General features: G+C 43.3%; 4 protein-coding genes and 1 pseudogene across 6 annotated transcripts; 1 reads left to right on the plus strand and 4 right to left on the minus strand.

Moving 5' to 3' along the window:
* Positions 1-5,509: 5,509 nt before the first annotated feature.
* On the minus strand, positions 5,510-5,889 carry LOC308248591 (small ribosomal subunit protein eS12-like; annotated as a pseudogene). The gene has a single exon. The product of its transcript is annotated as a small ribosomal subunit protein eS12-like (transcript).
* Positions 5,890-16,029: 10,140 nt separating this feature from the next.
* On the plus strand, positions 16,030-80,077 carry FAM117B (family with sequence similarity 117 member B). 2 transcript variants are annotated; one of them, XM_080669735.1, is made up of 8 exons: positions 16,030-16,836; positions 32,572-32,723; positions 59,328-59,420; positions 62,668-62,781; positions 67,502-67,645; positions 69,351-69,576; positions 72,179-72,299; positions 76,682-80,077. In XM_080669735.1, the coding sequence occupies exons 1-8, from the start codon at positions 16,248-16,250 to the stop codon at positions 76,992-76,994; spliced, it is 1,752 nt and encodes a 583-aa protein (XP_080525861.1). In that variant the 5' UTR covers positions 16,030-16,247; the 3' UTR covers positions 76,995-80,077. The 2 variants fall into 2 exon arrangements, with proteins under 2 accessions (XP_080525861.1, XP_080525862.1); XM_080669736.1 differs by lacking the exon at positions 59,328-59,420 and having other exon boundaries at positions 16,036-16,836.
* Positions 42,826-45,225, minus strand: LOC308249508 (T-cell surface glycoprotein CD1a-like; the record flags this gene model as incomplete). Its single annotated transcript, XM_080671107.1, has 6 exons — positions 42,826-42,923; positions 43,240-43,518; positions 43,736-43,838; positions 43,958-44,013; positions 44,532-44,798; positions 45,165-45,225. The coding sequence occupies 6 exons, from the start codon at positions 45,223-45,225 to the stop codon at positions 42,826-42,828; spliced, it is 864 nt and encodes a 287-aa protein (XP_080527233.1).
* Positions 80,078-81,902: 1,825 nt separating the features above from the next.
* LOC308249580 (T-cell surface glycoprotein CD1a-like) lies at positions 81,903-84,709 on the minus strand (the record flags this gene model as incomplete). Its single annotated transcript, XM_080671131.1, has 5 exons — positions 81,903-82,000; positions 82,329-82,607; positions 82,820-83,098; positions 83,538-83,801; positions 84,607-84,709. The coding sequence occupies 5 exons, from the start codon at positions 84,707-84,709 to the stop codon at positions 81,903-81,905; spliced, it is 1,023 nt and encodes a 340-aa protein (XP_080527257.1).
* A 15,032-nt stretch (positions 84,710-99,741) lies between these two features.
* Positions 99,742-101,662, minus strand: LOC308249581 (T-cell surface glycoprotein CD1a-like; the record flags this gene model as incomplete). The annotated part of the gene is made up of 4 exons (XM_080671132.1): positions 99,742-100,058; positions 100,260-100,535; positions 100,971-101,237; positions 101,602-101,662. 4 exons carry the CDS (start codon positions 101,660-101,662, stop codon positions 99,742-99,744), a joined length of 921 nt encoding a protein of 306 aa, XP_080527258.1.
* Between the last annotated feature and the right edge of the window lie 4,255 nt (positions 101,663-105,917).

Consider the following 105,917-nt stretch of genomic DNA (forward strand, 5'->3'; position numbering starts at 1 on the left):
AATCAGACAGGGGGAAGTTCCTCGGAGAAGAACTAACTGAAAATGCCAGTCTTACAGAGGACTGAAGAAAAATCATGCCAGACGTGGAGGAAAGGGAGGGAAGCTAAGACTTTGGTTAGTGTGGAGGGAGGAGTGGAATCTCTCTTTTATTAACATATATTGAGCATGAATTTAACTTCCCTTTTGGTTTCCTCTTTTTCATTCTTACTATTAATAGGCTATGCACATATTGAAAAGTAATTTATGCTGCAACTCTCTCTCTCAGAACTTCATATACTTAAAATGCAGTTAGGAGAGAAGATTTTAAAAAGGACATTGCTTTAAAAAATATTACAAAAGAATAAAATAATAGGCGATTGTCATCCTTCATAGGTCAAATTGCTAGTCCTCCGAAGTCCTTTGCTCCCCAGAGAGATCTCGAAGAAGAGGTCTTTGTGCTCCAGTGTGTAATGAGTACTTAGGAGCCGAGTCAAACAAGGATTTTTAGTTTTCTGGATACCAAGTCTGGGCAGGCCTATGCTTTCAATACATGGGAGAGACAAGCGGTTAAGTTTCTTCACCTGTTAGCTGCCTGAGTCACCTCACAGGGTATCATGGCTCAGTTAATTCTCCCAGCTCACTGGAGACACATAGTTGGGGGACTAAACCACTTTCCATTGTGTGAAACAGGAAGTAGTGTCTTGGTACTCTGCCCTTTGAATTCACTCTGCATTATGGCATAGCTAAGTAATACTGAGAAAAGATACCAGAAATCATTGGTAATATAAGTGCTCTTAAAATCATTTATTCACAAACACAGGGGTGGGCAAAAGTAAGTTAATAATAATTAATAATACAATAACAAATAATAATACAAGAAGAAACTGCGTACTCGTACACAGTAAACCTACTTTTTTTTAATTCTCATCCGAGAATATTTTTCCATTAATTTTTAGAAAAAGTGGAAGGGAAGGAGGGAGGAGGAGAAAGAGAAAGACAGAAACATCAATGTGAGAGAGATATCGATTATCAACTGGGGGTGGGGGACCAAACCTGCAACCCAGCTACGTGTCCTTGGCCAGGAATTGAACCCGAGAGCCTGAGGTCTGCAGGCCAACGCTCTAACCACTGAGCATGCCAGCTGTAAACCTACTTCTGACTCCCCCTGTATTTATTGGCAATGGTGAGTATATGCATAGGACTGGTACGTGATACATAGTAGATGCACAAATTTTGTTGCCTGTGAACCCAGTGCTTGGACTGTACATTTGCAAGTATACAGAATTTAACTGCATTTCTTTAAAATTCAACTACATCTGCAGAGTAAAAGAATAAGAAGGAATGATTAGGTACAATGTAGATTGGATGGGTTTTTTTCTCTTCTGTTTCTTTCTGTTGTGAAATCCAAGCTCCAATTCAGCAATGGTAAAGTGATTGCTATTCCATAGCAACAATTGGTATCTGTGAGCGCACGCTGAGTGGTTGTAACAGAATTTGAAAGGGCAAGGCATATTTCATGTCCCAGTCCTTAACTCTCTCCACCAAGCTGTTACCATAGAGACAGAAAACTTAAAGACTTCCTTACAATCATTTTGGAAGGGAAATGTCTATTTCTGGGTGAGACTTAGATTCCCTGGAGTAGAGTTTATAAAGAGTTTTCACTGTTTGCTATGTAGTGAGGAACCTAGGACAAAATATGGAGCAACCTATGGGGTAAGATGATCAGCAATTTTTTAAAAAAGGAAAAACTTACTTTGATTAGCATGGAGTTAGTTCCTACAGGTCAGTTATGACCTGGATATAATTTAGGTACCCTAGAAATAATATCCTTAGGTTTTATGGACTGCCTCTCTCTGGAGTGTGGTTAAATAGTTTCTGGCCCTAATTATTCTCATAACCTACAGAGCAATCACCACCCTGAAATAAATCTCCCATAAACCGTTGTCATAAAATCAAATATCAGTTACCAAAGATCATCTGGTTAAGCAACTATTTTTAGTTGCTACTTCCTTAGATACTTATGATAAATAAGACCAAGCGCCTCTTTATAGATTTCAATTTTTGCCTCTATTGCAATACCAATCAAATGTCTTTGGGGGGAATATAATTTTGTTTTCTAGAAAGATGGGAAATTTTCAAATAGGCTATGTTGGCACTAATTCTGAAGGTAAGTAGAATCATGGAAAAGAAGAATTCATTTCAGTCTATTTTACTTCTTGAAACAGTAAGGAAAGTGCTTTATTGAGTTTTGCTGACATTTATAGCTTATAAAATGTGTTTGCTTGTTTTTTTTTTAAACCACATTAAATTTTTTCTTTGGATGCTTCCAAAATTGCATGGGTATCTATCAAATTTTAAAATGCATACCCTTGGATTCTACAATTTTACTTCAAGGAATTTCTTCCAGAAAAAAATATTCCCATTAAATGAAAGTCTGTTCTGAATTTGAAGCTATAATCCCTGCACTTGGCTCCAAAAATACCAGACAAGAGATTGGTGGATTCTCTTCTGGAAAAATTTAACATCACAAGAGAAATGAGATTTGGGCACCCTATCATAAACAGGTGGATTCCTGCTTGATCACCCCAAAGTAAAGCCCACCAAGGGACAAGCCCCATTTGAGTACACCGAGTTAACAATTAGCTATTATGTGAAAGTCATTTGACATTTGACTAATGTCTCCATCATGAAAGGCAGACACCAAAACAAAAGAATTTTGGGAAAACAGAGACAATACAGGAAGACAAATAAATTATATCCATGAAACAATGGAATGCTATAATAATGAAAGAATAAAGGGAGCTCTTGGAAATGAAAAATACGATTGCTGAAATAAGAAACTCATAGAGGGGTTGGAAGGTGAAGACAAAGAAATTCCCCAGGAGATACATTGAAGAGATGACATAGAAATGGGAAATAGAAGAAAAAGTTAGAGGGCTAGTTCAGGAAGCTCAATATTTCTTGGAAAATGGAGAGAGAGAGAGAGCGAGAGAGAAGACTATCTGTATAATTCAGAATCCCTAAAGCAAACAATTCCCCCCGCATGGTTCAGATAAAGAGATTTTTACAAAGCGACTCATAAAGGTGTGAGCAGGAAGGATTACAGGAACACATAAGGGTGGTATAGTGTCCAGATAGCAACAGTGAGAAGCTATTCCACTCCCAGGGCTGGAGGGGGCAAGGTTGGAAGAGGGTGTGTAAATGCAGCCCAGTGAGAACTGGAGTCCAGGAGAAAGGGCCTCCCAGTGGGAGATACAGCTACTGCCTGAGAGACACTGCAGGAGATAGAGCTCTGCCTCAGGAAAGAGACTCTGACTTCTCTCTCTTCCTGCATTTTGATCTCACATTGGCCAAACCTAACCAGAAACCAGCTGATATATATATTATTCCAAAGACATCATTCAGGAAGGGAAGGGCTAGTATGTGAAGGGAAATAAAATTATTGAAGAATAATACAATAACATTTTCCCATCTGAAAAAAAAGCTGGTGTCCATCCTAGGATATTTAATAAAACCCCAGCAGAGTGAGTTTTCAGAACACCATTATCACAGAGAAGATTCTAAAGAAAAAACAGATCATACATAAAGGATGAGAAATCACAATGGCATTAGATTGCTCAACAGCAACAATGAATGCTATGTGACAGTGGAATAATGTCTTCAACCGCCTAAGGAGACATTCTTTCTAAGCCATGTAAGGATGAGATAAAGACATTCGCAAACTTGCAATGTCTTAAAAATTTTTACCTTCTGTACACCCTTAGGAAGCTATTACAAAAAAAAAAAAAAAGGCAAAAACAAGGAAATAAACAAAAACGGAAGACCCTGCGTAGAGGGAACATAATGTACACACACCCAAAAAGTGAAGGGAAATTCCAGGTTGGCAGCTACACAGAAGTCCTGGAACATACCTAGTTTAAACAGAACGGAAGAAAGGAAGGCTCCATTAAGATTTCTTTTTTTTTTAAGGAAAAAACAAACCACTAATCATTTTCAGAGAGACTTAATAATCCTTTGGAGGATTTGGGAGGAGCAATGAAAAATCAGCCTTCTAAAGCTGTTTGGTTTCTTATTCTGTGCATACATATTGCTTTTATGCAACATTAAATTTTAAATACTCTCAAAAGAATGCAAAATGTAAATGCAAAGATATCATTAGACTATTGTATGTTATATCAAAAAGATAAAAATAACCTAAATGTTCATCAATAGGAGATTGGTTAAATTATGGTACAGTCATGCACTGCATGGCAACGTTTCAGTCCACAATGGGAGCTGAAGAACAATGGGAGCTGAAAAATTCCTATTGCCTAGTGGCATCATAGCCATTGCAAGGTCGTAGGGCCAAGGATTACTCTCGTGTTTGTGGTAATGCTGGTGTAAACAAACCTGTGCTGCCAGTCCTATAAAAGCATAGGCATACCCCATTTTATTGCAATATTTGCTTTATTGTGGTGGTTTGGAACTGAACCCACAATATCTCAGAGTTATATCTTTATAGCACATACAATGTATTATTGATTAATGATAATAAATGGGGACTGGTTGTATTTATTATACTACACTTTTTAACTTTATTTATTTTTTGACATATTGTTATTGATTTCAGAGAAGAAGGGAGAGGGAGACAGAGAGATAGAAACATCAATGATGAGAGAGACTCATTGACTGGCTGCCTCCTGCATGCTCCCTACTGGGGATCAACCCAGCAACCCAGGCATGTGCCCTTGACCGGAATCTAACCTAGGACCTTTCAGTCCGCAGGCCGACGCTCTATCCACTGAGCCAAACCAGCTAGGGCAGTGGTTGGCAAACTGCGGCTCGCGAGCCATATGCGGCTCTTTGGCCCCTTGAGTGTGGCTCTTCCACAAAATACCACGGCCTGGGCGAGTCTATTTTGAAGAAGTGGCGTTAGAAGAAGTTTAAGTTTAAAAAATTTGGCTCTCAAAAGAAATTTCAATCGTTGTACTGTTGATATTTGGCTCTGTTGACTAAAGAGTTTGGAGCTAGGGCATTATCTTTACTTTAGAATGTACTGTTTCTACTTATAAAAAAAGTGTTTGCTGTAAGACAGTGCCATACTACACCGGCAGCAGCCTCATGCATTTCATGTTTATGTGTTTCTTGATTGCATCACTTTCTTTTGTGCTTGATTTAATCTTGTGTTGTTTTGTGCGGTAACGTGCTGTACAGGTTTGTAGCCCAGGAGCAATAGGCTATACCATGTAGCCCAGGTGTGTAGTGGGCTATACCATCTAGGTTTATGTAAATGCACTCTACAACGTTTGCACAACGATGAAATTGCCAACTGATGCGTTTTTCAGAACATATCTTTATCGTTAAGCAGTGCTTGACTCTACTGCCAAATGATAGAATACTATATATTCTTTAAAAGGAACAAGAGAGAATCTAGATACATACTGAGTGAAAGATGACCTAGATATATATATAAAGGAAAAAGATGGGTTTTAAAACTTGTATGTGATCTTGTTTTTTATTTATTTATTTTATAAAAGCCAAGTTTATTTGTTCATTTCTTGCATTTGAAGTACTCCTCAGTGACATCCTTTGCCTGAGACTCTTTGCCATAGTCCTTAACCACCACGCAACTGCAGCCAACCACTTTTCCCCATCTCTGTCGATTTTACAGAGGCCTACCCATTCCCCTAGCTTCTTCTTGTCCTCAGCCTTAATTAGGTTGGTCTGGTGTTCAGCACAAAGAGCCTCCACCAACTTGACGTCCACAGGCTCATCCCAGTTGGATGCACGTACACAGAGGAGGGCTTGGCGCTTGTCTAAGGCTTTGGCAGCTTCGCGAATTCCGCGCGCGAGGCCGTGGTGGATGAGGGCGGTCTGCAGCGGCTCTTGCAAAGCAGTGTTCACGTCCATCGCCCCTCCAGCAGCAATGCCTTCCTCCCATGGTGGTGGGGTAGGAGAGAGCCAATCTGGAAGGCACCCAGGCCTCCGCCTCCGCGCAACTCCGCGGCGGCAGGGAAAGAGCGTGATCCTGCTTTTTAAAGTAAAAATTCTCATGAATGTATGTTGTTTTATACTGAGAAAAATGAAAGATTGGGTAACTGGATTTTATTTTCTAAATAAATTTTTTCTAATGAATTGTTTATAATGAGAATGGAATTTGTGTGCTCGGAAAAATCAACACATGAAATTTTAATAAGATTACTTTGGGGATTAGGAATCAATTTTTCCATACTTCCAGTTAACAATATTCATTCATCAAACTATTGTGTTTGGTATTGGAGAGACAGAGGTGAATAAATATTTCCTGCCTTCAATTTTATCACAGTCTAGTGCAGTCGTCGGCAAACTCATTAGTCAACAGAGCGAAATATCAACAGTACAACGATTGAAATTTCTTTTGAGAGCCAAAATTTTTAAACTTAAACTTCTTCTAACGCCACTTCTTCAAAATAGACTTGCCCAGGCCATGGTATTTTGTGGAAGAGCCACACTCAAGAGGCCAAAGAGCCGCATGTTGCTCGCGAGCCGCAGTTTGCTGACCATGGGTCTAGTGGAATGATTTTTAAACTGCCCTGTGTTTTAGGGGTGGAATAAATAATTTTAATTTCATTTTCAAATATATTTTAAATATTGAAACACCTGTAATAAAATCAATTAATTTAATATAATAAATTTTAACATTTTGGGACCACCACTAGTTAATGTCCACCATCAGGTAAACTGTTTTTTTGTGTAGCTATTAGTGTTAAATTTTTCCTGTCATCACTGAGCATATATTTAAATTTATTGTAAATATGTCATTACTTAGAAAGGTTATAGCTTTACATTGGTCTTTTAAAAAACCAGCCTGCATATCTCTGCTTACAGAAAAATCTACAGGTGACTATGCAACCATAGCATGTATATGCTGAGCACAATTAAATATACAGCAAAGTTCAAGTTCATCTGCTTGATGTATAGTCTTGTGTACAATGTATACTAATAAAAGGGTAATATTCTAATTAGACTGGGAGACCTTCCGGACATCCTTCCAGACAAAGCCATGGTGGCAGGGCCAAGGCAGAGGTGGTTAGGGGCGATCAGGCCAGGAGGGGAGGGCAGTTGGGGGCGAGTAGGCCAGTGGGGGGGCCAGTTGGGGGTGAGCAGGCTGGCAGGGGGGGATAGTTGGGGGCGAGAAGGCCGGTGGGGGGAGGCAGTTGGGTGCGAGCAGGCCGGCAGGCAGAGTGGTTAGGGGTGATCAGGCAGGCAGGCAGGTGAGCGGTTAGGAGCCAGTGGTCCCAGATTGCAAGTCGGACATCCCCTGAGGGGTCCCAGATTGGAGATGGTGCAGGCTGGGCTTAGGGATACCCGCCCCCCCCCCCCCCCCCCCCCCCGTGCATGAATTTCATGCACCGGGTCACTAGTAACAAATAAATGTATAGCATGTCAGGTTGGTTAGATAGGGTTTTGCAGATTCTTAAATTTAGAGTTTTATAAGTTCTTGGTGTTTTTCTGACTTTTATAATAAGGCATGGGTGCAGTTGTTGGCTATTTTTGGTGAACCAATTTTTTAAAATATTTTTTTTTATTGATTTCAGAGAGGAAAGGAGAGGGAGAGATAGAAACATCAGTGATGAGAGAGAACCATTGATTGGCTGCCTCCTGCATGCCCCCTACTGGGGACCGAGCATGCAACCTGGGCATATGCCCTTGACTGGAATCAAACCCAGGACCCTTCAGTCCGCAGGCTGATGCTCTGTTCACTGAGCCAAACCGGCTAGGGCAATGTGAACCAATTTTTAAAACTTTTTATTATAGACACTTTGAAACAGACAAAAAGTAAATACTAGAATAATGAACAACTCTGTACTTACCACCCAACTTCAACAATTATCAATATTCTTTTTTTTAAAATAAATCTTTATTCAGATTATTACAATTATTTCTCCTTTTTCCCCCCATAGCTCCCCTCCACCCAGTTCCCACCCCACCTTCTGCCCTTACCTCCCCGCCACTGTCCTCATCCATAGGTGTACGATTTTTGTACAGTCTCTTCATGAACCCCCCATACCCCTTTCCCCCTGAGAATTATCAGTCCACTCCCTTTCTATGCCCCTGATTCTATTATATTCACCAGATTATTCTGTTCCTCAGGTTTTTAATTCACTTAATTTTTAGGTTCACTTGTTGATAGATATGTATTTGTTGTTCATAATTTTTATCTTTACTTTTTTCTTCTTCCTCTTCTTAAAGAATACCTTTCAGCATTTCATATAATACTGGTTTGGTGGTGATGAACTCCTTTAGCTTTTTCTTATCTGTGAAGCTCTTTATCTGCCCTTCAATTCTGAATGATAGCTTTGCTGGGTAGAGTAATCTTGGTTGTAGGTTCTTGCTATTCATCACTTTGAAAATTTCTTGCCACTCCCGTCTGGCCTGCATAGTTTCTGTTGAGAAATCAGCTGACAATCGTATGGGTGCTCCCTTGTAGGTAACTGACTGTTTTTCTCTTGCTGCTTTTAATATTCTCTCTTTGTCTTTTGCTCTTGGCATTTTAATTATGATGTGTCTTGGTGTGGTCCTCTTTGGATTCCTTTTGTTTGGGGTTCTGTGCGCTTCCTGGACTTGTAAGTCTATTTCTTTCACCAGGTGGGGGAAGTTTTCTGTCATTATTTCTTCAAATAGGTTTTCAGTATCTTGCTCTCTCTCTTCTTCTGGCACCCCCATAATTCTCATGTTGGTACGCTTGAAGTTGTCCCAGAGTCTTCTTACACTATCTTCAACTTTTTGGATTTTTTTTCTTTTTGCTTTTTTGGTTGAGTGTTTTTTGCTTCTTTGTATTTCAATTCTTTGACTTGATTCTTGTGTTCCTCTAGTCTGTTGTTGGGTCTCTGTATAATATTTTTTATTTCAGTCAGTGTATGTTTAATTTCTAGTTGGTCCTTTTTCATATCTTCGAGCATCTCGTTATATTTATCGGCCTTTTCTAGGATATTCTTGAAAAGCCTTATAACTGTGGTTTTGAATTCTATATCCAGTCGTTTGTTCTCCATTTCTTTCATTTGTGATCTGTTTCTTTGATGCCGCATTTTCACTGCTTCCCTGAGTTGGTAGGGTAGATTTGTGTGCTAGGTTTCCTATATGGCCCAGTGGGTCGGCCTCCCCACTTAACCTGAGGTGGACACTCTTGGTGCACCCCTTTGTGGACTGTGTGTACAGCCTTGTTGTAGTTAAGTCTTGATTGTTGTTGGTATCACTGGGAGGAATTGACCTCCAGGCCAGTTGGCTGTAAGGATCAGCTGTGTCTATGCTGGGAGAAGTTCGGTGCTGGAGACAGCCTTATAGGATTAGACTTGCCAAATTGCAATAGCCTCTGTGCTCAGCTTGGATGGGGTGGAGTCTCAGGCTTGAGACAGTCTTGGCTTCCGGTCAGCCTTGCCCTTGCGCGCGTGCGCGCCTTCAGACCTCTGCCTTCCCCGGCTCCGGATTCCCCCTATAAGAGTGTGGGTCCCCAGGGGCTTGCCTGGAACTGGGGTTCAGTGCAGCCAGACTGGGGCTCAGTGCAGTCAGGAGCTTCTGACTCCCTTCCACTAGGGAAAGCCTGTGGCAACCTCCGCAGCCTTTGTGCACACTGGTGCGCGCGCCTCCAGACCTCTGCCTTCCCCGGCTCCCGAGTCTCTGCCCGAGAATCCAGATTCCCCCCACAAGAGCATGGGTCCCCAGGGGCTCGCCTGGAACTGGGGTTCAGTGCAGTCAGAACTGGGGCTCAGTGCAGTCAGGAGCTTCTGACTCCCTTCCACTAGGGAAAGCCTGTGGCAACTTCCACAGCCTTTGTGCGCACTGGCATGCGCGTGCCTCCAGAACCCTGCCTTCCCCGGCTCCCGAGTCTCCGCCCGAGAGTCCAGATTCCCCCACGTAAGAGCGCGGGTCCCCAGGGGCTCGCCTGGAACTGGGGTCCAGTGCAGTCAGAATTGGGGCTCAGTGCAGTCAGGAGCTTCTGACTCCCTTCCACTAGGGAAAGCCTGTGGCAACCTCCACAGCCTTTGTGCACACGGGCACGCACGCCTCCAGAACCCTGCCTGCCGGGGCTTCCCCGGGTCTCCCCCGGGTCTCCGAGTCTCCGGGTGCCTTTCTCTCTACCTGACAGTCCAGACTCCCCCTGTATGAGCCTGGGTCCACGGGGTTTTGCCCGGGACTGTGGTTCAGTGCAGTCAGAACTGGGGTTCAGTGCAGTCAGGAGCTTCTGACTCCCTTCCACTAGGGAAAGCCTGTGGCAACCTCCGCAGCCTTTGTGCACACTGGTGCGCGCGCCTCCAGACCTCTGCCTTCCCCGGCTCCCGAGTCTCTGCCCAAGAGTCCAGATTCCCCCCACAAGAGCGTGGGTCCCCAGGGGCTCGCCCGGAACTGGGGTTCAGCGCAGTCAGAACTGGGGTTCAGTGCGGTCGGGCGCTTCCTTCCCCCTTCCGCCAGAGAAAGTCAGCCAGGCTCTCAGCCGCCCTTCCTCTCTGCGCGCACAAAGACCCTTTGCCGTACCTCCAATTCTCTGTGAGCTTTTCTCTTTCCTTCTAGTTGTAGGATTTTCACTCAGCCAGCTTTCCTGTGGTTCTGGTTGGTGTCCGTTCTGTCTTTTAGTTGTAGTTTTGAAACTGTTGTGCGAGGCAGCAGTTTAGGTGCTTACCTATGCTGCCATCTTGGTTTCTCTCAACAATTATCAATATTCTGTGTCATCCAAATCTCCATGTTTCCCACTTTATTATTTATTTCCAACAAACATTTTTCATTATTCCTGTTTCAACTTTTGAATCTGCCTAGTTGAAGATCAATTAAAAGAACACTGCTACCATTTGCAATTATATATTTTTGTGGACAAGGATTTTCTCAATATTATTTAACCTAAACAAAATACAGAAATATTTTGAATACTGATGCTTACATAAGACTGTGATGATCATCTATAAATCCCAATTTCAAACTTAATGTTCACTAAAATAAACTGGTTTTCTGAGATTAAGTTTTTACATTAATTTTTTTCTAAAACTAATATGTGAAAAAAACATTAAGGAAAGCTAATATGTGAACATGCATTGAAAACCTCAAAAATAGTAAAAAGAGTATGCATAAAAAAGAACATCTTTCTCTCCCTGCCCCTCCCAGTTCCTCTTTTCAGAAGCCAGTTTCTTGGGAGAATTTCCAGAAATACTCTATGCATGCACATAGAAGCATGTATATAGCTGTCATCCTTAAAGAGCAAAGCACTGCTCTGTACCATGCCTTCGTTCGTGAACATACTTTTAACACAGGAAGATTTTCTGAAAGGATGCAAACTGCTGGTATAATGGGAACCATATCCCTGACAGCACAGCATCAGTGAACAAAGGGAGGAGGGAGCCAATACCTTGCTTTGGCAACTGGAAAAGGCCATATGATATGTGACCTGAATTTGGATGGAAAAGTTTGCATGGCTGCCGAAACCGGTTTGGCTCAGTGGATAGAGCGTCGGCCTGCGGACTGAAGGGTCCCTGGTTCGATTCCGGTCAAGGGCATGTACCTTGGTTGCGGGCACATCCTCAGTGGGAGGTGTGCAGGAGGCAGCTGATCGATGTTTCTCTCTCATCGATGTTTCTGGCTCTCTATCCCTCTCCCTTCCTCTCTGTGAAATATCAATAAAATATATTAAAAAAAAAAAAAGAAAAGTTTGCATGGCAGAAAAGCAGAAGATTGCTTTAAGTTGTAATACCAATTCCAAACCTATGTTTTTAGGTGTTTTGTTTTTTTCTTCTCTCTTCACAGCTTATGTTAATTGGTAGGTACAAAATCTCTCCAGCAGCTGCTGGTCTGTTGAAAGTCATTTCTCCTCTGGTGAAGGAATGCTGGAATATAAGTCAAAAGACATAGCTGTAGTTTTAGGCAAGCCATGGAACCTCTTTAGTTTCCTCCTTTATGGAATGGAATACCATGCACTTGCTTTTCTCACCTGGTTTTGAGACTGCTGAACTAGAGAGAGCACCATCCTATGGAGAAAGCAAATGGACTGGCGTCTGAGAGACAGGGGATTGAAATCACTGTTTTGCTGCTGTGAATGGTACAGTTGCTAAACCATGTATTCCATTCACAGGAAATTATTGAGTGCCTACCATGTGCCAGACCCTGTCCTAGGCATGAGGACACAAGGGAGAACAAGACAGACAGACAGGAGCTTAAATTATAATGTTTTTGAGCACAGTGTACAGTGCTAAGACCGAGAAGTAGCAGTAAGTCCTTAGGTGATCTCATTTGCTCACACAGCCACACATAACATCTATCTGCCCCAAACTCCCAAATTTATACCTCCCAGACTGACCGCTCAGAACTTGTCTTATACCTACAGCTGCCTTTTCGATGACTCCTTTTAAATAATTCATAATAGACTCAAACATAATACATCCAAACCTAGACTGATTTTGGTCCAAAAACTGTCCCTCCCTCCTCTCTTTCCATCTTGGTAACAGGTCACCACCCACCAAGGTGTTCAAGCCAGAGACCTGGGGGCCTTTCCTGACAGCTCCTCTCCCTCACCCTATCACCTATCACAAATTAGTTCTACCTAGAAGGTAGATTTTTAATCCACCCACTGTTTTTCTCTCTGCAATCCCCCTTGCTCGAACTTCTTTGCAACAGGTGCTACATTATTTGCCTTGCTGCTTCTTACTCCCCTATAAGCCATTCTCTGCACAGTGGCCAGAGAGGATTCCCAGTGTGAAAGCAACATCAAACAGTAGTGATAACAAACACAAAACAAATTTAAAAACCAGAAAATTTAAGTATTCTTTCATTCCTATACCTTTCTACTCCTGGGTTCTGGAGTAGAGATGCAGAATTTGTGAGGTCAGAAAGGATAGAGCAAGAATGGATTTTTGAAGGTGAGAGAATGAGGCCAAGGAAAGAAGATCCAGGTCCAGGTCTGGCCTAGTTTTGGGGGAGAGGGGGTAATATTTAGAGAGAAGAGAGATTGGAGACTGTTGCTGTGCTGAGTAGAACTTAGATGGATCAAGAGTTTTAAAATCATGTTTACTGAGACTCATGCCCAGACATTTCCCTTTTGTACCTTTCATAGACTTCAGTAAATACTGGATTGCTTTTCATTTTTAGTTTTGTTATCTGTTGTTTCTTTTGAATGAGGTGCTATGCTGATACAGGCAATGAGTAAACTCAGCTTTATTCAAGATACACCATTGCATTTAGATAAGTAAAATCCGAATCCCTTACCAGGGCCTAAAAGTCTCTGTATCATCTAGTCTCTTCAGTCTTATCTCTGAACGACTCTCCCCTTTGCTGACACTGGTCTTACTTGGGTTCCTTAAACACACAGAGTTTTTTCCTTTCTCAGTCTCTATGCAACTATTCCCTGTTTGGAATGCTCTTTCCATGGATAGCACATTCTTATATTTCAGGTCTCATCTTAAATGTCACCTTTTCAGAACGTCCTTTCCACCTAGCTTAGCTATGTCTCCATTGTTCTCCTTCATGGCACTCTGTGGCTTCCGTTACAGGACTTTGCAATTGGCAATTTACTCACGTGTGTGGTAATGTGTGTGTGTGTGCGCACCCATACCTGTTTCGTTCATTGTTTCCAACAGATGTATGCTCAAGAGGACAAGGAGCTTGTGGGTTGTTCACTGCTGTAGAGCCAATGTCTCTCACAGGGCTCTGCACATAGAAGGCAGCCAAGAGCTTAACATTAAGAAGAAAGTATATAATTGTGTTGTAATAACTACAACAGGGAAGCATGGTATTATTGTAAATGTGAGGAAGCTAGTTTAAGTGGCCTCCCTGATCTAAAAACTGATCCAGTGTTGGCCAAGTGACAAAGGGGGCTGAAATGGTTAATACCTGCTTCAGCTGACATGCTCTCATTTAGGTAAGTCCGAAACTGATGGAGTGAGGTAAGCTGTCAAGATGAAAAAGAGCATTTTCTGGAGCTATGGAGTTTTCCGTTTCCATAGGAAACATGACTAGAAGCAAAAGGTGAACTCATGATTGAGCCAAGGACATTTTAACTCTGTGATCTAACAAACTTCTGTGCTGAAATGAGTACGTTAGCTCAGAAAAGCTAAGTCTCTTGCTTTCAACAAATAGGTCTCTAGTTTGGTAACATCAAAAGTGATTGATCAGGCATGGGGGCAGGGCCGGGATAGAAGTGTCAATGGAGGAAACAGGGGACATATGTAATACTTTTAAAATACATATATTTTTATTGATTTCATATAGGAAGGGAGAGAAACATCAATGATGAGAATCATTGATTGGTTGCCTCCTGCATGCCCCACACTGGGGATCAAGCCCACAACCCGGGCATGTGCCCTGATGGGTAAAGTGACCTCCTGGTTCATAGGGCAACACTTAGCCACTGAGCCATGCCAGCAGGCTGTTTACTTTCAACAATACAGATTTAATTTAAAAAAGTGATTGATCAGGAAGCCCAAGACACTAGGGCTGCTGAACTCCTGCAGTTTAATTCAGTAAATATATAGAGCTCCTACTGTGTGCAGGACAAAGATACAGCTTCCATGAAATCCTTATTTAAAGGCTTATCTTCTCTCCTGTTTTAAGGCCAGCCTTATCTCTCTGCATGGATCTTGCCGGCAGGTTCCTGTATGTCCTGTCTAGTGAGAAGCTATTTTCGTTTTCACTCCAGGTTGTGGGAATGGGTAGTGATGTTAGATCTATCCAGCCAACAAGGTATTTTCTGGGACTTGGGGCCTCTCTGTCGTGGGAGAGAGAGAAGGAATAGGCTAAAAGGAGAGATGTGGACCTCTGAATCACATGGAGACTCTGGAACTGCTGAGTACCTTGTACATACCACATTCTAGTTTACCCCTTGGTTAATAATCACAACCTTCGGATGAAAGAGAAGGCATTGTTTAGCTGCATTTTACAGATAAGGGAACTGGCTAGGGACCTGTAAAAGGTCAGAGAAGGTGGTGGATCTGGGATCTCTCTTCTCTAGGTCCTCAAAGGCTTTCCACCGCAATGCCCAGGGACCCAGTAGAATTTCGGGTCCAGAGCAAATCATACCGCATCTCCCACTCCCACATTTTTACAAGATGAAATCTGTCTAGAATGTACATTTAATAAAGTAGTAAAGGGAAAAGAGGTCATGGCCAAGCAATTTATAGCCCGAGAGGTGAGTATGCGCAGTAAGATTCCACCATTTTTTTGTCTTCATGAGCAGCCCCTAAGGTTATATTAGAACTAACGTTGCTGCCTGTCTTCCCGAGTTCTTGCCCGTCACACAGAGACCTGTTTCCTGCACTAGATAACGTGAACGGCTAGTCCAGTTCTGTCTCAAACAATGATTGTGAAGATCAAATAAGGCCCTTTGTAAACGAAGGCCCTCCACGAACTTGTAGGGTAGCAGGCACCTTCCCGAGGAGCCAGGGGACTGGGAAGCAGCTGATGAAAATAAATCCTTGGTGACTCGAGATACAGGGGGGCGGTAACAGCATTTGGTAACTGGACTTCGTGGACACAACCTAAAAGTGCACTCTAACAAGCAAGTCTAATCTCCCGGAGACCTGGCTCTTTGTAAAGCTGAATTAAAAAGGACACGAGGTGCCAAATGCCATTCAGATGAACTAAATTTCTTCTCCTGTGAGCCCTGCCCAAACGTGGATGGAATTAGGACAGAACAGAAGAATCAAGAAAAAAGGCCACGGACACGGCCTCGGTCAGGGCACACGGAGGGGAAAGGAAACAGTGATGAAAGACTTGAGACATCCCTGGGGACGGCTCTGCTTCGGGACATTCTCGTTGGCAACATTCCAGCCTGAGCGCCCCGGGCTGCCCTCCGTGGACGAGAGGCGCGCGTGGCCAGGCGCGCGCGCGCGCACTCACGTGTACACACAGTGGCGCGCGCGCTCACGCTACACATACGGCCTTCTCCCCGCTCCCCCCACGGGGGCGGGCTGCTCTCGTTAAAGAGCGGACGGTCTCCGCGCAAACCCAGGCTCTGTTAGGCCCCGGGGGCCAGGGCCCGAGCTGCCGGCAGCCAATGGGCGCGGCGGAGCGGCTCGAGCGCGGCTGACGCTGCACCAATGGGCGTGCGCGGGGGGCGGGGGCAGCGGCGGAGACACTATTGTTGATGAAGAGAAGCGGCGGCTGCGGCTGCACCACCTTCTCGCTGCCGGCCGCGGCCCGGGCGCCCCCCGCACCCCGGATTCCGGCTTCGTCACCCCGTCGCGGGGCCTTCTCTTCGGCCTCGAGAACCTTTCCCCTTCAACCCAACAACAACCCCCGCCCCCGTCTCGCCCAGTCACCGGGGAGTGTGGACCATGTCCCAGCGGATGAGGCGCAATGGGTCCCCCACGCCGGCCGGCTCCCTCGGGGGCGGTGCGGTCGCCACGGCCGGGGGAGCCGGGAGCCGCCTGCAGCCCATGAGGGCGACGGTTCCGTTCCAGCTGAAGCAGCAGCAGCAGCAACATGGCAGCCCCACGCGGAGCAACGGCGGCGGCGGCGGCAACAACAACGGTGGCTGCTGTGGTGGCGCCTCAGGCCCCTCGGGCGGCGGGGGCCTGCGCACGGCCTCGCGCAGCACCAGCCCCACTCGCGGCGGCGGGAGTGCGGCGGCGCGCACCAGCCCCACCGTGGCCACGCAGACCGGCGTGTCAGCCACCTCCACGCGAGGTACCAGCCCCACGCGCGGCGCCGCGCCCGGAGCCCGCGGGAGCCCCCCACGGCCGCAGCCCCCGCCGCCGCTGCTGGGCACCGTCTCGTCGCCGTGCTCGTCGCCCACCCACCTGTGGACTGGCGAGGTGAGCGCGGCCCCACCCCCGGCCCGCGTCCGCCACCGGAGGCGGTCCCCGGAGCAGAGCCGCTGCTCCCCGGAGAGGCGGAGCCCCAGCGCCCCCGTTTGCAAAGCAGGTACGTGCTGGGGGCCGGGCGGCGCGGGGAAGGGGCCGGGGCGCGCGTCGCTACCGCGCGGGGACTGCGGCGCTGCGGCGGGGCCGGGGCGGCCGGGGGCGGGGCCCGAGTGGGGCGGACCCGCCTGCCCCGCGGCCCCCCACCCCCCCATCCCGGGGCCCTCCCTTCCCCCCCGCAGGTCCCCGCCCGCCTCATTCATCCCTCACCTCAGCCAGTCCACGCTTGTCCCCGACCGCGGAGGGGCCGCGGCTAACCTTGTGCTCGTTCTGATTTGTGTGGATGTCAAACCTGGGTTCTGCCGCCCGCTGGTTCCTGCTGACCTGCTCACCCTCCTTTGGTGGTGAGGCCGGGAGTGGGCTGTCACTTTGTTTAGTGACATGGTTCCTGTGAACATAGCACACACCGCTGCGAAGTGTTTCTCTCACAAAACGGTCCCAGATTGCGGGGCTGAATACGTCAGCACAGCAGATTCGGGTCCCTGCGGAGCCGTGAGGCTGAGTGTGAAGGGAAGGAAGAAGATTCCTTTGGAAGGTTTATGGGCTTTGTCTGAGGGTCTGCGTGTATTTCCGATATACCGATGGATTTTGTGTGTAGGATGTAAAACCATTCATTTGTTTTTCTAAAAAAAGAAAATCCAGGGTTTTTCTATTATTTTAGGGACCTAAACGTTGTTGTTTTTCTCTATACCTGAGAAAGGTCCCTGGAAAGGTCCTGAACGGAGTAGTTGGATTCTAGTAGAGTCATTCATAAAGAGTAACTCAGTAGAGAAATTCAGATTGGGGAAATAGAGGCAAAATTTATTATCTGGTTGCCTTCCTGTTAGAATCTAGTGAAGAAAGATATGGGTGGTTTTAGCTTGTGTGTTAATACTGTCAACATATACCTTTGTCTTCCCTTTTTCTGGGGAATTTCTGTGAAAATCTCTCAGGCTGAATGGCTGGGAATTTCAGGAAACTGTACAGTACTTCCTAACCAAATAAAACAGATGAAGTGATTTCAAAGGTTCATTCCGAAATGCAGGGAGTAGGGTGAATCTTTCCTATTTATTTTATCACATTTTATTTTATCGGATTTTTTAGAGAGAATTGCCCTGAAAAATGATCAATAGTGTTTTCTAATTAGAGCCAGAGTACTGATATAAATATTTTGAAAATGCAAAGTGCTTTTTAAAAACTGATTGTTAAAAGTACTAGAACATCCTCTTCAAATAATAGCTACCACTTTGCCGAGCTTCCGCCATAATGGTGGGTGATTTACCTACAAGTTCTCATTTTAATTTTCACAGGTTTTAGAGAGCTTAAGTAACAAGGATTAGAGTTGATATTTGAACTCTGCTGCGTGGTACTTCAAAACTATCTTTTTTTTACCTTATACCAAGGAGGTAGCTTTATGATGTGTAAGATAGAACCTGGGAAATATATTGCACACCAAAGTTGCATGTGCTTAGTTTTTGAAGTAACTCTTTGAGGTATCTGGTGAACATAATTGCTTCAGTTTACTTTCAGACCTCTGGAGCTGGCATCGCGTGTGGCAGGTAGAAGGGAAGGAGAGCTGCTGAAGTGGGCAGTAGAGATGGAGGTAGGAGGTGGTGACTGCATTCTGATAATAGACTCTGGCTACCCTCTTAACAGTTTGGCCCTTGAAGCAGAGCAGCAGTCTAGGGAGAGGGTAAAATTAGGTATTGGCAATGTGTGGAGAAAAGTGCTCTTTTCTTCTGATCTCTAGAACGGAGTTGTTGGATTTCCAGGGATCCCAGGCTCCTGACGTGCCCATTCTTCATGCTTCTCATAGCTCCCTTCCCTCATATCTGTTATTCCATAGAGTATTCATGCTGTTAAATTAACCCTCTCATTACCCACCCTCCAAAAAAACCCCCCAAAAGTAAAAAACTCTTTTTCTTCTAATGCAGCACTCTCAACTGAAAAGGGATACCATCTGTTACTAAGTTATACTGAAGTGGATGTCTGATAGCTTCCTGTCCAGGATTGCATTCTTGTTTCACTCTAGTGAACTTCCATGCAGAGTAGAACAATTTTCAGATTTCAAGTCTTCGTAGCACAAACTAGACCATTTGCATTTTGCTTTTTTTCTCAGACTAAAACTGTAAGGAGAGAAAAGGAAAAAGAGTATTTATTTATTTATTTATTTATTAGAGGCCCTGGTGCACGACATTCATGCACTAGGGAAAGGGGGTTCCCTCAGCCTGGCCTGCACCCTCTCGCAGTCCAGGACCCCTCGGGGGATGTCCGCCTGCCGGCTTAGGCCTACTCGCTTAGGCCTACTCCCTGCGGGCAGGTGAACATCCCCCAGGGGTCCTTGGTGCTGCTGTGGAGGCGGGAGAGGCTCCCACCACCGCCACTGTACTTGCCAGCTGTGAGTCCGGCTTCTGGCTGAGCGGTGCTCCCCCTGTGGGAGTGCACTGACCACCAGGGGGCAGCTTCTGTGTTGAGTGTTTGCATCCTGGTGGTCAGTGTGTGTCATAGCAACCGGTTGTTCTGCTGTTTGGTCGATTTGCATATTAGCCTTTTATTATATAGGATTTTTATTGATTTCAGGAAGGGAGAGGGAGAGATAGAACATCAATGATGAGAGAGGCCCTAGCTGGTTTGTCTCAGTAGATAGAGCGCTGGCCTGCGGATTGAAGGGTCCCAGGTTCGATGCTGGTCAAGGGCACATGCCTGGGTCAAGGGCACATGCCTGGGTTGTGGGCTCGATCCCCAGTAGGGGGCGTGCAGGAGGCAGCTGATCAATGATTCTCATCATTGATGTTTCTATCTCTCTCTCCCCTCTCCGTTCCTCTCTGAAATCAATAAAAATATATTTTAAAAAATGATGAGAGAGAATCACTGATTGGCTGCCTCCTGCATGACCCCTTCTGGGGATCGAGTACCTGCAACCCGGGCATGTGCCCGTGACTGGAATCGAACCCGGGACTCTTAGTCCGAAGGCCAATGCTCTATCCACTGAGCCAAACCGGGTAGGGCTATTTTATTTATTGATTGATTTTAGAGAGAGGAAGGGAGACAGAGAGAAACAGAGAGAGAGAAACATTTCTTTGTTATTCCACTTATTTATGCATTTGTTGGTTGTTTCATGTATGTGCCCTGACTAGAGATCGAACCCCCAACCTAAGCTTTTTGGGATGATGCTCTGATCTCTGAGCTAAAAGCCAGGGCCTAAGGAAGAGTTTTTCAGATTAGAGGTCAGTTTACAGCCTCAGTGAAATTTAGAAATCTTTACTGGTAGAGGGGAAGTGTCCACCTTATATAGTTTTGTAAACCTCATCTGACTCAAATTCCAGGGTCCATGTAGATCAGGCTACCACTTTCTGGGTGTCTCTGAGATGAACTGGATGCCATAACCTTTATTAGGGATCCAGTATCTAAAAGTCCCTGAGTTGAAGGTCTCAGGATCCTTAAAGGGTTGTTCCTATTCTGCTCAATTCCTGCACAGTTGCCTTCTTCCTCCAGGTTTAGAGCTACTCATTGGCTCTTTGAGAACTCCCCTTTTCTTGACTACTGTTTGGCAGTGATTTTCAACCAGTGTGCCTCAAGAATTTTTAAAACATGCAATACCTGACTAGTCAGGGGCCCTGAACTCTTTTCCCTTAGATTGTGAAATAAAAAAATGACAATAGCCAACACAACAATAGCCATCTGGTGTGAATGAATCAAAATTATACCAATTTTTTTTGTCAGATCAGCATAAAATATATTATTTTAGTAATTAGTTTATGTGCCATGAGATGAAAAGGGTTGAAAATTGCTGCAATAAGGTAATCCAAGCGCCCATCTCTGACAGATAATTAATTTTTTTCAATTACATCCCATATTTTTCTGTATTTGTTTCAGATGTACAGCAAAGTGGTTTGAAAATCATGTACCACTGCTTCAAGTACCCACCTGGCCCCATGCATTTATCATTGCTATTACTGACTATATTTCCTATGCTGCAATCTACATCTCTGTGACTGTACTGTAACTACCAATTTCTATTTTTTCACCCAGCTCTCCAACCCCTCTCCCCGCTGATAACTGTCATTGTGTTCTCTGCATCTATGAATCTGTTTCTATTTTGTTTGTTTATTTTGTTCATTAGATTTCACTTATAAGTGAAATCATATGGTATTTCTCTTTCTCTTTCTGAGTTATTTCACTTAGCATGGTACTCTTTAGGTCCATCCATGCTGTCACAAAAGGTAAGATTTCATTCTTTTTTTAAGGCCGATTGGTATTCCATTGTGTAAATGTACCATAGCCTTTTTATCCATTCATCTCTGGATGGGCACTTGAGTTGCTTCCATAGCTTGACTATCCTAATATATAAAAAGCCAGGGGCCCTCATGACCGAAACAACTGGATGGACGACCGAACAGCAGGCTGCGTGGGGCGACCAGGCCAGCAGGGGGGTTAGTAACGGACAACCAAATGACTGAACAGCAGGCTGCGTGGGGTGACCAGGCCAGCGGGGGGGCAGTTAGGGGCGACCAGGCCGGTGTGGGGGGCAGTTAGGGGTGACCAGGCCAGCAGGGGAGGGCAGTTGGGGGGCGACCTGGCCAGTGGGGGGGGGCACTTGGGGGCAACCAGGCCGGTGGGGGGGGCAGTTTGGGGCGACCAGGCTGGCAGGGGGGGCAGTTTGGGGCGACCAGGCAGGCAGGCAGGTGAGCAGTTAGGAGCCAGTGGTCCTGGATTGTGAGAGGGATGTCCGACAGTCGGACATCCCCCGGGGGGTCCTGGATTGGGGAGGGTGCAGGCTGGGCTGAGGGGGACCCCCTCCCCCCATGCATGAATTTCGTGCACTGGGCCTCTAGTCTATAATAATAAAAGTGTAATTGTATTATTAGACTGGACAGCCGAACTACCTTCCCATTACTGTTAATGAATCGTAATGTAAATATCTGTGTTTTCTGATGGTCTTAGGCCCTACAGCAGCGGTTCTCAACCTGTGGGTCGCGACACAGATATTTACATTACGATTCATAACAGTAGCAAAATTACAGTTATGAAGTAGCAACGAAAATAATTTTATGGTTGGGGGTCACCACAACGTGAGGAACTGTATTAAAGGGTCGCGGCATTAGAAAGGTTGAGAACCACTGGCTTAGAGGAAGGTAAGTTGGCAACAGTGTTAACTGTAGATAAAATAATGAAGAAGGTGAGGTTTGTTTTTGTGCCTTCCCTCTTTTTACCTCATTTTGTCTTAATAAAATGTCAAATACATATATTTGAAATGGAGAGGTAGCATAACATGGAGGTTAGGAGTATAGGCTTTGGGTAGACAGTCTGGGTTTAATACCTGTGTTTTGCCACCTAGAAACCATGTGATATTGGAAAGTGAATAACTTTCTGACCCTTAGCTTTCTCATCTGTATGAAAAGGTCATGATGGATATCACTTCCATCTGGTGGTAAGGATTACATGAGAGAAATTTTAAAATAGTACTGTACCTCATCATAAAAGTTGGCTATTGTGTATCATATTAGTTTGCTTCTAGTTTTAGTGAATGTAATATAAATTGCCAATGTAGGCTTAGTTTTCCTGGTTGTATGAAATTTCACGTTGGAGAGAATATTGCCCGTGAACATCCAGAACTCTTTCTCAAAGTGTGGTCTAGTTCATCTTCATCAGAATCACTTAGGGTCCTTGATAAAAATTCAGGTCACCAGACCCTAGTGCAGACCTTGAAAACCTCATCTCCACCCACTGTGACTTTGCTGTACTCTAAGACAAAAAAAGTGACTACAAGCACCAAAAGAAAACCTGAAAAGTCCTCATTAGAAAAAGTGGCTTTAGTACAGCATGTGTAAAAGTTATTTTTTGCAGTGTGGCTGATACGTAGATAGCAAGTTGTGTTTTTGCTAATTTCTCCCTTACTTTGGATGCATTATGTTGTGTATGAATTTGGTTGTTTATTGGGGTGGAGGAAGTGGCAAGAGCAACAAGAGATGGAGGTCTCTAGATTAATAATCAGGGTATCAGAACTTAATATTTGCAGCATCTTAGACTTGTACTGTACTTTTGTTGTTAATCCTCACCTGAGGATATTTTTTCTATTGATTTTTTAAAAATATGTTTTTATTGATTTGTTTTCTTTCTAGAGAGAGAGGGAGAGAGAGAAAAAGAAACATCAGTGATGAGAGAGAATCATTGATGGGCTGCTTCCTGCATGCCCCACACTGGAGATCGAGCCCACAACCTGGCATGTGTCCTGACTGGGAATCGAACCATGACCTCCTTCATGGTTCAATCACTGAGCCACACTTGCTAGGGTTTCCCCCCTTTTTGAACAAATAATTACGTTTAGTATATCCCTTCTTCTTGTTAAATGATTTTGTGGATAACAGGAACTACAGCCTTTAAGTCAGTAGCTGGTCAGGTTTTAGAGCCTTTATAATGTAATACCTAGGGCCATGGTTTGGGATGCTCCACTGTCATTGAAGCAACATAGGAACCAGTTGAACTAGTACAGGTGGTTTAGGAGTTCCGAACTCCTTTGACTGAAATTTTTAATGCCACACCCTATTGTAGTTAACTTCTGTGAAGATTTGATTTTTTTTTTTTAAATATATATATATATTTTTTATTGATTTTTTACAGAGAGGAAGGGAGAAGGATAGAGAGCTAGAAACATCGATGAGAGAGAAACATCGATCAGCTGCCTCCTGCACACCTCCTACTGGGGATGTGCCCGCAACCAAGGTACATGCCCTTGACCGGAATCGAACCCGGGACCCTTCAGTCCGCAGGCCGACGCTCTATCCACTGAGCCAAACCGGTTTCGGCAAGATTTGATTTTTTTGAATGTATTTTTTTAATTGAGATATAGTTAACAAATAAAATTGCAAGACATTTAAAGTGTACATCGTGATTTGATATCCATTGTAAAAGGATTGCTCCTATCTAGTTTATTCGTCACCTCACATATTCTTCTCTTCCTCCTCCTCCTCCTCCTCCTCCTTTTGTGAGAACATTTAAGTTCTGTTTCTTAGCACATTTCAATTATACAACAGTGTTGTCAGCTATAGTCACCATCCTATCTAATAAAGAGGGAATATGCTAATTGACCATCACTCCATCACAAAGATGGCTGCACCCACAGTTGAGGCCAAGTTCCCATAAGGAGCCTTAACAAGCAATCAGCAGAGACCTGAGGCTATGCCCTACCCCGCCCCCATGGGGCTTGATAGGGGACCTCAGGCCATGCCCCCCACCCGGTGGCAGGGCTTGATGGGGGACCTCAAAAGGTGCGCTTCCCGTCCTGGTGCTGGGCTAGGGGACCTCAGGCTGCTCCCCCTGCCCCAGCGCCAGGCTGGGGGACCTCAGTCCATGCCTCCCACCAGGTGGGGCTTGATAGGTGACTTCAGGCCACGCCCCCCACCCCGGCACCAGGCCGGGGGACCTCAGACTGCACTCCCTACCCAGGAGGGCTTGACGGGACCTGAGGCTGCGCCTCCCTGCATGGCTGGGCTTGACAGGGGACCTCAAGGTTGCCCCCAGTGCTGGGTCGGGGGAACTCAGGCTGCACCCCCTACCAGGTGGGGCTTGACAGGGGACTTCAGGCCACGCCCCCCCACCCCAGCACCAGGCGGGGGGACCTCAGACTGCACCCACCCTCACTGCTTGGCTGGGCTTGACAGGGGACCTCAAGGTGCACCCCCAGTGCTGGGTTGGGGGAACTCAGGCCACACCCCCTGCCCATTGGGGCTTGATGGGGGACCTGAGGCTGCAACCCCCCTGGTGCTGGGCCGGGGGATCTCAGGCCATGCCCCCCACCCAATGGGGCTTGACAGGGGACCTCAAGGCACACCCCCCTGCACTGGTCTGGGCTGGGGACCTCAGGCCACGCCTCCCATCCTGGCACTGGGCCAGGGGACCTGAGGCTACGCCCCCTGCCCAGCGGGCTTGACAAGGGTGGGACTGGCTGGGTCTGGATCTAGCCCAGTGGGCGGGGGAGGGGGCGGCCGGGTCTGGGCCTCACGCGATTTTGAGGCGCTTGTGGGTGGGCGGGGACTTGACTCTGGGTCCCGTGGTGCGCCCCACACTCTGACAGGAGGAAGGTTTTCTTTCATACACATTTTACTAATTTTCTTTCATCTCTGACACTTCTATTATAGAGAAAGGGCAAATAGCAATATTAAATTACTAGTGGCCCAGTGCACGAAATTCGTGCACATTAAAAGGGGATTAATTAGAGGAAGTAAATTAATATTGCAATTTGCCCTTTCTCTATAATAGAAGTGTCAGACATGAAAGAAAATTAGTAAAATGTGTATGAAAACCTTCCTCCTGTCAGAGTCTGGGGCACACAATGGGACCCAGAGTCAAGTCCCCACCCACCCACATGTGCCTCAAAATCGCGTGAGGCCCAGATCTGGCCGCCCCCCTCTCATTGGAATAGATCCAGACCTGGCTAGTCCCACCCTTGTCAAGCCCTGCTGGGCAGGGGGCGTAGCCTCAGGTCCCCTGGCCTGGCGCCAGGATGGGGGGCGTGGCCTGAGGTCCCCCAGCCCAGACCAGGGTGGGGAGGCGTGCCTTGAGGTCCCCCGTCAAGCCCCACCAGGTGTGGGACATGGCCTGAGATCCCCTATCAAGCCCCGCTGGGTGGGGGGCGTGGCCTGAGGTCCCCTGGCCTGGCACTGGGGCGGTGGGAGCAGCCTGAGGTCCCTTAGCCCAGGACCAGGACAGGAAGCACACCTTGAGGTCCCCTGTCAAGCCCTGCCAGGTGTGGAAGGCGGCCTGAGGTCCCCTGTCAAGCCCTGCTGGGTAGGGGGCATGGCCTGAGGTCCCCTATCAAGCCCCATGGGGGCAGGGTAGGGCATAGCCTCAGGTCCCTGCTGATTGCTTGTTAAGGCTCCTTATGGGAACTTGGCCTCAGCTGTGGGTGCAGCCATCTTTGTGACAGAGTGATGGTTAATTAGCATATTCCCTCTTTATTAGATAGGATTTCCTCTAATTAATCCCCTTTTAATGTGCACGAATTTCATGCACCGGGCCACTAGTATTATACATAAGATCTCAGACCTTACATACTTATAGCTGAGAGTTTGTACTCTTTCATCAACCTCTCCCTATCACCTCACCCCCTTTCGCACCCTCCTGGCAACCTCTTTTCCTTCTCTATGTTTCTATGAGTTTGACTTTTTTTTCTTCTTATTCCACATGTAAGTGATACCGTGCAATATTTGTCAACTTACTTTGGAATAGTGTCTGAATTTAATGCATGCACCTGCCCTTGTTTGAGAGGGATAGTAACGTTAGAAGTCATTCTCTTCTCTGTCTATATGTTAAGTGCTGTCTTAGTCTTTGGGATGAGGAAAATAAAACACCTGCTCTCCAATGTCTGTCTCACTATCTCGTGGAGCACTAGAACTGTCAAGAGACCATTTGAGTGAACCATGCCATGGCAGCAGATAAGAGGGCTTTTGACTTAGAAGTTGATGTGTTTCCTAAAGATGCATTAGCCAAACCAAAGAAAGGACATGAAGGTCAGTTAATAGAGACAAAGGGCCGGAGGCCCGGAGGCATGCAGGAGCATGGCACGTGTTGGGAACTGAAAGTTGATCAGCATGGTAGGGATTGAGGTAGCACAGCCCAGAAAGTGAGGCTGGAGAGGCCAGATGATAAAGGGTCTTGTCAGCTATCAGAGTCTCTTCTTCTGGGCTTCGTTATAAATACAACTTTTGTTCATGTAGGCTGGGAATCTTTGAGTTATCTTTGATTCTTGAAGTTTCCCCCTTTTAACTCCCTCATAATTAGGCACCAAATCCTGTCAGTTTTGGGAACCTGGATTGAAATGGAATAATGACAAGCTAGATGGAGACTGTGTGCTCTTTAGAGCAGACTTTAACTTAGTTTCTTTTTTTTTTTTTTTTTTTTTTTTTAATTTTTAGGGCCTAGCACTGGCTCCTAGACCCTTAGAAAATGTTTAAATGAATGGGTTTATAGGACGGGAGCTCGAAAGAGAAAATGTTTGGTATTTTTACATGTGACCATGTATAACTTTTCTAAACCTCCATTTCATTATAGAAAACCCTAATAGTCGTAGGAGGCCTAGTTTAAAGGTCAACCCTTAGATTCGTGATTTTTAACTGGTGTTCTGTGTTGGTTGTTTTTTTTTTTGAATTTTACATATTTTTAATACATTTTTAAATTGATTTCAGAGAGGAAGGGAGAGGGAGAGAGAGAGAGAAAAATCAGTGATGAGAGAGAATCATTGATTGGCTGCCTCCTGCAAGCCCCCACTGGTGATTGAGCCCATACCCCTGCATGTGCCTGACCGGGAATCAAACTTTTACTTCCTGGTTCATAGGTCGATGCTCATCCACTGAGCCATATCGGTCGGCGCCATGTTGAATTTTAAAACATGCAGTACCTATTTAATAAGGGACACTGACCTCTTTTCCCTTAGATTGTCAAATTAAAAAATTACAACAACCAATACAATAGTGGCTGTCATATATGAATGCCCTGTCTTAAACTGTAAACATATAGGTCATATAATAGAGTTGCATCTTATTGGTCACATCCATACTAATAAAAGGGTAATATGCTAATTAGACTGGCAGACCTTCCGGACGTCCTTCCGGACAAAGCCTTGGTGGCGGGGCTGAGGCAGAGGTGGTTAGGGCCAGGAGGGGAGGGCAGTTGGGGCTGATCAGGCCAGCGGGGCGGGGGGGCAGTTGGGCATGAGCAGGATGGCAGGGGGGGCAGTTGGGAAGGAGCAGGCTGGCAGGGGGGGCAGTTGGGGGTGAGCAGGCCGGGAGTGGGGGCAGTTGGGGGCGAGCAGGCCGGGAGGGGGGGCAGTTGGGGGCGAGCAGGCTGGCAGGGGGTGCAGTTGAGGGCGAGCAGGCTGGGAGGGGGGGAAGTTGGGGGGGAGCAGGCTGGCAGGGGGTGGCAGTTGGGGGCGAGCAGTCGGGCGGGGGGGGCAGTTGGGGGCGATCAGGCCGGCAGGCGGAGTGGTTAGGGGCGATCAGGCAGGCAGGTGAGCAGTTAGGAGCCAGCAGTCCCCGATTGCGAGAAACGGTTGCTGTGGGCAATGGGTAATGATGTTAGGTAGCAATGCCCTGCTTCCTCTCCCTAGCGACTAGCCATCATTTCTGGGCTGGGCTGTGGGCCACATTTTACGCCATGGGGTCCCAGCAGCGTCGGCTGTGATTTGGTGGGCTATGGCTCCAAGGTGGTGGCGGGGCCTGTGTCCCACTTGGGGGAAGCCGAGTGTTGCTTTGTCAGTACCAGGACCGAGCTGCTGTTTCTCTGTAAATGGCCTGTGTGTGTCTTGGCAGCTCCTGCGTTGAGTGTCTGCCCCCTGGTGGTCAGTGTGCGTCATAGCGACTGGTCGGATGGTGGGAGGGACACTTAGCAATTAGCCTTTTATATATATAGATTTCTCTTTCAGGTAATTGTCAGCAACACAGCAGTAAATATCAACACGAAGCACATTATTATGGTAGATCACGCAGGGAGAACAAAGGGTAAAATATGTAACTGTAGTAGTATTTGTCTATATTCTGCACAGTGAGAAAACCTGAAGTCATATTCGAGGTCCACCATTTCTTACTTCTTTTCAGTTGGGTCAAGTTTCTAAACTTTCTAAATCTCCATTTTCCGGCTAATGAAAAGAAAATAGGATTCCACCGAGTCTCCTATCTACCTACTCCAGGACTTCTGTGAGGATCAAATGAGATGAGGCACAGGAAAACGCTTCACAGACATTTGGTTAAACTGTGAAATTTTTGCACTTGGCTATAAAGCAAGTGGTGTTCCTGGGCTGAAGAAACTGCAAGGAGGCTAGTTGTCGTTAGGAAGAGGAAGTCATGCGTTGCTATGTGATGTTGTTACCTGGACGTACACTTAGCATATTAGCCTTTTATATATGTAGACTAGAGGCCCGATGCATGAAAATTTGGGCAAGAGTAGGCCTTCCTTCCCCTGGCTGCCAGCACTGGCTTCCCTCCGGCACCCAGGACCTGTGCTGGCTTCCCTCAGGCCGCCCTCTGGCACCCAGGACCTGGGCTGGCTTCCCTCAGGCCGCCCTCTGGCACCCAGGACCCAGGCTGGCTTCCCTCCAGCTCCAGCTTTGTCCAGTCTAATTAGCATATTACCCTTTTATTATTATAGATGGACTGTTGCTAGGGAGAGGAAGCCGGGCGTTGCTATGTGACATCATTACCTGGTACCCACAGCCACCGTTTTCAGGCTGGGCTGGGCTGTGGGCCGCATTTTGTGCCATGGGGTCTCAGCAGCGTCGGCTGCGATTTAGTGTTTAGTGCACTGTCACTCCGGGGTTGTGGTGGGGCCTGTGTCCCACTTGGGGGAAGCCGAGTGTTGCTTTGTTGGTGCCAGGTCTGCGCTGCCGTTTCTTTGTAAATGGTAAGTGCACATCACAGCAACTCCTGCATTGAGTGTCTGCCCCCTGGTGGTCAGTGTGTGTCATAGCGACCGGTAGACATAGCCTTTTATATTCGTGAAAGAATGGGCCTTCCTTCCCCTGGCTGCTGGCACCGCCTTTGCTCCGGCCCGGAGCCGCCTTTCCGCCTTCCAATGCTGCCCAGAGGCTCAGAGCAGCTGGGGGGCTGCAGAACGCCTGCCCCTGGCTGCTCGACGCCTGCGTATGCAAATTAACCCACCATATTTGTTGGGTTAATTTGCATGCTCACTCCTGATTGGCTGGTGGGCATTATGAAGGTACAGTCAATTTGCATCTTACTCTTTTATTAGTGTAGACTAGAGGCCCGGTGCATGAAATTTGTGCACCGGGGCGGGGGTCCCCTCAGCTCAGCCTGGTTCTAATCTGGGACCCCTCAGGGGATGTCCGACTGCTGGTTTAGGCATGATCCCAGGTATTGGGCCTAAACCGGCAGTTGGACATCCCTCTCACAATCCTGGACCGCTGGCTCCTAATTGCTCACCTGCCTGCTGGCCTGGTTGCCCCTAACTGCCCTCCCCCTCCCCGCCGGCCTGATCACCCCTCACTGCCTCTGCATGGCAACTCGATCGCCCCCAACTGTCCCTCCTCCCCCGGCCTGGTCGCCCCTCACGGCCTCCCCACCGGCCTGGTCGCCCCATGCAGCCTGCTGTTCGGTTGTTACTGTGAGGGCATCCTGACCAATTTACATATTACCCTTTTATTAGTATCCTGTCTAATAAAGAGGGAATATGCTAATTGACCCTCACGCCATTGCGAAGATGTTGGGGCCCACAGCCAATAAGGAGGGAATATGCTAATTGACTACCTCATCCTCAAAGATGGCGGTGCCCAGTCTCCTCAGTCCTGCCGGGGTGGCCGGCGGGCCTGGCCGCTCTGCGCATCTGCCTATGGAGTCCCCCAGTTCCCTCAGCCCCCCAGCCACCCAGGGCCAGCCCAAAGCGCAGGCAAGCCTTGGATGGTGGCTGCCCAGCTGACGCCTGAGGTGCAGGCAAGTCTCAGATGTTGGTTGCCCAGTCACCCAGGGCCGCCCGAGGCTCAAGTAACCAGGGCCAGCTGAGGCTCGCGCTGCCGGCAGTGGCAGCAGCAGAGGTGTGATGGGGGTGTCGCCAGGTTGCCTCCTGCCCCTGAGGGCTCCCGGACTGTGAGAGGGGGCAGGCCGGGCTGAGGGGTCCCCTTCCCTCCAGTGCATGAATTTTCATGCACTGAGCTTTTAGTAGATATATAAAACCCTAATATGCAAATAGACCGAATGGCGGAACAACCGAACAACCAGTCGCTATAATGTGCACTGATCACCAGGGGCGCGCGTGGAACATGGCGGGTGTCAGCAGCAGGCGTCAGAGCACGAAACATGGTGGGCATTGGCTGTGGCAGGATTGTGGAGCAGGTGAACGTACCAGACCAGGGCAGGGCACTGGTCACTGTCATCAGGGTGAGCCTCTGGTGGTTCCTGGAAATTCTTTGCTCCTGTGGTGTGAGCAGTGGCTGGCGGCCCCAATCGCCCCTGAGGGCTTCTCTACCTCCCCCTGCTCCTGAGCGGCGATCAGGGCAGCAGCCACTGTTCGCACCCGCTGACGGCGCCAGCCCCATTTGCACCCGCTGCTGGCGCCGGCCCCAATCGCTCCACGCCGTCAGCGGGTGCAAGTGGGGCCAGCGGTGGCGGCAGGAGCAGGGCTGCCTGCAGACAGGGGACCGGGGGCCACAGTGGGAGGGGCCAGGCAGGGGCGTGGAGGATGGGCCAAGACCTGCCCCTGTGCCCACCACAGCCTCGCGACTCCGGTACATAGATAAAAGGCTAAGTTGACTTGCGCACGCACGATACATATAAAGTTTTTGCTGGTGCCAGTCGCATGGGTGTGTTTCGACCTGTCATTGTCAATTGTGAATTTGGTTGACACTTTTACTATAGAGAAAGGGTGAATAGTGATGTTAAAATATTTCTTCTAATTAATTTCCTTTCAATGTGCACGGATCTGTGCACCAGGCCACTACTAGTAGTATAATATAATTTTACTTATGCATATATTTATGTTTAATATATTTAAGCTTCTTATTTTTTTTTAAATTTGCAGCATAAGCCTACTCCTAACCCACATCAAAGGAAAAAAAAAAGAGATACGAGTGTGTTTTTTCTGCATCACCTCTAACTTCCTATTACCTCTAGTATTTTATTTTTTACATCTAAGTATATAACTATCTGTATCTTGAAATGCAAAAATTTTTGCATATGTGGCTTTAATTATAACTCCTGTAGCCTGGTTAATATGGTTTCTTGCAATGTATTCATTGTAACAAAATCTCACTAAGATACGGTTTTTATAGAAATAGGTTAAAATATAACTTTAACTTTATCTTAACTGCCTTATATCCTTTTGAGTATAGATGGGTTATAATGATGAATGAGTATTTTACATATACCAATTTAATTTTAAAACCAAGATGAACACTTTTTAAATTGATAGATATACATTTGTCTTTTCTGTGTATGTGTGGTGGTGGTGTTTTTTTTTGTAGGGATAATTGCAGTTGGAAGAAATAAAACAAAGGTCTTTTGTACACTTTGCCTGAGTTCCCCCAATGACATTTTGTAGAACTATTACTCTACAACGTTATATCCAGATTATTGACATTGTGCAATTCACTCCTTTATTCAGATGTCTTCAATTTTACTTGTACTCTTGTGTGTGTGTGTGTGTAATTCTATACTTTTACTCTTGTTTGTATGTTTCTATATCTGCCACTTCAGTCAAGATACTGAATACTTCCTTATCACAAGGGTCTCTGCTTCTCTCCCAGTACTTTTATTTTTCCTCCCTTATCTCTAACCCCTGGCAACCACTAATCTTTCATCATTTCTAAAATGTTGTCATTTCAAAAACGTTAAATAAATGAAATCATTTAAGATTGACTGTTTTCACTTAGTATAATTCCCTGGATATTCATCCAATGTTGTGTGAGTCAGACTATATATAAAAGCCTAATATGCAAATTGCCCCCATGGGAGTTTGCCAGGAGACTGATCACTTGCTATGATGTGCGCTGACCACCAGGGGGTGGCATGGAACGAAGGAAGGCCCCAGCCAGCAGCCAGGGAAGGGAGGCCCCGGCTGGCCCTGATTGCCGGCCAGGCCTGGGGACCCTACCCATGCACGAATTTTGTGCACCAGACCTCTAGTAGTTTGTAATTTCTTTTTTGTTATATATATTTTATATTTTAGTTAGAAAACTCCTGACTATTTTAAAACTTAGGTTCTACTTTTTTCCTTCTGTCATCTATTTTTAAAATAAATATATTTGCCTTAAATTTAGGTGACAAAACACGACCGCCTTCCTCAAGCCCCTCTACTATTATTCGCCGCACTTCCTCTCTGGATACACTTGCTGCTCCATACCTTGCAGGGCACTGGCCTCGTGATAATCATGGTCAAACTGCTCCTTGCATGAGGGACAAAGCTACACAGGTAGGTGTATTACAGGTCTTATCCTGAAGTGTTTTATTCTGAGACTGTTTCTCATAATTTTTATTTTTGTTTCTCATAATTATTTTTTCTTGTCGGTGATCAAATTCTTAAAACATCCGTGTACCTTAGAATAATCTGAAGCTTATCAAAAGAGGAGATTCCCAGGTCTGATCTCCAGATATTCTGTAGTAGATTTTGGTTGAGGCTTGAGAATGTACATTTTAAACATTTCTCCCTACTAGCCTTAAACGGAATTTTTCATATATCACTACCTCTGAAATACTATCACTGGCTAACTGCTTTTTGTTTATCCAAATCAGCAACAGTTTTTCTGTCTTTTCAGTTGCCTATGGTGGTTGTTTTGTGAGCACTTTCACACCCTTTGTAACATTAGCACTCTTGATGGCCTCTTTATGTTTTAAAAGCAGTCTCTCCTTTGTTGCCTGGGAGATGCTTTTTGTCATGCATGAATGGGCTGTCAGGTTGAAAACCGAAATTTAGTTCCACAACCGAGATGTTTTTTCCGTGAACAACTTGGTCGAGAATGGAATTGTTCTAGATGGGAGATGTTTGAGAACCAAGGTTTGACTGGATTGTATTACTTATTCTTCATTTCTGAGTGGTTCTTTTATGTGGTTTCTATGTTCTTTTTTGATGCGTATATCTCTTTGTTTAAGGTCTCACTGAACTATCCATTCTTCCCTTAAGGTTCTTGAGCATCTTTAAAACCATTGTCTTAAATTCTGCCTCTGGTATTTTGATTGCTTCATTTAATTTAATTCTTTGGGTATTTCTCTTATTCTTTAACTTGGACATATTTATTTGTTTCCCCATTTTGTCTCTGTGTATTAGGTAGATCTGGTACAACTCCCAAACGGAGTTATGGTGGCTTTATGATGAAGGTGTTGGGCTCAGTGGCAAAACCTTCCAGAGCACCTGAGCTCTGTGCTCCAGGAATGTTTCTTACGTGTTCTGTGCACCGTCCTGTTGTAGTTTAGTTTTGAATGCTGTTTAGCCTTTTGTGGGTGGACTTAACCCTTCGGGCTGGCTGGCCATAAGGATAAATCTCAATCACTGTGTGAGGTGCTGTGCAGGGGCTGCCCCTAAGGTGAAATTGTTTCCAGCAGGGCCTGGTGCCTACCAGAATTCCCTTTTGGGTATGCCAATTGTTTGGCTAGTTGGGTTGAGCTCTGGTGTGGTCTGAAGTCCACCACTGGTTGTGTTGGTTCTGGGCCCACTTGGGTGAGGTTCATGTTAGATGTTATGCTTAACCAGCGTTGGGCTACCTGTCTGGAGCTACTATGTTCTTCACCTTTGTGGCTGCATCTCCTTGGCCTGGGTGTGTGTGGGAGAGGCCAGTCTATATATATAAAAACCTAATATGCAAATTGTCCCCACGGGAGTTCAACCGGGAGACCAATTGCTTGCTATGACATGTGCTGACCACCAGGGGGTGGCACAGAGTGAAGGAAGGCCCTGGCTGGCAGCCGACAGCTGGGAAAGGGAGGCCCCGGCTGGCAGCTGGAAGGCCCCGATTGGCCCTGATTGCCGGCCAGGCCTAGGGACCCTACCCGTGCACGAATTTCGTGCACCAGGCCTCTAGTCTGTGTATAAGGGTCAGTTTCCTCCAACTTTGAGCTGGGGGTATGTAAGAGGACTGAGGTTCTCTGAGGTCCACCTCTCCTTGTCAGCTACTCTACCTCTCCCTGGGGTTGCCTGGTCTTCCTCCAGAGCCTTCTGAAGAACGATTGGAGAGTGTGCCCAGGCGGGCTGCAACCCACAGCCCCTTCCACAGGTTGCAAGCTTGGTAGAGGTGGGTAACCAGGGTTGGGAGGATGGAGCTAGTGAGTCCCTATTTGGAGGTCATGTGGTCAGGCACTCATTGAGAGGAAAGTGGCCCCTACTCCAGAGCTAAACCACTCAGTCTCTACCACAGTCTCCAACTCAGGTTCACCCAGGAGGGGCACGCCATCGTTTTAAGTTGGGTACAGCCAGCCATCCTCTCTGCATGAGTCAGCTCTGCTGGGCAGAGCCACTGGACTCAGGAGGACAGATCAAGAGTCTCCCGTTGGGAATGATGCTGGCCCAGCTCGCAGGAGTGGGCTAAGCACTTTTTCCTGGTCGCAGACAATAGCCTCTGAGGGACTCACACTCTAATATCCCAGCTCTGAGCAGCTCTCCCTTCCCCCTGCAGAACTGAGCTCAGCTAGGTTGGGTGTCTGGGACTTAGAAGGGCAGATCAAACAGACTCCCATTGGGGGTGGTGCCTGCAAGCCTGTAGTAGGGGGGCAGGCACTTCTTCCCCTTCCTGGGTAGGGTGTGGTGAGCTTGCAGAGAAGATAAGCGGGCTTCCTGGTGATATAGCCACACAAACCAGCACCCAACCTTCTAATTCTTAGACAAAAGCTTCCCTGGGAGCCCTGGCCTGGTGGCTTAGTTTGCTGGAGCATTGTCTTGTACACTGGAAGGTTGTGGGTTCAATCCCTGGTCATGGTGTATAGGAGGCAACCAATTGATATCTTTCTTTTTTTCTTTTCCTCCTGCTCTCCCTCTAAAATCAATAAACATATCCTGGAGTGGGGATTACGTAAAAAAATAAATAAGTAAATAATTTTTAAAAAGCTTCTCCGGGAGGCACACTATGAAAGTGCCAGCTCTGCACAACACTCTGATCCCCCTGCACAGCTGAACTCAGCAGGACAAGGCTGGCCAAGTAATTCAACAGGTGGGGTTGGGGGGCACTGGCTCTGCGCTCAAGGTGGGGGACATTGGTCCCCTTTCCAAAGGCACATAGTTTAGTCACTGTCTAAGTCTCTGTCAAGAACCTCCGCAGAAAAAGGGGGCCCTGAATGTCACTGCTGGGTGCAGCCAGCAGACCCCTCCGCAGGACCCCAGCACAGCAAGAGTGATCTCGCCAGCAGCTGGGGACCAGGCAGTGTATTCCCCAGGCTGGTGCTGTAACAACAGGAGTGTTCTTAGCTGGGAAGGTGTCTGTGTCTTTAGCAGACTCGTCTCCCAGGCAGACTAAATCCCCACCCATTTTCACCAGCAGATGCTCATCTATGCAGGTTCCTCTTTCCATCACTGTTGCTCTGTGTTGGGGATCCTTCTGTGGTTCAGACCCCATGCTCCTCGGGGAAAGGAGGTTTTGTTTCCTGTCTTTTTGTTGAAGTTCTCACGGAGATCATTGAGCATCCTTATTACCAGAGGTTTGACCTCTGCATCAGATACATTGCTTGTCTCCAATTTGTTTAATTCTTTTTTTGGAGTTCTGTTCTTTCATTTGGGACATGGTCTTTTGTCTCCTCATTTTGGCTGCCTCTCTGTTTTGGTAAGAGCGTTTTTATGTAGCAAGTGTCCTGTGTGGTTCAGTGGCACATGCTTTCTGTTCACCTGAGCCAGGCACTCAAGGTGTGTTCCTCGTGTGGGTCCTATGTGCCCTCCAGTGTAGTTGAGCCTTGATTGCTGTTGGCATGTCAATGGGAGGGAATTGACCCTCAGACTGATTGGTTTGAGGACTGGTTGTGACTGTTGTGGAGGAGATACTGTGCAAAGGCTAATTCTATGGAGCATGATTCGCTTTAGTGGGGTTCTGGTGCCTGCCCAGTCTGCCTTTTGAGTGTGTTGTTTGTGGAAATGGTGCTCTGGAGGAGTCTGAAGCTGGGCACTGGGTATGTTGGTTCTCAGGCCTCGTGGGAGGTGCAGGCCAAGGTCAGCCACTGCCTGTGCCCTGCCTGGGGGCCACCTGCTCTGAGCTATAAAGTGATCTGCCGATGGTTGCCCCTTGCGCTGGGCGTGGTGGTGCCCGAGAGAGGCCAAGCTGTGAACCAAATCTGGCTGCCACAAGTGTCTAGCCTGAGGCCACTTACCAAGCGATACAGGGCACATTGAGGCCAAATTCCATATGGGTTTGTGAGCCTTGAAGTGATTTTAGGAAAGTCTGCTGTATGAGCCAAGACAGGCCATTTGTATGGAAAACCACTGGGAGAGGCTTGCTTGGGCCCACAAGGTTGGGTGGGTCAGGGTCTCACAGAATCACCAGGACAGGGTCTCACCAGGACAGGGTCGATGGTGTTAGCCAGGGTGATGGATACTCAGAAGTAGTGCCTGCCTGCACCTGTAGGGGGAGAACTTAGCAAAGGAATGATGGCCTTTGTTAGCACTTCTAAGAGAAAGCTGCACCTCTAGCCCTTGATGTAAAGACAGACAATGTAGTACCTTCTCATGTATCATGGTGCCTTTTGAGCTGCCAACTTAGCACTGGAGCTCAAAATGAGTGAGCCTGTCGGCAAATAAGTTTGTGCAGGCCCTTTAAGAGCAATGCCTGGGACTCCAGAAGCCCTCCATTGCTCCCACAATCTCTGCTGATTCTCACAGCCAGAACTTATGGGAACTTATCTTCCTGGCACTAAAACCCATGGGCTGGAGGACCTGATGGGGGGTTGGGAACCCTCACTCCTTAAGGTGGAACCTCTGCCCCCAGGATAACCCTTCTGATTTTTTAATTTATTTTTTATTTTTATTGATTGCAGAGAGGAATGGAGAGGGAGAGAGAGAGAGAAACATCAATGATGAGAGAGAATCATTGATTGGCTGTCTCCTGCACACCCCACACTAGGGATCAAGCCCGCAGCCCCAGCATGTGCCCTTGACTGGAGTCAAACCCAAGACCCTTCAGTCCGCAGGCCGACGCTCTATCCACTGAGCCAAACCAGCCAGGGGGCTATCTTGATTTTTAACTGCTTCATGTAGGTGAGACCAGCCCATTCTTCGTCTTTACCTTTTACTAGTCTTGGTTTCTTCTGTATATTTTTAGCTATAGGACTTCTGTTCAACTAGACTTCAGGCAGTACTCAATGGTGGTTCTGTAAATGTAGTTGTAACTTTGAGTGGTCATGGGAGGAGGTGAGTACAGCTACTTCACCATCTTGACCCACCTTTATCAACTTTTTGTTTTGCTTTTTAACTTTTAGTGCTTTAAAATTTTCTACCTTTTAATTTTTTAACATTGTTTTATTTTTTTAGCTTCCTCAATTAAAATCTTAGTTCATATGTTTTTAGTCTGTCTTCTTTACAAATAAATGCTTTTGAAGCTGTAAAATCACCTCCCTATATGTGTCACTTTAGAATGCCTTATGAACCAGAAAAAAGGAATTTGTGCTCACCTATGTAAAAACAATGCATGGTAGTAAGATTGCAAAAATTAATCTTTAGTGAACATTGTTTTAAAATCTCAGATTATTTAAAATTTAACAAAAGCAAAAAGCAGTAATGTCTGAATGCAGATGTGTACTTTGGTCATAGTCCATGTCTGCATCTCCCTTTAGATACTGAGGTACTGAATGTACAGATCACCACAAAAAATTGAATTTAAGCATAAATAAACCATTTTGGAAACTTACAGACCACACCAATATTTACATTTACCAATAAATGTTTCTAACCCCAAATTAAAGTTACACAGAAAATGAACTTCAATAGTGAGAGTGGCTAATACTAATTTTTATGACACATGATAGGGATTAATTTTTCCTTTAATCTTGCTAAAATTTCTCTGAATCCCTTATTCGTGCCTGTGATGAAACATAGTTTGTGTGTAGGTGTTGCCAGGTATGTTATAAGAAGAAATTTCCCTCCCATTGTTCTTTATTGAAATTGTGCATACTAAAAAATGTCACAAGTTTTCTTTTAATCTTTTTTTCTAGAAATGAGAAATTTCCTATAAACTTGCAGTTTACTGTGGACTTGATCAGTTAAACTTCCTTTAATGAGTGAATATGAAAAGGATTGTTAAAAATATCATCAGAAACAATCAAAATAATTAATAAAGAATTCAATTAAATAATTATAAGGCATAAACATATTTATAAATGTTATAATGCAACGATTTGTGGAAGGGAGAGTGTGGGGAGGAGAGAGAGAGAAACATCAATGTGAGAGAGAGACTTCTATTGGTTGCCTCCTGCATGGACCCTGACCAGACCAGGGGTCGAGCCTGCGACCGAGGTGCGTGCCCTTGACTGGGAATTGAACCCGTAATCCTTTGGTCCGCTGGCCAATGCTCTAACTACTGAGCAAACCAGCCAGGGCAACAAATGACAATTTTATATATCTCAAGTCTACAACTCAGTGTTTTTTGAGTTATGTGTATGTTGTGAAATGATCATGACAAGTAAATTAACATGTCCATTAACTCACATAGTTACTTGTTTTATTCTTTTTTAGTGTGGAGAATACTTAAGATCTACCCTCTTAACAAATTTCAAATTTCTCTGCCTTCTTGCATATATAATTTTATCCACAGCTTGCTTCTCTGGTATTGAAAAAGTAACTTTAATTATTTCTTTTTAAAAAAATATATTTTTATTGATTTCAGAGAGGAAGGGAGAGGGAGAGAGATAGAAACATTAATGATAAGAGAGCATCATTGATCAGCTGCCTCCTGCATGCCCCCTACTGGGGATTGAGCCCACAACCCAGGCATGTGCCCTGACTGGGAATCAAACCTTGACCTCCTGGTTCCTAGGTTGATGCTCAACCACAGAGCCACACAGGCTGGGCTAGCTTCAATTGTTTCAAACTTTATACCTCACACCATAACATCCAGGACAAGAAAGAGCATCTCTTTTCCTTACCATCCTACTTATATCACCTTAGAGCAAATACCTAGCCCTGAACCATTACTCTGATCTAGGATAAGTGAGGTCTATATGATGATTTGGCTTCAATTATAGGATACCAGTCCATCCTTTAGCCTATTACATTGTCAGGGATGCTTTCTCATATTTGCCTTAGGCTGATCAGGTTCACAGTACAGATGAGAGTGGAATCAACCAACCAAAAACCACATGGCTGCTCTGCATGGGTGACAAGGTAGATTGGCACCTAGAGAAGCAACCAATCAGTCTAATTCAGTTAGGAAGAGTGCAGCGGTTCCACTGTTCACTCTCCCTCATCCCATTATTTTGACCTTTTCCTCCCTCTCACATCTCAACTTTATTTTGCAAAAATTTTGACGTGTGCAGGTGCACTAGGTTCATAAGGATGTTCTCTTTGCCGGTCCCCCCATCTCAGCTCTCTAAACAAACTAGAACTCAGTCCCTTTTCCCTAGTTTAATCCAATAAGTTGCTGTACTAAGAAACTAAGATCTAACAATGACAAGGGTAAACTTGTGGAATCACATTAGGAAGGCAAAATTTTCAAGCTCAGAAGGCAGTGATGATCTTTCTCTCCCCCACTACTTTATACTGGGTATGTCCCTGCTGCATAAAAAGTGCTTAAGAATTATTTTTGGAATTAATTAATGAAGTAATTGACGTCTAGTCATGGATGTATCAACTTAAACTGCAATTTGTGCTGAAGTTGAACAAAGTGACACTCTGCCTTCTTATTTTAGTTCTCACACTATAAACAGGTGTCCCTTTCATGGTCTATTTAGTGCCACATTTCCCACATTTTTTTGCTTTGTGTTGATAATTTAGATGTTTAAAATATTCCTGAAACAGTGCAGATGAGAATTTAGATGTTTAAAATATCCCTGAAACAGTGCAGATGAGCTCTCTAGTGTTCTAAGCACAAACAGACTGTAATGTGCCTTACAGAGGAAATGCATAGGTAGATAAGTTTTGTTCCGGCATGAGTTACAGTGTTGTGGGCCATGAGTTCAGTGTTAATCTACAATACAGTCAGCAGGCCTGGAAAAAAGCAAAGGAATTTGCTGATCTGTATGTGGAGCTGCTCACAACATGTTAAAGTAACATTTATAATGCTATGATTAAGCTATGGAATAGATGGAGAAGGAACTGGATTTGTGAATTCATGATAAAATGACTATTTTTGTGTGTTTTTTAAAGCATAATAGCACAGCTGTATGGCTAACAGTAAAAAATACTTATAATTACATTGCCCAGGGTCAGGAAAATGTGAAACACTCTTGGCTGGTGTTTTATTATTTAAAAAATGCAACCCTAACCCTTGTGGTTCGGTTGATTGAGCGCCATGCTATGTACCAAAAGGTCACCAGTTCATTCCTTGTGGGTTCGATCCCCAGTTGGGGTGCTTGCAGGAGGTGGCAGATTGCTGTTTCTCTCTCATATTAATGTTTCTTTCTCTCTCTTCCTCTCCCTTCCTTTCTCTCAAATCAATAAAAACATTAAAAAATACTACATTCAATAAAAAAAATTATTTGAAATTATATCTATGGTAAAACAAGGGTGTCTCTAAACAGAAACACACATAAAACAGAGCTGTGTGTGTATTCTTTAGTTGATCAAAATGTTTTAACCAAAAATTTACAGGAGCATAACCTTGTATTTTCATTAACTCAGTGTCTTTAACACAACCACCATAAATAGCAAGAATGTACTGTATGTACTCTCCTTGCTTTGGTCTCACTTCAGTCCTGACTGTCAGCATGCTGTTCTTTTTTCTTGACCATCTTCTTTTTGCTTCTGTGACACGCTTATACTCAGACTACACCAATATCAGTGCTTTTCAAATTTTATGTACCTATGAATCCCTTTTGATTTTGCTAAAATGTAGTTATGATTCAGTATGTCTGAGGTGAGGTGCAAGAATATAGGTTTCTAACAAATTCCAAGGTGATAACTCTGCTGTTTGTCCCTGAACCACACTAAATAGCAAGGACTATATCCTTCCTTCCCTTTTTGTTTAAAATACTTGGAGCAAAACTTTCACACCAGTAGGTCTCTATAGTTAAATTATAAGAATGGCCAGAGGTGCCCTAGCCTGTTTAGCTCAGTGGCTGGAGTATCAGCCCGTGAACTGAAGGGTTTCAGGTTTGATTTCGGTCAAGGGCATGTACCTCAGTTGCAGGCTCAATCCCCAGCCCAGGTTGGGGTGCATGCAGTAGGTAACCAATCAATGTGTCTCTCACATCAATGTTTTTCTCTCTGTCTCTACCCCTCCTCTCTCTCTAAAAATCAATGGAAAAAATATCCTCGGGTGAGGATTAACAAAAAAAATAAAAAAAGAATGGTCAGAGGCAAAATTGTGTTTCTCCTCAGGAACTCAGAGAAGTTACTAAGGAACTAGTAAAGGGTGAAGACAACAAAAAGAGCATAAAATGTCTCAATTACAAACATGTCAGGAAGATAAAGAATAAGAAAAGACTATATATTTAGTGTAAATTTAACAGGCTTTTTTTTAAAAAAATATATATTTTATTGATTTTTTACAGAGAGGAAGGGAGAGAGATAGAGAGTCAGAAACATCGATGAGAGAGAAACATCGATCAGCTGCCTCCTGCACATCCCCTACTGGGGATGTGCCCGCAACCAAGGTACATGCCCTTGACCGGAATCGAACCCGGGACCCCTCAGTCCGCAGGACGACGCTCTATCCACCGAGCCAAACCGGTTTTGGCAACACAGGCTTTTATTGAAAACATATTACATTCAGTTAATACACTTTGTAAATGATACAAACTTTAAAAAAGACATAGACTTTGTTCTTAAGCTTAAAAATCCAAAGGGGAAAAAGGGCCTACATAAACTGCAACAGAGGATAAAAAGTGAGAAGTAGATTCAGCAAAGTACACCGAAAAGTATGGTGGGAGTTCAGACACTGCTTCCACTTGTGAATCAGGGAAGGCCCCCATAAAGAAGTGACATCTGAAATGGGCCTGAGATTCATTAATTTTTCAATATGTAGCCGTTGCTAGGATCTCATTTTATCCAGAGTTAAAATAATACTTTTTATCTCTGAGCCAGGTCAGAAAGCAAGTCCTGCAAAATTACATTTAGCTTATATTAATAACGGATCGTTAAACAAACAAATAAACAGTAACAGTTGTACCAGGAGAGTTGAAAGCATATTATCACCATGTGTGTTCAAATATGTCCTGAGTCCCTGGAATCTCATTCCAAAGGAAGAAGAGTGGGAGGAGGCTCACAGTGTGACCTAATAAGAACAGAGATGAAAGTTACTTTGCACGAGGTGCAGGTGAAAATTGAAGAGTAAGAGGAAGGGGACTGGGGAAAGAAGAACTAAGAAGAGAGAAGGGGTGGGGAGAGGGAGGCAAGGAGAGAGGAAGACAAGTAGGGAGTGGGTGAAAGAACAGGAAAAATGGGCACAAAAAACTCACCAGCGCTTCCTAAGCCAAAATATAAGACATGTCAGAAGCACCAGGGGCACCATCACTGCCAAGAGGATCAAGCCCATGGAGCTATGGTGACGTTCTGTGGGTTTGGGTGCACACAAGGTGTCATTTCAAACCCACCCCGTTTACTGCATTTCCCTGGTCTGCCTTCTTTATTAGAGTGTTTGCCTCACTAATCTTTGTTCTTGTTTCCTCTCTCCTCCCTCTTCAGAGTTGAATCTTTCATCTAACCCTCAGCATCTTCCTCATTTTCTACTCTTCTATTTATTGAATTAATTATTTTCATTCTTTTGGGTCTGGAGGCCATAAATCCCAAGTGTTTTACTTGGCTCTCCTGCTCTGCTTGTGGACTGTTATCCACTCCCATTCCCAGTGGGGCCCCAGTTTTTCCTTACCCAAGTAGAGGAGGATGTCCTGGCCTCCTAGGCTGCTGTGTGTCACCCGGCAATATAGGCCAGATGTCTCAGTGGCTTCCACCTCCAAGAAAACCTGAAGGTACCATGTCCCATCAGCATTGGGCAAGACACCACTCTGTTGAGTGCCCTGCTGTACCTGTTCACCTCGCATCCACTTTACCCAAATTGGCTTTGGATGGAAGCCAGAGACATGGCAAACCAGCATCTGACGGTGAGGACCGGGATTGGGGCCAGTGGACAGCCAGGCCTCTGGTTTTACTGCAGAGGACAGGAAAGATTTTAAGATAAGGACTAACAGACTTGGAGGTTCATATTTTCACATCAGTAGACAGACACATCTATTATCACATGCTGGGAATGGATAGATGTGTCTGTCTAAACTTATGTGAAGATATAAACCTCCTCAATGTAAAGGGGGAGGTAGGACGGTAAATTTTAGAATAGAAAATTCTTGGAGGAAGGATGTGAGACTCACCTTTTCTCTGGAGATCTGCCTTCCCTGCATCATAGAGGCCCAAAAGGAAACGTGGGCAGGTGTCCCTGAGCAGCCTCTGTATTATTTTGTTGGCGACATGGCGCTGATTGAATAGTCCACAAATATCCTGAGCTCTACTGTCACCCTTTGAAGATGGCAGCCTGAACTGTTCTGGAAGTGCAGGAGCTCTACTCCTTGATAAGCAAATTTCAGGAAGACTACCTTGCCTTCCCCAGGGTGCAGCTCACAGCCTCCTGTTATCTGAATATCAAAGGGATCTAGGGGAGAAGGGTTGTGTAAATTAGAGGAAAGAGGGAGTAAAGATGAAATTAGTGGAAGCGAAAAAAGGAAGTAGAAGAGAGAATTTTGGGGTATTAGAGGTAATGGAACAAAGTTTAGTTTGATCAGAAGTTCAGGAAAAGCATAATTGGTGGTAGTTGAAGGTAGGGAAAAAAAGAACGACATATTTTTTTGGAAATGGCAGGGAGCAAATTGAAAGAAGGTGACAATAAATGATGAGAGCAAGAGAATAAAGAAGGCTTTGGTGTGAGAGAGTTACTATTATAATCTAGGGCAGTGGTTGCCAACCGGTGGTCCGTGGACCACTGGTGGTCTGTGAGGTCCGAAAGGTTGGCGACCGCTGACCTAGGGTGAATGTAATACCGGAGGTTACAATGAATGTACAGACAGAGATTGCTGAAGTGATTGAATGCAGGGAAAAATCGGAATAGGAAACTCACTGAGACACGCACATCCCACCCACATTGCACCTCCCCATTTTGGGAATTGAACTTACACTCAAACTTCCATTCACTGGCATAGTTGCGAATGAAAGGCGGCAATTCGGAGTGTAACCTTCGGCAGAACTTTTCAATTTCTGTCATTTCCTTGTTGCTTAAGTTGCCCTTGGACCAAGACCGCAGGAAAATAAGACTGCCAGAGTTACTCTTCCAGCCAAGAATCTGCAACTCACCCAACCAACCAGAGCCCCAGTTTTGTGCCCTGGAATGATTGTAGAAGGATGAGGTATGGATCACGTGGTAGGAGATCTGCTCCTGGAAGGCTGTGTCAAAAGAACAGACAGAATGTGGAGAAAAAAAGATATTGGGAAGGAGAGAAAATGAAGAAAGGTGTCAGAAAGGGAAAACTCAGAATCTGGAGATAAGGGAAGCCATTGTTACCTCAGCAAACATTCACCTGCTCAAAGCCCCATGCTTTACATACAACCTTCAGAAGAGCACAGGGTTCTAGAGGACGGGATACTCAGAATGGAACTATGCTGACACATTCTCACGCTCCTGGTATGCCGTGAGGACAATACACACACATACACACACACACACACACACACACACCACCACCACCACCACCACCACCACCCCCCCACATTCCCCCCAACCCTGAACTGGGCAGTTGCTAGAATTCTTACCATCTTCATTGTCTCCAGCTGCGAGGAGAACTGCTAGCAATGTAATCTGCAGAAACAGCATTTCAATTACAGATGTTATTTCTTTCTCTCAGAAAATTTGTCTTCAGTTTGTGTTTTAGATAAACCTACCCCACACTACCCCTATTCTGACTTCCTTCTACCAACAAACCACCAAAAAACAAAAAAAAAACCACACAAAAAAACCCAGTGCTCCTTCCCTAAACCCTAGACACCAATTCAGCCTCTCATTTCCCCTTCAGTTCTGTCTTCTTTAGTTTTCAGCATCTCCCCTCATTATCAGCCTTCATTCTGTTCATCTTTCTCTAATTCAGCCTCTATAGAAGAAGTAAGTCTTATGTGGCATTGAAAAGCCAATTTACCTCTGGGGACATTTTATTTTTATTCATACTAAAAAAGCATAAAACTAATTAGCTTTCCTACCCCTACCTGATGTTCTTAAGTCCCTGCTCTTCTCTGTCACTCTGTCCTTTTCTTGCTAAATTTAAATATTCCCCAAATAATCTCTTCTATCTAAGCCACACCCCACCTCATTGATATCTCTGACATCTCATTGGTGGCTTCATTTGATTTTCAGAATCTCCTATGGTTGCCCTGTATAGCAGTATAAACTACTACTCCATAATCCTTAGGGAAGAACCAGTAGCTGTCACAGAGACCACAGGAACCTGGAAACATAAAAGAAAAATCTCCTCTGACTTGCATTGCTATATGCCCAAATGAATACTTACCCAAAAGTCACTTAGCACCTACTGGATACAAGCATCTTGCAACATTCATGAATATCTAGTGGTCTACAAGGCAATCACTTTATTCAAGGAACTTTTATTCTACTTAAGAAAACACATAAACCAAGAATTATAAATCTTGGCGTGCTAGATTTTATTACAATGTAGAGAGTCTAGACAAAAGCCTTTTTAAAACAATATTTTGTAAAGTGGCAATCCTTAACTGACGTTGCCCACTCAGAATCTTGGCTCCAGTGGTTTGCTCAGGGTGTTAGGTCTGTCTGCCTCTGCTGTACAGGATCCCCACCTCTAACAGAATGCCTCCTGACAAGGTGCTCAATGAATAATTTTGAATGATTAAATAATTTGGTTCAGGCATCCAATTTTTTTAATTATGCAGATTTTTAACAATTTTTTAAGACATCAAAAATCATTACTTGTATTTCTACTTGGTAAAGTGAGAATCTTGCAAAGTTTTATTTTGAATTAAAATATATGCTAATAAGCATTATGTTTACATAGAGGGTTATGCTGTAAATCTCCCATTAGTAATACTTTTTAAAAACCAGTGATAAGCCCTAGCTGGTTTGGCTCAGCAGATAGAGTTGGCCTGCAGACTGAAGGGTCCCGGGTGTGATTCCGGTCAGGGGCACATGCCGGGTTTGCAAGCTTAATCCCCAGTGGTGGGTGTGCAGGAGGCAGCCGGTCAGTGATTCTCATCATTGATGTTTCTATCCCTCTCTCCCCCTCCCTTCCTCTCTGAAATCAATAAAAATATATTTAAAAAACCAAAAAACAGTGATAATTTATGGGAAATGAAATTAATAGAATATTCTGGAGTTATTTGTCCAATATATCATTATTATTGGCCGTGCTTGGATATTCCATGATTGTCTTATCATACATAAACTATTCTTGGCTGGGCATGCTGACCCTCCTCTTTGATGCTGTTTATAATGGTTAAAAGGCTCTAACATTTTGTTTTTCTTTATAACTTCTAAATAAATGTGCTTTGGCTAGTATTTTGTTACTAGAGGCCCGGTGCACAAAATTTGTGCACATTGACAGAGTCCCTCAGCCCAGCCTGCACTCTCTTGCAATCCGGGACCCCTTGGGGAATGTCTGACTGCCGGTTTAGGCCCGATCCCACCAGCAGTCGGACATCCCTCTCGTAATCCGGAACTGCTGGCTCCTAACTGCTCACCTGCCTGCCTGCCTGATCGCCCCTAACCACTCTGTTTGCCTGCCTGATTGCCCCTAACCGCCTCTGCCCCCGTGGCTTAGTTCGGAAGGACATCCTGGAAAGTCGTTCAGCTGTCTGGTCTGATTAGCATGTTACACTTTTTTTTTTTTTTTTTTTTAAATATATTTTATTGATATTTTACAGAGAGGAAGGGAGAGGGATAGAGAGTTAGAAACATCGATGAGAGAGAAACATCGATCAGCTGCCTCCTGCACACCCCCCACTGGGGATGCGCCCGCAACCAAGGTACATGCCCTTGACTGGAATCGAACCCGGGACCCTTCAGTCCGCAGGCCGACGCTCTATCCACCGAGCCAAACCAGTTTCGGCTAGCATGTTACACTTTTATTACAGATTTATTTTTGCACAAACAATTATCTAAGGCTAATTTAAGAAACAAAATATTTTGGAAAAAGTTAAGATTATCTTAACGTACAACTTAAAAAACAAAATGAGAGGCAATAAGGGTTTATTTGGGATCAAAGAATTACAATTGGGGGAAGCACATATTTAAGCAGAAACCAACATAATGTCCTGATTATAGGGTGAGAGCAAGGGGATTTTATGAGAAAAGAATGGGATAATTTCATGAATACAAAAAAAAGGTGTCTCTATTGGTGCTAACAAGCTGATAAGCTAAATTACTCTTTAGCTATTGTAGGGGTTCAGAACATGTCTCCCCAAAATATACCACGTTAGCATTTAAATTACTTTGAGCTGAAGGCAATTAAGATCCTGCAGGCTTATGAGAAACTTTATCTCTCTCTCTCTAAAAATTTAAATTAGAGGTCTTGCCCATAATCTATCACCAGAAATTACTTTTTTTTTTTAAACCAATATACATGGCAGGACAAACTATTCATTACTGAACATCTCTTATTAGTCTGCAACTAGAGGCCCAGTGCATGAAATTTGTGCACTGGTAGGGTCCCTAGCAGCTGCCGGCTGCCGGCCAGGTACTCCCTCCCTTCCCCAGGCTGGCCCTGCCCCCTGGTCGACCTCCCTGTTGGGGGGGACAATTTGCATACTACGCTTTTATTATATAGGATGACCTTTTGAAGCCCCAAGCTACCTTACCTTATCTTTACCTCTGAATTGCCTTATATACCTCACTTTAACTGTGAACAACAAAAGGGCTATGTAATAAATCTGACAAGTTCAGTGACAGAAAGTAAGCTCACAGAGACCTGATCATAAATTTCTAACTAGGCAGGTCCCAATGGGTAGTCAAGCTCCTAGTCTATATAAAAGGTTTATCTTTGCCTTAAGCAAGCCCTGTCCATTGTTCTAGTGCATCTAGAACAGCCGTGGGCAAACTACGGCCACGGGCCGGATCCGGCTGTTCTATCCGGTTCTCTTGCTCTCCCCTCCGTTCCTTTACTTTGAATTTATATTAGTTCACACAAACACTCCATCCATGCTTTTGTTCCGGCCCTCCGGTCCAGTTTAAGAACCCATTGTGGCCCTCGAGTCAAAAAGTTTGCCCACCCCTGATCTAGAACAATGTGCATCATTGAAATGTTAGAAGTAATCTTTCCCAGACCCCTCTCTAAGAGGTAACCACCATCAAGAGAGCACATAATTTTGTTAATATCCTGTCCCACTTCCATGTAATCTTCCGTAAGTTTCCTTCTTGATTTGAAATTTATAAAAAAGAACTCCAAAACTGTCATTCTCTGGAGCATTTGAGAGTTAGCTTCCCAGAATGTCATCAGTTTGACTTAAATAAACTCATAAAAATTCTCTACAGATTTGGATGTTCTTACATCGACATAACTTTCCTTGAATCTCTCATGTATGTGGGTTCTCTGACTCTTTGATGTATGTGTGGTACCCATGTGTACATATTTACTAAATTTGATGATTTTCTCTTGTTAATCTGACTCATGTTAATTTAATTATTATACCCGCGGAAAGAACCTAGGAGGGTAGAGGAAAGTTTCTTCTTCCCCTACACTACACTAATTCTGTCTTCAGAAAGAAAGTTTTGGACAACAAAAAAGGTCTATGCAAAGTAACCTCAAAGGCTGATCTGATCATAAATTCTTAGTTGAGCAGGTCCTGGTTGATAGTTATTTTCCAGCATATAATCTCTTTAGTAAAAAGTTTATCTTTGCCTAGGTAAGCCCTGTCTATTGTTTCTGTACATCTAGGTTAATACACCTTTGAAACAAGCTGTAACCGCCCTCAAGAGAGCATACGATCATGTTAATTATCCTGTATTCCAGTCCTCACCTTGGTTTTTCCCACCTCCATGTAATCTTCCTTATGTTTCCTTCTTAATTTTAATGCTTAAAAGAAGCTGCAAAACTATTATTCTTTGAAGTATTTGAGATCTTGCTCCCTAATATATGTCATCAGTTTCACTCATACTTTTATAAAAATTCCCTATAGGTTTGGACTTTCTTACATTGACAGTCTATAATAATTAGTCCTTGTAGTCAAAATGTCTGCTTTCTTGTTAGCTTTGCAAACAGTTGTTTGAAAGACAATACTGGTTTGGCCAGTCCAAAGATCTGGCCCAGTTCAAGCATTCTAAAGTTTTAAGGAGTAAAATGTGAAATGTGCTTCTTTTGGAATGGCTGCTCTGGTTTCATTTTAAAACTAGAGGCCCAGTGCACAAAATTCGTGTACGGGGGGTGGGGGTCCCTCAGCCCGGCCTGCACCCTGTCCAATCCGGGACCCCTTGGGGGATGTCCGACTACCTCGCGCAATCCAGGACTGCTAGCTCTTAACCACTCGCCTGCCTGCCTGCCTGATTGCCCCTAACCGCCTCTGCCTGCCTGCCTCATTGCCCCTAACCACCTCTGCCTGCCTGCCTGATTGCCCCTAACTGCTCCCCAACCAGCCTGATTGCCCCTAACTGCTCCCCTACTGGCCTGATTGCCCCTAACTGCTCCCCTGCTGGCCTGATTTCCCCTAACTGCTCCCCTGCTGGCCTGATTGCCCCTAACTGCTCCCCTGCTGGCCTGATCGCCCCTAACCGCCTCTGCCTCGCCCTGCACCTGGGACCCAGGATTCCCTCTTCCGGCCGGTCACAGGCACCCGGGACCTGGGCTTCCCTTCTTCTGGCCGGCCACAGGCACCCAGGACCCGGGCTGGCTTCGCCAGGGCTGGCCGTAGCCGCAGGGGACCATGGGCAGGCAGCTTCACCCAGGCCGCAGCTGCAGGCATCTGGGACCGCGGGGCGGGTGGCTTGTCCCTCTCCTGGGCCGCAGGCGCAGCCATTGGCGCCCAGGACCACGGGGTGGGCAGCTTGTCCCTCTCCTGGGCTGCAGGTGCATACACAGCCGCTGGCACCTGGGACCGCGGGGCGGGTGGCTTGTCCCTCTCCTGGGCCACAGGTGCGGCCACTGGTGTCTGGGACCACGGGGACCGTGGGGTGTGCGAATTGTCCCTCTCCTGGGCTGCAGGCGCAGCCACTAGTGCCCAGGACCATGGGGCGGGTGGCTCGTCTCTCTCCCGCGCCACAGCCCCAGCCACTGGTGCCCAGGATCGCAGGGCAAGTGGCTTGTCCCTCTCCCGGGCCACAGGTGCAGGCGCAGCTGCTGGCTCCTGGGACCATGGGGCAGGCAGTTTGTCCCTTTCCTGGGCCCCAGCCCCAGCCACTGATGCCTGGGACCGTGCGGTGTGGTGCCCGGGACCGTGGGGCGGGCAGCTTATCCCTCTCCCGGGATAAGCACAGCCTGGGTGGTCCCCATTCCTCTCTTGCGAGTTCATTTGTGCCTGGCTAGTTCCCATTCCTCTCTCTCCAATGTTGAGTGTCTGAGCCGTGATGGTGTGAGGGTGTGATGACCATTTGCATATTAGCTCTTTATTATATAGGATAGCTCCACTTAGACAACTTTTCACAATTACAACATAGATAGCTGGAAAGAGATTCACTCTTTACTTACAAGTATAAAATAAGCTGGATAATCAAAATTACAAATTTTCTTGAACCATTGGAGAACTGAAGTGTCAAGGCAATCAACTCAAAAGGACAAACAGACATCTTCAAGGAAATAGGGGATACAGATGCTTGCTTACTTAGGCCAGATGCCAGATGCTATATTAGCTAGTAAGAATAACTCAGCTAAAATTAATGCTGGGGCTCAGAGTTGGCTGCCCCAAGATCTTCCACAGTGACATATTATTTTGAACTAAAAATCACCTGAGTAGCAGCAAGAGCAGGAAGAGCTCTGTGACCCTCCTCTATCCACTTAAAAGAAGGAGATAAATTTCCATGATAGGTGCCTTCCCCATTCCTGAAGCACCGAGAGAGAACTTTTTCACAATAGTTATAAAATCCAGAGTAACAAAGTGTGTATAAACAAACCTTGTAATGCCTTTACTAATTTACTTCCTGAGCTCAAATTTTGTTTAGATTCCTCAAAAACAAATACCTAAACCTGCTTAGAATGAGCACTAGCTTTATTTTTCCTGTAAATTTCTGACAAATTTATTGTTTCTTCATCTAAAAGGTATAAAATGGTACCTAGTCCATTCTCTTCTTTGAGCCCCACATTATGATCTATCATTTTATAATTCTCCCATGTGCATGTATTAGAGTACTTTTTTCTCTTGTTAATTTTGTCCAGTCCATATCCATAAGAAGTAAAGAAGGGTAGATTGGGAGAATTCTCACCTACTCCACAACATTAACACATTACTAAAGGCCAATAGGATTATATAGAACACCTGAGAATTAAAAACATGGGTAATTCACTTATATTTCTAGAATTCTTCCATAGCCCTCACCAGAGACTCCTGAAAGACTGGAGTCAAGAATAAGGGACCAGAAAAACTTTTCTCCTGATGCAAACCTGAGGCATGAGACCAGCAACTGCATGAGAATGGCAAAAACTTTCCACCAAATCTTTCTACCTTACCCAACCAAAAAAAAAAAAACCTTAACCTGGCCGGACTAGGACAGAAAGCTCTATAGCTTTCAGGGTACAGGTAAAGATGCACTGCAGCTAGGAAAAGGGGAAAGGACAGTAAAACACCCTGTCCTAGACTATATGAGGTTTCATACTGCTGAGAGAAAGGCAGGACCCCTTGGAAGACTTAATCCCAAAAATAAAAAATCGAAGCACCTGCCTAAAAATGAGAAATTTGAGAAAACACATAGCAAAGAGTTTCTTTACCCACTTTCTATCTATTTTATATATATAAAAGATTAATATGAAAAGTGTCCCCTCAGGAGTTCGACCAGGAGACCGGAAATTTGATGGCTTGCTATGACTAGTACACTGACCACCAAGGGGCGGTGCGGAACATGGCGGGTGACCAGCAGCAGCCGTGGGGTGCTGAGGGAGTAAGGGAAGCAGGAGGCCAGGAAGCGTGCGGGTGGCAGGGGAAGGAGGAGGCGGGGAGGTGGGGAACTTGATGGGCCCTGATCGCCAGCCAGGCCTAGAGACCCTACCGTGAATGAATTTTGTGCACTGGGCCTCTAGTATATATAAAAGCCTAAGGGACCATTATGACCAAATGACCAGAATGACTGGTTGACCAGTTGCTATGATGCACACTGACCACCGGGGGCAGACGCTCAACACAGGAGCTCAACGCTGCCCCCTGGTGGTCAGTGTGCTCCCACAGCCAACCTCCTTGGGCTGGCTAACCACCCGCGGTCCCTCCCCCCTGCCGGCCAGCTCCCATCGGCCCCTGGTGCTAAACCATTCGTAGACGACCTGCTTCTGGGTTGGGCTTTTGTACGTGGCAGAGCAGCTCCCTCACTGTGATCTGTTGAAAGTCAGCCCTCAACACAAGGGTTTGTCTTGCTCTGGTCCTCTCCCTTCTCCAGCGGGGGGTGGGGGGGTGGGGGGGGGCTCGGCAGTGAGGGAAGGAGAAGTGGTGAGGCGGAGTCGGCATCCGGCATCTTTTCCTTCCGCGCCTGGCCCGGCGACTGTTGCCTCCTCTCCCAAGTCTGCTGGGGCCTTCAGGCCCCAGGCTGAGATGGGGAACCAGGGGTGTGTGGCGGCAGACGCAGCCTCTTCCCCAGGGGGGGCCGATGATCAGCTCCCTCCTTGGTGCCACCAGCCAACCTCCCATGATCCCCCCCACCCCCATGTACAAATTCATGCACCGGGCCTCTAGTCTGATAATAAGAGCCATGACAAAATAAATTAGAAAAAGAGAAAAGATTAAATGCAATCAGTACTAAAAGAGGCCAAGATTAAGAGATAAAAACGGGTGAAGAAAGGCAACCAGAACCAGTAACAGAGAAAGAAAAAAAGAACTGGTAGAGAAGAAGTTGTCTATTCAGGTCACTACTAATTGTGTGCTCCCTGGACACAGAAAGCCCCAGAGGAGAGAACTGAGATAAGTGGGATATATCCTGATTAGAACTCAAGCAGGCAGCGTACCCAGCTACCCTAGGGAAGTCCATCACTTCCCCCCGTGTCTTCAGACCTTCCTGGGCATCCCTCCTTTTGGTCCACTGCACTGGTGCTTAGGCTACAGGCATGCTCATGTTCTTTCTAACAGCCGTTACGTGGTGCTTCCTCAGACACCACCAGAGCTCTGGAATTTCTCTGTCCTCTAAAGCTCTCCTCAGACCCAGACCGGAGCTCCCCTCCCACACAGTCTCACACACTCATCTGAATTCACACTCCCCACCAGCAGTGACCTCAACTTCCCTGCGAGAGAAATCCACTGCCTCTTACAGTCATGTGCCTTTTCCTGAGCTTCTTCCTTTTCTTCCCACTTTGCTTCTCGTTTTTCTATCCTCTTTCTGGCCTCCAGCCTCTCTGTGTATCTGATGTGAGTGCTGCTTGTTCTTCAAAGCAAGTCTCTTGCCCTAAAAGGATCTTAGGACGGAGAGTCAAGATACATTCCTGGATGAGACACCTGCTGGATGCAGTGAATTGGAAAAACACCTCAGCATTCTGGCCTCAGTTTTCTTATCTGTAAAATAACTGGGTTGAAAGAAGTAAATGTTTTCTAATCTTGTCAGCTTTCCCTCTAGCATTCTGTGCATCTTACTGGGCTCCCTTTTCTCCCCATCCATGCCCTCTTTCTTCCCACTCTACTTTCCCCTCCTTTTTTTAAACTTGATTTTTCAATTACAGCTTACATTCAGTATTATTTAGTATTAGTTTTAGGTGCATAGCATAGTGGTGAGATCATATCCTTACAAAGTAGTCCCTCCAATATTTTTAGTACCCATCTGGCACCATACATAGTTACTACAATATTATTGACTGTATTCTCTATGCTGTACTTTACATCCCTGTGACTATTTTGTAACTATTGATTTGTAATTCTTTTTTTTAAGATATGAGTTTATTGATTTTGGAGCGGGAGAAAGAGATAGAAAATCCGTGATGAGAGAGAATCATGGATCGGCTACCTTCTGCACACCCCCTACTGGGGATCGAGCCCACAACCCGGGCATGTGCCCTTGACCGGAATTGAACCAGGGACTGCTCAGTCCACAGGCCTGCGCTCTATCCACTGAGCCAAACCAGCCAGGACTGATTTGTAATTCTTTTTTTTTTAATTGTTCCTTTTTAAAAATATATATATATATTTTTTATTGATTAAGGTATTACATATGTGTCCTTATCCCCCCATCCCCCCCCCCCCCCCCCCCCCCCGCCGCCCACCTCACCATTCATGTCCTCACTCCCTTAGTGTCTGTGTCCATTGGTTAGGCTTATATGCATACATACAAATCCTTTGGTTGATCTCTCCCTTCCCCCCACCCTCCCCTGCCTTCCCTCTGAGGTTTGACGGTCTGATGCTTCTCTGTCTCTGGATCTGTTTTTGTTCATCAGTTTATATTCATTATATTCCACAAATGAGTGAGATTCATGTGATATTTATCTTTCTCTGACTGACATATTTCGCTTAGCATAATGCTCTCCCGGTTCATCCATGCTGTTGCAAATGGTAGGAGTTCCTTTTTACAGCAGTGTAGTATTCCATTGTGTAGATGTACCACAGTTTTCTAATCCACTCATCTGTTGGTGGGCATTTAGGCTGTTTCCAAATCTTAGTTGTTGTAAATTGAACATAGGGGTGCATATATCCTTTCTGATTGGTGTTTCTAGTTTCTTGGGATATATTCCTAGGAGTGGGATTACTGGGTCAAGTGGGAGTTCCATTTTCAGTTTTTTGAGGAAACTCCATACTGCTCGCCACAGTGGCTGCACCAGTCTGCATTCCCACCAGCAGTGCACGAGGGTTCCTTTTTCTCCGCATCCTCACCAACACTTGTCATTTATTGATTTGTTGATAATAGCTATTCTGACAGGTGTGAGATGGTACCTCATTGTTGTTTTGATTTGCATCTCTCGGATGATTAGTGACTTTGAGCATGTATTCATATGTCTCTTGGCCTTCTGTATGTCCTCTTTCGAAAAGTATCTAGGTCATTTGCCCATTTTTTGATTGGATTGTTTATCTTCCTTTTGTTAAGTTGTATGAGTTCCCTAAAAATGTTGGAGATTAAACCCTTATCGGAGATAACATTGGCAGATATATTCTCCCATGCAGTGGGCTTGTTGATGGTTTCTTTTGCTGTGCAGAAGCTTTTTATTTTGATGTAGTCCCATTTGTTTATTTTCTCTTTAGCTTCCATTGCCCTAGGAGCTGTACTGGTGAAGATATTGATTCGGCATATGTTTGAGATTTTGCTGCCTGTGGATTCCTCTAAAATTTTTATGGTTTCCCGTCTTACATTTAAGTCCTGTATCCATTTTGAGTTTATTTTTGTGTATGGTGTATGTTGGTGGTCTAGTTTCATTTTTTTGCATGTATCTGTGCAATTTTCCCAACACCATTTATTGAAAAGACTGTCTTGACTCCATTATATGCTCTTGCCTCCTTTGTTAAATATTAATTGAGCATAGTGGTTTGGGTCGATTTCTGGGTTCTCTATCCTATTACATTGGTCTATATGTCTGTTCTTGTGCTGATACCAGGCAATTTTGAGAACAGTGGCTTTGTAATAGAGCTTGAAATCTGGTATAGAGATCCCTCCTACTTTGTTCTTCTTTCTCAGGGTTGCTGCAGCTATCAGGGTCTTTTTTTTATTCCAGATACATTTTTGGAGAGTTCATTTGATTTGTAATTCTTAATCTCTTCACTTTTCTCATCCACTCCTCCAATCCCCTCCCTTCTGGCAACCATTAGTCTGTTCTCTACGAGTTGTTTCAATTTTATTTGTTTTGTTCTTTAGATTCCATATATAAGTGAAATCATATGGTATTTATCTTTCTCTGACTGACTTATTTCACTGAGCATGATATCCTTCAAAGTCAAGGATTGTCCCATGGGGTGTTAATTCCCCCACATTTGCAGTTTTGAGCACCCACAAATGATCAGCTTCCCACAGGTGTCCCAACCACGTCATGTAAAAGCCTTAGTAAAACAATGGGAAACACATGCAGTGCAGCTAAAGTTTGGTTCTGTTGCCTTGTAATCGCTAAGCAGGGGCGGGGGCAGCGGGAAGTGGGCTGAGAAAAGGTGAGACAGGCAAAAGAGGTGACTGATACAAGCAGGTTTTTTAAATTTATGAGTAAACACACAAAATATATGTACACAAAATCAATTATTTTTTTTTCATAGAAAATCCCCAATATGCCAGTGTGTTCAGTAATTGTTTAACACACAGTGACACCTATTCAAATACAGAAAACTATTCAAATACAGACATTCACAAGCATCAAGTTTCAACTCTTTGATGCTGTCTAAAGTGAAATTCCTGTGAAATTCTATGTTGCTCACCTTCACTCTATTCTGAATTAAAAACCCAGTATCTGATGTGCACCTGTTCACCTGCACTAACAGCTGTTCTTCTGTTGGGACCGTTACCCTAACCCACCACGTTGAGAAGATAAGCAAACTCAGTATGGTATCTTGGAAGTAAACTATTGATGTGGGAAGCTTGATCCTGGTGTACTTACCCCATGTATGTTCTCCATAGTTACAGACAGCCTCACATGAAATCTCTATATTGCATTGTAATCTGGAAGTCTTAATTTCTCCAGTTTTTGTTAGTTACTCTCCTTTAATCTCAAAAATTTTAAAGTATGTATAAGAAATTATACCAAGTAAATTCCTGTAACCAATTTAATTTCATTTTTCTAAAACCACAGTTACATAATTTCTGCTTATTTTACTAAAAGTATATTCAGATGAATCAGTCCTTTTTCATATAAAAAATTATACATGGTAAAAACTAATTGGAAATCAAATGTTGACTTTTACCTGTAAAGGGTTTGCTTTTGAAAGTTATCTTTTGTAAGCCATTGTTTCTACAAAAATGCTATTTTCCCTGATTGACTTGTATAGATCTAAATATTACTGTATGCAGTTGTATACACTAAGTATTTTATTTTGTTTTGGTTTTGTTGCTATTCATATTTAGTTTAAAATTTATATAAAGCAAAAATAGTTTAGCTCATTGTCCTTTGTCTTAGAGTAGTTTATTATATTGCTAATTTGGTTCTCCAGCAAACTTTGCAAATTAACTATGCAGGCTCTGAACTGATAAAAGAGCATATAGAAATGTTTTCTGTTATATAGGCTATCATGTCCCCTACAAATAAAGATAGTTAAGCTTCTTGTTATTTGTTTGTTTGTTTGTTTTGTTGTTTCAAGCTTCTTGTTTTATAATCTTTATAACTTTAATTTTTTTCTTTTAAATATATTTTATTGATTTTTTTACAGAGAGGAAGGGAGTGAGAGGGATAGAGAGTTAGATACATCAATGAGAGAGAAACATCGATCAGCTGCCTCCTGCACACTCCCTACTGGGGATGTGCCCGCAACCAAGGTACATGCCCTTGACCGGAATCGAACCTTGGGACCCTTGAGTCCGCAGGCTGACGCTCTATCCACTGAGGCAAACTGATTAGGGCTATAACTTTAATTTCTTATTTTGTCATATTAATTCTTACTAAGACTGGAACTTTCACTACAATGATTAACACAAATGGTGAGCACAGACCAACATCCTTGCCTTCTTCCCAGCCTTAGAAGAAAAGCTAAAAAATGTCACCATTTAGTAGGACGTTAGCCGTTGTTTTTAAATTCTCTTTATGAAATTGAGAAGGTGCCCTTTCATTCCTAGTTTATTGGAAGTTTTTGCCTCAAAAAGGTGCTGAATGTTTCAAATATTTTATTTCTACCTATAGAGATAAGTATGCTTATTCTCCTATATTCTGTTACCATGGTGAATTATAATGCTAGATTTTTAAATTTAAAATAAATCTTCCTTATCTGGGATAAACCCACATATTCACCATATAATAACCTTTTTAAACACTCCTTTTGTTCTTATCTTTTAAGGTGGAAGCTTAGGTTACTACTGATTTTAAACATTCCTTGTTGTTATTTGATGTAAACATTTGAACTTTGAGGTTTCTCTGTACATTTTGAAGTATCTCACATAGTTTAATATGCTATATTTTCATTATCGTTAGGTTCAAAATATTTTCTAATCTCTCTTTTGAATCTTTCACTGACTGATGAGTTAATTTCTTTAGAATTGTGTTGATTACTTTTCAAATATTTGGATATTTTCTTGATGTCTTACTATTATTGAGTTCAAATTCAATTCCATTGTGATCAGAGAATATACTCAATGATTTGAATCCTCATATTTACTGAGACATCTCTATGGTCTACTCTAGCATATGGTCTGTGATGATAAATGTTTCATGCATGCTGGGATAAAGAAACCATATGTTCAGAATTTATAAGGTATAATGTTCAATGATTATATATTGGGTCATATTGGTTATAGTGTTCAAAACTTCTTTCTCCTCATTGATTTTTAAAAAATATTTTTGTTCTGACTTTAGAGAGGAAGGGAGAGGGAGAGAAAGAAACATCAACTTTCAAATATACTATACACCTGTGGGAATTATAACCTTCATGTTGTACATTACATCTCCAGTACTTATTTCTCTTATAAATGTATGTTTGTACCTTTTGTGCACCTTCATCCAAGTCCCCTACCAACCTATGCCCTGGCTCTGATCAGAAACTAAAAATCTGATCTCTTTTATGTTTGTGGTTTTTTTTAAAATCCACATACAGTATTTGTCTTTCTCTGTCTCACTTTTTTCATTTAGCATAATGCCCTGAAGGTCCATCCATGTTGTGGCAAATGTGGTATACATTATTGTTAAATGATTCTTTTATTAAAATTTCCCTTCCCCCTTTTTCTCATTGTAGACAGAGAGTGCATGGGCCGAAGAATATTCTGAAAAGAAGAAAGGGTCTCACAAGCGTTCAGCATCCTGGGGCAGTACAGATCAACTTAAGGAGGTCAGGAAAATGATTCCAAGAAAGTGGGTGTGGAAACTTGATTCCTTCATTGGCTAGTTCCTTGAAATTGTGGGCAGCAGAGATTTGTCAGTTTCCATTGTGTGTGGGGTTTGTGTGTTTGTTTTTGTCTTAGTTCTGTTTACTTGAGAATTAACAACAGAAAAAGTTACGTTAATTGAATAAAGATTTGAATGGAGAAATGTACACATTATGTATCTGATAGTGTGTTTTTCCTTCTTTTCTAAAAAAATGAGAGTCTGTACCTATTAATATAAATACCAGATATATACATTTTAGTGATATAACAAATTTACATATATTATTTCTGTATATTATGGTAGTGATTCTGCTATTTAGTAACCCAGTATAACTAAGTTGATTTTGCCCCTGTGCTATGATTACCTGATTACCATTTTCTGTCTGTAATTATAACATTCTTATTTTACATGTAATGTAGAAGAAGAAAAAAAAACACAGGAAAATTCAGTGCAGAAATAACATGGGATATTGATTAAAATTTTATTTGGTATTTAAAAAAATTAATCTTTATTGTTCAGATTATTACAGTTGTTCCTCTTTTCCCCCCCATATCTCCCCTCCACCTGGTTCCCATCTGACCCCATGCCCTTAACACCCCCCCCACTGTCCTAGTCCATAGTTGTACGATTTTTGTACAGTCTCTTCCTGCACTCCCCACACCCCCTTCCTCCCGAGAATTGTCAGTCCACTCCCTTTCTATGCCCCTGATTCTATTCTATTCACCAGTTTATTCTATTCATCAGATTTTTTATTCACTTGATTTTTAGATTCACTTATTGATAGATACGTATTTATTGTCACTTTGTTCATAATTTTTATCTTTACCTTTTCCTTCTTCCTCTTCTTAAAGAATACCCTTCAGCATTTCATATAATCTTGGTTTGGTGGTGGTGAACTCCTTTAGCTTTTTCTTATCTGTGAAGCTCTTTATCTGACCTTCAACTCTGAATGATAGCTTTGCTGGGTAGAGTAATCTTGGTTGTAGGTTCTTGCTATTCATCACTTTGAATATTTCTTGCCAGTCCCGTCTGGCCTGCATAGTTTCTGTTGAGAAATCAGCTGACAATCGTACGGGTGCTCCCTTGTAGGTAATTAACTGTTTTTCTCTTGCTGCTTTTAATATTCTCTCTTTGTCTTTTGCCCTTGGCATTTTAATTATGATGTGTCTTGGTGTGGTCCTCTTTGGATTCCTTTTGATTGGGGTTCTCTGCGCTTCCTGGACTTGTAAGTCTATTTCTTTCACCAGGTAGGGGGAATTTTCTGTCATTATTTCTTCAAATAGGTTTTCTGTATCTTGCTCGCTCTCTTCTTCTGGCACCCCCATAATTCTGATGTTGGTACGCTTGAAGTTGTCCCAGAGGCTCCTTGCACTATCTTCATATTTTTCCTTTTGCTTTTCCAGTTGGGTGTTTTTTGCTTCTTTGTATTTCAAATCTTTGTCTTGTTTCTTGGGATCCTCTAGTCTGCTGTTGGGTCTCTATATTATTCTTCATTTCAGTCAGTGTATGCTTACTTTCTAATTGGTCCTTTTTCATATCTTTGAGGGTCTCACTATATTTCTCGAAGGTTTCTAGAAGATTCTTGAGTAACCTTATAACCATGGTTTAGAACTCTATATCCAGTTGTTTGCTTTCCTCCGTTTCTTTCATTTGTGACCTGTTTCTTTGTCTCTGCATTTTGGCTGCTTCCCTGAGCTGATAGAGTGGCTTTGTGTGCTAGGTGTCCTATAGGGCCCAGTGGCTCAGCCTCCCCAGTTACCTGAGGTGGACACTCTTAGTGCACCCTTTGTGGGCTGTGTGCACAGTCTTGTTGTAGTTAAGCTTTGATTGCTGTTGGTATCACTGGGAGGAATTGACCTCCAGGCCAATTGGCTGTGAAGACCAGTTGTGTCTACAATGGGAGAACTTCTGTGCTGGAGACACCCTTATGGGACAGGAATTGCTTCAGTCGGGCTTTGACGCTCACTGAGTCTGCCCCCTGAGTGTGTCTCTTATGGATGTGAAGAATTATAATCTGGATGGTCTTACTCTGACCACTGGGTACACTGGCTCTTGGATCTCCAAGGAGGTGCTAATTTAGCCTCTGCCTGAGGCCACCCAGCAGGAGCTACGGAGAGATCTGCAGATTCCTCTTCTTTGGGGTTTGGAGGTGCCCAGATGAGGCCCAGCTGTGAAGCAATGCAAGCTGCTGTCCAGCCTTGGGCCTTCTTTTGGAAGCTCTGGGGCTCTCTGACCCAGCCTGTTTTTTAGTTTTTAGATTGCAAAAGGCCAGTCCATTCATATGCAAAAGCCTCTGTGCACAGCTTGGGTGGGGTTGTAAATTGGGTGGGGCGGAGTCTCAGGGAATCAACAGGGCAGAGCAAACAGCAATGGCTGCCTGTCAGCCATGCCCTGAAGAGGCCCCCAGGTCTCTGTCCCATGACACCATGCTGAAACAATGATCACTGCAAGCACCTCTGAGAGAAAGCCACCCTCATGTTCTGGCCCAACACCAGACAGTCCAGTCTGGGTCCTCAGAGTCTCGCCTGGAACTGGAGTTCAGAGCAGTCGGGAGCTTGTATCTCCCTCCCGATTGAAAAAGACATTAGCGGACCCAGTTGCCTCCCCTTTCCCGAGTGCCTCCGTACCTCCACCCTTCCACACCTCCGCACCTCCTACCGGACTCTGCGCTTTTCTCTTTCCTTCTAGTTGTAGAACTTCCACTCAGCCAGCCTTCCCGTGGTTCTGGATGGTTCGTTTTGTCTTTTAGTTGTAGTTTTAATGTGGTTGTGCACGGCAGCAAGTTCAGGTGTTTACCTATGCCACCATCTTGGTTGTCCATTCTTATTAGGTATTTTTAAAGATTATATCTGTGAGTGCATTTTGTGGCTTGAATTGATATTCAAATAGTTTAATTTTGGGAGCTGTTGAAGGTCACAAGTTTGATAAAGATATCTAAATAAAATTGATTTATGAGGGCAATGAGAGAATAACTTAATTTTTAATTCTTTGTGAAAGTTGTAATATTTATTCTAAATGCTGAAAACTTCACATGTTTAGTACTTGGAATATCTCTTTATACGTGCATGTGTATATACAATAGGATTTTGTGATAGTTTAAAAATTCAAAACTTTTATTAAGACTGAATTTTTCTGGTTCTTATAAGCAAGGATGCTTTATGTAGTATGGGAAACACTCTGATGCATGTGTTATTTTTTTCCCTTTGCAGATTGCAAAATTACGCCAGCAATTGCAGAGAAGTAAGCATAGCAGTCGACATCATCGAGATAAAGAAAGACAGTCACCATTCCATGGCAACCATTCAGCCATTAACCAGTGTCAGGTAGGAGCATAGATAACGCAAAATGCAGATAAGAGATTTTTTATTTTGCAGGTGATTTGTTATTTATAGGTCACTGTGGGACAAAATAGCCAAAAGCACATTTGAAACTGATTAATACGGAATCATAACCTTCATAAAAATAAACCAAAAAAAAAACAAAACAAAACAACAGAATATTAAATTGACAAAATAATATTTTCCTTTGGTGATCTGTGATATGACTTCTAAGAGACATAGCTAATTTTTCATATTTTGACTTACCGTACTTTTGTATCTATCAATTTAGTATGTTGGAGGCAGAATAATAGAGATATGCACTGGCTATGGAATCAGACCCTGGACAGGTAACCTGCTCTAAGTCTCAGTTTCCTCATCTGAAGATTGAGGATAATAATGATACCTGTCTCATAAAGTCATTTACTAGGGGAAAACGTTTAGCTGCTCTGATTCCTTAATAGGATCCTATAAACTATTATTGATGACTCACACTGGGAGCATTTCTCTTTAACTGAATTGAAATTGGATGGGGTCCCTTGGCAAGGAGAAACAAGAAAAAGTTTGCCAACACCTTTTATAGGTTGATACCTTCTGATGATTGTCCGGTATATTCGGATTGTTCTCAAGAGAAAGTATGGGTATAGGTATATATTTTTTCAAACTAATTTTGTCCTAAAATATTGGTACATGGGTCAAATTTGATTTCATAAATTTAAAGTTTGGTTGTAATTTCCAACAGCTCGGCAGGGCAGGGTGACGAAGTCATGAGGGTGGGGTTAGTGCATTTATCAAGGCTGATGCAGTATGAAGGGGAGTGCTTGACCCAGGAAAGATGTCATCTGTGAGTGTTGTCTGAGAGGAACTTGGCATAGAGGCCCTGGCAGCTATCCCTTCAGCTCTTTCCCTGGAGCCTCACAGCCCTGTTTGTCTTCCCACATCTCCAGTTTGCTCTGATCTTCCCTCTCTCTGCTGGAGCCCAGGCTAAGTTGCCACGAATGGGATTTTGTGTGCTGTTCCTTTAAGAGGGCACCTGGGTTTTGAGCAGAGTATTCTCTCTCCCTGGCAGATAGAATCCCCATTGATTTTCACAGCCAGATGTTATATGGGCTCTTCTTCCCGCATGTTTGGTTGAGACCCCTTGCTCCTCAGGGGGTAACTTTTGCAGCTGAGATGTCCCTCCAGATTCCCAGCTGCTATACATGGAGGTGGGGCCAGCCCTTTTCATGTCTGCCCTTCCTACCAGTCTCAATGTGGCTTCTTCTAAAAATCCTTGGTTACAGGACTTCTGTTCAGCTAGTCTTCAGTTGGCTCTTCAGGTTGAATGTTCTGTAATTTAGTTGTAATTCCAATTTGGACCTGGGAGGAGGGTGAGTGTAACTTCCACCTCCTCTGCCTTTATGTTTTTACTTTAGCCGTTCGGATAGATGTGTAGTGGTATTGTACTTGATATAAATTTGCACTACATTTTTCTAAGACTATTTGCCATATGTAAATCCTCTTTAATGAATGTATGTTCAAGTTTTTTGCCCATATTTAAATTGTTTGTTTTATTATTATATATTTGAGAGATCATTATATATTTTGGATACAAGTCCTTTGTTGCCTTTGTGAATTCTAAATATTTTTTCCCAGTCTGAATTAGTTTTTCATTCTCTTAACAGGGTCTTTCACAGAGAAAAAAGTATTTTCAAATAATTTTGAAGTCCAGTGTATCATTCCCCCCCCCACCTCAGCTTTATAGCGATATTATTGATATTTAACATTGTGCATTTAAGCGATTCATTTTGATGACTTGATATATGTATAATATTGTGAAATTATTACCACAATAAGGTTAGTTAAGACATCCATCATTTCACAGTTACCTTTTTTTTTCTTTTCTGGTGAGAACTTTTAAGATCTACTGTCTCAGCAAGTTCCAAGTATACAGTACATTATTAACTATCATCACCATGCTATACATTAGATCCCCAAAGCATGTTCATCTTATAACTAGAAGTTTGTATTCTTTGACCACATTCACCCGTTTCTTCTACCTATCTGTTCCTGGCAACCATCCATCCACTCCTGTTTCTATGAGGTTTTTTGTGTTTTTTTTTAAGATTCCACATATAAGTAACATCACACAGTATTTGTCTTTCTCCGACTTATTTCACTTAGCCTAATGTCCTCTAGGTTCATCCATGTTGTTGCAATTGTCAGGATTTCCTCTTTTATGGCTGAATAACATTTCACTGTTTTTGTGAATGATCCTATTTTTTATCCATTTATTTGTTAGCGGACACGTATGTTGTTAACATGTCTTGGCTGTCAGAAATAATGCTGCAGTGAACACGAAGTGCAGATACTGTGAGGACTAAAAAATGTTTTTGCTGGTTAATTTAGCAGTATGAATCAAAAGTCCTGAAAATCTTGCCTCTGCATTGAGTCAGTAGTCCCTCCGGCCCAAGAATTTATCCTAAGGAAATATTTATATTTGTGTGCAATATTTATTTAAGAGGATGTTCATAGTGGCATTTTTTTTGAGTGGTGAAAAATTGGAAACTATTTGTCCAGTAGCAAAGCATTTATTTCTTAATACATTTATACAACAAAATACATTCAGCTATGAATGTTATTTGGTAAATAATAATTTTAAAGCATAAAAAGATGTTAGAGATGGAGGAAATGAACAATCTGAGGTGGCCGTGTTCCCCTATTACGTGAGGAAAGTGGGACCCGGGGGCCCAGCAGTAAACAGCGAAGTGCAGCCCCAGCACTCCAGATTGAAGCTTCCCCTTGGATCTTTTTTTTTTTTTTTTTTAAATATATTTTATTGATTTTTTTGCAGAGAGGAAGGGAGAGGGATAGAGAGTTAGAAACATCGATGAGAGAGAAACATCAATCAGCTGCCTCCTGCACACCCCCTACTGGTGATGTGCCCGCAACCAAGGTACATGCCCTTGACCGGAATCGAACCCGGGACCCTTCAGTCCGCAGGCAGACGCTGTATCCACTGAGCCAAACCGGTTTTGGCTCCCCTTAGATCTTGCCTGTTCCAAGGATTGTTACTGTGTTATGCTTAATTTTTAAAAATACCAAACATAACGGTGAGCAGGAATAAAAGAGGAGAAATACAGGTTTAACACTAAGTTCTGTGTCAGAGGACAGGGTTGTTCATTGAATGAAACTAGTGATAATCGATCAAAGGCCCTGTTACCTTTTTGCTTTATCCACCTTCCTCGGAAAGACAAGTTTTTCAAAGAAACCTCCAAATGAATGGTGGGTTAATCACATTTCTTTACCAGGCAGCAGGACAATGTACGAGAGATCTCAGGCACAGTGTTGCCATTAACTTTGGTGGATATGTTTTTGTTGGTTTTAGAGAGAGAGGAACATTGATTGGTTGCCTCCTGTACTCTCCCCCACTGGGTGTTGAACCCACAACCTGAATATGTGCCCTGACTGGGAATCGAACCCACAACCTTTCAATGTATGGGACAACTCTCCAAGCAGCTGAGCCATCCAGTCAGGGCCTTTGCAATTCTTGTTTCATATTTTATTTTGAGTATTTTGTCAAGAAACCAAGTAATATCCTGTAATTACGTTATCAGTTATTTCTTTTCATAAATAATAACTGTCAGTGAAAAAAAAATGTTTTCTAAAGTTAGATATAGGCTTTGGAAAAAAAGAAAATGAATCATATCATTTTCATTCCTGAACAAAACATTAAAATCATTACAATGGAAGTATAAGTAATTAAATTTTACAGGACCTTATTCTCATCTCATTCTTGCTATAAATGTAACTGTGTCACTAGAAGACTTTAAAAGTTACACTACACATCTAGGTCTGAAATTAGAACTGTGTTATAATCATAAAATAATTTCCAAGATTGAAATTCTTTTATCCGTTTTCCCTTTATAGTTTCTCATAGATGTGAATATGCTTCTGAAAGTCTATCTTGCTTGTCTGGATTTTTATCTTTAAACTAGAGGCCCGGTGCATGAAATTCATGCACTGGGGGGAGGGGGTGTTCCTCAGCCCAGCCTGCACCCTCTTCAATCTGGGACCCTTCGGGGGATGTCCGACTGCCAGTTTAGGCCCACAGGGATCGGGCCTATATCGGCTGTCGGACATCCCTCTCACAATCCAGGACTGCTGGCTCCCAGCCGCTCGCCTGCCTGTCTGCCTAATAGCCCCTAACTGCTTCTGCCTGCCAGTCTGATCACCCCCTAACCACTCCCCTGCCAGCCTGATCGACACCTAACTGCTCCCCTGCCAGCCCGATTGCCCCCAACTGCCCTCCCCAGCCGGCCCGATTGCCCCCAACTGCCCTCCCCTGCCCGCCTGGTTGCCCCTAACTGCCCTCCCCTGCAGACCTGGTCCCCCCCCAACTGCCCTCCCCTGCAGGCCCAGTCGCCCCCAACTGTTCTCCCCTGCTGGCCTGGTCGCCTCCAACTACCCTCCCCTGCCGGCCATCTTGTGACGATATGGGCGCAGCCATCTTGTGACCACATGGGGGTGGCCATCTTGTGCGAGGGTGTGATGGTCAATTTGCATATTACCTCTTTATTATATAGGATTGTATTTCTTGTACAGTATACTGAGAAGAAGATTTGGTCACTCACACTTTTTACGAGGCCTATAGACTTTTTTATTTATTTTAGAGTTACTCATGTCAACTAAAAGTATGTTTCAAATGAGTGTTAAACCTCTCTTCTCCCTGCTTTATTTCCTGAAGGCTCCTATTCCAAAGAGTACTCTTATTCCAGTAATTCCCATCACCAAATCAACAGGCTCCCGGTTCCGGAACAGTGTGGAAGGTTTGAATCAGGAGATTGAAATAATAATTAAAGAGACAGGGGAAAAGGAAGAACAACTTATAGTAAGTAATCCTTACTCATTAACTCTTCTACCTATTAAAATATTTACAGTTTTGTTTTTCATATTTACTTAGGTTTCTTCCTTATTGTTGAGAGACAATTATAATTTTTATCTTTTGAAAAACTTTTACCTTGGCAAGTGAGTAAAAAGTACTCATTTCTTTGCATATCATAGAGACAACTGATGTGACTTAAATTTGGATCTTTGAACAGAAACTATTTTTTATTTATCTGTATTTGAAAAGCACCAGACAGGTGATATACTTCTAATTATTATAACTCCATTTAAGAAAAGATTAGCTACTAATTTGTTGGGGAGAGAGGGATATGACATCAAATCTAAGCGGGAACTGTTTCTTCTTTTTTCTAAATACTCTAGGATATATTGAGAGAGAGAGAGAGAAACAGACATTGATCAGTTGCCTCCCATGGACTGGGAATCAAACCCACAACCTAGGTATGTGCCCTGACCTGTAATCGATCCAATACATAAACGTTTGATGCACTAGACCAGTGGTCGGCAAACTCATTAGTCAACAGAGCCAAATATCAACAGTACAACGATTGAAATTTCTTCTGAGAGCCAAATTTTTTAAACCTAAACTTCTTCTAACGCCACTTCTTCAAAATAGACTCGCCCAGGCCGTGGTATTTTGTGGAAGAGCCACACTCCAGGGGCCGAAGAGCCGCATGTGGCTCGCGATCCGCAGTTTGTCGACCAGGGCACTAGACAATGCTTCAACCAAGCCATCCGGCCAGAGCTATCTGTTCCTTGTTGTTTGTCACTTACCTTTTCAAAGGTTAATGATAACATCATGAAGTGCAGTTCTTACCTGTCATGCACATAAGACTGTGTACTGTTCTATTAACTTTAATACACATAAGAATGATTCATATGTAAGACACAGTGAGAAAATTTCCTGTTTGTATTTAAAACCATGTCACAGAGTATACTAAGCTTTTTCTTCAGTGAACAAATTGAGGAGTTTTTAGTAGTATTTCATTGATGCCTAGGATTAAAGGTTTGCTTGGATTAGAGAAAACACAACTCCCCACTCCCTCCTCCATACTGCATGATGGGGCATCTTTCCCTCATTAATAAATGTAAACGAAGCACAGGCAAACAGGTTCCTGGTTTCCCTGGTCAGTGAGCCCCACAAACTTTTTTCAGATTGTTTCCCTTGATTCCCCCTATTAGTAGCGCTGTTGTGGTTAACTTTTCCTCATGTAGCAAAATTTCTTTGAAAAAACTCAGAATTGGCAGGGGGAGAAGGTAACAGGACCTAACATCAGGTATCTCAAGTTCCCACAATGGATAACCTTTTCTTCTAATAATGGATTCGAGTGTTACACCTAGAATTCTCATTTTACCATGGCCCTTCTTTATAAATTTTAAAGTACTATTTAGCACATGGTAAGTAATTCAGTGCAATTTGTCATTCGGTAAGCACTGACCGCCTGTCAGGTGCCAGTCCCCAGAAAGAGAGAGTCTGCCCAGGCTGCTCGGTGTCCAGTGTGGGAGTCAGATTAGGCAGGGATGTCACTAATGGAGCGACACAAAGGCTTCTTTCTCAGTAAGCTTGTAAGTAGGGGATTTCTGATGTAGGAGTCTTCTGAAACAACAGGGGAAAGTCAACATTGGGTGCGTTTCTGGGTGAGTTTCAAAATCAGTGATAAATATGCCTATGTTTAAAACTTTTATAACAGCCACAAGACATTCCGGATGGCCATCGTGCACCTCCTCCCCTTGTGCAGAGAAGTAGCAGCACACGCAGCATTGACACGCAGACCCCTGGTGGGGCAGACAGGGGGAGCAACAACAGCAGCCGCTCTCAGTCTGTGTCGCCCGCGTCATTCCTCACCATCTCCAATGAAGGTAGCGAAGAGAGCCCTTGTTCAGCTGATGACCTCCTCGCTGATCCCAGGGATAAAGGTACAGTGCAGGAGGAATTTGTTACCAGATGATAAGGGAATACCACCTATGTTACCATTTATTCTGTTTGTTTTCTAGCAGAACACACACACTTAAAGCTCCACGAAGGTAATTAGTTTGAGGTGTTTCAAAACAGATTTTTAAAAATTGGAGTACAAAACAGTAGGTTTTATTGTGGTGTGCTCCGGTGATAGTCACGGTTAGGTGGGTTTATGGGTTTTTATTCCTTTTTTTCCCTTCTTTTTTGTGCTTGTTAATACAAGTGTCTTATTAGTGAGAAACATTCTTTTGGGTATAAATGAGATGAACATTGGTCCTGAAGAGCACTTTATTCTGTCGTTTAGTAGTCATGTTTTTACTACCCACTACTATTTAATTAAATGTGAACTTTAAGTTAGTGTTTTTTAGGATCTATACTTGCGATATTTCTAGAAAGAATAGAACTGATTTATATCATGCAAAATGACTATTCAAGGGAAGCCTGGAGGGCTACTTACAGTACTAAACTACTTAATGCAACTTGAAAAATAATGTGGTGACCTAAGCAGTTTGAATATTAATTACTAGTATTTTTACCTTTTAAAACAAATAGGACCTTTCATATGTCTGTATCAGGACAATATTTTGTTAGCCTAACCTTAGTTACTGCATGTGCTTCAGAGCAATAGCAAGATATTTATTTGTAAACTAGAGGCCCGATGCACGAATTTGTGCATGGGTGGGGTCCCTCGGGGTGGCCTGCGGAGATAGGGCCCCAGGTCGTGCCCCCAACTTTGCAGCCTCGCAGCCCACCCAGCACCCTGCCTTGGCCTGGCGCTGCCTGCTCACCTACTCCACCATCCCACCATGGTCCCATTCTTGTCAGGGCCCATTGGGGTCTGCAGCACTGCGTCGCTGATACCCGCCATGTTCCACGCCGCCCCCTTGTGGTCAGTGCACATCATAGCGAGCAGTCAAACTCTTGGTCTTTTGGTCGAATGACCATCTGAGGGGACAATTTGCATATTAGGCTTTTATTATATAGGATTCTACAGCTCCGTTCAGTAGTCATTTATTTAGGACCTCATACTCACAGTGTGCTGAACATCCTAAAATGTTTCATTGTTACAGCTGACCATTACTACCAAACACCTAAGTTATTGAAACTATAGCACATGCAGAGAACATAAGGTTTTCTGAAGAAGTCACTTCAAACTATGGGCCATTGTAAAATGTCATTATTTGAACCCTTTATGCCCAGCTTTTAGGTTAAATAAAGTACGACTGTTCCAGGCCCACACCCAGACCAATTAAATCACAGCCCCTGGGGGTTGTAGGAATAGGTACTAGGAGATGCTCCGTGATTCCAGTGTGCACACAAGCTTGACACCTGCTCAGTTAAATCCTTTGATTGGGCCATGTGTTTCTTGTCGGGAATCTGCATAATTAATTCTTATGTTTATTATGAGGATTAAATGGGGTAGTGAATGCAGACCAGTTAGCTTTCTCCTGGTAATTAGTGCTCAATCACATGTACCCTCCAACATTTAAAAAATCGTGGCCATTAAAATCTGCCCTTGGACAGCATGTCATAAATTTTGTGTCCTACTGTATTTGATTTTAGGAGATTAGTGACTGACGAGCTGCTCTGAATTTCTTCTGTAAGAAAACAGAGCTACTCTTGGCAAGGAATTTGTAGCTTAGCTAACATAGGCTGAAAATTCAGAACACTTATGTAACATATCAAGAATTTTTAAGTTAATATATATAAACTGAGGACATCAGCACTAGACAGGAATACCAGAGTAAGAAGTGTTCCCTTTGATATAATTAATTTGGAAACGTTTTAAAAACGTTGAGCCAGACTTTGAAGGCAGTTTTGGGAAATCAGCAGAGGAGGATCTCTTAGGCATGGAGAAATTCATAGGCAAAGGAAGTCTTTGGCGTACAGTGCAGATGGCTCTGACTTCCTGGATCAGAGATGGTAACTAGAGGAGCCGGGAAATCAAGTGAGAAATTCTGAAGGGTAGCACAGGAGAGAATGATAATCAACCAGTTACTTGTACTGGGAAGAATGGTAGTGCGATTGGAGTCTGTGTGCTGTGTATGGATTAAAAACAAATCAGAGAGCCCTGACCGGTTTGGCTCAGTGGATAGAGCGTCGGCCTGCGGACTGAAGGGTCCCGGGTTCGATTCCGGTCAAGGGCATGTACCTTGGTTGCGGGCACATCCCTAGTAGGGGCTGTGCGGGAGGCAGCTGATCGATGTCTCTCTCTCATCGATGTTTCTAGCTCTCTATCCCTCTCCCTTCCTCTCTGTAAAAAAATCAATAAAATACATTAAGAAAAAACAAAAAACAAAAAACAAATCAGAGACAGGCCTTGGAGGCGGTGATTATAAGTGGAAAAGACATAAAAGTCTTTGATTTGTTTATGCATATATTTAACAAACATTATCTTCTCTTTACCAGGAACTAGATATTAGGGTGATGTTGATGAGCAAAACACTGTTTCTCCCCTCAAGTAGCTCATGGGGTAGGGGGAGGCAAGAACAATTAATTACAGTATGACTAAGCCTTTATGTAGTAGTATTTCTTAGTAATCCAGCATGTCGTTTATTGCAGAGAATGGGAACAACTCTCCTTTGCCCAAATATGCAACTTCACCAAAACCCAACAACAGTTACATGTTCAAAAGGGAACCTCCAGAGGGCTGTGAAAGGGTCAAAGTCTTTGAGGAATGCTCGTAAGTACACCCCTCCCCCGAGAGTCAAGCTTTTATTGTGAGAATTTTTATTATGAAAATTGAAGAATAGTACAGTGATCACCCATATAACCACTCCCTATGTTCTATAATAAAATTTTGCTGTATTTGCTTTGTTTGTGGTAGTGTTTTTGCTGAACTGCTTGAAAGTAATTTGCAGGCACCATCACACTAAACCTTAAATACAATTTAATATGTGTTTCCTAAAAGTAACCATACTATTCCATCATAACCACAATACCATTATCACACCAAAGAAAATTAACAGTAATGTTTAATATCCAGTTGTTATTCACCTTTTCTTACCTTTTCTCACTTCTTTCTACTGTGTCATTTGTGGCTGTTATTTTTGAACCTATATGCAGTCAACATCACATTTTGAATTTAGCAGTATATTTATTCAAGATACTAGAGGCACGGTGCACGAAATTCGTGCACGGGGGTGTGTGTCCCTCAGCCCAGCCTGCACCCTCTCCAATCTGGGACCCCTCGAGGGATGTCCGACTGCCTGTTTAGGCCCGATCCCACCGGGACCCGGCCTAAACGGGCAGTCAGACATCCCTCTCACAATCCAGGACTGCTGGCTCCCAACTGCTCGCCTGCCTGCCTTCCTGATTGCCCCTAACCGCTTCTGCCTGCCAGCCTGATCACCCCCTAACCACTCCCCTGCCAGCCTGATTGATGCCTAACTGCTCCCCTGCCAGCCTGTTTGCCCCCAACTGCCCTCCCCTGCCCGCCTGGTTGCCCCTAACTGCCTTCCCCTGCAGGCCTGGTCCCCCCCAACTGCCCTCCCCTGCTGGCCATCTTGTGTCCACATGGGGGCAGCCATCTTTGACCACATGGGGACAGCCATCTTGTGTTTTGGAGTAATGGTCAATTTGCATATTACTCTTTTATTAGATAGGATACCATAGATCTTACCCAGTGTGGTTTCCTTCTTTGAAGGCTTGAATTCCCTTTGGTTTTCACCTACTCTTGGTCTTCAGTTTGTTAAACAGTTTTAAAAAACATTTTGTCTGCCAATATAGGAAACAGGATTCTGTTACTTTGCCAAATCATGTTACTGTGATGAAGACAGTAAGAAGTAAAATTTTCAACAGTGTCTGGTACTTTTGGTGTGATCACCTATGCTCCTATTCTGTTGACTGGTACTCGTCAAGTACTCCAATTTTAGACTCAAAAGTTGCTCAGAAAGTATTACAGCCTTGGGTTTTCAGTAGCTGAAGTGTTCTTTGCTTTATAAGTGCCGGCTGCGGGGGTTGTAAGTGTAAATGAGACTGAGCAAATAGGTGATGGACATTGTTTGGGAATATGGTGATAGTGCTTAGCCCTCACCTTCCAATTACACTATGGCTGCTTGTCTCCGAGGCTCTCCTCTGGCTTTTCTCACTATGAAACCTAAGTACATTGTGCATAATATCCAACCTTGTCCGATTCGCATAATTTATCTTTTTCCTCCATTATGAACATCTTGGAATAATTTTGAAATATAGTATCCTTTTGTTCCTTTATGAGAGAATGAGGAGAGAAATGAGAGATGAGAGAAAATTGAGTGAATGAGGAGAGAAACCAGAGGTCTGAGAAAATTGAGAGAATGAGGATTGATCAGATCACATCGGTTGGACCAGTTGATTGGATTAAGCTGTTTAGACAGTCTGATTGGATTGAGTTGATTGGATCGGCTGGTCAGAGCAGGTTGGTTGGATCAGCTGATTAGATTAAATTGCTTGCTGCTCAGGCCACATGCTTGGTTTGTAGGCTCATTCCCCAGTAGGGAGTGTACAGGCAGCAGCCAATTGTTGTTACACTCTCACATTGAAGTTTCTCTCTCCCCCTCTCCCTTCCTCTCTCTAAAAATCAGTAAAAATATTTCTTTAAAAAATAAATAAAATTAAACAACTCAGAGTTTAAAAATTAGTCTCTTTTTGCACTGGCTATGTCAGAATTAGAGCAAATGCACTGGATTCACTGGCATTGGCCCTAATTAAAAATGTTTCGCTTATTTAATTATTCTTTAAAGAATATTCTCTTTCTTACTTTTGGGAAGTAACTGACTGGAACTAGAGGTTAGAGTGGGTGTTTAAAGTATTACATAAGTCTCCTTTTCCCCCATTGACCTCTCCCAGGCCGCGCCCATCTGTGTCCATGGGTTATGCTCATATGCATGCATACAAGTCCTTTGGTTGACCTCTTACCCCCTCACCTTCCACCTTCCCTCATAGGCTGGACAGTGTATTCAATGCTTCTCTGTCTTTGGTTCTACTTTTGTTCATCAGTTTATGTTCATTTTATTCCACAAATGAGTGAGATCATGTATTTATCTTTCTGTGACTGGCTTATTTCTCTTAGCATGATGTTTGTTTCTCACATCGATGTTTCTTCCTTTCTCCTTCTCTCTCTCTCTCTCTCTCTCTCTCTCTCTCTCTCTCTCTCTCCCTCCCTCCCTCCCTCCCTCCCTCCCTCGCTCCCTCCCTCCTTCCCTCCCTCTCCCTCCCTCCCTCCCTCACTCCCTCCCTATCTGTAAAATTAATTTTTAAAAATAAAATTTAAAGTTTAAAAGAAGATAGTGTCAAACAAATTGAATAATTAAAAACCTAGGACTCACCCAGCTGGTGTGGCTCAGTGGTTGAACATCGACCTTTGATCCCTGTCAGGGCACATGCCTGGGTTGCGGGCTCAATCCCTAGTAGAGGGCATGTAGGAGGCAGCTGATCAGTGATTCTCTCTCATTATTGATGTTTCTGTCTCTCTCTCACTCTCCCTTCCTCTCTAAAGTTAAAAAATTAATATTAAAAAAAGAAAAGTAGCCCTACCCGGTTTGGGTCAGTGGATAGTGTTGGCCTGTGGACTGAAGGGTCCTGGGTTCGATTCCAGTTAAGGGCACATACCTTGGTTGCAGGCTCCTCCCCTGCCCTGGCCCTGGTCAGGGCTCATGCATGCAGGAGGCAACCAGTTGATGTGTTTCTCTCATATTGATGTTCCTTCCTGTCTTACCCTCTCTCTTCCACACTCTCTCTCTAAAAATCTATGGAAAAATATCCTCGAATGAGAATTTAAAAAACAGAAAAAGAAAAACATACTCTCAGATAGTAAAAATAGAGGTGTGTGTCCTCTTAACAGCAGCATATCCAATACATTTGTGGGCCTAAAAGTACTCAATGAGTTAAGTTTCTAATTTATTCAAGAAACAACTTAAATGATGTAATATTTAAATGTAATAATATGTTTCATGTAACCCAATGTACCAGACATATGTCATTTCAACATGTAGTCAATATAAAACATTATTCTGAGGTATTTTGCATTCCTTTTACGTACCAGGTTGCCAGATCCGGTGTATATTTCACACTGATGGCACATCTCAGTTCTCACTGGCCACATTTCCAGTGTTCAGTAGCCACATGGGGTTCATGACTTTTCTGGTGACAGAGCAGATCTAGACCCTTCCACGGGAGGCGTGGGGCTAGTATCGCCATAGGTCCCACCCAGAGAGAGGGCATTGCCAGCTATTGAACACTTACTGTGTGCCAGGCTCTGGGATTTATCTCATCAAGTCCCAACGACAAGGCTGGGGGTTAGGGCGTGTTCAACCCATCTCATCGCTGAGACAACTGAGGCTCAGCGGGGTGAAGTCACACAGTGGCTGGAACCAAGGTCCGCTGCCCCAGGCCTCTGCTGCCAGAGCCCTCAGGTGGAGGCGTGGGCCGCGAGGGACCAGCGAGGTGGCAGCTGGAGCTGGGCCTGTCTTCATGAGCCCACTCCCTCATGTAATTTCTTTATTCGTAAATTATTACATTTGTCAAACCTATTCATGGGTAATATTCACTGTTAATCAATAAAATCTGCCATCCCAAGCATTGTCTACTTGAAACTCTTTTCATTTTGCCCCCACTCCCCAGGTCTGTTTATTCATTCTTTAAAACCCAGCTCAGATGTGACTTCCTTTGGCGGGCTGCTCCTTCCCAAACTCTCCCTCTTCCTTTGTGCCACTGGTTATCACCCCCTGTGCTACTTGTAAACCTTTACAAGCCATTTTATCCCATCTCTCAGACCCTCTGGCAGGAGCTCTGTCCCTTTTTTGTGCTATGGATACTTTTGGCAGCCTGGTAAAGTTTATGGTGCACAGGGCTTGCCAGGGAACTGACAGCAGCAATGTGAATGGTGTCCTTCCGGCGTTCTGAAATACATACTTTGAATCGTGTGTCTAATCCCGCTTTGGTCCATAGTATTTGAAGCTTTTGACATAGCTTGAATTTTGTATTCCTTTTATGTGTCTATTATCTGTTATAAAAAATAATAATAAAAAGAGTTTATGTCCATTGTTCTGTGACTTAAATGCATTGGGTTGTCTGTTCTATGTCTAGGCCAAAACAACTTCACGAAATCCCAGCCTTTTACTGTCCTGACAAAAACAAGGTGAATTTCATTCCTAAAAGCGGCTCTGCTTTCTGCCTCGTCAGCATCCTCAAGCCACTGCTTCCCACGCCAGATCTTACCCTCAAGGGCTCTGGCCACAGTCTGACAGTCACCACGGGCATGACGACCACTCTGCTGCAGCCCATCGCTATGGCCTCCCTGTCTGCAGAGCAAGACCGAGTCTCCCGAGGAACAAGTACAGTCATGCCATCGTCCTCTCTCCTCACACCCCCCGAACCAATTGAGGAGGCTGAAGGGTAGGTCCCAGCGCTGCGCAGCCACTGCTCTCAGATCTCTTGACTGTGATGGCACCGTGCGCTCCAGGTGGCTGTGCCGTGCTCAGGCCTTCCACGGGGACTCCCAGCACAGCTTCTGGCAGAGCACCCCTGGTGGCCTGCTCGCCATGAGGCCAGCCCTCAGTGCTTAGCCTGCTTTCTCCTAACGCGCCAGCGGGAACAGAAAGGTCTCATTCTGTACTTCTGGTGGGCTGATACCACTTTTTTTGTTGTTTTGTTCTCCAATTAAACTTCTTTAGAAGCAAAAACACAACAAAACACTGACCCCTGCAAATGATTCCTGGAGACGTGAATGATGCTGCAAGAACCATCTTTTATATGATAATGACTATTTTATAATACCACTGTTACATTTTCTGAAACGTAGCAAACAGATGTTGAAAAGATTCTTTGGTGGCCTCTGTTTCTTGTTTCCCTTTCTAAATGTGTGCTTTTCTCAGCTGTTTTCAGCTTTGGGACCAAAGGGATTGTTGACATTTTCCCAGCAATCTTATTCTCATGACTGTGTTCTTCTCCCAAACAAGAATTGATAATTAAATGCATTGACCAAGTATATAAAAAAAGAAATAAAAAGCAATATTAGTACATGATGTGATTTATGTTTCTTGATGTCAGAAGTTTGTGCTTTGGGTGAAATATTTGTAAAACTGCTGTTTTCTTCACTCCTGTGTACATTCCACCATGTGCTCAGAAAAATTGTAGTCTGGAGAGGAATGCTTACTAAGTTCTCACCCATCATCGGAAGTTGGTTTGAAAGTCAGTCAGCCAATAGGAAGCTACCCAGTGTTGATTGCTAGCTAGGAGGAAGCAGCCCCTTTGGTTTTCTGCACAGTATTTGTCACATGATCTCCCTTTACCACAGGTATCATCCTACCTTTCATCATCACTGTATCATAGTCCCAGACATCCTCAAATGACGGTGCATGGATTTCCTCCTTTGCTTTTGTGATGTTGTTGTCTCGTGGACTTGGTCCGGGTTAGTAGTTTGCCAGGAGCGTAATCCATTGAATAGCAATCCGTAGTCACAGAATCCTGCGACTGACATTTTCTTTATGTAGTTGGCCCTGAGATGTTACCTACAGGTTTTGCTAGTTGTCCGTCCAACATTCCACACAGTGGGGAAAACAGGCAAAGGACAGCTTTGGGGCTTAAGCAACAGGATCCTTTGAAAAATCCATCCAGTTTTGGAGTTAGGCTCATCCTAATACAGTTACTGCCAATGTCTGTGTCACCAGTATGTCACGTCTGGGTGTGTGGTAGTAAAATTAAGGGGCAGCTCTTTTAAAAGGTGAGTTTCAGCAAACTGTGTTGTTTCAAGCATCCTTCTGAGGTCTTCATATACTACCTTACGATGCAATGATTTAATGTTCTTAAACATGATAAAAGGAGAAAAAACTTAAATACTTGTTTAAGGGGTACAGTTTAGAGGGTTACTATGTCAGTTTATCCAGACATATCCCATCAAGGAAAACCTAGTGGTAGCAATACATCTTCTGAAAGGACTTCTTATACTCATGCAACTTTAAAATATCTAAGTAATCAAAAGCATGCCCAGTTCAAGTTAAAATGGAGGTGTATTTAGGGAGGTTAGATAAATTCAAACATAAGTCTGTCAGGTGAGTTGGTGAGACTGATGAATTTTAGCTCCTTTTTTGTTCAAAACGAATTTACTTGGAATTCGTCCATGTGGCTTCTAAGTCAGTAATAGCCCAGTTATTCAGGATCTAAATGTTCTGGTTGGTTTACTGAGAACTTTGATTCTTTGCCTTTGACTTTGCCATTTCACCAGAGAACTGCTCTATCAGAAGTACAGGAAAGGTAAAACTGAAGTCAGGTGAGTTAGTTTAAAAGGCAGGAAGAAGAAGTTAGAGACAAGGTTGAAAAACACACAGGCCTGTTTTGGATGACTTGAATTCTGTTAAATCCGCGTTCTTTCCTTTGCCTCACACTTAACTTTCTTGTGTCTCCATCCCTACACGTTACGAGGGTATTTTACAGCTAGAATGCCACTTTGTACAGTTTTTCCTTTCACTCTGTTGTGCATGTTTGTCTAATTCACATTTTTCTGTAGAGTTTCATATATCCTTAATCTAAAGTAATTTAAAATAGGAATGGGATAACTTTATTCTTTACATAGTCTTGTAAATGGAACTTGTAATGTCTGGTTGTAAGGACAATGTGAATTTGTAGGTAAATGAATTGTATGGCAACCAAGCATATTCTGTGGATTTGGGAGAAATAGAGCCTGAGATTTGAAGAAGAAAAAAAAAGCTACAAGATACAAACAACTTTAACTGCCAGTGCCAAAGGGCTAATTTTAAACATAGGAACTCTATCACAGTCTTGAGAAAATACTAATCTTAGGTCCATTTCACTTTATTTAAACCTTAGTTCACAAGTGGTTTATTTTTTTTAATGGTCTCAATACTGTTTTCTAAAATGACATTCTATAATTGTTATTCTGTAGATAACTGTACAAGAAGTAAGTAAATTAGAATAACTTCAATGGGAATATAATTTAAATTTTTTTAAATTTTAAATAAATGTGTTTCCATTTCAGTAAAAGGAATAGGTGGCATGTATATTTTGGCAAAAGGAGCTATTCTGTGGTTATTTACTTTATCAGTCTTAAGTTATTTTTTTTTCCCTTAAAGAAACTGTTGTGATAACAACATGTGAATTTACTGGTTTTGATCATGACTGAATCTGTTGCTTGTCATGTTTTTTGTGTGAGCAGTTATGTTTTTTAAAATACCTGTTTTCCTTTTTGGTTAATATTGTGAGCATGGATGCCAAAATTACTTTTGCTCTAGATTCTTCATTTTGTTTAAAATGTTTCTTACACTTATGACAAGCCAAATCCGCCTTTTAGAAGGTGCTATTGCTACCTGTGGAATAACTGGCAACAAGACAGGCTTTTTCTTTTCAATGGTTGGCTTTTACTCGAAGGCATTAAAAAAATGGCAGAATTTGTAGCCTTGGGTATGTCCAAGGTTAGGACTGGGTTGTCACGATTTTCTTTTGAAAAAGGAAATAAAAGGAAAACTGCCACCATGAATTCACTGTACTATTCTAAACTTAAGATTCATTCCTTGATGCTTGGACCAGTGGAGTGAACCGGACCAGTGGAAGTGCTGAATTTGCATTAAGCTAAGAATACTTAACTCCGCACTTTAAGGTTTAAGTTTTACTCTGCCTTAGATTAAATGATAGGCAGAGCAGCCCTGAACAGTATATTTTGTTTATGCAATCTTGTTGAAGAATATAATTTATGTTTTTTTAAAGTTTGTATCTTTCATCTGTTGAAGCTGTTTAAATCTTTTTTAAATGAAGTTTTTTAAAATTTGTTTTTCTAATAAAATTCTCCCCAAAAACAGCATTTCCAATGGTGATAAATATTGTTACTATGTACTTATGTATTCCCTGTATCGGAACACTTGTTGCTGCCTCACAAGAAAATAGAACTTTTATGTTAAAAATAAAGTCTGTTCTTGAGGTTTTTCCTGTGTACTTTTATGAATATAGCCTCAAATTTTCTTTTCATACACCTCGAGCCTGAATTAACTTACAAATAGTATATTCTTTTTCACAAATTGATAGAAAATTGCGTTTGTGTTAAGTAGCAGGATATATAATACTAGAGGCCTGGTGCATGAAAATTCATGCACTGGAGGGGGCGGTCCCTCAGCCTGGCCTGCACCCTCTCACAGTCCGGGAGCCCTCAGGGGCGGGAGGTGACCCGGTGATCAGGGGAAGGGGACGCCGCCATCACACCTCTGCTGCTGCCACTGCTGTCAGCGCAAGCATCAGCTGTCCCTGGTTACCTGATCCTTGGGCGGGCTGGGGGGCTGAGGGGACTGGGGGACTGCGGAGGCAGGCACGTGGCAAGGCGGGGCTGAGGGGACTGGGAACCACGATCTTTGAGGACGTGGCAGTCAATTAGTATATTCCCTCCTTAGTGGCTGTGGGCGCCGCCATCTTTGCAACGTCATGAGGGTCAATTAGCATGTTTTCTCTTTCTTAGCTAGGATTGTCACTTGTTACTTCCTTGCTTCCTCCTTCCTTGCTCTAGAACTTCAGGTACCTGATCTTTGTGGTAAATGCTAAGCAAACTTAACACAGACTTTTATTGAAAGCATATTACACACAGTTATACACTTTGTAGATGATACAAATTTTAAAAACATGTAGACTTTTCTCTCAAGCTTAAAAATTAGAAGGTGAAAAGGGGCCTCCATTACTGTAGGAACGGATAAAAAGTGAGAAGTAGATTCAGCAAAGTACACGGAAACGTGTGGTGGGAGTTCAGACGCTGCTTCCACTTGTGAATCAGCGAAGGTCCTTATAAAGAAGTGACATCTGAAATGGGCCTGAGATTCATCAGTTTTTCAATATGTAGCCGTTGCTAGGATCTCATTTTATCCAGAGTTAAAATAAGAGTTTTATAATCTCAGAACCAGGTCAGAAAGCAAGTCCTGCAAAATTACCTTTAGCTTATATTAATAACTAACCGTTAAACACACAAATAACAACACATAAACAACCAAAGTTGTACATGGAGAGCTGAACAAACATTATCGCCATGCTGCGTTTAAATATGTCTGGAACCCCAGGGCTGCTGGAACCTCATTCCAAAGGAAGAAGACTGGCAGGAGGCTCACAGTGTGACCTAGTAAGAACAGAGAGGAAAGTTACTCTGCATGAGGTGGGGGTGAGAGTTGAAAGTAAAAGGAAAGGGACTGAGGAAAGAAGAACTAACGAGAGAGAGAGAGAGAGAGAGAGAGAGAGAGAGAGAGAGAGAGAGACATAGAGAAGAAAGGTGGAAGACAAGTAGGGAGTGGATGAAAGAACAGGAAAAATGGGCACAAAAAACTCACCAGCGCTTCCTAAGCCAGAATGCAAGAGCTGTCAGGAGCACCAGGGGCACCATCACTGCCAAGAGGATCAAGCCCATGGAGCTATGGTGACGTTCTGTGGGTTTGGGTGCACACAGGTGTCATTTCAAACCCACCCCGTTTACTGCATTTCCCTGGTCTGCCTTCTTTATTAGCGTGTTCGCCTCACTAATCTTTGTTCTTGTTTCCTCTCTCCTCCCTCTTCAGAAATGAATCTTTCATCTAACCCTCAACATCTTCCTACTTCGGCAGGTCTCTCGTTTTCTACTCTTCTATTTATTGAATTAATTATTTTCATTCTTTTGGGTCTGGAGGCCATAACTCCCAAATGTTTTACTTGGCTCTCCTGCTCAGCTGTGGACCTTCTACTCCCATTCCCAGTGTGGGCCCCAGTTTTTTCTTACCCAAGTAGAGGAGGATGTCCTGGCCTCCTAGGCTGCTGTGTGTCACCCGGCAATATAGGCCAGATGTCTCAGTGGCTTCCACCTCCAGGAAAACCTGAAGGTACCATGTCCCATCAGCACTGGGCAAGATACCACTCTGTTGAGTGCCCTGCTGTACCTGTTCACCTCGCATCCACTTTACCCAAATTGGCTTTGGATGGAAGCCAGAGACATGGCAAACCAGCATCTGACGGTGAGGACCAGGATTGGGGCCAGTGGACAGCCAGGCCTCTGGTTTTACTGCAGAGGACAGGAAAGATATTTAGGTAAGGACTCTGACACAGACTTGGAGGTTCATATCTTTACATTAGCTTAGATGGACACATCTCTCACATGCTTGGATTTCATGCATCATCCTTCTCTCTCCTGACCCCTTATGCTCAATTTAAAGGGATGGTGGGAATGTGTAATTTTAGAATAGAAAATGCTTGGAGGAAGGATATGGGACTGACCTTCTCTCTGGAGATCTGCCTTCCCTGCATCAAGGATACTCAAGAGGAAACGTGGGCAGGTGTCACTGAGCATCCTCTGTGTTATTTTGTTGGCAACGTGGTACTGATTGAATACTCTGCTCATAGGCTGAGCTGTAATTTCATCCTTTACAGATGGCAGCCATGAACTGTTCTGGAAGTGCAGGAGCTCTGATCCTTGATAAGCAAATTGATAGAAGGCTACTATGGCTCCCCCAGGGTTCAGCTCACAGCCTCCTGTCACCTGTACCTCAAAGGGATCTAGGGAAGAAGTGTTGTAAATTAGAGGAAAGAGGGAGTAAAGATGAAATTAGTGGAAGCAAAAAAAGGAAATAAAAGAGATGTTAGGATGATTTGAGCTAATGGAAGTTTGGTTTGATCAGAAGTTCAGGAAAAGTGTAATTGGTGGTAGTTGAAGGCGGAGGAAAAAAATGAATGACTTCTTTTTTTGGAAATAGAAGTGAGCAAATTGTTGAAAGAAGGTGACATAAATGGTGAGAGCAAGAGACTAAGGAAGCAGGTAGTGTGAGAGTTGTGATTATAATAACCTAGGGTGAATGAAATGCAATAGGTTACAATGAATGTACAGACAGAATGCTGAAGAGATTGAATGTGGGAGAAAATTGGGTGAAGGAGTTCATTGCGACACACACCCCTCACCCAGCACATTGCAGCTCTCCATATTGGGAACTGAACTTACATTTAAGCTGCCATTGACGGGCATGTCTCTGAAGTTTGTTCGGCATTTCGATGGAGAGTGCGTGGTGGTACTCCACCAGTTCTTTTATCTCTTTCTTGTTCAAGTTGCCCTTGGACCAAGGACGCAGGAAAATAATACTGCCAGAGTTGTCCTCGCCATGAGTCTGCAAATCACCAAGCCAAGCAGAGTTCCGACTTTTCACCCAGGAATGGTTGTAGAAGGATGAGCTGTGGATAATTTTGAAGGAGATCTCCTCCTGGAAGGCTATGGCAACAGAAGATAGACTGAGGAGAAGAAAAGGCATCGGGAAGGAGAGAGAATGAAGAAAGGTTCCAGGAAGGAAACACTCAGAATCTGGAGATAAGGGAAGCCATGGCTACCTCAGCAGCATTCAGCTGCCCAGGGCCCTATGCTTTACAAACAACCTTCAGAAGGGCTCAGGGTCCCAGAGTACGGGATACTCAGGACTGTGCTGACATTCTCCTCTCCAGGTATGTTCTGAGGACGCCGCACCACACAGACACACACACACACACACACACACACACACACACACACACACACCCTTTTGCACCCACAGGGCAGTGGCCAGAGTTCTTACCATCTTCATTGTCACCAGCTTCGAGGAGAACAGCTAGCAATGGAATTTGCAGAAGCAGCATTTCACTTACAGATGTTATTTCTTTCTCAGGAAAGTTTGTCCTTGGCTTCAGTTTGAAATAAAACTACTCCACACTACCTCTATTCTGTCTTCCTTCGTCTAACAACAGACCAAAAAAAACCACACAAAAACATACACAAACAAACACAAAACAAAACAAAACAAAAAAACCCAGTGCTCCTTCCCTAAATTTGAGACACCAATTCAGTCTCATTTCCCCTCCTCTTCTGACTGTCTTATCCGGCTTTCAGCATCTTCCTTGTTCAGCTTCATTCTGTTCATCTTTCTCTAATTCAGCCTCTATGGAATAAGTCTTATGCGCCATTGAAAAGTCAGTTTCCCTCTGGAGATATTTCCTTCTCATTCAGACAATGAAAGCATAAAACCAAATGGCTTTCCAATTCCTACCTGATGTTCTGTTGTCCCTGCTCTTTCCTGTCACTCTGTCCTTCTCTTGCCAAATGTAAACACTCTTCAAATAGTCTCTTCTTCTGTCTAAGCCCCGCCCCATTGTGTCATATCTCTGACATCTCATTGGCTGCTTTATTTGATTTTCAGCATCTCCTATGATTGCCCTGTGTAACAGTATAAACTACTACTCCATTATCCTTAGGGAAGAGCCAGTAGCTGTCACAGAGACCACAGGAACCTGGAAACATAAAAATCTCTGTTTGACTTGCAGTGATATCTATTCATTTACCCAAGAGTCACTCAGCACCTGCCTGGATACAAGCAGCTTGCAACACTCATGAATATCTAGTGGTCTACAAGGCAATCACTTTATTCAGGAGCTTTTATTCTACTTAAGAAGGAAGCACATAAACTAAGGACTATGAGCCTTGGTGTGCTGGGTTTTATTATAATGTATAGACTAGAGAAAACAAGCCTTCTTGAATCAAAGTCCCAACCCTTAACTGATGTTGCCCACTCAGAATCTTGGCTCCAGTGATTTGCTCAGGGTGTTAGGTCCGTATACCTCTGCTGTACTGGGTCCCAACGCTAGCAGAATGCCTCCTGGCAAGGTGCTCCATGAGTAAGTTTGAATGATTGAACAGTTTGGTTCAGGTATCCAATTATTTTTTTCATTAGACAGATTTTAACATTATTGTTTAAGGTATCAGAAATCTTTGCTTGGATTTCTAATTGGTGAAATGAGAATCTTACACAGTTTTATTTAGAATTAAAATATATGCTAATAAGCATGAAGTTTACACAGAGGGTTATGCTGTAAAGCTATTATAATTTTTAAAAAACAGTGATAATTTGTGGGAAATTAAGTTAATGGAATATTCTGGAGTTCTTTATCCAAGATTTCCTTCGTATTGGCCCTGCTGGGATCTTCCAGCTTATTTTATCATACACTGGCCTTTGCTGGCCATGCTGACCCTAGTCTTTCATGCTTATCGTGTTTAAAAGGCTCTTAAAATGTTTTCCTTTGTAACTTCTAGATAACTGTGCTCTGGCTATTTTGTTATTTATTTGTATACAAGTAAACAAATTATCTAAGGATAATTCTTAAAATATTTTGGAAAAAAGTTAAGATTATCTTAACCTAAAATTAAAAAGCCGAACCGTGAGGCAATAAGTGTTTATTGTATTGTAATTTGGGAAGCACAGATTCAAGCAGAAACCACATACTGTCCTGATTACAGGTTGAGAGCAAGGGAATTTTAGGAGAAAAGAATGGGATAATTACATGAATAAAAAAAAAAAAAAGAATTTCTATTGGTGCTAACAAGCTGATAAGCTAAATTACTCTATGGCTATTGTAGGGTTTCAGAACAGGCCTCCCCAGAATGTGCCACTTTAGCATTTGTCTTATTTTGAGCCTTAGCATTTGAATTATGTTGGGCCAAAGACAATTAATACCCCTGCAGGCTTATGAGAACCTTTTACTTTCTTCCTTAAAGAATTTAAATGAGGGGACTTGCCGATAATAAACTTTTAGCAGAAACATTTTTAAACCAATCTACATGGCAGGGCAAACTACTAGTTACTGAACATCTCTTATTATCAACCTTTTGAAGCCCCAGGCTTCCCTACCTCATCTTTACCTCAGACTTCCCTCATATACCTCAATTTTAGAAAGTGCCGTGTGGTCAATCTGGCAAGTTCAGTGACAGAAAGTAACCTCACAGGGTGGCCTGGTCATAACTTGCTAACTAGGCAGGTCCCAATGAGTAGTCATGCTCCAGGTCTAAAAGGTGTATCTTGGCCTTAAGCAAGCTCTGTCCATTGTTCTTGTGCATCTAGGTTAACACACCTGTGAAATGTTAAAAGTACTCCTTTCCAGACCCCTCTCAGGTGTGACCACTCCCGGAGCACCTCATCTTGTTAACTGTCCTGCCCCCCTTTTGGTGCTCGGGACTACACTCCATGAACAGCCTCACTGGCCAGGGCAGGACGCCCATTTCCCCCTGTGCCTTCACACCTCCCTGGAAATCCCTCCTCTTGATCCACTGGTGCTTAGGCTACAGGCATGCTCATGTTCTTTCTAACAGCCGTTACGTGGTGCTTCCTCACACACCACCAGAGCTCTGGAATTTCTCTGTCCTCTAAAGCTCTCCTCAGACCCAGACCGGAGCTCCCCTCCCACACAGTCTCACACACTCATCTGAATTCACACTCCCCACCAGCAGTGACCTCAACTTCCCTGCGAGAGAAATCCACTGCCTCTTACAGTCATGTGCCTTTTCCTGAGCTTCTTCCTTTTCTTCCCACTTTGCTTCCCGTTTTTCTATCCTCTTTCTGGCTTCCAGCCTCTCTGTGTATCTGATGTGAGTGCTTCTTGTTCTTCAAAGCAAGTCTCTTGCCCTAAAAGGATCTTAGGACGGAGAGTCAAGATACATTCCTGGATGAGACACCTGCTGGATGCAGTGAATTGGAAAAAACACAGCAGCATTCTGGCCTCAGTTTTCTTATCTGTAAAATAACTGGGTTGAAAGAAGTAAATGTTTTCTAATGTTGTCAGCTTTCCCTCTAGCATTCTGTGGGTCTTACTGGGCTCCCTTTTCTCCTCATCCATGCCCTCTTTCTTCCCCTCCTTTTTTTAAACTTTACTTTTTAATTACTTTATGTTAAAGATTATTTAGTATTAGTTTTAGGTGTATAACATAGTGGTAAGACAGTCATATCCTTATAAGGAGTTTCTATTTAGTAGTATTAGTGTCAGGTGTACAGCATAGCGATGGGACAACTATGTCCTTACAAAGTGTTCCCCCAGTATTTTCAGTACCCACCTGGCACCTTATATAGTTTCTACACTATTACTAACTATATTCCCTGTGTAGTACTTTACATCCCTGCGACTATTTTGTAAGTATTAATTTTACTTCCTTTTAAAAAAAACATTTTTATTGATTTCCAAGAGGTAGGAAGAGGGAGAGAGAAATATAGAAGCATCACTGATGAAAAGAATCATTGGTCAGCTGCCTCCTGCAGGCCCCACACTGGGGAGTGAGCCCACAACCCCGGTATGTGCCCTAACCGGAATTAAACCATGACCTCCTGGTTCATAGTCGTTGCTCAATCACTGAGCCATGCCAGCTGGGCTCAATTTTACTTCTTAATCTCTTTACTTTTTTCACCCACTCATCCAGTCCTCCTTCCCTCTGGCAACTGTTAGTCTGTTCACTATATCTATGAGTTTGTTTCAATTTTGTTCTTTAGATTCCATGTATAAGAGAAATCATGTGGTATTTATTTTTCTCTGATCGGCTTATTTTACTTAGCATAATACCTTCTAGACCCGCCCATGCTGTCACAAATGGTAAGATTTTGTTCTTTTTTAGGGTCGAGTAATATTCCATTGTATATCTGTACTACCACTTTCTTTTTTTTTTAATTTCTTTATTGATTAAGGTATCACATATTTGTCCTCATCCCCCCATTCCCATCCCAAACCCCTCCCCATGCATGCCCCCACCCCCCTGTTGTCCATGACCACTGGTTAGGCTTATATGCATGCACACAAGTCCTTTGGTTGATGTCTCCCCCTTGCCCCCACCTCCCCTACCTTCCCTCTGAGGTTTGACAGTCTGATCGATGCTTCCCTGTCTCTGGGTCTGTTTTTGCTCATCAGTTTATGATGTTCATTATTTCCCCTAGATGAGTGAGATCATGTGATACTAGAAATACACTTATAAGAACTGAAAATGAGACAAGCAATAATGGTTATGCTGAGAGGCATCTGAATCAGTCTGTAGTGAGTTTCTTTCTGGGCCAACAGTTCTTTTGAGTCCCAATTTCAATGTCAAACAGTTCCTTATGTGTACATGTCAGCAATGATATTTCAGTTCTGGATGGTGGACAAATGGTGGTAATGCAGGTCCCACCCTCTCTGGTTTGGTCCTGGGCAACCTGCAGCGACACACAGCTGCTGACTGCTAGTGTGGCAAGGCGTTGTCAGTGTCTTCCATCTCTGGACTGTTTCTCTTCTGTCTTCATGGCTGGAGCAGTCCTGTCAATTCCTCTCTGTTGCAGGAATCCACATGGTCTTGGAGGTGTTTTCTGAAAATATACAAACATATTCTCGACCAAAAGTTAATAAAGGAATCTTTTCTATAAATTTGACTTGGGATCCTTTTTCATTTTTTGCCCAAACGATTTTCCTTTGGCTTGTTTTGACACCATGTGTGTTTTTCATGGGTGTCTTGCTGTTAGCATTACAAATGAAAGTTAATTTTCTAAAGTAATAATTTTCTAGATGTAATTTACTTACAGGATATTTTTCCTTACATGATATTCTTCTACTCTCCCCCCTTTTTTGATTTAAATATTAGGAGGCTTTTGGAAATTTTATAATGTAGTCTTGATAGCTTTTAAATTTTAATTTTTTGCACTAAAATATGACTGCTTTAGGTTCATTACATGTTACGCAATTTTACCATGAGATGAACTACCAATAAAAATTTTAGTTAACACTTTAGGAACAGCTTTTTGTCCAGTACCATTAATTTTTCTAGAATATTTGCTTATTTCACTTAGCCAATTTAAATTAGTCTGAGTACTTGACTACTACTTTACTGTCAAATTTAACACTCTAACAACAATCTTATTTTACCCTGTAAATATTAGTGGAAAGGATTATTTGCCTTCTTGAGTAGGCCCTGAGCATTCCTGGTGCTAGGTTGGATTTAGATATCAAAAACCCACTTCCCCACACCATGGGTACAAGACAACTCAAACAAGTCTTATTGCAGTGAGAGGGCAGCTGCTGTTGGCCAAGTCTCTGTCTGTTACCTGGGTCCCGATTTGAGCTGGGCATGGGAAGCAAAGCAGCCATGGGGGCAGGAGACCTCCCTCAGAAGGGTTGAGGGTTCAGGCCCCTGCAAAGTTGGGGGGGTGAGGGTCTGTGCCCCACCTCTGTTGACCCCCAAGTTCTCTTCCGATGGCCCCTCTGCGACTGTGCCTGTCTTAGGTTGTTCCTTCCCTGAGGAATTTTACCCGTCTCTGGCTAACCAGCCATCCTCCGGGGCCAAGCAGGGTGATGTGAGGTTCAGTTCTGTCTCCTTGGTAGCCTATGCCCCCGTGGTAGCCTATGATCCCAGCACCTGCCTTGGGATCCCCTCACCTGCTTGGCGGGGGCCCCGCCACTCATCACATATCTTGGGGAACCCAGGTTTCTTCTCCAGGGAGGGCCCAGCTCACCCCACTGGGTGAGAGACAGATCCATGGTACCAGCCACCATGAGGCTTCAACCTCAGCATGAACAGAAAGCACAGGCAACAGCTGTGGGCAATTGGGTTGTGAGAAGAGGGTTCCTATTGGCCAAAAGGGCAAGAGGGGCCAATATAGAATGCTCAGGTGCCTTCCTAGCACAGTGGAAGGGATTAAATCCTTTCATGTCCTTTTTAAATTGCTGCCAGACATTCAAAGAATTAGTTTGTAAGTTTGTTTGGGATAATTGTACATTATGCTGTTGTAATTCTAAAATATCAAGAGATGTGTTACCTTTGTCTCCAAGCACCAAAAAGATGATTTTTTATTGATTCCCAAGGGTGCTGGTACTATTATAGGTAATGGGGGTAATAAAAATCTGGGAAAAATTATAGACATTGTAGAATAATATCATGTAAGGATATTCTTTGCTCTAGGCCATGGCAATTCCATTTCAAACTGGCTGTCAATTTCTTTTTGTATAGACAAGGTCTTAGTTACATTTTCTGCACCTCTCCCAGGAGCAAGTAGTGATAGCCCCTTCCTTTGGTGTCCATGCAAGCCAGAAACCTCTCTTTAATTTTACACACAAAGGAGCAGTGGTTTGATTTTGTGTCATACAAAAGGGAAGCTGGGTGGCGACCCCTGTGTAATTATACTTCCTTGCCCCACCCATGGTCCTCCTGGATGACCAAGGTGTTTGGTATTATTGGTGACTACATTAGGCGGGGGATCGGCCCACATGAGGGCTCTTACCCATAAAGGGTCAGGAACGTAAGTCCAAAATACTCCCCCATTTTCCCCAGGTAACATTACCGTACAGCTGATGATTGCTAGCATGGCAAGAAAGACGTTCTCAGGCATTTTGGGGTTCTGGTTACCTCACAATTTCTTTTCTTTTTTTTTATTATTTTTATTATTATTTTCTTACATATGTGTCCTTATTCCCCCATTACCTCCCACCCCCCCACTCACGCCCCACCCCACTGTTGTCTGTGTCTATTGATTAGGCTCATATGCATGCACACAAGTCCCTTGGTATAGCTTGTCCTTCCTTGTTTCTCACTTCTGCATGTCTTAGCAGTCATTCTCCATTTAGCCTCCAGCACAGGTCCCAGCCTCCTCTCCATTTTCTCATAGTCCCTGTCCATTCAATATCATCTCAGCCTTTCCCTCCTCACTCACTTTCAATGCTACAGCATTGTTATATTGTGTGACCCTTAAAGTCCTGTGTGTACTATGTGAATCACAGTCATGGAATTTATTTCTGGAATGATGGCACTAAACATAACTTGAGAAGACTGTGATAATTCTCATGGGAGGGAAAGTACAGGGATGGAATGAGTCTCAAATGTTTTCTCTTTCCAGCCAGTGTGGCTCCGTGGTTGAGCACCGAGCCATGAACCAAGAGGTCCCAGGTTCAATTCCTGGTCAGGGGACATGCCGAGGTTTCAGCTTCAGTCCCCATTAGGAGGACATGCAGGAGGCAGTTGATCAATGTCTCTCTCATTTGATTTTTCTATCTTGCTCTCCCTTTCCCTTCCTCTCTCTCTAAAACAAAAAAATCAATGAAAACATATTTTTTAAAAACTCTGTTTTATCTACTATATATTTGCACTACTTATGTGGCTTTGCTCAATCTGAGCACCAGAATATTGGCTGCAATGATTATGTCAGACCTGGGCAGTGAGACCCGTATATCCATGAAAATATTTCAAATGTTTTTTAATTTATAAAGATACCTAAAGTATTAAAACTAAACCTATACAACAAGCAACAATACATAACACCTTTGTGCTAGATATAACCTAACTCCTTAATTAAAAACTGATGAGAATTCTTGGTCCAAGAACATTTATTGGTTATACTGCTTAATAGTGCTCACCTGTCCTAGCAATCACTAGATAGTGATAAAAATTCACATACCTGCCAGGTGCGTCTTTTGGTAGATTGCATTTAATATTTTTTTCTTTTTCTAATTTATTTTGTCAAGGCTCTTATTATCAGATAGAAAGTAGGTGAAGAAACTCGTTGTTACATGTTCTTTATTTAAAAAAAATATATTTGATTGATTTTTTACAGAGAGGAAGGGAAAGGGATAGAGAGATAGAAACATTGATGAGAGAGAAACATGGATCAGCTGCCTCCTGCACACCTCCTACTGGGGATGTGCCCGCAACCAAGATACATGCCCATGACCGAAATCGAACCTGGGACCCTTCAGTCCACTGGCTGACGCTCTATCCACTGATCCAAACCAGTTAGGACTTTGTTATATGTTTTTAAGACGATTTTGATATTTCCCTAATATGTTCTGAAAATGCTGCCTAAATATTTAGTTATTGTCCTGCAATGCCCGTTACACACTTGTTCCTACTTTGCTTAATGACTAATCATCTAGAAGAAAACTTTGCCAACACCAGAGGTGTTGGTTTGCTAGGGTTGCCATAGCTACTCACAGACTGAGTGACTCAAACACCAAAAACATATTTCTTAGTTTCAGAGGACAGAGTGTAAGATCAGGGTGTCAGCAGGTTAGTTTCTCCTGAGGCCTCTCTCTTTGGCGTTTGGACGGGCCATCTTCTTGCTGTGTGCTCACATCACCGTTCCGCTGTGCACACCCAGGCCTGGTCCTGGTGTCCATGTGTCCAATTTTTTTCTTAGAAGGATAGTATTCAGAAGGGATTAGGGCTCATCATAAAGGCCTGGTGTTAATTGAATGATCTCCATAAAGGCCTTTTGTCAAAATACAGTCACATTCTGAGATACTGGGGGTTAGGACTTCAGCATATGAATTTTAGGAAGAACAAATTCAGCCCATACACTGGATGTTTTCACTTTTCAAAATCTTCTTTACTTTTCAAAATCCTCTTGACTTGCAAATGTGTTTTCTTTTTACCAGAGATGTCTCACATATATTTAGACTTCAGAGACAGTAAGTAACCCTTAGCTTCCATAAAGCCTGTACTTCTGTATTGTTTTCTTACAATATTTCCTCTTCTTTTGCAAGATACACTTGAAGAAAAACAACAACAACATAATAGGAAGAGTAGTGGTTATCCACATTTATTAAATCTAAAGTAATTAACATTACTCTTACATTACGTTGGCACAAGGATAGACTCACAGGAGACTGGAGCAAAATAAGGAGTTCAGCAACAGGGCAGTATACATATAGGCACTTAAATGACAACATCATTGATGCTGCATATCATTGTTATTGGTCAATGGACTAACATGGAAAAATTAATTTTTATCCCCATTTCATAGCACACACAAAAATCAAGTCCAGGCTTATTGTATATCTAAATGTAAGAGGTAAGCTTCTCTAAGATAAAGTGCTTTTCAAAGTGTGATCCTCAGACCACCAGAATCAGCATCATCTGAAAGTTGTAAAAAAATGCAAATTCTTAGGCCTCTTTGCTGACCGGAAGATCTAGACATTCTGGAGGTATGTATAAAAACATTCCTTTTTAAAGAAAAACAAAACAGCTCCATGATGATGCTGATTTCCACTCAAGTTTGAATACCACAGTTTAAGGAGAATATCTCATGACATTGCAGAAGGAGTAACTAATTTACAGGAGTAAATATCAATCATCATCAAGAACAATATTAATCGTATCTCATTTAAAATTCCATCACAATACGAGTTTAAGAGAGTAAAATGTAAACCAGAGACTGGTAGAAAATATTCACAATACATATATTCAGCAAAGGACTAGTACACAGACATTACATAGAACTTCAAATCAATAAGAAAAAGACCAACATTCTCCCTCACCACACACACACACACACACACACACACACACACACACACACACAAACACACACACACACACACACACACGCACACTTACGCACACGCAAATAGCTAAAACTTTAAACTGGTACTATATATTTGAGTGTATCTAAATGGTTAATAGGCATATGTGAAGTACCATTAGTCAACAGGAAAATACAAACCATAAATTACAATTAGATAACCCAAAATACCCACACAAGAATGGCTAAAATTAAAGGGGTTAATAATCTATAGTAATAAAAGTGTAATATGCTAATTAGACTGGATGTCCTTCTGGACGAAGCCGGGCTGTGAGTGAAGCCCGGGTCCCGGGTGCCAGAGGGAAGCCGGTGCTGGCAGCCGGGGGAAGGAAGGCCTACTCTTGCACGAATTTCGTGCATCGGGCCTCTAGTATCAAATATGAGTGATTTTGTGGAGAAGATGAAAGGGAGACTGGTAGAAGCACTGTGAAAACCTGTTTCTATTAAATGTAAGAAGATGTACCTCCTGGGACCCAGCAATTCCATTCTATGTATATTCCTATGAGAAATGAATGTTTTGTTATCAGTATACACACACACAAATGTTCAGTGATCCGCACTCCACAAAGTCCAGGACTGTCACTGAGGCGTTAATCCCCCACATCTGCAGTTTTGAGCACCCACACCTGACAATCCCTTCTCACAGGTGTCCCGACCACGTCATGTAAAAGCCTTAGGACACAATGCACAAGACTCCAGTGCCGCTCAAGTTCGGGGCTGTTGCCTTGCAGTCGCTGCAGGGAAAATGGACTGAGAAAATGTGAGGCAGGACAGAAGAGGTGACTGGTACAAGCAGGTTTGTAAAAATTTACCTTTATTACAAGCAGGTCTTTATGAATAAACATATAAAATATATACACAAAACCTATTATTTTTTATAGGAAATCTTTCATAGGCTGGTCTGTTCAATAACTGTTTAACTCCCATGTATTCAAATAAAGATGCCTATTCAAATACAGACATTCACAAGCATCAAGTTACAGCTCTTTAATGCTGTCTAAAGAGAAATGCCTGTGAAACTCTATGTTGCCCACCTTCACTCTATTCGAAATTAAAGACCAGTGCCTGCCTGGCTGGTGTGGCTCAGTAGCTGAGCATTGACTTATGAACCAGGAGGTCACAGTTCGATTGTAGTCAGGGCACATGCCCAGGTTGCAGGCTGGATCCCCAGTGTGGGGTTTGCAGGAGGCAGCCAATCAATGATTCTCTCTCATCAATGTTTCTATCTCTTTCTCCCTCTCTCTATGAAATCAATAAAAATATACTAAAAAAAAAAATAAGGCCAGTGAGTTAAAAAAACACACAAAAATAGCCCTTTGCCTGATGTGCCGCTGTTCACCGGCAGTAACAGCTGTTCATCTGTTGGGACCGTTACCCTAACCCGCCACTTGGAGAAGATAAGCACACTCAGTCTGGTACCTTGCAAGTAAAGTATTGATGTGGGAAGCTTGACTCTGGTGTACTTACCCCATATATGTTCCCCATAGTTACAGACAGCCTCACATGAAATCTCTATATTGTACTGTAATCTGAAAGTCTTAATTTCTCCAGTTTTTGTTAGTTACTCTCCTTTAGTCTCCAAATTAAAGTATGTATAAGGAATTATACCAAATAAATTCCTGTAACCAATTTAATTTCATTATTCTAAAACCACAGTTACATAATTTGTACTGATCCAACTTACATTATATTTTATTAAAAGTATCTTCAGACACATCAATTCTTATTCATATAAAAATTATACATGGTAAAAACTAATTGGCAAATCAAATCTTGAATTTTACATGTAAGAGGTTCGCTTTTGAAAGTTATCTTTTGTAGCCATTATTTCTACAAAAATTCAGTTTCCCCTGAGTGACTTGTGTAGATCTAAATAGTACTATATGCAGTTGTAGCCACTTAGTATTTTACTTTGTTTGGTGTTGCTGCTATTTATATTTATTTTAAGATGTAGATAAAGCAAAAATAGTCCTTTGTTTTGGATTAGTTTGTCACATTGCTCATTAGGTTCTCCAACAAACTTTGCAAACTGTGCACTAACTATGCAGGCTCTGAACTGATGAAAGAGCACATAGAACAGGAGTAAGTGTTCTCTGTTGTATAGACTGTCCTGTCCTCTACAAATAGAGAGGGTTAAGCTTCTTGGTTTATAATCTTATGGCTTTAATGTCTCATTTAGTCATATTAATTCTTAATTAATAAGATTGGGACCTTCACTACAATGATGAATACAAATGTCCTTAGAAGAGCAGGCAAAAATGTCACCATTTAGTAGGATGTTAGCCGTTTGGGGTTTTTCCCCCTTTATGAAATTGAGAAGGTGCCCTTTCATTCCTAGTTTACTGGAAGTTTTTGACACGAGAAGGTGCTCAGTGTTTCAAATGTTTTATTTCTACCTATTGAGATAAAATATGATTATCCCCCTCTATTCTGTTACCATGGTGAATTATAATGATTGATTTTTAAATTTAAAAAATTCTTCCTTCATCTGGGATGAACAAAAATAGTCACCATATGATAACCTTTTTATATACTGCTAGATTCTATTACATTTTGTTAGGAATTTTGTATCTATAATAAATATTGGTGTGTAGTTTGATTTTCTTACAATTACTAGTTTCTTATAAGTTTTTAATGGTAGAAATATGCTGACCTCATAAAGTAAATTAGGAATGCCTCCTTCATTTTTTAAAAAGTTTTAATATAAGACAGGTATTTCTTCTCCTTTGTGTGAATTCAACAATCTTTCTGAGCCATAGTTTTTCTTTGTGGGAGAGTTTTAATAACACATTATTTTAAAATTATTTTTTATGTTTGTCCACTATATTTTACATATGATATTTAACAATTATATTACATATTTTATTAATACCAACCTAATCAGATGTTATCTTCTTACCTCAGTTAAAACTGTGTTTTAAGGAACTTTTTAAAAACAATTAAATCTTTATTATTGAAAGTATTACATATATCCCACATTTCCCCCCAGTGACCCCTTCTAGAAGGCCCTCCCCTCTCCCGCACCCTCACCCCCACCTCAGGCCTTCATCACCCTATTGTCTGTGTCCACAGGTTATGCATATATGCATACAAGTTCTTTGGTTGATCTCTTCCTCTGAGATTCTGCAGTCTGTTCTATGCTTCTATATCTCTGGATCTATATTGTTCACCAATTTATTTGTTCATTAGATTCCACACATGAGTGAGACCATGTGATACTTGTCTTTCTCTGACCGGCTTATTTCGCTTAGCATAATACTCTCCGGGTCCCTCCATGCGGTCTCAAAGGGTAAGAGACAGCATGGAGGGACCTGCTGCCTGGTATTCCATGGTGTAAACGTACCCCAGCTTTTTTATCCACTCAGCTACCGATGGCACTTGGGCTGTTTCCAGAGGTTAGCTATTGTAAATTGTCCTCCTGTGAACATAGGGGTGCATATAATCTTTCTGATTGGTGTTTCTGGTTTTTAGGATATATTCCTGGAAGTGGGATCACTGGGTCAAATGGCAGTTCCATATTTAATTTTTTGAGGAAACTCCATATTGTTTTCCGTAGTGGCTGCACCAGTCTGCATTCCCAGCAGCAGTGCACGAGGGTTCCTTTTCTCCACATCCTGGCCAGCACTTGCCATACGTTTTATAATATCAATCCAGATAAAAAATTTTATATGAATGTATTTTTGCAATTCTTTTTTTTTAAATCCTCACCCGAGGATATATTTTTATTGACTTTAGAGAGAGAGAAACACTGATTGCTGCCTCCTGCATTGGCCCCGACTGGGTATCGAACCCGCAGCCTCGGTATGTGCCCTGACCGTGATCGGACCTGAAACCTTTCAGGGTATGGGACAACGCTCCAAGCAGCTGAGCTATCCGGACAGGGCCTTTGCAATGCTTGTCTCATATTTTATTTGGAGTATTTTGTCAAGAAACCAAGAACTATGCAGTAATCACATATTCAGTTATTTCTTTTCAAACGTAGTAACTGTCGCCCTAGCCAGTTTCGCTCAGTGGTTGGAGCACCGTCCCAAACACCAACAAGGTGGCGGTTCAGTTCTGGTCAGGGCACATGAGGTTGCAGGTTCAGGCCCTGATCAGGGTGCCAGCAACTAATGAGTGTTTCTCCCTCACATCGATGTTTCTCCCTCTCTTTCTCCTTCTTCTCTCTCTCTCTCTCTCTTTCTCTTTCTCTCTCTCCTTTCTCTCTCTCTCCCACCCCCATTCTTAAAACCAATATTTAAAAATAAGATTTAAATTTTAAAAGAAGATAGCTTCAAACAAATTAAATAATTAAAAACCTAGGATTCACTCAGCTGGTGTGGCTCACTGGTTGAGCATCGACCTTTGATCCCTGTCAGGGCACATGGCCTGGGTTGCAGGCTCAATCCCCAGTAGAGGGCATGTAGGAGGCAGCTGATCAGTGATTCTCTCTCATTATTGATGTTTCTGTCTCTCCCTCTCCCTTCCTCTCTAAAGTTAAAAAATTAATATTAAAAAAAGAAAACTAGCCCTACCCGGTTTGGTTCAGTGGATAGAGCATTGGCCTATGGACTGAAGGGTCCTGGGTTCGATTCCGGTTAAGGGCACATACCTTGGTTGCAGGCTTTTCCCCTGCCCTGGCCCTGGTCAGGGCTCATGCATGCAAGAGGCAACCAGTTGATGTGTTTCTCTCATATTGATGTTCCTTCCTGTCTTACCCTCTGTCTTCCACTCTCTCTCTAAATCAATGGGAAAATATCCCTGAATGAGGATTAAAAAAAAGAAAAAGAAAAAGAAAAACAAACTGTCAGTAAAAATAGAGGAGTGTGTCCTCTTAACAGCAGCATATCCAAATAGATTTGTTACTTCCTTGCTTCCTCCTTCCTTGCTCTAGAACTTCAGGTACCTGATGTTTGTGGTAAATGCTAAGCAAACTGAACACAAGCTTTTATTGAAAGCATATTACATACAGTTATACACTTTGTAGATGATACAAATTTTAAAAAGACGTAGACGTTGCTCTCAAGCTTAAAAATTAGAAGGTGAAAAGGGGCCTCCATGACTGCAGGAACGGATAAAAAGTGAGAAGTAGATTCAGCAAAGTACACGGAAACGTGTGGTGGGAGTTCAGACGCTGCTTCCACTTGTGAATCAGGGAAGGCCCCCATAAAGAAGTGACATCTGAAATGGGCCTGAGATTCATCAGTTTTTCAACAATTAGCCATTGCTAGGATCTCATTTTATCCAGAGTTAAAATAGGAGTTTTATAATCTCAGAACCAGGTCAGAAAGCAAGTCCTGCAAAATTACCTTCACCTTATATTAATAACTAATCATTAAACACAAATAACAACACATAAACAACCAAAGTTGTACATGGAGAGCTGAACAGATGCTGCGTTTAAATATGTCTGGAACCCCAGGGCTGCTGGAACTTTATTCCAAAGGAAGAAGACTGGCAGGAGGCTCACAGTGTGACCTAGTAAGAACAGAGAGGAAAGTTACTCTGCATGAGGTGGAGGTGAGCATTAAAAGTAAAAGGAAAGGGACTGAGGAAAGAAGAACTAAAGGTGGAGAGAGAGAGAGAGAGAGAGAGAGAGAGAGATTGAGAGAGAGAGAGAGACATAGAGAAGAAAGGTGGAAGACAAGTAGGGAGTGGATGAAAGAACAGGAAAAATGGGCACAAAAAACTCACCAGCGCTTCCTAAGCCTGAATGCAAGAGCTGTCAGGAGCACCAGGGGCACCATCACTGCCAAGAGGATCAAGCCCATGGAGCTATGGTGACGTTCTGTGGGTTTGGGTGCACACAGGGTGTCATTTCAAACCCACCCCGTTTACTGCATTTCCCTGGTCTGCCCTCTTTATTAGCGTGTTCACCTCACTAATCTTTGTTCTTGTTTCCTCTCTCCTCCCTCTTCAGAGTTGAATCTTTCATCTGACCCTCAACATCTTCCTACTTCGGCAGGTCTCTCGTTTTCTACTCTTCTATTTATTGAATTAATTATTTTCATTCTTTTGGGTCTGGAGGCCATAACTCCCAAATGTTTTACTTGGCTCTCCTGCTCAGCTGTGGACCTTCTACTCCCATTCCCAGTGGGGCCCCAGTTTTTTCTTACCCAAGTAGAGGAGGATGTCCTGGCCTCCTAGGCTGCTGTGTCTCACCCGGCAATATAGGCCAGATGTCTCAGTGGCTTCCACCTCCAGGAAAACCTGAAGGTACCATGTCCCATCAGCATTGGGCAAGATACCACTCTGTTGAGTGCCCTGCTGTACCTGTTCACCTCGCATCCACTGTACCCTAATTGGCTTTGGATGGAAGCCAGAGACATGGCAAACCAGCATCTGACGGTGAGGACTGGGATTGGGGCCAGTGGAGAGCCAGGCCTCTGGTTTTACTGCAGAGGACAGGAGAGATATTTAGGTAAGGACTCTGACACAGACTTGGAGGTTCATATCTTCACATCAGCTTAGAGGAACACATCTATCACACGCTGGGAATTCAAGCATTTTCCTTCTGCCTCTTGACCCCTTATCCTCAATTTAAAGGGATAAGGTATAATTTTAGAAAATACGTGGAGGAAGGATATGGGACTGACCTCTCTGGAGATCTGCCTTCCATGCATCAAGAACACTCAAGAGAAAACGTGGGCAGGTGTCACTGATAATCCTCTCTACCATTTTCTTGGTGACATGGTACTGATTGACTAGTCTGCACACATCCTGAGCTCTTGTTCCACCCTTTGGAGATGGCAGCCATGAATTGTTCTGGAAGTGTATGAGCTCTGATCCTTGATAAGCGAGTCCATTGAAACCTACTATGGCTCCCCCAGGGTGCAGTTCACAGCTCATTGTTATCTGAATCTCAAAGGGATCTAGGAAAGAGGGATTGTAAATCAGAGGAAGGAGGGAATTACTGGAAGCGAAAAAAGGAAATAGAAGAAGTTTGGGGGCTTTGAGATAATGGAACAAACTTTGGTTTGATCAGAAGTTCAGAAAAAGTATAATTGGTGGTAGTTGAAGGTGGAGGAAAAAATGAATGACTTCTTTTATTGGAAATAGAAGTGAGCAAATTGTTGAAAGAAGGTGACATAAATGGTGAGAGCAAGAGAATAAGGAAGCACTTAGTGTGAAAGAGTTGTGATTATAATAACCCAGGGTGAATGAAATGCAATAGGTTAAAATAAATGTACAGAGAATGCTGAAGAGATCGAATGTGGGGGGAAATGGGAATAAGAAAGTCATTGAGACACACACACACACCCCTCACCCAGCACATTGCACCTCCCCATTTTGGGAATTGAACTTACATTTAAACTTCCATTGACTGGCATATCTGTGAATTATTTGAGGCATTGTAATGAAGAACGCACGGAAGAATTTTTCCAGTTCTTTTATCTCTTCCTTGCTAAAGTTGCCCTTGGACCAAGGATGCAGGAAAATAATTCTGCCAGAGTTGCTGTCCCAGCCATGAGTCTGCAAGTCATCCAACCAAGCAGAGTTTCGACTTTTCACCCAGGAATGGTTGTAGAAGGATGAGCTGCGGATAATTTTGAAGGAGACCTCCTCCTGGAAGGCTGTGGCAACAGAACAGATAGACTGAGGAGAAGAAAAGGCATCGGGAAGGAGAGAGAATGAAGAAAGGTGCCAGGAAGGAAACACTCAGAATCTGGAGATAAGGGGAGCCATGGCTACCTCAGCAGCATTCAGCTGCCCAGGGCCCCATGCTTTACAAACAACCTTCAGAAGGGCTCAGGGTCCCAGAGTACGGGATACTCAGGACTGTGCTGACATTCTCCTCTCCAGGTATGTTCTGAGGACGCCACACCACACACACACACACACACACACACACACACACACACACACCACACACACACACACACACACCACACACACACACCCTTTTGTAACCAACAGGGCAGTGGCCAGAGTTCTTACCATCTTCATTGTCACCACCTGCGAGGAGAACAGCTAGCAGTAGAATTTGCAGTAGCAGCATTTCACTTACAGATGTCATTTCTTTCTCAGGAAAGTTTGCCTTTGGCTTCAGTTTGAAATAAAACCACTCCACACTACCTCTATTCTGACTTCCTTCTTCTACCAACAGGCCAGGAAAAAAACAGTGCTCCTTCCCTAAACTCTAGGCACTGATTCAGCCTCTCATTTCCCCTCCACTTCTGACTTTCAACTTCTCCCCTTGTTACCAGCCTTAATTCTGTTCATCTTTCTCTGACTCATCCTCTGTGGAATAAGTCTTATGTGGCATTGAAAAGTCAGTTTCCCTCTGGAGATATTTCCTTCTCATTCAGGCAATAAAAGCATAAAGCCAAATGGCTTTCCAATTCCTACCTAATGTTCTTTGTCCCTGCTCTTTCCTGTCACTCTGTCCTTCCCTTGCCAAATTCAAATACTCTTCTTCTATCTAAGCCCCACCCCACCACATTCCTATCTCTGACATCTCATTGGTGGCTTTATTTGATTTTCAGGATCTCCTATGATTGCCCTGTGTAACAGTAGAAACTACTCCATTATCCTTAGGGAAGAACCAGTAGCCATCACAGAGACCACAGGAACCTGGAAACATAAAGAAAAATCTCACCCTAACCGGTTTGGCTCAGTGGATAGACCGTCGGTCTACAGAGTCAAGGGTCCCAGGTTCGATTCCGGTCAAGGGCAGCATACCTTGGTTGCGGGCACATACCCAGTAGAGAGTGTGCAGGAGACAGCTGATTAATGTTTCTCTCTCATCAATGTTTCTCTCTATCCCTCTCCATTCTTCTCTGTAAAAAATCAATAAAATATATTAAAAAAAAGAAAAATCTCCTCTGACTTGCATTGATATATACTCAGATGAATTCTTACCCAAAATTCACTCAGCATCTGCTGGATAAAAGCATCTTGAAACACTCGTGAATATCTAGTGATATACAAGGCAATCACTTTATTCAGGAGCTTTTATTCTACTTAAGAAGGAAGCACATAAACTAAGGACTAGAAGCCTTGGTGCGCTGGGTTGTATTATAATGTATAGACTAGAGAAAACAAACCTTCTTGAAACAAAGTCCCAACCCTTAACTGATGTTGCCCACTCAGAATCTTGGCTCCAGTGATTTGCTCAGGGTGTTAGGTCCGTATACCTCTGCTGTACTGGGTCCCCAACGCTAGCAGAATGCCTCCTGGCAAGGTGCTCAATGAGTAAGTTTGAATGATTGAAGTTTGGTTCAGGCATCCCATTATTTTTTTCATTAGACAGATTTTTAACATTATTGTTTAAGGTATCAGAAATCTTTGCTTGGATTTTTAATTGGTGAAATGAGAATCTTACACAGTTTTATTTAGGATTAAAATATATGCTAATAAGCATGAAGTTTACACAGAGGGTTATGCTGTAAATCTATTATAATTTTTATAAAAACTGATAATTTGTGGGAAATTAAATTAATAGAATATTCTGGTGTTCTTTATCCAAGATTTCCTTCGTATTGGCCCTGCTGGGATCTTCCAGCTTATTTTATCATACACTGGTCTTTACTGGCCATGCTGACCCTGCTCTTTCATGCTTATCGTGTTTAAAAGGCTCTTAAGGAGAAACCAAGATGGCGGCATAGGTAAACACCTAAACTGCTGCCTCGCACAACAATTTCAAAACTACAACTAAAAGACAGAACGGACACCATCCAGAACCACAGGAAAGCTGGCTGAGTGAAAATTCTACAACTAGAAGGAAAGAGAAAAGCTCACAGAGAATTGGAGGTACGGCAAAGGGTCTTTGTGCGCGCAGAGAGGAAGGGCGGCTGAGAGCCTGGCTGACTTTCTCTGGCGGAACGGGGAAGGAAGCCCCCGACAGTACTGAACCCCAGTTCTGACTGCACTGAACCCCAGTTACGGGCGAGCCCCTGGGGACCCACGTTCTTATGGGGGGGAGTCTGGACTCTCGGGCGGAGACTCGAGCTGGGAAAGGCAGCAGTCTGAAGGCGCGCGTGTGCCAGTGCGCACAAAGGCTGCGGAGGTTGCCACAGGCTTTCCCTAGTGGAAGGGAGTCGGAGTCTCCTGACTGCACTGGGCCCCAGTTCTGACTGTACTGAACCCCGGTTCCAGGCAAGCCCCTGGGGACCCACGCTGTTGTGGGGGTGTCTGGACTCTCCGGTGGAGACTCGGGAGCCGGGAAGGCAGAGGTCTGAAGGTGCGCACGTGCGCGCAAAGGCAAGGCTGACGGGAAGCCAAGACTGAGACTCCACCCCATCCAAGCTGAGCACAGAGGCTATTGCAATTTGGCAAGTCTAATCCTATAAGGCTGTCTCCAGCACGGAACTTCTCCCAGCATAGACACAACTGATCCTTACAGCCAACTGGCCTGGAGGTCAATTCTTCCCAGTGATACCAACAACAATAAAGACTTAATTACAACAAGGCTGTACACACAGTCTACAAAAGGGTGCACCAAGAGTGTCCACCTCAGGTTAAGTGGGGAGGCAGACCCACTGGGCCCTATTGGAAACCTAGCACACAAATCTACCTTACCAACTCAGGGAAGCAGTGAAAATGCGGCATCAAAGTATCAGATCAAAAACGAAAGAAATAAAGGAAAACAAACAACTGGATATAGAATTCAAAACCACGGTTATAAGGCTTTTTAAGAATATCCTAGAAAAGGCTGATAAATATAACGAGACCCTCAAAGATATGAAAAAGGACCAACTAGAAATTAAACATACACTGACTGAAATAAAAAATATTATACAGAGACCTAAAAACAGACAAGAGGAACACAAAAATCAAGTCAAAGAATTGAAATACAAAGAAGCAAAAAACACTCAACCGAAAAAGCAAAAAGCAAAAAAAAAAAAATCAAAAAGTTGAAGATAATGTAAGAAGACTCTGGGACAACTTCAAGCATACCAACATCAGAATTATGTGGGTGCCAGAAGAAGAGAGAGAGCAAGATACTGAAAACCTATTTGAAGAAATAATGACAGAAAACTTCCCCCACCTGGTGAAAGAAATAGACTTACAAGTCCAGGAAGCGCACAGAACCCCAAACAAAAGGAATCCAAAGAGGACCACACCAAGACACATCATCATTAAAATGCCAAGAGCAAAAGACAAAGAGAGAATATTAAAAGCAGCAAGAGAAAAACAGTTAGTTACCTACAAGGGAGCACCCATACGACTGTCAGCTGACTTCTCAACAGAAACTATGCAGGCCAGACGGGAGTGGCAAGAAATTTTCAATGTGATGAATAGCAAGAACCTACAACCAAGATTACTCTACCCAACAAAGCTATCATTCAGAATTGAAGGTCAGATAAAGAGCTTCACAGATAAGAAAAAGCTGAAGGAGTTCATCACCACCAAACCAGTATTATATGAAATGCTGAAAGGTATTCTTAAAAAAAAGAAGAAGAAAAAAGTAAAGAGAAAAATTATGAACAACAAATACATATCTATCAACAAGTGAACCTAAAAATCAAGTGAATTAAAAACCTGAGGAACAGAATAATCTGGTGAATATAATAGAATCAGGGGCATAGAAAGGGAGTGGACTGATAATTCTCAGGGGGAAAGGGGTATGGGGGGTTCATGAAGAGACTGGACAAAAATCATACACCTATGGATGAGGACAGTGGGGGGGAGGTAAGGGAAGAAGGTGGGGTGGGAAATGGGTGGAGGGGAGCTATGGGGGGAAAAAGGAGAAATAATTGTAATAATCTGAATAAAGATTTATTTAAAAAAATAAATAAAAGGCTCTTAAAATGTTTTCCTTTGTAACTTCTAGATAACTGTGCTCTGGCTATTTTGTTATTTATTTGTATAAAAGTAAACAGAAATTATCTAAGGCTAATTCTTAAAATATTTTGGAAAAAAGTTAACATTATCTTAACCTAAAATTAAAAAGCCAAAACGCGGGTCAATAAGGGTTTATTTGTATTCAATTTGGGAAGCACAGATTCAAGCATAAACCACATAGTGTTATTATTACAAGGTGAGAGGAAGGGAATTTTAGGAGAAAAGAATGGGATAATTGCATGATTAAAATAAAACAAGAAAACACCAAAAAACTTCTGTTGGTACTAACAAGCTGATAAGCTAAATTACCCTATGGCTATGGTAGGGGTTCAGAATGTGCCACTTTAGCATTTGTCTTATTTTGAGCCTTAGCATTTGAATTATGTTGAGCCAAAGACAATTCAGAACCTGCAGGCTTATAAGAAACTTTTACTTTCTTCCTTAAAGAATTTAAATGAGGGGACTTG

The sequence above is a fragment of the Plecotus auritus genome, assembly GCF_963455305.1.
Source record: "Plecotus auritus genome assembly, chromosome: 5".
NCBI classification, from domain to species: Eukaryota; Metazoa; Chordata; class Mammalia; order Chiroptera; family Vespertilionidae; genus Plecotus; species Plecotus auritus.

What these genes read in the sequence shown, in the direction of transcription:
- FAM117B (XM_080669735.1), top strand. Translation starts at nt 16,248, where the DNA reads ATGTCCCAGCGGATGAGGCGCAATGGGTCCCCCACGCCGGCCGGCTCC. An exon ending in CGCTGATCCCAGGGATAAAG is followed by an intron (nt 69,577 to 72,178) that starts GTACAGTGCAGG and finishes CGTTTATTGCAG; the next exon opens with AGAATGGGAACAACTCTCCT. An exon ending in AAAGTCTTTGAGGAATGCTC is followed by an intron (nt 72,300 to 76,681) that starts GTAAGTACACCC and finishes TTCTATGTCTAG; the next exon opens with GCCAAAACAACTTCACGAAA.